The sequence below is a fragment of the Bubalus bubalis genome, chromosome 4 (assembly GCF_019923935.1).
Source record: "Bubalus bubalis isolate 160015118507 breed Murrah chromosome 4, NDDB_SH_1, whole genome shotgun sequence".
NCBI classification, from domain to species: Eukaryota; Metazoa; Chordata; class Mammalia; order Artiodactyla; family Bovidae; genus Bubalus; species Bubalus bubalis.
This window is the reverse complement of record NC_059160.1, coordinates 5,068,534-5,209,760: the sequence shown is the minus strand read 5'-3', so window position 1 is coordinate 5,209,760 and position 141,227 is coordinate 5,068,534. Positions and strand designations below refer to the sequence as shown.

Here is a 141,227-nt window from a genome sequence, read left to right as displayed (position 1 = left end):
AGGGGTGCAGGTGTTGCCCCAGTGGGCCTTAGCCAGAGTTTGCTATCAGATATCCCTCCCAACCCCCACGCCCCCGGCTGGGGCTCAGTGCCCCTCAGCTTCATCCTCCCGTTACCTGGTTAATATTCCCGCCAAGGGCGCCCAAGTCCAGGGACCCACCTGTGCTCAGGCCTCCGAGGCGTATCTCCCCCCTCACAGCCCACGTGAACTATGGAGATTTTGCTGAGGATACTTAAGGAGAAAATTTTACCTCTCTTAATAGTTGGGAATCTGGGAGAATATACTTTTTTTCCCCTGAGTTGCTTTATTGTTTCCAGTTTCACATCGATACTTGTGGCAAAATTAGAAACCCACAGTAGGGCTTTGTTGTGTTCAGTCTACAAATTAGGAACAGTAAAAATCCAGGTAACCCAGACTCTCAGACTCCATGACCTTTGTGAATTCATCTCCCACTTTGGTGGAGAATCCAAAAAGAAGTCACTTTTGAAACGGTGCATCTTTAATCACGCAGGGCCGGGTCACCTCGGGCCGCCAGCCTAGCTCCTCAATGAAAGCGCAGCAGGTCGGCCATCTGCTGGGTCAGGTGCGGGTTTCAATGGCAAACACGCTTCTCAGGCTGCTTCACAGGGTGGAGTGGAAGCAGTGGAGACACGGGGTGAGATCAGAATTCTGTCCCTTCTCGGTGGGGTTCAGTGGGCAGACTGGAGCAGGAAGCCAGGAGCCCTTCACAAAGTGCTAGAAGACCAGAGCCCAGGCCGGTTCACTGTGGACTGAGCTTCATAGCTGCTGTTTAGAGCAAAAGATGTCATAAAAAGGAGCGTGAAGAGCACCACCCTGCCTCCGCTAGTCTCTGTGGCTGCGCCTCCCACCTTGTGGGGTCTTAGTTCCCCGACCAGGAATCGAACCTGCGGCCGCTGCTCAGCAGTGAAAGCACCAAGCTCTAACCACTGGACCACCAGGGAATTCCCTTTGCATCTTAATTTGACTTCATTTTTCTCTAAATACCTGAGCTTTTGGGATTAGACCGGAGTTCAATATTTGTTCAATCAGGGTTTCACGTCACTCTGCAAAGGAATGGGCCAAGACATGAAGCCCTCCATGTCTTCATTCTGAAGGGGAACGCAGCCGTCTCCCTTGCTGGAAACATGCTGGGCCAGTCATGTTGTGCATATGACCGAGGCTAGCTTCAGCAAAGATAGTTGTCTCAGTGCCTGCAGAAGAAAACCCATCTGTGATGCATCGTGGCGGTCACTGCCCTCGCACGCTGACCTTTTACACAAGTTGCATCAGCCACGTGCTCCTGGAGCTGAGCCGCCAGCCACCCGTGTCCCGCCCCGCCGACCCCCTCCCTCCTGTCTGTTGTCTGCAAGGCTTTTACTATCCAAGGAGGAGACAGGCTGTGCTACAGGGGTCTCGGTCACTGGAGCAAAGGACAGTCAAGCAGGCCCTGCTGGCGAAGGTCAGGCCACACTTCCCCTGAGGCTGATTCTGGCATAGACCCTGCACTTTTGACATCTTCCTCATACCCCCACAGCTCCTGAAGCTAAGAATTCTCTTTAGTTTGTGAGCTTGCTTTTTTTTTTTTAATATAAATTTATTTATTTTAATTGGAGGCTAGTTACTTTACAATATTGTATTGGTTTTGCCATACATTGACATGAATCCACCACGGGTGTACATGTGTTCCCCATCCTGAACCCCCCTCCCACCTCCCTCCCCATCCCATCCTTCTGGGTCATCCCAGTGCACCAGCCCCGAGCATGCTGTATTCTGCATCGAACCTGGACTGGCGATTCGTTTCACATATGATAATATACATATTTCAATGCCATTCTCCCAAATCATCCCCCCTCTTCCCTCTCCCACAGAGTCCAAAAGACTGTTCTATACACCTGTGTCTCTTGCTGTCTCGCATACAGGGTTGTCATTACCATCTTTCTAAATTCCATGTGAATTTGCTTAAGACCAGATAAACCTACCTTTAGGGTAATTAGATGTGCTCAAATGCACTGTGGGTTCAGTTCAGTTCAGTCGCTCAGTCGTGTCTGACTCTTTGAGACCCCATGGACTACAGCACGCCAGGCCTCCCTGTCCATCACCAACTCCTGGAGCCTACCCAGACTCATGTCCATTGAGTCAGTGATGCCATCCAACCATCTCATCCTCTGTCGTCCCCTTCTCCTCCTGCCCTCAATCTTTCCCAGCCTCAGGGTCTTTTCCAGTGAGTTAGTTCTTTGCATCAGGTGGCCAAAGTATTGGAGCTTCAGCTTCAGCATTATGTTAAAGATCACCAAAGAAGTAGATGCCTTAGTCTAGAACAAAAAGCAGAGAGCTGCGCTTGAAAGAAAATGAAATGTTTGAAATCAGGTGGCTGGGGACTTCCTAAGGTGGTGCAGTGGCTAAGACTCTATGCTCCCAATTCAGGGTGGTGGGGGGGGTGGGGTGGGGAGGGGCGGCCAGGTTTGATCCCTGGTCGGGGAACTAGATCCCACGTGGTGCAATTAAGAGCTCACCTGTCAAAACTAAAGATCCCACATGCAGCAACGAAGACCCGGCGCAGCCAAAAAATAAATAAATCAGGTGGCTGTACCCAAGATTTCCATTTCTAGTTTCTCTAAAGAAGTGGGTCGGATGACAAGAAGTCTTCACTGCTACAGGCAGCAGAGGGCTGGAGCTGGGAGTGGTTCTCCTTTAGCACACATCACCCCTGGGTGCCCATGGGCCCTGTTTGACTGTTTTAGCATCTATATAGTTCCTGCCATGGGCCCGTCAGAAGTGGGAGCACCTGCGCGTGTCCAGGGACGAGGCACGGAAGGTGGATAACCACGGGCCCCACGTCATGATGCTGCTCTGGTCCTTAGGGCTCTTCACCAGCCCCACCCACTCCTTCCCTCTGGCTACGGCCCTCTTCTGTCAAAGGACAGGATTTGGGTTTGGTCCCTTCAGGTGCTGTATTCCCGGGGTCCCAAGGATGCTGCCTGTGGGTTTTCTGAGGCTTTATGCCCCCGTGTAACTCGGAGCTGACATGTAACACTGTCGATCGCTCTGCCTGTGTTTCAACATTAGATACAAGGAGAAAGCAGTGGGTGCTTTGTGATTCAGACTGGACTCGAACCCCAGCCAGATGCAGCATTTTCTGAACCAGATGATGCTTACCCAGAAATTCTCTCCCAAGCCATCAGTACCGCTTCATGAAATATTTACATGGTCAATGATCTCCATGACACAACCACTTATTAGACCGTTTTTAAAAGCTTGTTTACAGCACCAACATTTAATCTCAGGGACAATAACTAAATATTGCCTCTTTTATCTTTTTACTGATCTCTTCAGATGATTGTGTACGACTGCTTTTCTCAGATTTTTTGGCCTGTGGACTCCTTCACCCTGCCAAAAATTTTGGAGGACCCTCCAAAGAGCTTTTGTTTATGTAGATGGATACAAATACTTACTGAACTAGAAATTAAGACAAAATTTTGAAAAACATAATTCATTTAAAAATAACAAATCCATTGCTTGCTAACATACATAACATTTTATGGGGTGGGCGGGAGGAAACTATTCCAAAAAATAGAGTGACGAGAGTGGCATTGTTTTGCCATTTTGCAAATCTCTTTATTAGGTGTCTTCAACAATACAGGGTTTCTTATATCTACTTCTGCATCAATCTCTTGCACTTAGCGTGGTTTAGGTATATAAGAAACGCTAACCTCATATAGATAGGTATTTGGAAAAGAGGAGAGTATTTTTTTTTAATCTTCATTGTGGTGCACGGGCTTAACTGCTCCTCAAGCCTGTGGAATCTTAGTTTCCCTACTGGGATCAAACCCGCGTCCCCTGCATTGGAAAGCAGATTCTTAACCGCTGGACCTCCAGGGAAGTCCTTAGAGGTGGTTACTTTAATAGTCTTATCAGATGATTTGGCTGAATATTCTTTGATAATTCACCAAAACTCAACAAGTGGTGGTTTTTCAAAGGTTAGTTGCCAGTTGGAATCTGAAATCACATCAGTGGCTTCTCACACTCAGTTACATCAAGTCCATGGGTCCCTCTGGCACTGTAACTGGGTCTGCTGCCCAGGCACGATTTTTGTAGCATCATACAGTGGTCATTTGGGAAATACTGGCCCACAAAGTCGTGCAAATCTTCCAAATACCGACCCATGGCATGATTATGCAAAATTAAAAGATCGCATTCTTTAATGTCACCACCGCTCTCATCAGAAGAATCGTTTAAGTATTGCGAAGCTGCCAAGCTCACGGTGGCAGATACAAGTTTCTCCAAGTTCCAATTTTCACGTGAAAGCTCCCATGCTCTCCTTGGCAGCAAATTCTGTTAGTTGCTTTCCTTGAAGCTCACTTCATTCATTTTTAAGGAAACGTCTGCCAAGCAACCCATCTGAATAACCCCAGGTCATCAGTCATTCCTTAAGTAACAATGATTGACGCTCCATGGGAAGAGTGGCTGTTTTCCCCCAGCCCAGCCACTTGGCTTTTCCCTGAGACAGACGTGCCTCTGTGCCCCCTGTGTCAGCGCACAGAATGTTAAAGGGCTGGAATTTAATGAAATCCAGTGTTCCTGCCTCACCAAGGATGTTCTCCAGTGAACCTGGCATTTTTGCTTCAGTCCCAGGGTGTAGGATACAGTGACCTCGAGTGCGGGCTGGGGCTCAGCCCTGCCCCGTGTCCAGGCCCCAGCGCTTGTACTCACTATCGTGCTTGCGTGAGTGCACGTATCACCCCAGGGAACTGAATCACCAGGGAACATCTTTGTTGTTGTTCAGTCACTCAGTCGTGTCTGACTCTTTGCAACCCCATGAGCTGCAGCACGCCAGGCTTCCCTGTCCTTCACTGTCTCCCAGAGGTTGCTCAAACTCATGTCCATGGAGTCGGTGATGCCATCCAACCATCTCATCCTCTTGCCCTCTTCTCCTCTTGCCCTCAATCTTTCCCAGCATCAGTGTCTTTTCCAGTTAAGTGGGCTCTTCACATCAGGCGGCCAAAGTACTGGAGCTCCAACTTCAGCATCAGTCCTTCCAGTGAATATTCAGGGTTGATTTCCTTTAGGATCGACTGGTTGGATCTCCTTGCAGTCCAAGGGACTCCCAAGAGTCTTCTCCAACACCACAATTCAAAGCATCAATTCTTCGGCGCTCAGCCTTCTTTATGGTCCAATTCTCGTATCTATACATGATTACTGGAAAAACCGTAGCTTTGACTATATGAATCTTTGTTGACATCTTAGTGGGCTTCCCTTGTACCTCAGCTGGTAAAGAATCTGCCTGCAATGCGGGAGACCTGGGTTCGATCCCTGGGTTGGGAAGATCCCCCGGAGAAGGGAAAGGCTACCCACTCCAGTATTCTGGACTGGAGAATTCCATTGCCCGTATAGTCTGGGGTCATACAGTCCATGGGTTTGCAAAGAGTCAGACATGACTGAGCAACTATCACTCATTCACTAGTGTTATAAAAATTGCTTTGACCTCGAAAACGCTCTGAAAGTCTCAGGGGCCCCCGGGGGCCCACGGACCACACATTGAGAAACCCTGATCTATTGTCATCCAAAGCAAGTTATTTCAGGGACTTCCCTGGCGGTTCAGTGGTTAGGACTTAAGGCTTCCACTGTTCAATCCCTGGTCAAGGAACTAAGATCCTGCAAGCCATGAGTTGCGCCCCACCCCCCAAACAAACAAACAGACAAAGTCATCTCAGCCTGTAGAGGTCTTCCCCAGAAAATGATCCAATATTTGCACTGGAGTAATTCCTAGAGTACTTGTGAGGGCCCTGTATGGACCTGAGTGAGAAGGGACTCTTGTCTTTGCTGAGGGACAAGCTGGGAATTAAAAACCCTCCTTTTATTACCAGAGATAAACCATGTTCCCCTCCCTGCCCTCACATTTCTCTTCTGTGAAATGGGGCTGGTGGAACCTCTGTGTTGGAGGAAATGTACGTGGAGGGCCTGACACACAGTAGGGGCTGAGACCCGCTATCTGCATTGGGGTGGGTGGGAGTAGGGATGAGGATGGAGTGGGTGGGCTTTAGCTTGGATTGTAAATACCATCCAGAACGTGGTGTGAGCAGGGGAGAAATTTTGAGTCTTTCCTGAATTATCACCTGGGTGTACCGTAAAGAGAAAAGATTGGTTTAAATTTGGAATAAAACGTAGGCATGTTTTACGTTTACACTCATACATGTGGGTCTGAGAAGTGAACCATGGGAAGCCGTCTCGACTCTGCTTTCCTGAGGTCAAACCAGCCGCCTTGAAGCACAAAGGATGCTCTGCCAGAGGGCCCGATGGTCACCTCGTCCCCAAGCCTGGTTGTGACTCTACATGGCGTTCCCCTGATGAATAAATTACCGGATTCCTTTGCCAAATCATTAGATAACTTTAAAGAACAAAGACGGTTCGTGCATTATCCTGCTGGGGAAATAAACAGTAATCATTTTTGAGAAGAACGTACATTCTACGAATCTGGATCAACTATGAAAATTGCAGCCTCTCTACCCAGTTTTTCCTCCTTTTCCATCAATCCATTTCTAACAAAGGAAGCATTTTCTACTCTGTCACTAGATAGATGGGCTTGGTCAATTAAAATATTCCGACTTCGCCTGGCTGAGATAATAGCCAGCCTGGCTCCATCCGTCATGTGAAATAGAAGGTGACCTCCCTAGACTGAGTCAGAGACCCAAGTACAACGGCTTCAATCTTATTATCATACCCAGAAATTACCGCTCATCTAAACGTAATTTCCCTGAAACACTAAGCAGACAGAGCCACGGCTGGAAGTATTAGAACACAGTCAGGAGACCGTGGTGTGAGTTGACATTGAACACGCAGGGGTAAAAGTGGACATGCTGTCCTTAACAGGGGGACGTGCTGAGATCCGACGGGGTGAGACTTCTGAGCTGCTGCTCCAGTAAAGGTGAGGTCGGGTTCATCCGCAAGCTTGCATGCACAGCCCTCACCTGAGCACCGATAGGAACCGGCTGCAGTGCCAGGCCAGGACCGAGCCACCGGGACTCTGACCCTTCCCATCCCCGCGGCCTCAGCTCTGGGCTCGGCCTCGCCTCCTGTCTGTCTGGAAACAGCCTCCTCTGGCCCTTCCGGGTGTGGGGAACAGGAAAAGCTCGTGCTCAGGAGCCAGGAGCCAGAGGCCTTGAATCCTCACTTCCTCTGTTCGTTTGCTCATTCACTCAACACACGTGCTTGGTGCTGGGCTTGGAGCAGGAGTGCAAGGAGCCTCCCCACCCCCAACCCGTAATCCATCCACGCGGCCTCCTTATTTATCCCCGAATACCCCGGGCCTCTCGTGTCTGCTCATCCCTCATCCCTGTCCTGCCCCGGGTGCCCGCTGCCCCTGGCCATTTCCAGTGACCTGTAGCTGCCAGCCACTGGTCCTCTGTTCTGCGGGGCCTGCCCCTCACCCTCTCTGAGAGTCAGCTCCCCCTCAGTCTTGTGGTCCCACCGCCCCCCCGCCCCCCGCCTGTCCCCAACACCCCGGGGGAGCCCGGGCTGACTCTCCAGTGGGTCTCAGAGATCCAGAAAGGTACTGGAGGAGTGTGTTGATCCTGTTCTGTGGGGTCCAAAGAGGCTTCTCTGAAGACTGGACACTTAAGCTGAGATGTGAGGAAGGAGAAGCAAGCAGGCAGGGCAGCAGGTGAAGGGAACAGCAAGTAGGAAGAGGAACAGCCTATACAAAGGCCTCAGGGGGAGAGTAGCTGGGCATTTCCAGGAGTTAAACTGTGGTGCTGGAGAAGGCGCTTGAGAGGCCTTAGGACTGCAAGGACATCAAACCAGTCCATTGTAAAGAAAATCAACCCTGAATACTCATTGGAAGGACTGATCCTGAAGCTGAAGCTCCAATACTTTGGCCACCTGATGCAAAGAGCCGACTCCTTGGAAAAGACCCTGATGCTGGGAAAGATCGAAGGCAGGAGGAGAAGGGGACGACAGAGGATGAGATGGTTGGATGGCATCACTGATTCAGTGGACACGAACTTGGGCAAACTCCAGGAGTTGGTGATGGACAGGGAGGCCTGGCATGCTGCAGTCCCTGGGGTTGCAAAGAGTTGAACATAACTTACCGACTGAACAAAGACAGGACTCTCCAGGAAAACAGAATCAGTAGGATATATATACATATAAAAGGAGATTTAATACAGGGAATTGGCTCACTCCATTACACAGGCTGAGAAGTCCCTATCTGCTGTCTGCCAGCTAGAGACTCGGGAAGGCTGGTGGCATAATTCAGTCCAAGTCCCAGGGTCTGAGAACCAGCAGAGCTGGGGTGCAAATCCAGCTGAGGGGCAGGAGAGGAGGAGAGGCGATGTTCCAGTTCAACAGAGAGGCAGGAAACAGGGCAACTTCTTTTTTCCTCCAACTTTTGTTTTATTCGGATCCTTAATGGGCTGGCTGACGCCCGCCCTGGGATCTGTCTCTGTCTCTCTCTATTTATATAGGAGAAGACTACATCTGTCTATCCCTCCTGAGACACATGTATTGATTGGTTTGGTTCTGCTTCTCCGTACACCCCCACTGACACACAGTCCTCCCCAGTCCTTGGTGTCTGAGACTCTGGAGCTGGAAAAGAGCTCATTTCTCTGCATGTCATTCTCTTGTCAGAGAACATAAGGAAACAAGTCCCACCTCTTCTGGGCTTGAGTAACTTAAAAAAAAAAAGAAACTAAGTGTTTGCTGAGGGTGGACGTCGGTCACCGAGAGGCTGAGCCAAAGGCAGAGGAAGGGCAAATGCATCTCGAGACCTGAACGCCCCCTGCCGGCAGCAGGTGCCGGGACAGGTGAGCAAGCTCTCAGGTGGACTGTTGATGTCTTTTCGGAGGGCACCCCATCTGCGCATGGCCGCTCCCCTGGGTCCCCGCAGCGTCCCCTCGGTTCGCTTGCAACTGCTCGTGTCTGCTGACGAAGCCAGAACACTCAGGAGGGTTAACACCTGAAGTCCATTTAAGGGAAATTAAGAACCACGGATCCAAAAGGATTCTAAAAATATCTAATTGATTTGCAAAGGTTTTGGGTGGGGACAGAGGACGGAGAAGGCTGCTGCCTGCTCATAACAGATTCCCCAGCGGACTTCCTTATGAGCTTTGAAAACTTGGAAAGTGGAAATCTTTCCTTTGAAATGAAGGTGAAAAGAGTAACCCAGCTCTTTAAAAATCGATGATGAACTTTTTAAAACTGAGCCTTCCGCCTTACAGTTCTATGTTTACAGATACATTTTGAAAAGAGGGCAGAGTTTCCATACCGCCCTCACCCAGCTTTCCCACATTAATGAGCCCATTAATCACATTCATTATTAATGAGCAATTATTGCAATTATTAATGAGCAATTAATTACATTCATCACATTAGTCTGGGTCCATTTGTTACAACTGATGAACCCCCACGAACACGTTACCATTAACTCGTCTAGTCTCAGATTTTCTTCGTTTTCACTCGATGTACTTTCCTGGTCCAGGTCCCACATGACCCCAGTTGTCCTGTCTCCTTAGCTCCTCTGGTGGTGACGATCTCTCAGACTTCCCTTTTTTTGGATGACCTTGACAGCTTGGCGGAGGCCTGGGCCGGTTGTGCGGAAGCAACTGGAGTTTGCCTGCTGTTTTTCTCCTGATTAGACTGGAGTTGTGGGCTTGAGGGCGATGACCACAGGGGCAAATTGTCATTTTCATCCCATCCCATCAGGGCACATGCTGTCACCGTGGCTGACCGCTATGACATCGGCCTTGATCACATGGCCGAAGGTGTTTGTCAGGCAGGTTCTATAAAAAAAATATGTTGTTTTAAAAGAAAAACTCGGATGAGATAGGCGAGGTGTGTGTTATTTAGCGATTTAAGTCGGATCCAATCTTAATGTTTATCCTAAGACGTATACATGAAAATCTATAGCTTGCCTTCTTCAGGAATGAGATGGAAATGCCAAGACAGCCTGGAAAACAAGTGGAATCGATTTGAACTGCACACAGAGCTCAGAAGATTGGTAAAGGCCAGGAAGGAAAGCAGCTCTTTCATCAAGCCTGACTCCAGATCTGACAGCTCCCACGCAAGGCTGCCGGGCGGTGCCTGTCGGAGTCCGGATGGTTCAGGGAGACACGGTGACGGGAGCCGAAGTTAGTGATTCTCTTGCAAGTTCCTGACTGCTCTGCGGGGAAATGAATAATAGATCTCTGAAATTAATAAGGCACACTAGACCCGCAAACAAAAGTCTTCAGGATAAAGAATGTTCCAAGTTCTACATAAGTTTCAAATCCAGCAATGAACATAAGCCTCGCACAGCACCCACAGTCTCTAAGGCCCCTTGCTCTGGAGTGTCAAGTGTGCAAATGTTAGTCACTCAGGCGTGTCTGACTCTGTGACCCCATGGACTGAAACCCGCCAGGCTCCTCTGTCCATGGGATTCTCCAGGCAAGAATACTGGAGTGGGTTGCCATGCCCTTCTCCAGGGGCTCTTCCTGACCCAGGGATCCAACTCAAGTTTCCTGCATTGTAAGCGGATTCTTTACTGTCTGAACTCCCAGGGAAGTAGTAAACTTCTATTTAAAAGACAGTTCTCTCAAATATTCTGGGTTAATATATCCAAATAATTGGTAGCAGAATTAAAGAAAAATCAAGCATTTAAAAGATGTGTTCATGGGACTTCCTTGGAAGCCCAGTGGTTAAGACTCCACACTTCCAACGTAAGGGGAGAAGTTTCACTCCCTGTTTGGGGAACTAAGATCTTGCTTGCTGCATGGTGCAGCCAAAAAAAAAAAAAAGATGTGTTCATTTCTCCAAGGAGCATGATTATTCTTATGTTAAAATCTGCCATAGTGGCAAAGAATCTGATTGTTAAAAAAGAAAAAAAAATAAGAAAAAGAGCAAAAAGTTGCCAGGAAACATTCTTTTGTTGATATATTTTCACTATTTAAAAACCACCCTTAGGTCTCAGATCTTATAAAACAGGCACAGGCTGGATATCTGGGCTGGTTGTTTGCTAACCCCTGAGGTTCGTGGATCTGGAGCCCAGTGGCTACAGGACCAAAGAGGGAAGTGTGGGAATCGTTAATGTCAATGTGGTGTTTAAACCCACATAATTTTTTGTTTTGGCCACGTGGCTCGTGGGACCTTATCAAACCCACACCCCAGGCAGGGAAAGCTCCGAGTCCTAAGCACTGGACCACCAGGGGATTCCCATAAACCTGCATACCTGCCCTTCACTTATGACAACCTTCCATTCGAACTCTGTGTGTGTGTGAGCTTTCGTCCCCTAGAATGGAAGCTCTATACAAGCAGGCACTTGATATGCTTGTTGAATGAATGAACGAGCAAACGAATGAATAAGTAAATGTGACAAACACCTACATCACCCAGTGTGATGACTCAACCAGAAGGGCCTCCAGGGAATGGAGAGACACCAAGAAGGAGGTAAGCCGCTGGGCCTGGGAGGGAGTCAAGTCAGAGAAGCAAGGTGGGGAGAGAGCACACTGCATGTGTAAAGCCTGGGGAGTCAAGGAGGGCTTGTTGAGGACAGCTGTGAATTGGACAAAAAGATGGAGAGTCAGGAGGTGACAAGACCATGGAGCGCCAAGGAAGGACTGAGGGTCTTGGGAAGCCTTTGAAAAATGAAGCCAGGGAGTGCCGTGATCAGATTTGGGATTTCCTGGCTGAGAGACCCTTATCTTGATCCAGGTGAGTGATGCAAAAGCATGAGCTCAGGCTTGTAGAGAGGAGGGCTGATAACGAGATTGAAGACAAGAGACCAACAGGTCCAGGAGAAGGAGGAGTCCCCGAGGACCCCATATCCCAGACAGGGGACTGGCTGACTTCACTAAGTGCTCAGTCACTCAGTCATAGCCGACTCTTTGCGACCCCATGGACCGTATCCCACCAGGCTCCTCTGTCCATGGGATTTTCCAGGCAAGAATACTGGAGTGGGTTGCCATTTCCTCCTCCAGGGGATCTTCCCAACCTTAGGGATTGAACCCGAGTCTCCTACTTGGCACACCAGATTCTTTATTGCTGAGCCACCTGGGAAGCCAGTGTGAGTGCTTAATTGCTCCAGTCGTGTCTGACTCTTTGCAACCCTATGGACTGCAGCCCGCCAGGCTCCTCTGTCCATGGGGATTCTCCAGGCAAGAAAACTGGAGTGGATTGCCATGTCCTCCTCCAGATCTTCCCAACCCAGGGATCGAACCCAGGTCTCCTGCATTGCAGGCGGATTTTTTTTTTTTTTTTTTTTTTACCATCTGAACCACCAGGGAAGCCAGACTACCCTCCAAATACATATGGTTCCTTGGAGGGTAATCACTTGGCTCCCCTGGGGCTGACTGTGGATGGCAAGTCCGAAATCAAGGTCCAAATCCACGAGGCCTCTCTGAAGCCTCTGGGAGGACCTTCCCACGCCTTTCTCTAGCTTCTGGTGTCCCAGGGGACCCTTGGTGTGTCTTGGCTTGTGGACTGCCTCCAGCTTCCCGGGGGCTCTGCCAGTCTATGGATGAAGGCCCACCCTAACGACTCATCTTAACTCCATCACATCTGCAAAGACCCTACTTCCAGGCAAGGTCCCAGTCCAAGGACTGGGCTTTAACACGCTTTGGGGAAACAATTCAACCTGTAATTAGGCTGTGCGGAGGACAGTTGAGGATGAAGGCATGAAGGGGGCAGCAGAGAACAGAACGCTCTTTCAGCAGGAGTGTCAGGAAGGGAGAGGAGGCGGAAGGTGAAGAAGGGGGTCAGAATAGGAGAGACGCCCCCCACCCCAGCCTGGCCTTTGGAGCCTCATTCTGGTGACAATGGCTCTTTTACTAAAAAGGGGAATCCGGGTTTCAAAGGGAGACCTTCACCCTTTGGTGGGGGGACGACCGACCAGCCTCACAATGGCCTTTCTGTCCCTTCCCTTGAGCAGATGGCCCAGGCGCCTCCTCCCTGGCAGGGGTCTGCCCCTCCCATCCACGAAAGGGGGAGGGCAGGAGAGCCACATGCATACATTTTTTTTTTAATTTTAATTTTTTTATTTTGGAGGCTTTTTTTAAAATTTGTATTTATTTATTTATGGCTGCACCAGGTCTCTGTGGCTGCGCACGGGTTTTCTTGGGCTGCAGTGTACGGGCTTCTCATGGCTGTGACTTCTTACTTCGGAGCAGGGACTGTTCAGTAGTTCTGGCTCATGGCCTTAGTTGTCCCACGGCATGTGGGATCTTCCTGGGCCAGGGATTGAACCTGTGTCCCCTGCATTGGCTTCTTAACCACCAGACCACCAGGGAAGTCCAACCAGCATACATTTTTAAAAAGTAATTATTTGAGTAGTTGGAGGATTTAAAAAATACATTGAGAATGCCTGAAACCTCCCAGGCCCAGGCTCGGTCCTGGGCTTCCCACTGTGCACTGGAGGATCGGTGCTGTGCATCATTTTAAAACAGTGAATGCGTTAAAGGGGAGTCTTTTAGCATCATACACTTGGAAATTTCTGAGAAAACAAGTGATATTCTGAGGAGTGGGGTGGTGGCGATTTTCTTATCCCAGAAGCCCATGGTGACCTTTTGATAAAAGAATATTGTATAGCCTTTCCACTCAGAGAGTGACACCGGAACCGAAAAGCCAGAGGCATCGGCTTCACTTGGGGGCGCATCAGCAATGCAGAGTCTCAGGCCCGGTCCAGCGCTCCTCCTCCAGGTCCTATGGTGTCCCACGGCCCCACGCAGCCAGCTGGTGTGCATTAACTCAGAAGCGCCTGGGAGGTTTGGGGTTGACGTGGTTTGATCCTTTCCAGTCCCTCCTTGAACGCTAGACCCCACTCTCCCCCCAGCACAGGCTCTGTCAGCCCCCCTTTCCTTCCTGAAGAGGCAGCCGGAAAGCAAGCGCCAGTAAAGCTTCGCTTCCTAATGTTTCCATGTCACGCCTTCTTCTCTCATTTCCTCATCCCTACATCTGTCACTGGGACTGAGTGTACGAAGAAGCCGTAAATAATTTGTGTCCGTCGATAAAAGCTTTTCTGGGTGGATGCAAACGTCACAATTATCCCAAGTGGCAGGAGTAACCTCCTGCTGTAATTACCACCAGCCTCCAGTCATCCATCATTTGCCCTTCACCCATCCATCCATCCATCCTTCCATCCTTCCAACCATCCAGCAAACACTGATTGGGCTCTGAGTGTGTGCAAGGCTCTGTGTGGGGTTCAGAAGCAGAGGCAACACTCCCTGATTGCGGGGGAAGGGCCATCATGGGGTCAGCAGGGAGCTCTGGAAAGCTGGAGGCTGGAAGACCAGGATGGGGAGGAGGGTGGGGAGGAGGGGTGGGTAGGAGGGAGGGAAGGGCAGGGACCATTTACAGCCCCTTCTTCCCAGAAGCTGGTTACTCTCTCCTGCGCTCGCTCTGCAGTTCAGCCGGGGGCCTTCTCACCAGGCCATGCATCCCACTCTGCAGCAGGATTTATGTGCGATTCTCCACATCCCCATCGTCCCCTCGGGGCTGGCGGTGTAGCAATCCTTCATTCTCTCCTTCTCCAGGGCTGGCCCTCCGGTTAACCCTCTTCTGTCTCTAGGGGACTATCCACTCTCTGTTCTTCCATCTTCAGCTGCTTGGTTTATTCATCCGTCTCTCTTTCCTGTTACTTCTCCTCCCTGGGAAAGTCTTAGCTTTTCCCACACAGTACTTTCTGTTTGTTACATTACCTTTATTTTCAGGGCCTGATTTATTTGGGGCCTTAGACATGGGCTTAAAAAATGGTGGTAAAAACATACTTAAGATAAAAGCCACCATTCCAACCATTTAAAATACACAGCTCAGAGGCATTAAGTTCACCGTTGGACACCATCACCGCCCTTCACCTCCACACTCATTTTATCCTGCAAAGATGAAATTCTGTCCCTATTAAACCAACTCCCCATTCTCTCTGTCCCTATTAAACCAGCCCCCCACGACCCCCCTTCTACTTCCTGTCTCTGGGAACTTGACTCTTCTGGGTGCCCTTGTGAGGGAAATTGTATGGTATTGCATTTGTGTCTGGCTTATTTCACTGAGCGTCACGTCCTCAGGGTGGTCCCTGCTGTTGCGTGGGTAGGCATCGCGTGTGGGTATGTTGGGTTGGACCATGTTTCGTTTATCCATTCATCTGTGATGGACACCAGGCTGTTTCCACCTCTGGGGCAGGCTTTTCTGATTCATGAAATATTTACTGAATATTTACTGCATGGAAGGCATGACGCATCTAGAGAAAATAAAGACTCATTCTGCCTTTTTCTTTCAGATGACAAGAAAACTGCCGCGTTTCATTGCAGAAAAGTGTTTTTGGTTGCAGTCTGTGGGGCTGACTTTTATAATGGTTTGTAGGTTATATCACAGGTAGCTTCATGGTCAGCCACCTGGAGGGCGAGGGCCCAGGCTACTGCTGCCTGGTTTCTGGAAAAAAAAAAATCAGCTCCATATTGTAGTAGTTTTTCATAATAAAATTTTTAAAACTTTTAAATTTATATTGGAGTATAGCCAATTAACAATTTTGTAATAGCTTCAAGTGGACAGCAAAGGGACTTAGCCATACATTTACATGTATCCATTCTCCCATCCAGGCCGCCACGTAACATGGAGCAGAGTTCCCTATGCTATACAATAGGTCTTTGTTGGTGATCCATTTTAAATACAGCTGTGTGTACACATCCATCCCAAACTCCCTAACTGTCCCTCTCCCCCACCCTTGCCCACTGGTAACCATAATTTCATTCTCTAAGTCTGTGAGTCTCTTTCTGCTTTGTAAGTAATAAATATTTAAACAGCACTGAAGATCGAATAGCCTTTTCAAGCCTTGCATTTTCTTATCTCCTTGCAAATTTGAAATTTTGACAGTCTAAGATAATTTATCACACAGAGCTGAGCTTCACGGTTTAATACTGTCCTGATTCCAGAGCATAATTTGCTTACAGCTGCTCAGCCTTCAGGTCTCAGTTAGTGATGAACTACTGTAGGTGTGATGGGTGGATAATCACGGAACATACTTTAAAACATACTTTAATATAGGAGTCGTGACCCTGAACAAATGAAAATTGGTCTCCCTTATGCACGAGATGGTGCATTTCCCTGATGATGACGTGCTTTCTGAGTATCCGCTTTCTCAATCAAAATGTATTCTGATTAGTCCTGAAATCAGTTCTATTTGCTCTGCATAAATTTCCATTTGTTATTGTTAGTACTGCCAGATAGAAAGGCAGAGTTCAAAATCAGCCGTTTCCCCTCGACAAAGTGTTTGAGGATTAAAAGGTGGATTTCCGTAAAGGTTCACATATGTGTAAAATGTACGTATGTATAACACATACATGTACTTGGTTTATTTTTTGAAAACTTCCTTTAAAGTTTTTTATTTGAAATATAGTTGATTTATAGTGCGGTGTTAGTCTTCGACGTACAGCAAAGTGATCAGTTATGCATCTGTGTATATTCTTTTTAGATTCTCCCCCTGCTTTAGGTGACTACAAGATACTGAGTAGAGTTCCCTGTGCTATACAGCAGATCCTTGTCGGTTATACATTTTATATACGTGGTGCATATATGTTAATCCCAAACTCCTAATTTCCCCTTTCCTCTTTGATAATCGTAAGTTTGTTATTTATGTCTGAGTCTATTTCTGTTTCATAAATAAGTGTATTTCATCATTTTTTTTAGCTTCCACATAAGCAATATCATGATATTTGTCTTTCTGTTGTTCATAGGTTTTTAAAATCACTGACTTTATTCCTCTGCCATGAGACTGTAAGCTCCACCGGGCAGGCCTGCTCGAGTTTGTGCCTGGTATGTCCCAAGGCCTGGAGTCATGCCCAGTACCTACCTTGACACCCAGGGTGTGTGAAATCAATGAGTGCATAAGTGTGGAATGTGGAAGCACAGCTTGCTTTTCTATTTAACCCCACATCGTAGATGGCGTCACACATGTCAGACAGCCCTGCCCTGCTGCATGTCATATGGTGTCGCTGGACTCTGCTTTAACTTATGTGTTCAGTGATGTATGTTGAAGTGGTTCCTATTTTCCAGAAAGACAATTCATCCCAGCGGTAAAGCACCCGTTTGCTAATGCAGGAGACGTGGGTTTGACCCCTGGGTCAGGAAGATCCCCTGGAGGAGGAAATGGCAACCCATTCCAGTATTCTTGCCTGGGAAAGCCTATGGATAGAGGAGCCTGGTGGGCTACAGTCCATGGGGTCGAAGAAGAGTTGGATACGACTTAGAGGCTAAACAACCACCACCACCACCAACAGCCGCAACACACTCCTACCTCTGGGTAACAGTGTGGAGAGTCTTACAGAATAAACAAATCTTATAGAATAAGTAAGACATAAGAAGCGCAGTTGTTACTGGCCCGCTTTGGAAGGCGTGCTAACAATAAATTTCCAGTGCCTGGGAAGCTTTGGTGAACTGCTTTGGAGTTATGGACTCTGAGTCACTGGCACGTTTAGGCACCGATTTTTAGTGGCGCCCTCATTATTACCACTATTAGGGCTTTCCGGCAAAAACATGCAGATAAGAAGTAAAAAAAGAAATTAAAAAAAATGCAGTTTAATGAAATGCAGTTTGGGTATGATCTGCTTCCAAATCCAGCCTGCTTTTTGTATCACCTATGAGCTAAGAATGGGTTCATGTTTTAACCGTGTTGATAGAAACATCAAAAGAATGTTTCATGACACATGAAAATTATGTGAACTCCAAAGTTCTGAATGCAGAATGAACGTGTATCGGAAGAGAGCCATGCATTTGCTTCCATATTGTCTATGGCTGTTTTCAGATTATGAGAGCAAAACTGAGGAGCTGCAAAGGCTGTCTGGCCCCAAAAGTGGAAAATATTTCCTGCCTGACTCCTTATAGATCCCTACCCTGGCTCCTGTCTTCCCCAGCCCCAGTGATGTTCTCATGATGTGCTTGGTGGCTAATTCCCCTGCTCCATCTGGCAGCAAGCTCACTGCCCTAGAGGACCCCTACCGTTCATCATTTTCCCTCCATACAAAGCACAGCTCTCAGGACTTACGTGGTGGTTCAGTGGTTAAGAATCTGCCTTCCAAGGCAGGGGACATGGGTTTGATTGCTGGTCTGGGAACTAAGATCCCATATGCTGCGCAGCAATTTACTCTGCAGGCCACAACTACTGAGCCTTTGTGTCAGCTCTACTGCTATTACGACCTGATACAGCCAAATAAATTAAAACAAAAACAAAAACAGCACAGCTTTTATTCCCTTATTGTGCCCAGTGAGACAGGAGGAGGAAAGTAAAGCCTTTTATTTTCTAGGCAGGTGACAATACATTACGATAAATGAATGGTGAAAGAAATTTAGACTAAAGTGTGACTGTCTAATAGGCCAGGCCTTTGTTCTCCCACCTGCATAAGAGATGTTGGCATTTTTCAAGGAACTTGCTCTCTGAAAGCTAGGAGTCAATCTTTTTTGAAGGGGGGCATAATCTTTTAGAGGACTTTCCCAATCTCTCCCCCATGCAAGATGAGGAATTAATAACTTGGTGCCAATCTCTCATGCATTCCTCATCTCTAACATACTTACAGGAACAAAGTGTATGTGTAGTTTAATTTGCCTACTAGGCAAAAAGAAGACTCAGAGGAGTTGCCAATAAATGAAAATCCAACTTCCCTTGTTTCAAAGTGTGCTGATGTTTCCAAAATCGCTTGAGTGAAAAGCTGTTGATCATTGCAGTCAGGCATTTGTGTTTCTCTCACACGTGGTTCTGGAAAAAAGTGTTACCACCACAGTTTCAAGATTCTGGGCAAGTGTGGTCATCTTCTCATGCTTCTAGCATTTAAAGCGAAAATCACAGGTTCCTCTCTTGCCAGATCACTAAATTAGCAAACTGATTAAATCACGCCGTTCAAAAGACTACTTTGGATGTTATGATTACAGCACGCTTGAAAATGCTGCTCCAAAGGGCAGAAAGACTGCATTGGCGTGTAACCTGGGGGAGATAAGGCATTTTCTCCATCACTGAATCAATTATTTCTATCGCTTGCCTACACACTTCTAAGTCTCCTGAAATTGCTAGGTTTGAAAATGAACAGCACAGGGGAACATTTCACAGTTTCATTCCTCCTTCGAATGAGCTCTCTTTTCTCTCCCCGAGAGCTAAAGGCCGTTTTTCATGTTTTGAAAGATATCACTTCTTCTCTGGAAGGGAAATGGGAGAAGGCGTGCAGCTTTTAAAACTCCCTTTAAGGGCTTCCTGAGCTGCCGTATTATCACAGGAGACGCGTTGAGAAGGAATGAAACCCAAATGCAGGTAAGGAACAGAACTCAAATTATCTTGCCTTGGCATGTCATCCATTTGTTTTCTTTCCCCCAAGCCTCTATGGAGGTGTAACTGACATATAGTGAAGCGCACAATTCTCCAGTGTGTGGGTGATGGAGTTGTACTTAGCAAACAACCTGTGTGACCCCCAGCCCCCCACCCCGCCCCAGCCAGCCCAAGATATGGCCAGCGTGCATCACTCAGAACTCTGACCACTCTGCTGCTGAACTTCAAATAAGTGGACTCCCCCAGTGTGTGCCTTTGCACTGGCTTTTGTTGCTGAATGCATTTTTTTTTTCTTTTTCTAATTTGGCCTCATCGCACCACCTGTGGATATTAGTTCCCTGACGTCCGATTGAACGTGTCCTCCCTGCACTGCAACCTCAGGGTCTTAACCTCTGGACCGCCAGAGAAGTCCCTGGACATGTTTTTGAGATACGGTGACTGCAGCTCTTTCTGATTGCTTGCTAGAATTTATTACATGAATATAGCCATAGGTATATTCATCCTCTTGTCTGGTTACTTTCAAGGCGGCTTGTTTGGTCTGCCGCAACTGAAGTGTTAGGACAGATGACATCCGCCTGCATCACCCAGAGCCTGTCCACCTGCAAGGAAGACGGACGGAACGGCCGGAGAACCTGGCTCTGAGTTTGCCCGAGAGCACACGGTGTGGGGCCTCCCCCAGGGCCTGGATCCGGCTTGTGCTCCTGGAATGTTAGTTTCTTATTCTTATATCCATCCACATGTGCTCAGTTGTGTCCCACTCTTTGCAACCCCATGGACCATAGCCCGCCAGGCTTCTCTGTCCATGGGATTCTCCAGGCAAGAATACTGCATTGGGTTGCCATTTCCTCCTACAGGGGATCTTCCCCACCCAGGGATCGAGCCCATGTCTCCTGCGTTGGCAGGAGGATTCTTTACCGCTGAGCCATTTGGATAAGGAGATGGAACCTTTGGAAGCCATAGTTCAAAAGTAAATCGAGGGGTTTCCCTGGTGGTCCAGCGGTTAAGAATCTACCTTGCAATACAAGGGACATGGGTTCAATCCCTGGTCCGGGAAGATCCCATATGCCAAGGAGCAACTAAGCCCATGCACCACAACTCAGGGGCCTGAGCTCTAGAGCCCCTGAGCTGCAACCACGGAAGCTACAAGATAAGCCACCACAGTGAGAAGCCCGGAGCATTGCAACTAGAGAGTAGGTCCCACCTACTACAGCTAGAGAAAGACTGCACACAGCAACAAAGTCCCAGCACAGCCAAAGTAAATAAATAAATATATATATTTTAAAGCAAATCAAATGGTTTTCTATCATAGGGGTGGCTGCATGTAACCTGATTTTCATAATGATTTTCTAAATGTAAAATGCATACCAAGCCGTGGCACAGGCGATACACATGCGGCATGCTAAGAAGTGGAACAAAGCTGTGAACAAAGCTAGTGGAGGTGATGGAATTCCAGCTGAGCTCTTTCAAATCTTAAAAGATAATGCTGCAAAAGTGCTGCACTCAGTATGTCAGCAAATTTGAAAAACTCAGCAGTGGAAAAGGTCAGCTTTCATTCCAATCCAAAAGAAAGGCAATGTCAAAGAATGTTCAAACTACCACACAATTGCACTCATCTCACATGCTAGCAAAGTAATGCTCATATTCCCCCAAGCCAGGCTTCAACAATACGTGAACTGTGAAATTCCAGATGTTCAAGCTGGATTTAGAAAAGGCAGAGGAACCAGAGATCAAATTGCCAACATCTGCTGGATCATAGAAAAAGCAAGAGACTTCCAGAAAAACATTTAATTCTGCTTTATTGACTACACCAAAGCCTTTGACTGTGTGGATCACAACAAACTGTGGAAAATTGTTAAAGAGATGGGAATAGCAGACCACCTGACCTGCCTTCTGAGAAATATGTATGCAGGTCAAGATGCAACAGTTAGAACTGGACATGGAACAATGGACTGGTTCCAAATTGAGAAAGGAGTATGTCAAGGCTGTATATTGCCACCCTGCTTATTTATATGCAGAGTACATCATGCGAAATGCTGGGTTGGATCAAGCACAAACTGGAATCAAGATTGCCAGGAGAAATATTGATAACCTCAGATATGCAGATGACACCACCCTTATGGCAGAAATCAAACAAGAATTAAAGAGCCTCTTGATGAAAGTGAAAGAGGAGCATGAAAAAGTTGGCTTAAAACTCAATATTCAGAAAACTAAGATCATGGCATCCGGTCCCATCACTTCATGGCAAATAGATGTGGAAACAGTGGAAACAGTGAACAACTTTATTTTGGGGGGCTCCAAAATCCCTGCAGATGGTGACTGCAGCCATGAAATTAGAAGGAGCAAGTGAAATTAAAGGACACTTGCTCTTTGGAAGAAAAGCTATGACCAACTTAGACAGCCTATTAAAAAGCAGAGACATTACTTTGCCAACAAAGGTCTGTCTAGTCAAAGCTATGGTTTTTGCAGTAGTCATGTATGGATGTGAGAGTTGGGCCATAAAGAAAGCTGAGCGCCGAAGAACTGATGCTTTTGAACTGTGGTGCTGGAGAAGACTCTTGAGAGTCCCTTGGACTGCAAGGAGATGCAACCAGTCCATCCTAAAGGAAATGAGTCCTGAATATTCATTGGAAGGATTGATGCTGAAGCTGAAACTCTAATACTTTGGCCACCTGATTCAAAGAACTGACTCAGTTGAAAAGACCCTGATGTTGGGAAAGATTGAAGGCAGGAGGAGAAGAGGACAGCAGAGGATGAGATGGTTGGATGGCATCACCAACTCAATGGACATGAGTTTGAGTAAACTGGGAGTTAGTGATAGACAGGGATGCCTGGCGTGCTGCAGTCCATGGGGTCACAAAGAGTCGGACACGACTGAGTGCTCAACTGAACTGAACTGAAGAAATGGAATGTCGAGTAAGTGAGGACAGGAACTAAGATCATTTTTCTGCTTCTCATTAAATTCTCTCTCTTAACAACCAGCACTTTCCAACCTTCAAGTGAATGTAGACGTTTGCTGCTCTGAAAGCAATTTGGAAAGTTGTTTTAGTTAGACTGCTCTGGACAGAATGCTGGGCAAATTCCCCAGGAGCCAGGCCTGGAGCGAGGGAAACTTTCTGGGGTCTAGTTTAATCCCTCCAGCCTCTAACCCTGCAAAAGGAACCCAAATTCATCCACAGCCACTAAGTCATTTCTTGATTGTTATCTGTAGCATACAAGAGTCAAAAATAAAAACAAATATGTTACAACTAACACAATAATTGTAAAAAAGCTTGTAAGCTGCATTTGATAAGAAACCAGGACTTCCCAGGTGGCACAGTGGATAAGAATCCTCCTGTCAATGCAGGGGACATGGGTTCGATCCTGATCTGGAAAGATCCCACACACCGAGAGGCAACTAAGTCCGGGAGCCACAAGCTCCAAGCCAGCATCTCCTAGAGTCTGTGCGGTCGGAAACAGGAGAAGCCACCACAATGAGAAGGCCAAGCACTGCAAGGAAATCCTGCTTGTCACAACTAGAGAAATCCCACCCCAGGCAATGAAGACTCAGAGCAGCAAAAAATTAAAAAAAAAAAAGGTCAAAGGTCCAAGACCATTAAAAAAAAAAAATCAGACTATCCTCCAGTCCAAGAGGTGCAAGGGAAACAGAGCCCATGGTCCAGCGTCTTTGAGGCTGCCAGACCATCCCTCACCTCAGGGGAGGGAATGACAATGAACTAAACCCAGAAGTCTCTGCTTTGCATGGATTTCTCAGCAGCACGTACCACCTGGCACTGGAAACATGATTATGTTTCTACACACATGATGTCTACAAAATTCCAGAACCCCATTGTCATGTGAGGCCCAAGTCAGTTCCTCTTCCAACTGAGAATCACTTGACTGCAGCCAATAGTCCTTTCTGAAATAGGTGGGCGGTTGGCAGGGCTTGAGTATCTTCTAGAGAGATTCTTCCATGGGGTAATGGCATCTTTTAAAGTAGGCTCCAATCTGTCCTTGTGGTGTTCAAGTTAGCAGTGACCTAAGGAAAATTGTAAATTCTGTGTGTCCGCTGGGAAGCTGGAGCCACTGATGAAATATCCAATTAATCATCGACTGGGCAATTACAAGGCGTCCAGGACCATGCCCGGGAGCTCAGCTTTTCCTATTTTATTTCCCAAGAGTTGTTTTTCCTCCCCCTCTCCTGATTGCACGCTCTCCTCCTGGGTTCTGTGGCTATGCCTGGGGCGGTGGGAGGGTGAGCTGACCGTGGGCGTCCATGAACAGTGTCCAGCACCTTGTGTGTGTTTCCTTAGAGGGGACGGTCTGTACCTCGCACCAGATTCTCAAAGTGGCCAGAAACCCCTGCCCCAGATGTCAGTCTCCTTCAGCATTCAGAGCAGTCTAGCCTTGACTGTGCCATGACGCCATCAGGATTTCAGTGACCACATTCACCACCTTTCTGTGTTATCCCCAGGGTGGTTAGTGACACCCCAAATCAGGCCGTGCAGCTAAGAAGCCTCAGAGCCCTCTGACCCTTCCCTGTCCCTAAACCAATCATCCAAGGATTCCCCACGGGTTGTGGTTTGCAGCCTTGAAAGTTTATTCTTATCCGTCCCTTCCTTCTGCCACTGCCATGGGCAACTCTGGCCTCGCCCCTTACAGTAGCTTCTGAATTGGTCTCTGGCTCCGGGTTTTGCTTTAACCATCCTCAGGGTTCCTAGGGATCCCTGATCCCCCTACCTCATCCGCTCACTCAGTCACACCGGGCAGCCTGCATCCCTGGCTCGCCTCCCCTCTCCCGGTTACCTGGGTCTTCCCTCGAGTTCTCTCCATCCTGCCTGCTGCTAATGAGAGGATGAGACATCCATATCCCTTCTCTTCTTCCTGAGACAGGCCTGGACCCCGGGACACTGTGCTGCAATGTCTGCACCGGGACACCCTTCTCCTTCAGCAACAAAATACCAAGAAACAATACAGGACTAAAAATAACTGCACGCGTGTGCAGTTAGGGCAAGTTCTGGACAAAAGACACAAAGAGACCCAAAGACCCCACTGCCACTTTTGAAGAGCCAGGAGCAAAGGCACTGCATCTGCCCCCTGCACTCAGCATCACCTCAGTTCAGTTCAGTTCAGTCGCTCAGTCGTGTCCGACTCTCTGTGACCCCATGGACGGCAGCACGCGAGGCCTCCCCGTCCATCACCAACCCCCGGAGCTCGCTCAAACTCACGTCCATCAAGTCGGTGATGCCATCCAACCATCTTATCCTCTGTGGCCCCCTTCTCCTCCTGCCTTCAATCTTTCCCAGCATCAGGGTCTTTTCCAATGAGTCAGTTCTTCGCATCAGGTGGTCACAGTATTGGAGTTTCAGCGTCAGCATCAGTCCTTCCAATGAATATTCAGGACTGATTTCCTTTAGGATGGACTGGTTGGATGTCCTTGCAGATCACCTAAGGGGTGATAAACCACCTAAGCCACCCCTCCCACCTGACCCTGGACACACCCCCTACCCTCACCCCATATAAAGAACCAGTTTGCCCACCCCCCAGGAAGTGAGGAAGGGGGCCTGTGGTTTGTTCTTGCTCCCCCTTGCTGCAGCAGAGCCCCCAGTAAAGCCCTGCCTGGAAGACTTGTCTGGCCTCTGATCAGTTTCTGTTAGTTAAACAGGGCAAGCACCCTGGTCCATAACACTCTGGCTGCCCTCCCACCTGGCTGGATTCCTAACTGTGGGGCATGAGTGTCCCCCTGGATCACCAGCTCTGGGAGGGCAAGGCTCTGCCCCTGAGGTCAGCACATTCTCCGTGGGAGGGCAGGGCCTAGCACCAATCAGCAGGCCAAAAGAAACCTCCACAGCTCCCAGGGAGACAGAAAAACAATGTTACCCACACCCGGACCTGGCCACCCCCTGCTCCTCCCCAGTCAGGCCTCCTCTGATAGTCTCTATCTGCTGGGTAAGTCCTCTGCCCCGCTGGCCTGGGCCCAGCAGGAAACAGGCTTAACTCTTCCCGCTCCTTCCAGCCTGGGAGTCCTTCCACCTGTGAACTTCTCCACAAACCTGTTCATCTCTCCTGTTGAAGCCTGGGACCTGGTCTCCAGGCTCAGTCCTTCCCCAGTCACCTCACCCAGAGTCAACTCTGCAGAACCCAAGTCCACCACATCACCTCCACAGAAAACCTCTTCCTCCTCCTCTTCTCTTTCTTCCTTGGAGCCCCCTACACTGTCCCCTCTGGTCTTCCTGCCCTGCTTTCCTCTGGAACACCAGCCCCTGATTCCACACTAGGGCTCATTCCTCTGCCGGAATCACCTCTGGGACAGGGCGAGGTGTGCAGGAGGGTACTCATGTAGCCATTGCCTACCACGTGCCAAGCTTCTAAAGGGCGGGCACAGGTCACAAGGGCTCCCCCCAGCCCCTGGCCTGGTTGTGGGGAAAAGCTCAGCAAATGCAACGACCCATTTGTGCGCTTATCTGATGTGCACGGCTGTGCAAAGGTGGTGGTCCTGGCTGCCTCGCTGATCCCCCACCCCCACCCCGGCGCCCAGGTAAGGTCACCAGAGTCCAGGGCTTAAACGAGCAGAACAAAAGGGGGGCAGAGGGCCCGTGGTCTGTCCGATTGGCGGCATTTAGGAGCGGAACTACCGCTGCGTTTGGAGAGTGAGTGTGACGCGGCGCGTGGGAACCGCCGACGGCTCTCGCGGGCTGGACGTGGTGACCCAGAGCCAGACCTCGGGTGGCGGGACGCCGCCGGGGCCAGGGGCCAGGGGCGGGCGGGGGGCGGGGGCCGGCGCCGGGGCCGCGCCCTCCCGGCCACTCCCCGGGGCGAGCGGGCGGCGGCGGCGGCGGCGGAGGCGACCAGGGCGGCTCCCAGACGCGCTGCTCCCGGCCCGGCCACCGGGGTCCCCGCGCGCCCCCATGTCCTCCGCGCCGCTGCGCTCTCCCGCCCTGCGGCCCCACAGGATGAAGAAGGACGAATCGTTCCTCGGCAAGCTGGGCGGCACGCTGGCGAGGAAGAAGAAGGCCAAGGAGGGTGAGTGCGCCCGCCGCCGGCCTCCAGCCGCGCCCGCGCCGCTCTCCGCTCCGCGAGACCCATACGGGCGGCCGACCCGCCGCGCGCGCCCGCGCGCGCACACCGCCGAGCCCCGCCTGGACCGGATGGAGCGCAGCGGGGACCACGCGGCCCGAGTCCCCGCCGGACCCGATTGAGCGGCTCGGGGCACCACGCTGCCTCTCCGCTCCGGGTCGCGCGCGCATGGTTCCCCAAGCTCGCCGGGCCCGCGCAGCGCGCCGCCGTGACCTTCAGGACAGCCCTTGACCCCCTTTAAACGCCAGACCGGGAACCAGCCGCCAACCTGGCGGCGCCCCCTCTCCCGGCGGCTCACGGAGCCCACTTTGGGCTCCTGGCGTCATCGAAACGCGCATCGCCGGCTCCTGCTAAGGACAGGACGCTGAGCAGCCGTGGGGACGAGCCCCCCGGCCCGCTGGAGACAGCCCTGCGCCCACCGCGGCCCGGGTCACCAGCCATTTCTTTAGCCTCCTCCCCCGGCCGCAGGCCCGCGCGTTCAGCCCTGCCTGGGGGCCGCTCGATGAGTATTTATTGGGCACCACTGAGGGATGAGCCTACTGCTGGGAGTCCGCTGGTTTTCGGGGTGCGGTGCACTGCACGGATTGCGCCCCCAGCCTGGGTGAGAGGGGAGGAGGAAAGGGATGCCCGAGGCCGCGAGGCCCGCCCTAACGGACTGCAGAGGCCCCTCCATGTTTGCCTCCACGTGTCCACGAAAATTATCCTAAAAAACTTCCTGCCACCTCTTACAATTTTTAAGAGCTGTGGGGATGTGACTTCGGGCCTCTTGTTTGTGTTCTTTAAACACGGCTGTTCCCTGGGCCTCTCCCTGGACTGCATTCCTGGTTTTTCCCTTTGTTCTGGCCAGGGGAGTCTTTCCCTGGGCCCAGATTTCCTGCGGGTGAGGGTGGGTAGTGCTGCGGTGGCTGTGAACCAGGCTGGTGGGAGCTGGCCACAGTCTGGACCTTGGGAGAGAGAATCCCGAGTCAGGGGTGTCCAGTGAGGTCTTTAAACCACCGGGAGCCTGACTGTGCTTTAGAGAGTCTTCCTGTGCCTGCCAGGCTAATGTACCCCCCAGGAACATGTGTACCCCAAGGACAGGCTTGCAGGCTCATGTGGTCCCATGTTAATTTCTCTCTTTGACATGTGTATTCCTGGGGATGTCTGTGACCTATTACCTTGAGGGCTGAGCAGATGTACAGACACTGACACACCTTCCGCTCGGGGGTGTGTGTGTCCGTGTGTGTGTGTCTGTGTGTGTGTGTTTGTGTGTGTGTGTGTCCATGTATTTCCCACCAGGGTGTGTGTCCGTGTGTGTCTGTGTGTGTGTGTCCTTGTGTGTGTGTGTCCATGTGTGTGTGTGTCCATGTGTGTGTGTCCGTGATGTGTGTGTGTGTCCGTGTGTGTGTATGTGTGTGTGTCCGTGCATCTCCCGCCGGGGACAGTTCTCCCACATTAGATGGTTCCCCCTGAGGGCAGGGCCTTTCACCTTTAGTTTATCAATGAAAAAAATGCTGTCTGCCGTATCAGTAAGTGAAAGGATGTGGAATTGCACCCAGAGGAGGACATTCAGGATGGAGACAAATCCTGCTGAGCAGCCCCTGCACCCCGCACCCCCTCCCCGTGACTCAGCCCCGGAAGCGCGGGACGCTGGCCTCAGGAGCTGCGGGGCGACTCCGCCGGGCGTGGGCCTGGGCAGCTTCCCGTGCACTGTTGCTGTCAGTCGCTCAGTCGAGTCCGACTCTCTGTGACCCCATGGACTGCAGCGCGCCAGGCCTCCCGGTCCAGCGCCAACTCCCGGAGTTTGCTCAAACTCATGTCCATCGAGTCGGTGATGCCATCCAACCATCTCATTCTCTGTTATCCCCTTCTCCTCCCGCCTTCAATCTTTCCCAGCATCAGGGTCTCTTCCAATGAGTCAGCCAAAGCATTGGAACTTCAGCTTCGGCATCAGTCCTTCCAATGAATATTCAGGATTGATTTCCTTTATGATTGACGGGTTTGATCTCCTTGCAGTCCAAGAGACTCTCAAGAGTCTTCTCCAGCACCACAGTTCATAAGCATCAATTCTTTGGTACTCCGCCTTCTTCACTGCCCAGCTCTCACATCTGTACAGAGAAAAGTACTAAATGCTTTAACTTGAAATATCTCTTTTTCCTTAATTAACAGTGATCTTTTGATGTTTGGATTCACTGGTCTTTGTTGCAAAAACTCCTGCGTATCCTGGCTCCTCCCTTGCCTCTTCTGGAGCCCTCTCTCAGAGCTAGCCTAGTCCCAGGCTTATGTCCTCAGTTTTGTCCACCAAGTAAAACATAACTCTCGACTTTGAGGCTGTACATTTTTTTTCAGTCGACAAGTTGCACAAAGCAGATGAGTCACTCCTCTCTGAAGCCTGACATTTAGGATCCAGACTGGCTGCGTTACTTCTATCAAGTCACACCTCCTAAATGAGATGATAAATGGCCTACCCCCACCCTAGATCATTCCCACTGTGTCTCTGATCTGCAGATCAGAGGGGCAGCGGGAATGATCTGTCACGCTCACCAAAATCATTTCGGTTCCTCTTTATGCCTTACGGCAGTTATAAACACAAATGTTATATACTCTCCAATTCATTCATTGCCTGCCATGGGACCCTAGGAAGAAAAGATGGACAAGGCTCTTCTTTCGTGGACCAGGGACTCAGTCATAATAAATAAAACAGATTTATAATAATATCTGCTAGGAAGAAAGTGTAAGAGTGCAATCAGACAGGTGCCTGGGGAAGGCCTCAGAGAAGGTGATGTTTGAGACCCGAAGGAACCAGGAAAGCCATCTCTCACAGAATAGCAAGTCAGCGGAATCTTCTGGATGATGACAGCTTTTTATAGGTGACATTTACTCCCTTGAAATATGAAGAGCAAATGCCTGAACTCATGGACTAGCCCCAAGTTCCAAAGCAAAATGTTTGTCTTTGCCTTTGTGAACTAGCATGCGTCTAGAAAATCAAGGGCGAATCTGGTTCAATTTGAATATACCAAGAGTAGTCAGAATCATCCAGTGATGAACAAAATAGTCATGAAACAGCAGAAGGAAAGAGATATTTCTGTAGTATAGCTTTTTTTTTTTCTGTTTGTTTTGGCCACACCACACGGTTTGTGGGATCTTAATTCCTTGACCAGGGATTGAACCCAGGCCTTGGACAGTGAAAATGCTGGGTCCTAACCACTGGACCGCCAGGAACTCCCAGCTGCTTTCGCTTTGCTGTGTGAGTTAGCTGGGTCCCCTGCCTCATTTCTCAAGATTGGGGTGCCTGGCACCCTCAGTGGTTCCCCCCCATGCAGACAGAGGGTCACAAATGTTAATCAAGCTTGGATGCAGGAATTCCAAGAGGACTGACCTTGGAAGGGCTCCGTGGCTTCGGTCTGTCTTGTGGGAAGAGCGGAAGGAGTGGGGAGTGGGAGGGAGGCCGAGGTGCGAAGGCTGGAGAATGAGGTCCTGAATGATTGATGGAGAGTTGCTGGTCTCCCTCTGGGCCTGTTGCCTTGGCAACCTGCCTTGGCAACCTGCCCTCTCTGCCACTCATGTGGTTCACTTGCAGCAGGTCCTGGCCCCACCCAGACCCCCCATGGGAAGGCGCTCATTTGCCTGCCAGGGACCTTCGGGAAGATGGTGATTCGAGTGCTGCCATCTGCATGGTGGGTTTCATTTCCTTTTTGTTAGAAAGTCCACGATGAGTTCAGTAGTGTGGGTGGAGGTGAAGGGGAGGGCGCCGGGACAAGGACCGCACTGCTGGGAAGTTAGAGATTCCGGTGCGTGGGGCATTTGACCCTGCAGAGCTCGGGCTGTGACAAGCACCGAGGCACGTATTGGGGGTGAATGTCCTGTCACTTGCCAGGGGAGGTCATGTTCAGAAATGTGTGCTGGGGTTTGGAGGAACCCTTGCAGGAAGTGCCCTGGGTGAGTTCATAGCATGATTAAGGCTGTGATAGTCTATGGGAGGGAAGCAAGTCGTGTCATGTGGTGGCCCGGCTTAGAAAACGGAACTGTGATGAACAGTGGGGCGCTGGGAAAAGTGGAAAGGAACAGTTAAAAAACCCCAAAACTCCCCGTAGAAAGCCCGGGGACTGTGAAGGGCCAATCACTAAAGTGGTTCAGGTTAAAGAGCTGGACGGAGCAGGTGCAGAGGAAGACTCCCCGCGGGGGTCCCCAGCAGTCCTGCAGGCCAGGATGGGGTGAGGGGGCACTCCGGGATGGATGCCCTTGCAGCTATGTAAAGTCCTTAGAGGCAGGGGTCCAGCTCTGGGGCCAGGAGGCCCTGGCTGGAAGGTGGGGATGGGCTCGCCTCCACCCGTTTGCCTGAGAGGTTCCCGCCTGCCTTGACCTCCACCCTCTGCCCAGACCCCAGGGACCAGCGCCAGCCTGTGAGAGCTGAGCCCACCACGGCCGAGCCAGAGGCTCTGTCCATCCTGCTTTTCCGGGGAAAGCAAGTGTTCAGGAAGTTGCTGTCCACTGATTGCTTTCTTTTTGTAATTATATTTTTTAGAGCAGTTTTAGGTCCTCATTCTCTAATGACATGATGTGGAGCTTCTTTTTCTAGGCTCATGTGTCATCTGTACAGCTTCTTTGGCAAAGTGTCCGCTCAGATCTTTGGCCCATTTTTTTTTTTAATGTATCCTTTATTTTTTTTGTTTTGGCCATGCCTTGTGGCATGTGGGATCTTAGTTCCCCGACCAGGGATTGAACCGTGCCCCTGCCTTGGCAACTCGGCGTCTTAACCACTGGACCTGCCAGGGAAGTCCCTTATTCTTTAAATCAAGTGGTTTGATTTCTTGTAGCTGAGTTTTAGGACTTCTTGGTGTATTTTAGATACAAATCGTTTATCAGATGCATCTTTGGTAAACACTTTCTCTGGCCCTGCGACTTGTCTTCTGATTTTCTTCACCCTGGTCGTCTTCTGAGCCCTTGATGCGCACATAGAGATAAATGAGCAAGACATTGACTGAAACCTCAGGAACTAGATCTAAAGAGACACCAGGTGGCTGCAACTTTGCACTGAGTGTTGAAAGTATTGAGTTGCTTTTCTGGGTTTTAAATAACTTCCAGGAGACACTCTCAGTCGAAACCAGCTCTGCTGACCCCAGTGTGTTCCCTTCGGTTCGCCCTGTTCTTTACAGAGGGACCAGCTGCGTGGACTCTGGGCTGTCCCCAAACACCATCCCACATCAACCCTTCTCCGTAAGAAGAGCACCTGGACAGAGGTGCCCGGCAAGGGGAAGACTTCTCACCTGCCCACAAGTTACCTGCAAGGCGGGACTTTTGCCCTCACTTTATGGTTGAGGAAACACAACCTTACCTGGTAGCTGCAGTTTAAACCAGTGGTTCTCAGCTTGGACTTCCCTGGTGGCTCAGACAGTAAAGAGTCTGCCTGCAATTCAGGAGACCCGGGTTCGATCCCTGGGTCGGGAAGATCCCCTGGAGAAGGAAATGGCAATCCACGCCAGTATTCTTGCCTGGAAAATCCCATGGACGGAGGAGCCTGGTAGGCTACAGTCCATGGGGTTGCAAAGAGTGGGACACAACTGAGCAACTTCACTTTCTTTCAAACTCTCAGCTCAGTTTCCTAAAGGGGAGAATCTGGACTGCCCACGGGAGCCAGGTACCTGTGCTGGGCCAGCTGGTTACAAGCAGGTGTGGCCCAAACACAGAGTCACCTGGAGGTAGGGGTTCTGGATCGAGATGGGGTGTCCCCGGCAGACCCCCTCCTCTCTGGACGGAGAGTGAGGAGACACGGAAGACTTCTGTGAAAGTTCAGAGGAAATTGCAGTTGAGTCCTCCATAATTGCTCTGGGTGGGAGACGGATGGGAGGTGGGGGTGGGGAGGTGAAGGCCCGCTCGCCTCCGTCCCAGGACAGCAGAGGAAAGAGGCTCCCGGAGCTCCCAGGACCTAAGGACACAGCAGGGGAGAATCTTGACCTGGCAGCTGGGAGCTGGTTGCCTGCAGGGACCTGACCCAGGCCTGTCCTCAGGAGTCTGGGTGCTGTGGGGCCGGGGGCAGGTATGGTGATGGATACCCGGGGGGACACCCAGTCTGAATCAGAGGGGCCATGAAGGAGGCCCCAGCTAATCCCGCTGGGGAAGTGCAGGCCATTCAGAGCGGCCAGACTGTGGTGTGGTTTGTGGGCCAAGGTCAGCCTCAGGACAGGCTGGAGTGGTTACCGGACCCTATCATCCTTGGTGAATAGTGGGCGCCAGTGTCCAATCGATATCCCTACTACTTTAGAGAGTCTGGTGTGGAGTGAACTGGATTGGGGCGACTGGTAAGGAAACAGCTGGAGTGTAGGTGCAGGCAGGGTGGGCTTCCTGGAGGCAGTGTACGGGGCTGGGAGCAGCAGGATTCCTGAGATGTGAGGAAGCCGCAGCTGCAGGGCTTGATGTAGGGGCAACGACCCAGAGGCTGCTCTGAGATGGAAGGAACTTTGCATAGAAACAGGTTAGACGAGGCCCCACCTTTCTCCAGGGCCTCTGACCCTGCTCCCAGTTACTCCCAGGGCTGAGGCACCTGGGGAGGTGTGGAGTTCACAGCTTTTCGGGGTCTTTTGCATAAAAAGCTTATTGGGGGCAGATGGTGACTTCGAAGTGATTTCCACATCCTCTTTTAGGCAGATCTCAGCACACCATCCCACGTACCTTTGAAAATAAGAATGGAATAGTGTCTTTCTTTGCCACAAGACGAAGGGAAGAGATTTGTACTGAGTATGGTCCCCTTTGTCCAGGGAGGTAGGACGTACCTGGGGCTCTTTACTGACATGATCACCTTGATGAGGGACAAGACGCTTAGGAAGTGATCGCTACAGATCACAGTGACTGTGGGTTGGACCTCCTGATGTGCAAGGAGAGAAAGAGGGTGGCTGGTAAGAAGGGGAGGGAGGTGAGCGGTTGAGGGACTGGGGCCATGTACCCAGTGGGCTCTAGAAGATTCAGTGGGAAGAGAAGTCAGTGTGGGTCCTGTTTGAATCCAGTGGGCTGTGAGCTTCCCAACAGACCCTGCCATGTCTCTCGCTCCAAACCCTCATGCATCCTCTCTGAGCAGGGCTGCCCCTGCCCGTGGGAGCTGCTTTTGGTCCGAGAGGGGGTCAGTCTGTCGGCCCCTGTAATGTACACGCTCCTTGGGGAGTCACTGGAAATCACTTCTCTGTCTTCCTCTCTCTCTGTGGCTGAGAGGAAGTGGCTTTCAGGGGGGCTTGGTATGGCTTTGTCAGGTTTCCTTTGCTTATTATTCTGTTTATAATCTTCAGATCCAACATTTCTCTTTGTTCCACTGTTGTCCAGATGCACCTGGGGCATTTCAGACAGAAGCACGTAGGCACGTCAGCATGTCCCACGCTGGGCTTTTTATTTTTTCCTGGCCATCTGCTGAAATCTCTAGGAAACTTTGCTTCGGTAGAGATGCTGGGCCCGGAGTGATGACTTTGTGTTCATTACCTTTCAGCAAACTCTCTGTGGTCCTCCTAGCATCTTGGTTATACCTGAGTGGTCCCAGGAGAGTCAGGTCGCCTTGGCAACCCCACACTCATCAGAGGAGCTCAGCTTTGAATTCCTGTCCCCAGTCCATGGAATTAATATTTATTGTACATCCCGAAGTTGCTTACCCTCGCGCTCCCTGTCCAGTCGTCAGAATAATTAAAGGATGGTTAGCGGATGTAAGTGGGTGAGCGCCAGCTGTGAGCGGATTTTAAGTACTCTGTGTGATGGATTTCCCCCCTGCTGTGGTCAGCAGAGGGCAGGTACTTTTACCCAGCTATTTTCTTGTTTTAAAATGTGCGGTTCCATCGCAGCAAAGATATACCTGAAGAAAGCATGTTTTCTCCTTCTATTAGCCATACGCCTGACCTTTTAGGTTTCAGATGAAAAATGGCTTTACTTCCTAATGAGTATATTTATTATTTACTAGATTATGTAGTGACTGAAGAGACATTTAGTAAGTCTGTGCAGTGCTTAGTTGCTCAGTCGTGTCTGACTCTTTGCAACCCCATGGACCGTAGCCCACCAGGCTCCTCTGTCGATGGGGATTCTCCAGGCAAGAATACTGGGGTGGGTTGCCATGCCCTCCTGCAGGGGATCTTCCAAACCCAGGGATCGAATCCAGGTTTCCTGCATTGCGTGTGGCTTCTTTACCAGCTGAGCTACCAGGGAAGCTGATGAATACTGGAGTGGGTAGCCTATGCCTTCTCCAGGGGATCTTCCCGACCCAGGAATTGAACCAGGGTCTTTTGCATTGCAGGCAGATTCTTTACCAGCTGAGCTACCAGGGAAGCCCATTAGTAAGTCCAGGAGTGCCTTACAGACATTTGTTGACCCAGTGGTGTTAATCTGATGGCCGGAACTCAGTGCTATTGGGGGAAGAGAATATAAATGTGAACTGCAATCAATTGTAGGAGCTTTTAGTCGTTTCTGACTCATTGAAATGTTGCTTTATTTTTTAAAGTATAGTTGATTGACAATGTCATCTTAGTTTTTGGTGTATAGCAAACTGATTCGGTTATATATACACAAGAGGAGAAGGGGATGACAAAGGATGAGATGGTTGGATGGCATCATCGACTCGATGGGCATGAGTTTGAACAACCTCCGGGAAATAGTGAAGGACAGGGAAGCCTGGCATGCTGCAATCCATGGGGTCTCAAAGAGTTGGACATGACTGAGTGACTGAACAACGACACATATATATGCCTACATCCGTGCTAAGTCACTTCAGTCATGTCCAACTCTTTCCAACCCTGTGGACTGTAGCCCGCCAGACTCCTTTGTCCAGGGGCAAGAATACTGGAGTGGGTTGCCATACCCTCCTCCAGGGGATCTTCCTGACCCAGGAATCAAACCCGTGTCTCTTATGTCTCCGGCATTGGCAGGTGGGTTCTTAGCGCTAGCACCACCTGGGAAGCTCACATATATATATATACATACTTTTATTCTTTTCTCGGATTCTTGTCCTTTATAGGTTATTATAAGATATTAAATATAGTTCCCAATGCTATATGGTAGGTTTTTTAGATTATTTTATATATAGCGATGTGTGTATGTTAATCTCAAACTTCAAATTTATCCTTACCCTTTCCCATTTAGTAACCATAAATATGACTTCTGTGTCTCTGAGTCCGTTTCTGTTTTGTGAGTAAAATTCATTTGTATCATTTTTTCTAGATCCCACGTGTAAGCAGCATCATATGATATTTGTCTTTGTCTGGCTCGCTCCACTCAGCATGATCATCTCCAGGTTTATCCGCGTTGCTGCCGATGGCCTTATTTCATTCTTTTTTTTAATGGCTGGAGATGCTCCTTGTTAGTAGCGTTAAAGGAGGTGCCGCTTCCTGGTTGGAAGAGCAAATGGAATGGGGGCAGGCTCTAGCACCTTCTGGTTTCTGGCACTCACAGCATCTGGGGCGTCACATGACCGGCTCCTGGAGGCCAGGGGCGCTTTCATTTTCTGCCTTCTTTCTCCAAGCGTCCGGGTCGTGGAGTCCCCTTTGATAACGCAGTGCGGTTTGCCATCTTTGTGTTACAGCTTTGGGGCATCACTTCCTCATTTGTGAGTTGGAAGAATGTGGGGGAGACACCAGCTCTGCATTTCTGAGCCACGAGGCCTCTCTGGTTCCTGGAAAGGCAGTGCATTTCTTGGGGAGACAGCTTGCCGGTGGCTGGAGCCAGCTCTACTCACATCCTTGCTCTGAGGGCCTGTTCCTCCGTGTCTGTCAGCCTCTTTGCCTGACCGAGCCCAGGTGGATCACGATGACTCTTGCCCTTAGGTGATATGAGGAGACAATGTGATGAAGGTCTTATCAGCAACTGAGTGCTCGCAAGCACATGCTGAGTCTCTTCAGTCATGTCCAGCTCTTTGCAACCCCACGGTGCCCACCAGGCTCCTCTGTCTCTGGAATTTTTCAGGCAAGAGTACTGGACTGGGTTGCCATTCCCTTCCAGGGGATCTTCCTGACCCAGGGATCGAACCCGGGTCTCCTACATTGCAGGCAGATTCTTTACTGTCTGAGCCACCAGGGAAGCAAGTGTTACTGATAATGTTGACAGGTACGATATTGACACAGAGCTGGTTCCTGGTAGGGCTGGGCTGGCAGCCCTTTTCCTTCTGACAGTTCAAGTGGTAATGACTGTCTGCCTGTGTGTTATGAAGGATTCTGAGGCTGCATCTGGGCTGGGGAAACGATGCTGGGACCAAGTTAGTCAAGCCTGGTGTGGATATGGGTGGGTTCACTGCTGAGTGAGTGTCTTCTCCGGAATAGAAGCCTCTTCTCACTCCGGTCCTGCATCATGTCAGCAGCTCTGGGCTGCTTCTCTCACGGTGTGTCCCATGCAGGTGCTAGTGGGCGGTTGGTGTCAGAGGGACACAAACCCTTTAAGTCGTTTGCCTTTCGGGGAATGTTGGGATCCTACCTCTTGTCCTGCCCAAGTGTGACCAGGAAGCATCGTGCACGCTCCCTTGAGCTGTGCGCTGCCGAGAAGTGGGAATCCCTGTGTCTGCGAGGCAGCAGGTGTTTCTGAGCTGGGGTTCAGTGGTCCTTGTGGGTGAGACCGGCTCAGCAGCCATCCTCGCCCAGCCTGGCCCCCTGATGGTGCTTCCTTGCCAGCAGCCTAAGGAAGCATCTGAGCAGATTCTTATGTTTGCAGGTTAGCAGTTGGAACGCTTGCTTGTCAAGCTTGGGTGTTTCAAAATGATTGTCCTTGGTCTGCGTCTTTGAAGCTTTACTTGCTCATCAAGCAGTGGGTCAGGGATGTTGGTTTCCCCAAGTAACACCATCTTAATAGTTGACACCTGTTGTTTTCATACTTTCATCTGAAAAGTTAGTTCCAAAGGATCTAGCTTTTAGTTTGAAAAGTGAAGTGTTAGTCGCTCAGTTGTCTCCGACTCTGTGACCCCACAGACTGTACCCCGCCAGGCTCCTCTGTCCATGGGATTTTCCAGGCAAGAATACTGGAGTGGATTGCCATTTCCTACTCCAGGGGATCTTCTCAACTAAAGCTTAAACTAAGCTTTTAGTTTAATATTGAGTTATTAACAAGGTGAAGAGGGACTGACGGTTTCCTGAGTCTCAGGGCTTCCTTGAATCCAGCAGTCCCGGAAGCAGCTGTCTGGTTTGATGGAGCCAAGGCCACCCTTGGTGTTTGCTGCTTCTCCTATCACCATGGAATCTGCTAGAAGCATCCAGGTGCTGCTTTAAGTATGGGGGCAGAGTATCCTTTGAGCAGGCTGGGAAGAGGACACCAGGCTTGTGGTGGTCAGAATTCATTGTTGGTATAAATAGACTTGGAAGGACAACTTTCCCAAAGCCTCAAAGTGTCTTCATCTCTCTGTTTTTTGTTTTGAAAATTAATATTATCTTTCAAAGTGAGACCTGAATGAAGTAAAGTCTTAACTTTGAAAGACATACCTTACTTTTAAAGTAAGACTTTAATATATACAAGCTTAAAAGGCATTCATCTAAGAAGTGAGGGAAAGATTTTTTTTTTTATTACCCAGAACAGAGTCCACTCAGGTCAGGGCTCACAGCTGAGGCTTGTTGGCACTTGGAATATTCTAGGCACAGCACTAACCACTCCACCCATGACTCAGTTAATCCTCACACACAGCTGATAAGTGGATACTTCTTAGTTATTCCCATTTTTCAGATGAGCAAACAGAGGCCCAGAGAAGTAAAGTCCTCTGCAGGAGGTTACCCTGCTGGGCCGGTGAGATTAAAACCTTGGCAGCCTTGGCTCTTGATCTCCACCAACCTTGTCAACTGGAAGAGCCATTCAGATGCCAGTAACCTTTCCAGCTGGTCTGCAGCAAAGTCATTATCATTCCTGGCATGAGGTACACTCAGCCCCGATGGTAGAGAGATGCTCTGGAGACAAACGAGATCCACTTTGTGCTGAATGGACTCGTTGCCATTTGCAGAAAGAAGGCAGAACCCTAGCAGCTTTGTGCTGCTCCGGGACCCCGGCCAGGCTGCTGCCCTCCGCGGCCCGCCCGGCGCCTGGCCCATCCCCCATATTCCTTGGCTCGGGGCCCTCACATGCCCTCTTTTCCTGCCCTGTTGGCTTGAAGGTGAGCCCCGTGCTGCCCACTTGCCCACCATGTCCCGTGCCTTCCTCCCAGAGGCTATGGGCTCTGTGGCCAGCGCCCGGCTCATCTGGGTCCCCCGGCCTGGTGTGTCACTGTCCCCTCTCCAGAGATAAGAAATGCCACTTACCACAGTCCTTGTTTATTTGCTGCATGAGCAAGAGGCACTCTGCATAGTGGTTAAGGCTGCTGACCTGGGGACCTACCTTTGAGGGTCACAACTTGTTCTGCTGCTCTCGGGGGCCCGGACCTGGGCAAGATACTTCTCTACCCCGTGCCTCAGTTTCCTCTTCTATAAAGAATACGTAAAGGATATTTGGGGGAATTGGGTTATTCAATGAAATTATATAAGTTCAGCTGGGTCTGATCAAGTGATCGCGTGGAAGGAAATATTCCCATGACTTGGGTACCAATTCCACTTCTGAGCACCGGCTGTGATTCTGACGCCAATTCTGATGTGTGTGGGGATTTTTTTTAATCCACATCATGCAATTCTCCAGAACTAGCCAGCTGCCCAACAATTCAATGCCATTCTCTCTGTATAAAGTACATAACGAACCAGGACCTACAGTGCAGCACAGGGGACTCTACCCAATGTTTTGTAATAACTTAGAAGAAAAAGAATCTGAAAAAAATAGATACAGGTGTTTGTGTAACTGAATTACTTTGCGGTATGAAGTGAAGTCAAAGTGTTGCTTCATTCGTCTCCGACCTTTTGCGACCCCGTGGACTGTAAGCCACCAGGCTTCTCTGTCTGTGGACTTCTCCAGGCAGGAATACTGGAGTGGGTGGCCATTCCTTCTCCAGGGGATCCTCTTGATCCAGGGGTTGAACCCAGGTCTCCTGCGTTGCAGGCAGATTCTCTGCCGTCGGAGCCGCCAGGGAAGCCCCGCTGTGCTGTATGCTCGGAAACTAACACAACATTGTAAATACCTCAAGTGAGAAATACTCAGTTCAGACGCCACCCAGAGACGGCGCCCGACGCCACAAGTCAAGGGTTCCGTCCCGCGAGACCGCCCCCGACTTTGGCTGCTGATCATGAGTCCAAGTTGTCACCTGTGCTTCCAACTGACTGGGTATAAAACAACCCCCTCCTTGGGTTTGATTACTTTGCTAGAGCAGCTCACTGAACTCAGAGGAACATTGTACTCAGTAGGTTGCTGGTTTATCATAAAGATATGTAACTCAGGGACAGTCGGATGGAAGAGATGCAGGGTGAGGCATGTGGGAAGGGGTGCCCCCCAGTACCTACTTTGTTCACCAACCTGGAGCCTCTCTGTACCCAGTCCTTCTAGGCTTTTGTAAAGGCTTCATTACGTAGGCACGGGTGATGAACTCCCTGACCATTAGAGACTGAGCAGGTCCATCTCTAGCCCTTCTCTCCTCCCCGGAAATTTGGTGGAGTGCCTGCAAGTACCAACTCTCTGACCACATGGTTGGGTCCCCTGGCCTCCACCCCCATCCTTAGAGTACCTAGGGGCTTTGCACAACTTGCCCCATTCACATAAGATGCCTTTATTGCTCTCATCACTTAGGAAATTCCTAGGGTTTAGGACCTAGGGCCAGGAATTTGGATGAAGATCAGATATATGTATTTCTTATTACAAATCACCATTATCACAATTTCCAAAACACATGTCTGATAAAGGACTGGTGTCTAGGATATAAAAAGAACTCCTTCAACTGATAATAGAAAGACAACCCAGTAAAAGAATAAAGGTTTGAACAGATGTTCCATCCGAGATGATATACAAATGACTAACATGCATCTGGAAAAGACCTCAGCTCAGCATCGTTAGTCACCCGGGAAACGAACCACAAATTAGAAGCAGAGAGACACACTCCACACCTGCCAGCATGGCTGAAATGATCTCACCGCAATTCAGGGAGAAAGTGGAGCAGATGGAAGGTTCATACACGCTGGAGGTGGGGTTTACAGTGGAGCCGAAACTTAGGGCATCAGTTTGGTAGTTTCTTGAAAAATTAAACCTCCCTCCTCCCTGTGACCCAGCAGTTCCAATATGAGATACTCAAGAGACACAGACACCTGTGTTCTTATGAAGCCTTGTAGCACGATGTTTATAGCAGCTCTATTCACGGTAACCTAACCCCGGAGACAGTTCGGCCGCCCGTCAACAGGAGGATAGAGAAGTGGGCGGGGCTCCCGGGATGAGAAGGAACCCGTGACCAGCGCGCACAGCGCCACGACGCTCCAAACCGCGGTGCCAGCAGAAGCCAGGCCCAAGGAGTGCACACCGTGGCCCCGTTTCTCAGGAGGAGGAGGTCTAGATGCACGCAGCTAATCTCTGCTGGTTGCCTCGGGGGTGGGCTGACCTGGCTGGGGAGGGGCAGATGGCATCCTCTGTTGCTGTGAGGATATCCTCTATCTTGATAGGGATGTCCTCTATCTTGATGTGGATTTCAATGTATGTGCATTTCAACTCGAAAAAAAGAATTATAAATAAATACAGCACTTTAGATAGAGATGTGTATGTTTAGGGGCAGAGTATCTCTGTCTGGAGTTTAGTCTGAAATGCATGAACGTTATGATGGTGTGGCAGGCTGATCACAGAGATGTCCCCAGAGATGTCCATATCCCGTTACCCAGAGTCTTAACTCCATCACCTTACATGGTCAAAGGACTTAGCAGATGTGATTGAGTTGAGGGGCGTGGGTGGGGCGATGATCCTGGATTATCCCAGTGGGCACAGGGTCCTTATAGGAGGAAGGCAGGAGGGCTGTGTAAGGGAAAGAGATGTGTCAGTGGGAACAAAAGTTGGAGTGATACAGGACCACGAGCCAGGGAACGTGGGCACCTGTAGAAGCTGGAAAAACCAAGAAACAGATTCTCCTACACCCTCCAGAGGGAACACAGCCCTCCTGACACCAGGGGTTTAGCCAGCAAAATTTAGGTCCTTATTGGTTATGTATTTTATACAGAGAGAGTGAAATTGAATTGTTAGGCAGCCAGCCAGTGCTCGAGAATTGCTTGATGTGGACAAAAACCCCATACACATTGGAACCTGTGTTAGAATCACAGCTGGTGCTCAGAAGTGGAACTGGTACCCAAGTCAATTGGACTTCTGACCCCCCAGAACTCTAAGATAATAAATATATATTGTTTTAAGCCACGCATCTGTCGTAATTTGTTAATACAGATAGATTGCTAGATAGAGTGATGGATTGATGGATACACAGTGAAATAATTACAGAAAAATGTCAGACTCCAGGCAGTGGTGTGCAGGTATTCACGGCCAAGTTCTTTATATGTTTCTGCACACTTTGAAAATTATAATTGTGAAAATTTAGGAGAATGCCTAGGCTCGAACATCATGAGCTCTACCTAGATGTCAACCATCGGTCTCATCAAAATTACCATTGTGGCCACTCCCCACTGTATCCATCAAATACAGAACAGGTGCAGAAAGTGAAGGCTGCGGGCGGCAGTAACTGAACAGAAGGAATAAAATATCATGGCCTATTAATATTTGGATGGTTGCTTGCATTTATTTAAGAAAACTTGAGAGAAGAACACAAGTGAAGGGACTTCCCTGGTGGTCCAGTGGCTGAGACTCCTCGCTCCTAATACAGGGGTGCCGGGTTCCATCCCCGGTCAGGGAACTAGATTCCGCATGCTGTAAAGATCCTAAAGATCCCTCGTGCCTCAGGGAAGGTCAAAGATGCTGTGTGCCGAGACTAAGACCTGGTGGAGCCAAATAAATAAAAAAATAAAATAAATATGCAAAAAAGAACCCAAGTGAAGGGAGGAGAGCTCAGAAGCTAGAGCACAGTCGTTGTGTTGGGCTGGCCAAAAAGTTCATTCAGATTTTTCCATAACATCTCATGGAAAAACCTAAGTGAACTCTTTGGCCAGAACAACAACTTCTGCCAGTCATCTGATCGGGTCCAGACAGCAAAAAATGTGCAGAGATGGGCCGGGAGACCAGGTGTCCCAGGGATTGCACTTCCTCCTCAAACTCCCTGCGCTGCGACCGTTTCTGGGAACGTCTCCACTTTGTTAGGGGAAGAGAGTGTTTTAGTCAAGTCGATCCAGAAAACATATTATTAGTATAATGAGATTTTAATGATTTGAAATTTTGTTGGAGACGCACACAGCATTTCAATCTTATTGTGTGCAGCTGGGCTTGGTTTTATTTTTTGCTCTGGCCCCGTCACAAGGACACATTTCTACAATTATTATTTAGATTTTCTTTCTGAGAGCCCTGCTTGTAGGCTGCTCTTAATTTTCTTGTTTAGAAAAATCCCTCGGAAGAAAAGAATATCCTTTCTGTAAGCACTTAGCTGGCTTGATCAGAAGCGGCGTGTGAGTGCTGTCCCTGAAGAGACTGGTGTTTGTTTAAAGGTCGTGTCAGGTCTTTGCTCCTTGTTCGAGATTGCCACGAAGTGGAGACAGCTCGGATGTCCATCAGTAGCTGATGGAAACACATGCTGTGCCCTCCCCATATGGTGGAAGGCGGTGATGGTTTTTTAGTCGCTGAGCTGTGTCTGATCCTATGGACTGCAGCCTGCCAGGCTCCTGTGTCCATGGGATTCCCCAGGCAAGAACACTGAAGGGGATTGTCATGTCTTCCTCCAGGGGATCTTCCTGACCCAGGGATTGAGTCCTAATCTCCTGCATCGCAAGCTGGTTCTTTACCGCTGAGCCACCAGGGAAGCCCCATATGGTGGAATTCTATTTGGCAGTAAAAAGGAGCAATGTAGTGATACAGGCTGCATTATGGGTCAACCTTGAAATCCTGATGCTCAGTGAGAGAAGCCAGACGCAAAAAAGGCCGCATGTTGTACGATTCCTTTCGAATGGCCTGTCCAGAAGAGGCAAATCCACAGAGACAGGAACTAGACTAGTGATTGACAGGGGCTGTGGGCAGGAGAGACAGGAGTGACCGCTAATGGGCCCAGGGCTTCTTTGTGGGGTGATGGGAACGTTATTAAATTGATTGCAGTGATGTTTCCAAAATTCTATGAATATACCCCAAATCATTGAATTGCACCCTGTCAAAGGGTGAATTGCATGGAATGTGAATTCTATCTCAATCAAGCTGTCAAAAAAAAAAAAAAAAAGTGTGTGGCTGAGAGCAGAATATCAGAGCTTGTCCCACTTCCTCCCTCATAGATCAGCACCCCTGCCTGTTTCCGAGCCAGTATCCTTAGCCTGGAGGGGAGGATGGGATCCTCCATGAAGCACATGGACTTCTCCTATATGATTCTGCTTCATGTCATTGGAGAAATGTGCCGATCATAGCTTATAGAACTGGTTTGATGACCCCTAGGGTCAAGACAATTATTTTAAAATGATGCTCTGAGAGATTCAGGGAGGGGGAATGAGCCCATATGTATTAGGGGCCTGAGTACTTTTGAGGGGTCTTATTGTTGGCACAGGTGTCTGGTGGGGCTTCCCAGGCTGCTAAGGAGCCTGCCTACCCATAGAGGAGACATAAGAGACGCGGGTTCCATCCCTGGGTTGGGAAGATCCCCTGGAGGAGGGCATGGCAACCCCTTCCAGTATTCTTGCTTGGAGAATCCCCATGGACAGAGGAGCCTGGCGGGCTGCTTTCCATGGGGTTGCAGAGAGTCAGACAGGACTGAACGACTAACAGTTTCCGTTTCACTGCTGACCAGTGCCCCGCTTCTCATCTCTCGTTTGTTCACTGTGATTCGTTAATGTTTGAGCCTTCCAGGCTCACCGTCATTCGTCAGCGCATTCACTGATCTCCCTCGAGACCAGCTACCACGGTGGGATCGGTGACCAGTGGAGTGACCTTGAGCTCTTGTGGTGTTGATTCTCCCTTCGCTCTTACTGTCCACTTTTTGAAAAAGGGAAAGTGAAAGTCACTCAGTTGTGTCCGACTCTTTGAGACCCCCTGGACTGTAGCCCGCCAGGCTCCTCTGTCCTTGGAATTCTCCAGGCAAGAATACTGGAGTTGGGTGGCCATATCCTTCTTCAGAGGATCTTCTTGACCCAGGGATCGAACCCGGGTCTCCCATGTTGCAAGCAGATGCTTTACCGTCTGAGTCACCAGGGAGGCCCACTCTTTGCTCCCCACTGAATGAACGCCAGTTCACTGTTGGCTGAGGGTGTGTTTTGGGCTCTGTGTGTCTAGGCTATGCGCCAGTATCACGCTGTGTGCTGTAGCTGTTTGTTCTTGCCTTTTCAAGATTGTTTTGGCTCTTCGGGGTCCTTTGAGAGTCCATATGAATTTTAGGGTGGATGTTATACTTCTGTAAGAATTGCTGTTGGGATTTTGGTAGGGATTGCATTGAGTTTCAGAATTGGGTAGGACAGTCATCTTAACAGTACTAAGTCTTCCAGTCCAGGAACACGGCACGTCTTTCTGTTTATTTAGGTCTTTCTTCCTTCGTGTCCTTCTGCAGGGATACGTAGTTCTCCGCGCGCTGGTGTGCCTGCTTGGTTAGATTTATCCCTGGTGGTCCGTCTCTGATGCTGTTGTAAGTGGAGCTGTTTTGCATGCCAGGTGTTAACTGGTTCCTGCACTTCAGGGCCCCCCTTGCTTGCCCGCTTGCCTGGTTCTTACCATTCGCTGGGGTCTTGCCTTTGTGGATGGGTATCCCTGACAACCAGGAGAGGTCGTTCGGCTGGCAGGGCTTGGCCGATGGGGGTCGGGGGCCGGCCAGGGGGCTGACTGCAGGAGGGGATAAGCCCATCGCCCTGGAGGTGGACCAAGTCAGCTCTCAAGTGGCCATGTGGCAAGTCTGATAGAGGCTGAGGTCGGGGCACAGAGGATGGTGCAGCTGACAGTCATGAAGCCAAGGCAGGCTGTCTCGGTGACACCTTATCTCCTTATGCAACCCCTGGATGCACCTGATTAAAAGAGGGGCACTTACTGCCCTGGCAGCGTCAGCCAGACTGGGTGCTAGCCAGGGATTGTTGTTGTTCAGTCGTTAAGATATATCCAGCTCTTTGCCACCCCATGGGCTGCAGCACGCCTAGCTTCCCTGTCCCTCATCTCCTGCAGGTTGCTTAAACTCATATCCATAGAGTTAGTGATGCCATCCAGCCATCTCATCCTCTGCTGCCTTCTTCTTTTGCCTTCAATCTTTCCCAGCATCAGGGTCTTTTTTTCCAGTGAGTCAGCTCTTCACATCAGGTGGCCAAAGTATCAGCTTTAGCATCAGTCCTTCCAATGAATATTCAAGGTTGATTTCCTTTAAGATTGACTTGTTTGATCTCCTTGCTGTCCAAGGGACTCTCAAGAGTCTTCTCCAGCACCACAGTTCGAAAGCATCAGTTCTTTGGTGCTCAGCCTTCTTTATGGTCCAACTCATACCCGTACACGACTACCAGAAAAACCATAGCTTTGACTATAGGGACCTTTGTCGACAGAGTGATGTCTCTGCTTTTAATATGCTGTCTAGCTTTTCTTCCAAGGAGCAAGTGTCTTCATTTCATGGCTGCAGTCCTCATCCGCCGTGATTTGGGAGCCCAAGATCCCTGTAGGGTCAGCCAAAGTGGGAGCTAGACAAGGATGGTTCTGCAGAATCCTGGGTGAGACCGCAGGGTGCTCTCACAGGCTCATTTCCTCCACTGGTTCAGGACAGAGTAGAAGGCATGGCTGGGGACTTGGAGGCTGAGGCTGAAACCGAGCACGACCCTGGGCGGCTCCTGGGCACAGAAGCCTTTTTGCACCACCGTTCCCTGCATCCCCCCCGCCCATCCTGCCATTTCTTGTAGGCAAGACTCTAGATTCCATGACCTTCCCTGAGTTCCAAAGGGCAGATTCTAACAGTTGCTAATCGAGGGAGGTGCCCCCAAGAAACCACCTGAGGCAGGATGAAAAGGGCCCTAGAAGCTTCCTTGATGAGCAGCAGGGTTTCCGTGCCAGAGTCTGCTGACCGAGCCTCAGGGCCCTCACTGATAGCGACAACAGGGGAGCGGCAGCCTGGTCTCCACTGGCCTTGAGGATAAGCGAGGGCCTGCACGGAAGGCTGGTGGGAGCTGTGGTTTGCCTTCCTTCTCGTTTTTGATGCCTTCTCTGAGCCAGCACCCTCCCCAGCCCTGCACACTATCTGCTCCTCTGTCCTCGCAGCAGCCCCAGGGCATATTATGATCCCATTTCACAGATGGGGAGCGAGGACGGAGAGGCCCCCAGGGCTTGTGCGAGAGGACCTGGGCTGCACGGGGAACCTCTGCCCACTCCTCAGTCTGGACCACACTCTGGAAGCTCAGAGACCACAGCCCGGTCACTCCAGGATGTGGTTTTAATGACATTTGGGAGAGTGGCTGCCAGAGGATGGGGCAGACTTGTGGTTCCTCTGTCGTTCAGTCGCTCAGTTGTGTCTGACTCTTTGTGACCCATGGACTGTAGCACGACAGGCTCCCTGTCTTTCACTGTCTCCCGGAGTTTGCTCAAACTCATGTCCATTGAGTCGGTGATGCCATCCAACCATCTCGTCCTCTGTTGCCCCCTTCTCCTCCTGCCCTCAATCTTTCCTGGCATCAGGGTCTTTTCCAACGACTCGGCTTTTTGCATCAGGTGGCCAAAGTACTGGAGCTTCAGCTTCAGCATCAGTCCATGCAATCAATATTCAAGGTTGATTTCTTTTAGGATTGTTTGGTTTGATGTCTTTGCAGTCCAAGGGACTCTCAAGCGTCTTCTCTGATACCACAGTTCAAAAGCATCAATTCTTCGGTGCCCAGCCTTCTTTACTGTCAACTTTCACATTGGTCCATGACCCCTGGAAAAACCATAGCTTTGAGTATATGGACCTTTGTCGGCAAAGGTGCCTCTGCTGCCTTCTTTAGGGAAAACGCAGTGAGGCACTGACTCATTCATTCATGCTTTCCTGGAGCAGCCTTGGGAACAGAGCCTATACAATGCTGGCACAGTCCCTAGGTGGTCCCAGAACAGACAGACCAGACCCTGATGCTTTCCAGGGACCAGGGGGCCTTAGCACATATGTTGGTCCAGCCCTGGCCTGGGGTCAGGGAGGCAGGCACTCCTGCAAAGGTGTATTTGAGCTCTGAGCTGGGGAATGTGTTGGATTTAGCAGGAAGTGAGGACAGACAGGGGGAATAGCATGTGGGAAGGCCGAGAGGTAGGTGTTGGGGTGGTTGATGGGCAGGGATAAAGAAGGTCATGAGGGGAAGGTTGTATCCTTCCCAGTTCGGGTGTTAAAGTCCTAACCCCTGGTCCCGCGGTGTGACCTTGCTTTGGAGGGAGGGTTTTGACAGAGCTAATTAAGTCAGAGTTAGGGTGGAGGGTGGGCTCTCATCCCATGTGAATTGCGTCCTTATTTTAGGGGAACTCGGGACACAGGGCTTCCCTGGTGGTGCTGGTGGTAAAGGACGCGCTTGCTAATGCAGGCGATGTAAGGGAAGCAGCTTCGATCCCTGGGTGGGGAAGATCCCCTGGAGGAGGAAATGGCAGCCCACTCCAGCATCCTTGCCTGGAGAGTCCCATGGACAGGTGGAGCCTGGCAGGCTAGAGTCTACCAGGTCGCAGAGTTGGACACGACTGAAGCGGCTGAGCACGCACAGGACGCAGACTCACAAAGGGAAGCGGTGAAGATGCGGGAGCAGGCTGCCGTCCACACGCCTAGCAAGGAGCCCTCAGGAGAAACCACCCTGGCTGGCGGACCTCCAGCCTCCAGGACTGTGAGACAGGACTTCCCCCTCTGTGTGCTTCCTCGGGGCAGCCCCTGGACAGGAAGACAGTGTCTGGTTGGATCACGGAGTGGGGCGGGGCTTGTGACCGGTGAGGCATGAACCACACTGAGGACCACTCAGAGGCCAGTTTCTGGCCTTGACCATCACTGGCAGAAGCAGCACTGTCCACGCAGGTTGAGGACCAGCGCCAAGCCAGTCACACACCATGGGGAACCCTGCTCCTTCCTGGGCCGCCTCTTTCAAGGTGTGTTTATTTTTAGAGAAGAGGACTGGCAAAGATGCCGAGTCATGGAGCTTTGCTGCCACGAGACAGGAGGGAGGCAGGGCTGTTAACTTGGGGGTGTGAACTTAGAGGCAGGCCCTGGGCATGGTCATCCGTCTCCCCACGGACACTCAGGGGCCTTTCCAGCCCAGTGACGGATGAGAGCAACCATCGCCGGAAACCCAACAGAGAGAAACAAAACACCCCAACCCAAGAGAAACCCGGCTGAGGGCCTTGCATTTGAATGGGGTGAGACTTAAATCCTCTTTACTTCCTTATGGAGGGAGAGTCAGCTTTGAGCCAGAGAAGCGCTGGTCAGGATCCTTTAGGTGGTAGGTGAGGGAGATGCGGCTGCCTTGTTTCAAGCAGAAAGGTTTGGCTTAGATAAACAAGCCTGAGAAGAGACAGAGGGGCTGGTCTGGGAGGACCGGCCCAGAGATTAGAGCTGGTGCTGAAACGGAACAGGCCCTATGGTCCCTGTCCCCCACGCCCTCTTCCTGACTTTTGTCTGTGGAAAAACTTTCGCCAAAGAATGAGTTTAGTCACAGAAGTGAGAAAATGCAGAAACAAAGGAAAGCAGTCAAAGGAAAGCAAATAATAAGAGTTTAGTCATTAAGCATGGGCGAGGACCTTTAGTTCCTTCTCAAGGGCTGTAGATGATATTCTGAGCTATATCCTGGGAGCTGTCTTATAGACACTGAAGCCCTCACCAGGTGGTGAAGTTAACTACCTGAGGACCAGGCTCTGGCCATGACGTAAGTGGCTGCAGTTCCAAGAACTGGCCTCAGGGAAAGGGGAAGGAGCCGACCCTGGTACAGAAGATTAACTGCACGTAAAACAATCAAGATAAGGCCGGTCAGACCACTGATGACCAATTGCAAGACGACTGTTAAAGCTGACTGCTCTTTCTGCGTGGAGCTTCCTCCCTCCGCCAGTGAAATCTCCAGCTCACTGAGGTGGCTGTGTGTGGGGAGTCTGCCTTGGACAGGCGTCCAATCCCTATCCCCACCCCCCTGGTCGTGCATGCTGAGCATGCACAGAGTCGTTCTGACTCTGTGCTACCCCATGGACTAGCCCTCCAGGCTCCTCTGTCCATGGGATTCTTCAGACAAGAATACTGGAGTGGGTTGCCATGCCCTCCTCCAGGGGATCCTCCTGACCCAGAGATCGAACCCGAGTCTCCAGTGTCTCCTGTATTGGCAGGCAGATTCTTTACCCCTAAGCCACCTGGGAAGCCCCCGGTTGCCAACATCTGAAATAAAGCAAACTTTCCTTTCCACCAGCCTTGCCTCTGTATTGGCTTTTGAGCGATGAGAGCAGCCGGATCCCACTTTCCGTGAGACCCTGCCCCGCCTGCATCACTTGCCCTGCCTCCCCTCCCGCTCCCTCCAGTCAGGTCACCTGAGCATCCTCAGCCCATCCTGTCCTGTATCCTCTGTGTCCTGCCCTGTCTCTGGAGTGGCCGGTGGGCTCCGCTTCAGATTATCTGACTCTAGCCCCGAGGTCTCCAGCTGCAAGTCCAGCTCTCTGGCTCCAAGGTGAGCCTCCTTCCAAAACACATCAAATGAGGATTGAGTCTCATTTGCAGATGAGGAAGCAGAGGCCCCAAGACGGGGTAGGAATCCAGGGCTCTGGTTGGGTTATCTTCTCAGTGTAGGTCCTGCATGAACTCAGAGTTCTCGAGTGTCGTAATGAAGGGCGCCGACCATGACTGTGATTGGCAAGCGGCGTCAAAGGGACTCCTTTTCTCCCTGGCCTTGTCCTCTTTTCCGACCCTGCCTGAGAATGGAAGATCCATTTCTCCAGGTTAGCCCGGTCTGATTCAATTTGGATGTTGTTCCACACTTTGAACCAGCTTAAAAATATCCACCTGGTGAAAATGTGAGCAGGGGGACCCTCCAAAGGCAGAGGTTGATTTGATTTCTCCAGCAGTAAAAGGCCCTGTGAGGCTGCGTCCCCGCGGCTGGAGTGGCCCCACTGATGACTTTTATTGTTCTCAGTGTTGGAGTGATCCAATTTGGAGCACGATTTCTGAGCGCGTTGCAAGGAACTTTAGGGACTGCGGTAGCCCTGGAGGTTCAGGCTGGAAATCAAACTCAAATTGATGCTTCATTCCTATTAAAGGCAGCCGATTTCCGCCCAGAACGCGGGCTCAGCCATCCGGAACACACGGCCAGTGGAGTTTGGTGCCCAAGCAGCTGGCGCCTGACTCAGCCCTTGTTTGTCTCCGTTGGGGATTGGATCTGGATGCTCCCACTGTGAACGAGCCTGGCACAGAGCTGCAGATTTGCTGTCGTGGGCATGCAAGGTCCTGGGTGTGCGCCTGGGGCTGGACTTGCCCAAATTTCTTCCTCTGCCTCCCAGCCATCATCTAGAGAGGGGTCTGCAAACCATTACTGTAAAGGGCCAGACAGCAAATGTTTCAGTCTTGTGGCAGCTACTCAGCTCTGCCCTTGCAGCCAGCAACAGCCATAGAAAACACACAACTGATGCGCCTGCGTTCCAATAAAGCTTATTTATTGAATTCAGCCAGGGACCAAAATTGGGCCCCGGGTCATAGTTGACTGACTCCTGATGTGTGTGTCTACGTGTGTGTGTGTGCGCGTGTGCCCCATCACTTCAGTCATGTCCGACTCTTTGCGATCCTATGGACTGTATGTAGCCCACCAGGTTCTTCTGTCTGTGGAGTCCTCCAGGCAAGAATACTAGAGTGGGTTGCCATGCCCTCCTCCAAGGGGTCTTTCTGACCCAGGGATTGAACCTGTGTCTCCCATATCTCCTGTATCACAAGTGGATTCTTTACCCTCTGAACCACCTGGGAAGCCCGATTCCTGATCTATGGCATAGATTCTACTCTCTGGATTTGGGGTATGTTTTTAGTCCTTTCTGACTTCTTAAATTTATTTAAAGAGAAATCCCCCACCCCCTCTCCCCTACAGTGATCTTCGGCACCCTTTAAGATTCCGTGTGCAGATTGGTGGTGAGACCTGGGCCATTTGTCCCCTCTTAGCTCGGTGACCTTGAGCCGGGCTCAGCCCTGTTCCCTTCTCTGAACAAGGGATGGCAGTGTCTCCCTCATCAATCTCCAGGATTGCTTTAAGAATCACACTCGATAACGTGTGAGGAGGGCCTTGTGAAGCGTCACGGGTCATCTGAGTGTGCACACATTTGTCTCTAAGTACCCGTGGAGGACTGCATTGGGCAGAAGAGTGAAACTAGAAGCTGAGACCAGGGAAGGGGGGGTTTATTTCTGCCTGTGTCACGCTCGCGCCCCTGGTGGCTGGCTTTGGCTCTCTAATCTGCGAGATCGAGTCCCCGGCGGCCTGTGGCTGTCCCTGGAGCAGCCGGCTTCCAGGCTCCATCTGGGCTGAGTAGCAGCCACGAAGGGAGAGGCATAGATCTCCTGTGACACTTCAAGCCATAAAAGTTCTCCTGCCGGTGAGTGGAAAAGGTCTCCTTTGACAGGTGCTGTGTAATCAAAGACATGGGCTTTGTAGCCGCAAATTCTGTGCTGCAAAATAGACATAATTCTTCTGAAGCGAGAGAGAGGGCCCGGAAGAGCTGCTCCACCGCTCGGGCTGTTTATAGGCACTGGGGGGATTATGACAAAGAGGACAGTGTTCTGCTGGCCTGGCTGGAGCCGGATATAGCCTGTGACTCTGTCCCTGGGCATATGGCCACGGGCTTGACCTGTGCCGGGTCAGTGAGCCCGTGAGCAGGGGCTCATAACAAGTGGGGGTGGCCCCAGTGGGGACGGGAGACAGGCAGCTACCCGTGTCCCCTCTCCCCTCTCAGTGGCAGGAGTCTGTGGATAATTGACTCTGCACTTAACACATTATTGACCGGAGATGTCTTAATGTGTTTTTAGAGGATGTTACAGTTAACATCTCTGGGCGAAGTTGTCAGAGCTTAAAATTGATCAAGGGTTCATTAGACAACTTATGATTGCCGTTATCAGTCACATTTTTGCTTCCTTAGGTTTTTGTTTCGACCTTGTGTATGTTATAAAGGTAAAAATTTTCGAAGATGACACATTGCAAAATTTTGATCGAAGAAGAATTTTTCGGTGAATTTCATGCAGCTCCTGTATCTGATTGTTCAAGTGATTTATATTCCAGTGTCTCAGAAGATGGTAGTTCTTCAGCATATAGTTCTGATTTAGATGATGTGAATATTAAGACCAAGAAAAAGACAAAAAGCCTAGTGATTGATTCTGATACGGAGAGTGAAAATGAAACTCATAGTGCTGGAGAATATGCCTTTGCTTCTTTCTATAGAAGAGTGGGTTGAAGATAACGTTTCCCGAAAACTAGAAGACTTTACGGCTGTGTCAGGTGTAACTGTTGAATTTAACAACCCGCAAAGTGTTAGTGAAGTAACAGAGATGATTTTTGGCTGGCCAAAATAAAAATCACTGGTCGCAGGTGTTAGTTGCTGCAAAAATCCCCTGGTCAGTAATTAGTAAATGAAGCTCAGAGCAGAAACGCTTTGCTTCCGTGAATGTCATCAGCAGACCAAGAAGGCCTGGAGAGAAACAAGGGTGAAGATCTCTGTTATGGGGCGGAATTGTGGCCTCTGAAGAGCTAGTTCTTCCTAGTTCTGGGACCTGTGAATGTGGCTGTTTAGGGTAATAGGGTCTTTGAGGATGTGATTAAGATGTAAGTAAAGGGAATTCCATGGTGGTCCAATGGCCAGGACTCTGTGGCATTGCTGCAAAGAATATAGGTTCAATCCCTAGTCTGGGAACTAAGATCCTAGAAGCTGTACACGTGGCATGCCCCTTCCCCCCGCCCCCGAAAGATGTAAGTAAAGATGAGGTCATGCTGGGGTGGGATGGGCTCTATCCAGTGTGACTGGGTCCTTAGAAGAGGAAGGGGAGAAAGACACTGTCACGTGAGGTTGGGGGGCTGTGTGAGGACAGAGCAGGGGGCCCAGGGATGCAGCCACAAGCCAAGGACTGAGGGCCACAGCCAGACACCAGGAGGAGGCAGGAAGCGTCCTCTCGGGGCCTCTGGGTGTGTGTGGGGGTACCGTCCCGCCTGCACCCTGGTCCCCAGACTTCTGGCCTCTAGACTGTGAGTGAGTGAACGTGTGTTGCTTTCAGCCACCCAGTCTGTGGACGTTGGTCGCAGCCACCCTAGGACACGCGTACAGCCTCAGCTGGCCTCTGACCTGCCGGTTGCCTGGTTCTCCAGCCAGTTGAGGTCGTGAGTGAAATCTGAAGGTCGCAGGAAGAAGTCAGGTTAAACTGGAGGCCTTGGCCAAGAGGTGGTGTGGATGGGGACAGGCAGGCCACGCTGGACTTGCTCAGATGCTACTGGCTAGACGTGGGGCGGAGGGAGGTCTTCAGCCTACTCTCCTCCCCTGGTTCTAAGAACTGAGGAAAGAATTCCCATTCCTGCTGTCACCCCAGCCCTAGATCCTCCACGCCATGGCCATATTAAAAGATGGTGTTATGATTTCTGTTAATCATTGAAAGGCCGGCAAGCTTCGTCTGTAAAGGTCCAAAGAACGAGTGCTTGAGACTTTGTGAGCCCTCTGGTTTCTATCGAAACCACCCACCCCGCCCTTGATAGTGTGAAAGCTGCCGTAGATGACAAATAGACATACAGATGTGGGTGTGTGCCAGTAAAGGCAGGTGGAGGGGCCTCCCTGGCGGTCCGCTGGATGAGAGTCAGCCTGCCAGTGCAGGGGACATGGGTTCAATCCCTGGTCCGGGAGGATGCCACATGCCGCGGAGCAGCTAAGCCCGTGAGCCACAACTGAGCCCACTCAGCGTGAGCCCACACGCTGCCAGTACTGAAGTCCGAGTGCCTCGAGCCCAGGCTCCCTAACAAGAGAGGCCTCCGCAGTGAGAAGCCCGTGCCCTGCAGTGAAGAGTAGCCCCACTTGCCGCAACTGGAGAAAGCCTGTGCATCAAAGACCCGGCACTGCCAAAAATAAATGCACTTAAAAATATATATAATAAAAGAACTACTGGTGCACTGGGACGACCCAGAGGGATGGAATGGGGAGGGAGGAGGGAGGAGGGTTCAGGATGGGGAACACATGTATACCTGTGGCGGATTCATTTTGATATTTGGCAAATCTAATACAGTTATGTTAAGTTTAAAAATAAAATAAAATTTAAAAACAATAAATAAAAAAAAAAAAAAAAAAAAGAACTACATTAGAGAAAAAAGTGGGTGGTGGGCTGGATTTGGCCCCCTGGCCGTACTTTGCCAATCCCTGCTTTAAACCAATGATAAAAAAAGCCCTGTTTGCATGACCTGTTCTACTTTCTAGAATGTTCTTAGATGACCATTTAAGGTATTGCATCATTGCTACCTCTGCCTTTTCCCGGAGCCTCTGAAGTGGCCATCAGAGCATATGGTGGGCACTGTGGGCCAGCAACCCCGGGTACTTTCCATGTGAGTGGACGCAGGGCCTGGGACCAGGAAGCACTTGGTGTGTCTTTCCCCAAACCCTCTCCTTCTTGGGAAGCTGGTGTTTAAAAATAGATCATGACACAAACTTGACTAGCAACAGCCCCAAAGTGAAAATAGCTCGTGAGTCCACGGATGGAAGAAATTAAGCAGATGTGGCTTATCCATACGAGGGAATATGACTCAGCCTTAAAAAAGGAAACCTGACACCAGGCCACACCACTGATGAACCTCAAGGACGCTATGCTCAGTGAAACGAGCCAGTCACAAAAGGATAAGTACTGCGTGATTCCACTCACACGAGGCACCGAGAAGAGTCAGGTTCACAGCGACGGACAGTAGAGTGGTGGTTGCCAGAGGCTGGGGAGGGGAAGGGGGACGTTATTGTTATATGGGGACAGAGCTGGGAAGAGGCAGTGTTCTGTGGGTGGCGATGGCCGGACAACAGTGTAAATACACTTGAGGCCACTCAACTGTCCACTTAAAAATGCTGAAAACGGTAAATGTCATGTTACGCATATTTTACCACAATTTTAAGTTTTGTTTTGTTTTTAAATTTTTGACTGCTGCCCATGGCATGTGGAATCTCAGTTCCCTGACCAGGGAATTGAACGTGTGCCTCCTGCTGTAGACGGTGGGGTCTTCCCCACTGGACCGCTGGGGAAGTCCCTGCTTTATTTTTTAGATTTTATTTTTATTTATTTTCTTGGCCGTGCTGAGCAGTTTGCAGGATCCTAGCTCCCTGACCAGCGATTGGACCCATGTCCCCTATGGTGGACGTGCTGAGCCCTAACCACTGGACCACCTGGGAAGTCCCCACCACAGTTTTTTTAAAAGTAAAAAAACTATTGTGAGATGTATTGCACTTGCAAAAAAAGTGTACATGTGTACAGTGTAAAGAATAATAGAGAAGTCCCTGGTGCCCTAACCACCTGGCTTAGATTACGCTGTCTGCACCCCTCCCTGTTGGGGCCTCTCCCTCCCAGTGGATGGGACCCGCCGCCCCTCGAATGTGCCCCCTTAGCAGGTTTTGTTTTCCTGTGGCGTGGCCACACACATTCTTGGGCTTTGCCTGACTTTGAACTTGATTTGTCTGGAGCCACGTGTGTGTGTCCCCGTGACTCTCGAGGTCACCCACGGCTCTGCCCAGCCCCGCCCGCCAGGCAGCCAGGCCCCCGGTGCCACATCACTCGCCGGGACCACTGTCACCCTGGAGCTCAGGAGAGGGTGACGTAGCTGCATGTGTTTCCTGTGGCCCAATTCTGATCCGTGGCAGGAGGGCAGCTGGAGGCAGGAGCTGACTCTGATGCTATGGAGGCCTGGCTCCTGGCTCTCCTCCTGGGAGCTACTCCATCTCTCTGTGCCATCACCGGTTTTCCAAAGCAGGTGATAAGGCAGCGTCAGGGTGTGAGGGTGACCACCTAAGACGCCCAGAGAGGTGGTGGGGTGAATGCAAGTGGTGGAATTCTTATTGGATGGGCCCTGATGCTAGCAGCTCCTCTTTTTTTTCCATCACTCCACAAGGCATGCAGAACCTTAGTTCCCCAACCAGGGATTGAACCCACGCCCCCTGCAGTGGACGCGCCGAGTGATAACCTTCGGACCACCAGGAAGTCCTCTCTTCTCCCTTTTTTGCTTCTTGTCTCAACCTGGGAAAAATGGTCAACTTGTAATCTCCTCGTTCCATTTGTGGGAAAATTAAACACATTTAAGAGCAAATTTAATTAGGGGATTTGTGATCGTTAGCTAAGTTAATTATTTTTGGAAAAATGTAATGTACCAAGCCAAATATAGCACACGGTGGCATGCTCAATAAATATTTGTTGGAACGAAGGGTAATTTTACAAGCCAGTCAAGTCATATATAACGGGGTTATTTGGCTTTAAAATTAATGAAGTGACAGAAGAGCAGTAACGGCTGCTAAAAATAATCTGTGTGCTCTTAGGACGTCCAGAGAGCCGTCAAGAGGCTCGTGCTGGGTCTCAGCCTGGAGCCAGGCACAGAGGCGTGCAGGGGGCGTCTGCGACCGGGGCCCGAAGCCTGGGCTTTCCAGCACTCTGAGCAGGCCTGCCTGGGGGCCGCGCCTGCCTTAGCCACGCTCAGGAGCCAGTGGACACAACCAGGGAGCCCACTTTGTAGTTCATGTGTGTCTCAAGTTCAGCTGGGGTCCTGGGCATGGGGTCCTGGGGGTGGGGGGCCCCTCCTTGCCTTTTCCTAGTTCCTGGTGGCTCTGGAAGTTGTCTGTGTCCTTGGCTTGTAGGCACATCACTCCAACCTCTGCCTCTGTCGTCACGTGGCCTTCTTCCCTCTGTGTGTGTTCAGATTTCCCACTTGTAAGGACACTGCCAATCCCGCTTGTAGGGCCCACCCCAATCCTGTAGGTCCCATCTGACTTTGATTACCTTGGCAGAGGCCTCATCTCCAGATAAGGTCACATTCATGGGTTCCAGGTGGATGCGAAACTTTGGGGGACCCTATTCCACCGATTCTGGGCTTCCCAAGTGGCTTAGAGGTAAAGAATCCACCTGCCAAGCAGGGGACAGGGGTTGGATCCCTGGGTTGGGAAAATCCCCTAGGGGAGGAAATGGCAACCCGCTCCAGTATGCTTGCCTGGGTAATCCCATGGATAGAGGAGCCTGGCGGGCTAGAATCCATGGGGTCGCAAAGAGTCAGACACGACCTAGCGACTCAAGAACAACAAACAACAAATTCTACCCACAGGCCACTGCACGTTGTGTCTAAAACCTGGTTATTATTATTACTACTATTGTCTTCTTGGAAGAGAGAGCCGTGGGGATAGATTGTACACACACAGTGGGTTGTGTTTCGTCTTGACTCTGCCCACTCCGAGGTCCTTCTGGAAAAGCGTTCTTGGTTTAGAAAGAGCAGAAGGAGTCGTGTCTCTGTTTTCCTTTGAAAAAGACTGTGAGGCTTGCATTTCCGTGGTGCCCACAGCTCACAAACCGACAAGCGTTTTTAGAGTAACTTCGCCTTTATCATTTCATTCTGCCTGCTTTTCCAGCCATCAGACAAACAGCCATTTTCTCGGACACACACTCCACCCACTGACGCCTCGGGACCTTCAGTGATCTGACATCGGGTCCCATCCCCGTCCTTAGGGGAGGGGAGACAGCCATCGCCACACGATGTGGGTGTTGGGGGTAAACCCAGGGTATCCCACCCTTGGCATCGCTTGTGTTGGCTGAAAACGAGATGCTGTAGGTCTCTTCCTTTTAAGACTCTCGCTTCCCTCGTTTGACAGGTAAGGAGGATTCAGCAGATGCTCAGGCTGCTGCCATTTGGATTTAAATAGCACTCGTCACGCTCCTTGGGGCTTGTGGCCGAGCACAGTGGCAAGGGAGGGGGATGCTGTCCCAGGTTGCGTTGTTTCACTGTGACACCTTCTCTGCTTGTCATGGGCGGAGACCTTCTTGTTTATGTTCTGAGAAGGTGGAAAGGACATCCAGAAATGGCAGGTGGCTTTTCGCGTGAGAATTCCGTGGCTGGTTGTCGGGGGAGCATCTTTGGCTGCAGTGTCTGGGCCACAGGAACTGCCTTCAGTAAGGACCTTTTAAACATGTGGAGCAGGAGCAGCTTGGGCTGAGCCAGAGGTGAAAGAAACCTGTGGTGAGAAAGGTGGGTGGAGGCAGGAGTTTCGGGGTCCATTCTCAGGGTTTCGGGTATGGCCTTGAGTTATACCCAGTGGGACTTCTGGGTGAATATCATCTGGTGACACAGGTGTACTGGACATCCGTGTGTGTCTGTGTGTGTGTGTGTGTGTGTGCGCGCGCGCGCGGTGCTTAGTTGCTCAGTTGTGTCCGACTCTTTGAGACCCCCTGGACTGTAGCCCACCAGGCCCCTCTGTCCATGGGAATTCTCTAGGTGAGAATACTGGAGTGGGTAGCCTTTCCCTTCTCCAGGGGATCTTCCCAACCCAGGGACTGAACCCAGGTCTCCCGCATTGCAAGTGGATTCTTTACCATCTGAGCCACCAGGAAAACCCCTGAATAGGTAACCTATCCCTTCTGCAGCAGATCTTCCAGACCCGGGAATTGAACTGGAGTCTCCTGCATTGCAGATGGATTCTTTACCACCAGCTGAGCTACCAGGGAAGCCCCAATTGAGATGGATGTAACCAGCCTGTAAACAGAATGAAACAGTTAACCTGTGTTGAAAATAAACTTATGGTTACCAGGGGGTAAGGGTGGGGGTAAGCCGGGAGATCAGGATTGACGCATAGGCACACTAATAGGTAAGTGATCGGGACCTACAGTGCAGCACAGGCCACACCACTCCGTGCTCTGTAATGACCAACGTGGGAAAACAGCCTGAAGAGTGGCTATATGTATTTGCATAACTGATTCATTTTGCTGTACACCTTCCCTGGTAGCTCAGCTGGTAAAGGATCCACCTGCAATGCAGGAGACCCTCGTTCGATTCCTAGGTCAGGAAGATCCCTTGGAGAAGGGATTGGCTACCTATCCATGGGCTTTCCTGGTGGCTCAGCTGGTAAGGAATCTGTCTGCAAGGTGGGAGACCTGAGTTCTGTCCCTGGGTTGGGAAGATCCCCTGGAGAAGGAAAGGCTGCCCACTCCAGGATTCTGGCCTGGAGAATTCCATAGACTGTATAGTCCATGGGGTCACAAAGAGTCGGACACGACTGAGCGACTTTCACTCTTTTTACCTTGAAACTAACACAATGTTGTAATTAACTACACCCTAATTAAAAAGCCAAAACCCAAACAGTTAAGCTGCAGTTGGTTTAGTGTGAGTTATCTTAGTAAGGTGTGGCTTCCACCCTCTTCCTTGCCTGTCTCCATCGCTCGGTGCATCCTCTGAAATACCGTATTTTCTTGCTGATCGGCTTCCTCCCACTTTGAAGCCGAGGCCCTTGCGCTGTCACTGCTGTGCTCAGGCTTCAGGGACACCGGCACACAGTAGGTGCACAGCGCACGTCTGGGGCGGGGCCCCGACTCCAGCAGCCCGGAGCACCACCCCCTGCCTCAGTTTTGTGCTCCATTAAGTGGGGATGGTGATGAGAACTTTCTGGCTGCCTTAGGGAGCGTGATGAGGGTCAGATGAAAGAATGGATGTAGCCCCTATTTTATTCCAAAATCGGCACATGGGGAGCAGGCTTCACCGGCCTGGCCCAGCGTCAGGGACCCCCAGCGCCTGGCAGGCAGGAGGCCCTGGATGCACAGACGCTGAGCAAGTGAAAGGCGAGCTGTCCTTCAACTCGAATTGTCTAAACCTGCCCCTTTGAGATGACACCGTGGGGCTCCTGACTCTTCTGTAATTTTTCACACACACAGCTGTTTGCTGTTATAGCCTGGGCCGTTCTCCTTTCGTGACTGATGCTCTGTTATTCTTGCCCTCCAGGAGCTGAGCACCGGCTCCCCGCATCTGCGTGGCAGAGCTGGCAGACCTGGAGGTCCTCTGGGTGCAGGCCTCCGCGGGGCGCTGGTGCCCTCGGACGTGGCCCTTCCGTTCAGGGTGGGCCAGGGCCTTCCTTTCTGAGCGCCCACAGGAGGCCCGGGCCCTGCTCGAGCTAAAGAGGTGTGCCCTTGGGCACCCACAACAGCGGACGCCTGGGCAGCTCCAACAGCAGACGCCTGTCGGCTCGCAGCCCTGGGGGCTGGCTGTGCTGTCAGGACCGCTTTCTCTCCTTGGCTTCGGGCTGGAGTCCACCCTGTGTCCTCCCTTGGTCAGCCCTGTGTGTGCCTGTGTCCCCATCGCCTCTCCTTCCCAGGCCACCAGTTGTAGGGCTTTAGGGCCCGCCCACGTGACCTTAAAGGCTCTCTCTCCAAATTCAGTCATCTTCTGAGGTCCTGGGGGTTAGGACTCCAACAAATGGATTTTGGGGGAAATGCCATTCACCCCTGAAAGGCTCCTTCATCAGGGCCCCAAGTAGAACCATTAGACCACGACCAGCTTTGGGACTGTATAAGCCTTGGGTTCCTGGCTGTGTGGGGACCCGGGTCTTGACTCTGGATGATCCTTGGTTTGCACCAAGTCTGGAGGATCCTGTGCTGCTGCTGGCCTAGCCTGGGCTGGGCTGGGTCCCCAGGCAGCCCTGTCCCGTGATCGCCCACAGCCCCAAAGCCCCTGCCCACAGAGGGCCCGCCCCAGGCACCAGTGTCCCTGTTGGGCTCACACACTCCCCACTTGAGCAAACTTGGGAATTGGTGGGTCAGTCAGGCCGCATGTACAGCAAGCATGTGTTTCCTTCCGGAATTGCTTTCTTGTTCAGTCGCTCAGTTGTGTCCAACTCTTTGTGACCCCATGGACTGCAGCGTGCCAGGCTTCCCTGTCCATCACCAACTGCCGGAGCTTGCTCAAACTCATGTCCATTGAGTCGGTGATACTATCTAACCATCTCATCCTCTCTCGCCCCCTTCTCTTCCTGCCTTCAATCTTTCCCAGCATCAGAGTCTTTTCCAGTGAGTCAGCTCTTCCCATCAGGTGGCCAAAGTATTGGAGCATCAGCTTCAGTATCAGTCCTTCCAATGAATATTCAGGGTTGATTTCCTTTAAGACTGACTGGTTTGATCTCCTTGCAATCCAAGGGACTCTCAAGAGTCTTCTCCAGCATTACAGTTTAAAAGCATCAATTCTTCAGTGCTCAGCCTTCTTTACGGTCCAACTCTCACATCCGTACATGACTACTTTGACTAGATGGAAAAACCATAGCTTTGACTAGATGGAGCTTTGTCGGCAAAGTGGTATCTTTGCTTTTTAATATGCAGTCTAGGTTTGTCGTAGCTGTTCTTCCAAGGAGCAAGTGTCTTTTAATTTCATGGCTGCAGTCACTGTCTGCAGTGATTTTGGAGCCCAAGAAAATAAAATCTGTCACTGTTTCCTCATCTGTTTGCCATGAGGTGATTCAACTGGATGCCATGATCTTAGTTCTTTGAATGTTGAGTTTTAAGCCATCTTTTTCACTCTCCTCTTTCACCCTGATCAAGAGGCTCTTTAGTTCCTCTTCACTTTCTGCCATTAGAGTGGTATCATCTGCATATCTGAGATTGTTGGTATTTCTCCCGGCAATCTTGATTCCAGCTTTGACTTATCCAGTCCGGCACTGGCATGATGTTCTCTGCATAGAAGTTAAATAAGCAGAGTGACAATATACAGCCTTGATGTACCTCATATACTCGATGAACAGCGGGACTTGCCTGGTGGCTCAGTGGTTGAGACTCTGCACTTCCAATGTAGGGGATGTAGGTTCAATCCCTGATTGGGGAACTAAGATCCCACATCTTGTGTGACAAAAAAAAAATTTTTTTAATAGAATAAATGAAAAAGAGTGAGTAGCACTTCTTACCAGAAGATATATAAATTTATTTATTCTGCCAACCCTGTTGTCAGTCCCACTTTATGGATGAGGGAACCAGGCACAGACAGGTGCCCTGCCATGGTCACCCAGCTGGTAGGTGACCGGTCCAGGCTTGAGGCCGTGCAGCGTGTCCTGTGGCTAAATCGAGGAGTTTGGGGCAAAGGTGGGCGTGGTTCTGCTTCTGCACCCTGGCCCTGCCCCCCAACACTAGCACCTTCCCTGGTCCCCCACCCTGAGAAGCCCATGTCACAGGAAGCAGTCTGCCAGTTTGAGCGGCCTCAGCTCCTGCTCTGGCTTTGTTTCTGGTATTTGATTTCTGTTGTCGTGGAAACGGGGTGACAAGTGTTCTCATTAGCGCCGGCCCTCCTGAGGCAGTCAGCGTCCAGCAGAGGCACCGTGGGGCACGTGGGCCTGCGTCCTGCGTTCTGCTTGGCGTTGGGACAGGCACCTGGGCTGAGCCCCTCGTGGACCCTCCCGTCCACCTGCCCGGCAGCCAGGCTGTGATCGAAGGCGTATTGGAGGCCAAAGTCTATTGTTGAGCTTTTTGCTGAGCCAAACACATCTTAAGTCACACACAGGAATGGATACTCCCTTCCTTCCTTCTTCTTGTGGGTTTTTTTTTTTTTTTTTCCTGGGGAGTAGTTTGCCTGCCCATGAAGCCGTTGGCAGCAGAGATAGAAATAAGACTTTGTGGTTAGCAGAGCCCTATCGTGTGAAAACGACCCCATCCTCCCGGCAGCTCTGTCCCCTGTGGCCTTCCTCAGAGTCGCCCAAAAGGGGCCTTTCCCTGGAATTGCAAGTCATGTCAGCATCCTTGATGGGGCCCTCGCGTGACCACGGTGTGTGTCTCGCCCGTCTCCCCGCCGAGTCCCCACTGGCCTCACGCTCGCCTGCACGTCTCACTCCTCCTCCTCCAATCGCGCCTGCTTCGCCAGTGAGTCCTCCCTGTTTCTTTTTTTTCCTTTAAATATTTTTTATTCACTTATTTGGCTGCACCAGGTCTTCGTTCCTGCACGTGGGATCCTTGACCTTCCTTGTGGGATCTAGTTCCCTGACCAGGGATCGATCCCAGGCCCCCTGCATTGGGAGCATGGAGTCTTAGCCCCTGGACCCCCCAGGGAAGTCCTGCTCTCTGTTTTCTTTCTCGTCATTTTCAGCAGAAGCTATGCCCAGGCCAACCTTCATTCCTTCTCTGCTTTATGGTGGAGGGTCATTCATCCCAGAATGGACCCTGGGCTGGTTCTTCAACCTTCCCCAGGAAGGTAGTGAGGATGTGGTGTGAGGTCGGTGGGAACAGGGGCCTCTTGTAGCCCCCTCGGCCCAGATGGACCGGCGCCTGATTTGCGGAATGAAGCCTGTTGGGAAGTTTTCATAGCTCCAGTGGGCCATGTGGGTCTTTGGGTCTTGATAGAGGGGTGGTGTTGGGAGCATTGTCGGGGACAAGTAGCAATTAAGAATTTTTAGCGCTCTTGAAGGTGATGAATTTCTCTTTAATGATACAATGGATTTTCTCTTTCTCTTTTGATTCTGTCTTCTCTTTAAACTGGCGGTTTGGGGCCAGTATCTGGCTCCTCTTGTTGCCACTGGATGAGAGATTTGGTCTGCCTTTTCTTCAAAGGCAGCATCAGTGGAAGGGGCGGTCTGGGGGTGAGCCCAGCTCTGCCCTGATTAGCACCGATCGCCGCAGTTGAAATGGGGGACATCGGTACAGCTGATATGTGCCAAGATCTTTGGGGCCTAGGAGCTATCCCTGTCTCTTAATGTGCTTCGTCTCATGCAATCTGCATAGCAGTTTTATTTTACAGCGCAACTGAAGCACAGAAAGGCTGACTAACCCACCCAAGGTCACACAGCAAATGGGAACAGGAGTCTGAAGTTTGGTGGGAGCTCTTAACCTCAGCTTGAGGCTTGAAGGCCATCTCCCCGGGACCTTTTGGGGGACAGAGTGAGATGATGGTTGTTCAAATACTCCTGGGCCACAGACACCAAGATGCTTCCTGCACATGCTCCTTCCCTGCTGATGGAATAAAGAACTCACGTCTTCCTTGGCCTCCGCCTGGAGGGTTAGGGTCCTTAAAGAAAAGGTCATCGGTGTCCAGGTCTGCAGGTGACCAAGATACCCCTTCCCTCAAGGAGGTCTCAGATCAATTTTAACATTAATTAATTTATTTTTGGCTCTACTGGGTCTTCATTGCTACGTGCAGGCTTTCTCTAGTTACAGCGAGCGGGGCCCACTTTCTAGTCCCAGAGCGCAGGCTTCTCATTGCGGTGGCTTCTCTTGCTGTGGGGCATGGGCACTACCTCACTGGACCATGAGAAAAGTTCACAGACCGATTTTTGCCTCGACCATTCACATAGGTGTGTTAGGATGATTCTACGAGGGGAAACCAGCCATTGAGGGAGGGGTTTAAGGAAGCTGAATGCAGGGAGGATCCTAGTTTACTCTCTGAACCCGTTCTTCTGGGACAATAGTGAAAGTCGCTGAGCTGTGTCCGACTCTTTGCGACCCCATGGTCTATACAGTCCATGGGATTCTCCAGGCCAGACTACTGGAGTGGGGAGCCTTTCCCTTCTCCAGGGGATCTTCCCAACCCAGGGATTGAACCCAGGTCTCCTGCATTGCAGGCGGGTTCTTTACCAGCTGAGCCACCAGGGAAGCCCTCATTTTACTTAGACTTGATGATAAAAGGCGTAGAGTGACTGAGCCAGGCCAGGTGGCCCTTCCCAGGTGGTGCTGGGAGGGGACGGTAGCGGGGAGGGGGTCAGACTCTGTCCACCCTCCCGGGGCTGTGATGGGCTTTGTGCCTCTTGCCTTTTCTTCCCGAAGGGGTGGATTACTGAGTTCTCCACCCTCCCCCAGGGGAATCACAAGGTGCACACAGGCACAGTCAAGCCTCTGAGAGGTCCTGCAGAAGAAAGAAAAACCTCCTGGGTAGCTCTGCTTCACCCACTTCCTCCACTTCCTTGACCCTAAATTCATACCACACCTGTGAGCGTCCTTGTCTGCGGAACTCACTTGGGGAAATAATGATGGGGATCAAGTAAATAGCGATCTTGCTCAGTAAATACTGCTGGTTTCCAGTTTTTCTCGGGTTCTGTTGGACTTCAAAAAGCTGAAAGCCGTGCTGGAATGTTCTCTCTGTCTGAAAAAGTAACAATGACTGATGCAAGGAGGAGGAGGTGGTCTGTTAAGTTTTCTGTTAGAAAAGGGGTCCCCAGGCTCTGAAAGCTCGCCCCCCTTTGTTGTGGCTCCGTGGTCATGTGCCCCCACAGCCCCCCCTCCCCCCGCCACCCCTCACAGCCTGCTGATCAGCAGCCCCGCTCTGTCTTTGCACTCGGAGGACTTTTATGGAATAGCGCTCACCACCGCTGTGCTTGGTCCTGTCTTTTCTGCTGATGAGGCTGACTACCAGGACACAGAGGTTATGCTGGGGCTCAAGTCAGCAAATGTGTATCTGTTCTGGCTGCTCAGCTGGTGGGACTGGCAGGCCAGATCCCAGCTCCGTTTCCTACTACCTGTGGGACCTTGGCTTTATCTTCCCCGTCGGCAAAGTGACAGTGGCCGAGGCAGCCCGCTTGCCCGGTCGAGGAGTCCTGCGGCCACCCCACCCGCCCAGAGCGAGACCCGGGGGAGCCAGGCGGCTGCTGGCTCTTCTGTATCACTGCCGACCTCTGCTCAGCCTCCTGCCTCTCCTCCCAGCTAAGTGTCTGCCTGCGGGATCCAAGACTGTTAAGACCTTTCTAAGATGTGTCTGCCCCACGGCTGTTACTTTGTGCTGAGGATGTCGTGGCTGGGTAGCTGGGTTCCACTAGGAATTTAGCTTCCTCCTTGGCCAGGTCACCTGCTTGCTGGGCTTCCGTTCCGTGGTCTGTAGTGGCCCCCCGCCCTGTTCCCCCAGCTGGCTGTCTCCCCAGAAGCCTGTGTGAGCTCATATATGAGGGTGTGGGATGGGCAGGCCCTCCTCGATAGAGTCAGACTTCCTTCCTTCCTGGCGCGGGCCATAGTCTCCATCCCCACCCTGCAGGCTTTTCTGGGTTGGGGAGACTTCAAGGTGGGCATGGGATGGGACAAGAGAAGGGAACTTGAGGCTGAAGAGCTGGCAGTTTGCTGAGCAGGACGTCAGAAGCATCGCCTCTCTTCCCGGCTTGTTAGCCAACCTCCTGCTACAGGACAACCCAGGGCAAAAGAACACACTTCCCGTGCCTCCTGGGAATGTGGGGATGGAGACTGGCACCCTCTCTCTCTGCCTCGTGGGCCGGGCTCCTTTAAGATTAGACTCCAAGGCTGCCTCCTCCAGGAAGCCTGCCTGGACTGCCTGCCGCTTGTTCCCTCCAGGGTCCCCAGCATCTTCATAGACCTCCATTATCTGTGTCCTGGATGCCGAGACCCTCTGCCTCTGGGCAGGGCCTGTGTCTGAGTCCTTGCCCGACCCTCCTGGTGCCAGGCCTGACTTTAGGGCACATCCACGAAGTGGTTGTCGGATGAGTGAATGAGCAGGTGCAGACAGAGCCCAATTCCATCGTGATCACACTGGCAAATGTGCATACAAATGCAGACTTCTTTTATTAAGGGGAGGAAATCTGCGTTTAAACGCAAGTTAATACTGTTGATGTCATCATCGACTATTTTCTATTACCTGGTTTAGAACTCCTTTTTAATGGAATCAAGCACTACAAGAAAAGTGAATTCATCTAACCACCCTCCTTTCCCCAGCCCCTGACCATCTAAGGTCCCAGACACACATAACGACACACAAAGGGGAACAAGAGATGACGTGTGTCCCTCCCAACAGAAGTTCGTGTGCAGCTGGGGAAGTGGGACACGCCTTTAAACTTGGGGTACACTTGGAAACAGAAGTGTTCATCCGCCTAGAAGGCCTGGCAGGGGAGGCACACCCTTCCGAAAGGGAGGAAGCCAGCAGACCCCAGAAGCTGTGTCCTGGGACAGGCTCGGGGCCCACTTCCCTTTCCTGCAGCCATGCCCATGACTGTCCTGCATGTACTAGGTCGTCAAAACTCTCCCAGCATACTTTTTTTTTCAATTTACCATCTTAACCATTTTTATTTATTGATTTATTTTCGGCTGTTTGTGGGTGCTCATGGTTTTTCTCTGTGGTGAGCAGGGGCTATTTGCTGGGGAGTGCGGACTTTAGGGCTCATGGGCTCAGTTGTTGCGGCTCGCAGACTCTGGAGGGCAGGCTCCATAGACGTGACCCACAGGCTTGGTTGCCCCACGGCACGTTCTTCTTGGACCATGGATCGAACCCGTACTCCTGCACTGGCAGGCGGATTCTTAACCGCTGAGCCACCCGGGAAGTCCCCGCACAACGCGCTCACTGAGCATCAGCTGAGGGTTTTACACGAGGTTTTTCTCATGAGTCTGCAACCCTGAGGGAGAGGAGGCATGGTTAGGATACATATTTTACTCAGGATTCAGAGGGCTTCTGTTGAAGTCCTACTGTGTGTCAGACCCCGGACTGGGCTTCCAGAGTACAGACAGAGGACCCTGGACTGTCTGTTCAAACTGGAGATAGACAATTTATTCTTTATTTTTAAAAATATATTTTATTGAAGTATAGTTGATTGACGACGTGTTAATTTCTGCCAGACAGCAAAGTGATTCAGTTACATGTACACATAATAGTTTGCATCTACCATGCAGAAGTCACAATCCCCCCTCCCCATCTTCCCCTCCTCCTTTGCAGCCGTAAGTCTGTTCTCTGCATCTGTGAGCCAGTTTCTCTCTCGTAGATGGGTTCGTTCGTGTTGTTTTAGATTCCACGTATGAGTGACATCGTGTGGTGTTTGTCTTCTCTTTCTGACTGGCTTCACGTGGTGCGACACTCTCTAGGTCTGCCGTGTTGCTGCCGATGGCATCGTCTCATTCATTTTTTTGGCTGGGTAGTGTCCCATCGTATGCACGTGCCACGCCCTTGTCTGTTCATCTGTGGATGGACAGTTAGGTTGATTCCATGTCTTGGCTACTGTGCACTTTTGAGGGCAGGTATCCTTTTGAGTTACAGTTTTGTCTGGATATATTTGCCCAGGAGACTGGATCATAGGGAAGCTCTGTTTCTGGTTTTTTGAGGAATCTCCACACTGTTCTTCATAGTGGCTCCAGTTTACATTCCCACCAACAGTGTAGGAGGGTTTCTGAGACAGACCGTTTACTAAAACATAAAGTAACAACAGTGTCATGACTTCGGGTCAGGAGTGAAGCAGGCTGCTGTGCCAGTCACCCCAGGGGCCCTGGGGTGGGCTTCCAGGGAGGGCTCCCGAAGTCTAAGAAGGGGCTGGTCATCTAAAGCTGGGGCCAGGCTTCCGGCAGATGGGCTGAAGGAAGCCTGGCTGCCTTAGGATAGGCTCTAGTTTGGAGCTCCACGGTCCATTCTGTGGACCTGGGCGAGCCAGGCCAGCAGCAGAAGGTCCCTTAGCGCTGTGATCCTGGGCTCGGGCCAGCGGAGCCTCTGGGCAGCAGCTGTCTAGGCCGTTCAGGATGTTGGCTCACACTTGGCCAGTCCGCCTGTCCTTGCCTGCCCCCAGCTGTCAGCAGAGTCCAGAGCACCCACCCTGCCAGGGCCCGTGGCTTCCTTGGGGAGGGAGGGTGCCCGATTGCCAGGGCAACCAGAGGTGGGAGGCCACGGCCTCGGGCAAGTAGCCAGCTGAGCTGCCTGCAGCCCCAGGGAGCAAGGACCAGGGCAGGTGGATCCCAGCCTGTGGCGCAGAATAGCTAGGACCCCCACTAGCTGCTCGCCCCTTAGGAAGGAAGGAGGTGTGGGATGGGGGAGTATCCCTCACTGCCCAGTCCCCCTGCCTCCCAGCTGCCTGGTCTGACCCCCGGCCAGGTTGCTGAGGGTGTTTGGGGGCTCCCTGGGGGGAGGGTCTGGGGTCCGGGACCCTGCCCAGCCTTGGTCCTGAGGCTGAAAGATGCCCACGCTTGTCCTTAGATGCTGACTCCCTGTGGGTGCCGCACAGCTGTGCAGTGTCCGGACCCCTCGCCTGTCCACCCTCTGTGGTTCCCGAGTCAGCTCCAGCAGGGTTTCCCCACCTCAGCACGCCGCACGTTTTGCCCTGGATGACCCCCCATGGGGATGGGGGTGTCCCTGACACAGCAGATGTCTAGCAGCATCCTTGGCCCCTACACACCAAATGCCAGCATGACCTCCTGTCTCCACATGTCACAGCCTAGAGTGTGTCCAGGCAGGGTGCTTGAAAGCCGGGGGCCGTCGTGCAGAGCCGCACAGCGGGAGCACTAGATTGGAGTCCCAGGCTCCAGCTCTGAGTCCTGGCCCCACACCCTACAAGCCTTGTTTGCATCCTCACTTCAGGGGCGACACTATGTCAAAGAAACTTGGCCGGGGGGCTCTCCCTCCTTCCAGAGAAGCCCTCACTTAAGGTCGTGTCCCCATTTCTCCTGACGGGAAAACTGACACCGGGAGAAGTTAACTTGCTCAAGGTCACACACCCAGATGGGTAGTTTGCCTGGATCCTCACACCCAATTGAGTCCTTATCCTTTTCCTCCCTACCCATCCCCACTCCGCCGCCTCTTTCTCTGGCCAGTGTTCTCATGCTGGGAGAAGCAAGGGAGGTACCCGGATGCAGCAGAAGGCAGTTGACTTCCTGCGACGGGCATCCTTTCCTCCATCAGCTTCCAAATGTGCTCTGGATGCAGCTGTACTGTAGACGGTACAGGAGACATAAGAGACTCGGGTTTGATCCCTGGGTTGGGAAGATCCCCTGGGCCTGGGTCCAGAGGCCTGGCAACGACTCTGACATCTGGGCTGGTATTTGCTATTTTCAGTGACTTGAAAGATGACCTGGGGAAAGAGCTTGCACTCTGCCAGTGTCTGAAAATGGCCCGAGGGCCTGGTGGACCCGATTCCTGGAAGGATGGAGGCAGGAGGGAGAAGCCGGGTGCCCTGGGGGGACAGAGAGGATACACAAAGTTCCGGGGCCGGGAGGGGTTCTGGGGCACCGTGGCCGAAAAGGTCAAGCAATTAGCACATCCCTGGCTGTTCCAGGCGGGGAGGAGAGCGGGTCATCTGACCTGCCCCCTCCTCCCACCCGCGGCTGCCGGGCTGAGAAGGCGCTGGTGGGGAAGCGACTTTGGATCTTGCTGGCGGTGAGTCAGTCCTGCTCTTGTTGCACCTGAGTACACGCTAGTGCGTTCGCCATCAAGCAGCCGGCCTCCTCCGCCTCACTGCCAGGCGAGCCACACGTGGGGGGCAGCTGTGGATTCGTCCACGGCGTTGGCCCGATGCCTTCTTCGTGCTTGTTGGTTCTGCTCCGGTGGCCGAGGCTGTGACCTATTTCAGTGACCGTTGTGCCCCTGGAGCTTGGCCAGGTGCCTCGCACAGAGCAGGCGCTCGGTAAGGCAGGTGCGGCCGGAGGGTGTCCTGGGCCCTTCTGCAATGACGAGGAGTGACTGGGGCTCCTGAGGTCTGCATGAGTGTCTCCTGGTTGCTGTGATGAATCACCATGGATCGGGCGGCTTAAGGCAGCACATTTAATATCTGAGAGCTCTGGGGGTCGTAAGTCCTAAAGTCAGGGTGCCTGCTCGGCCGAGTCCCTTCTGGAGGCTCCAGGGGAGAACCCTTTTCCAGCTTCCAGAGGCGCTCACGGCCCTTGGCTCACGGTCCCTTCCTCATCTCCAAAGCCAGCGGCCCTGCAGCTTCCAGGCTCTCTCTGTTTGCGTTGTCACGTTGCCCTTTTCTCACTCGGATCCACCTGTGTTTCTCTCTCAAGGACCTTTGTGACGACACTGGGCTCACCCCGATAATTGGGGGTCATCTCCCATCGCAAGATCTTTCACTTGATAACACGGACAGAGCCGCTTTTGTTCATAAGGTCGCCGTTTCCAGGGATTAGGACGGGGACCTCCTTGGGGGCGAGGAGACATTATGCAGCCTACATGTTGTTGTTCAGTCTCTAGGTCGTGTCCGACTCCTTGCAGCCCCATGGACTGCAGCACGCCAGGCTTCCTCCTCCTTCCCTGTCTCCCAGAGTTTGCTCAGACTCCTGTTACAGTGAATGGGTGATGCCATCCAACCATCTCATCCGCTGTCGCCTCCTTCTCCTCCTGCCCTCAGTCTTTCCCAGAAAATAGCTCCTACGAGTTCCAAAAAGAAACCGGAAAGGGAGGCTGGAGTCCTGAAACCTTCATTCATTCATGAATTCACTGTTCACGCACCAAGTGTTACTGATGCTTCCTCTGGGCTGGGCCCTGTGCAGGGAGCTGGGAGAGCCTCAGGCCTTCCGTCTGCCCTGAAGGCGCTATGGTCACGGATTCAGAAGCACAGAAGCACATGTGCGTCGAGTGTGTTAACACTGGAAAGGAAAGGAAGGGAACAGATCAGGGTAGTGGGGTCGGGGGTAGGGACCTGGCTTGGTCCGGGATAGCAAGGCGGGCATCTCCACATGCCTGTAGCCGCCTGCTTTGCTCCTCTGGGGCTTTCTCTTCAAAGGCCTGACCCCGGGAAGCACAGTGGGTCCTCAAGGCCCTTGTACTTTGTCGCCCTCAGAGTGGCATCCATTCCGGGTGGAGCCGCCAGCCCCAGAGGTGCATGGCTTCCAGCACCCCCAGAACTGGCCGTCTTTGGAAGGCGCACCTCTGCCCAGCGGCGGGTTCTCCGCGGGGCCGGGCTCCAGGCTGCAGGCGGACGCGAGCCGCCAGAGGGCGCCGTGCTTCCTGTTTCCCGCCCGCGGATCCCAAGCGCTCTTCCCCCAGGAGCGTTTGTTCCGGCGGCAGGTGCACAGAGAATCCGTTCTTTTTCTTAAAATGACTTAATGGTTTAATCTTCTTATTTCCTCAGCAGAGCACACTTTGGTCTTGCCTGGGTACGATGGGACATTAACGATCTGGCTAATTAATATGAGCTCCGAGGCTCGGGGACCGGCCCAACTTGCTTCACCAGTTTTATCTTCCCCACCATCTCTTGTTTTCTCTTACGAAGCGCATTTCTCTCTGAGTGTGTTAACCTCATCAGGCTGGTCCCGCTGAGGTTTCATGGCATCTCCGAGTGGGTGGGACACATCTCCAAGGGGCCGAGACCATGGCCGACACACGCAAGGGGAGATGTCCTTGAGACTAGGTTTTTTCTTTTTGTAATTGAAATATAGTTGATTTGGGCTTCCCAGGTGGCATTAGTAGTAAAGAACCTGCCTGCCAATGCCGGAGACATAAGAGACTCGGGTTTGATCCCTGGGTTGGGAAGATCCCCTGGAGGAGGGCATGGCAACCCACTCCAGTAATCTTGCGTGGAGAATCCCGTGGACAGAGGAGCCTGGCGGGCTACGGTCCATGGGGTTGCAAAGAGTCAGACATGACTGAAGCGACTCAGCATGCCTGCACATAGTTGATTTACAATATTATGTTAGTTTCAGGCCATTTGCAGCAACATGGGTGGATTAGAGATTATCATACTAAGTGAAGAAAGTCAGACGGAGATGAATATCATATGATATCACTTCTTTGTGAAATCCAAAGCAATGATACAAATGAGCTTATTTACAAACAAACTCACAGACACGGAAAACAAACTCATGGTTACCAAAGCGGCTGGGGAGGGATAAACTTGGAGTTTGGGATTAGCAGATACGACCACTATATATTGGAGAAGGAAATGGCACCCCACTCCAGTACTCTTGCCTGGAAAATCCCATGGACTGAGAAGCCTGGTAGGCTACAGTCCATGGGGTCGCAAAGAGTCGGACACGACTTCACTTTCACTTTCACTTTTCACTTTCATGCATTGGAGAAGGCAATGGCAACCCACTCCAGTATTCTTGCCTGGAGAATCCCAGGGATGGGGCAGCCTGGTGGGCTGCCGTCTTTGGGGTTGCACAGAGTCAGACACGACTGAAGCGACTTAGCAGCAGCAGCCATTGTTTTTGGTAATTCTAAGTTTTTCTGGGGTTTCACCCCTTTGCTTCCTCCTTCCACTTTTTCTAGACTCTCTCTCCTTTATCGTTAATTAATGATGGATTTTCATGACGGGTGATTGATATCGCGTTCAACTACTCAGAACCAGCGCGGCTGATGGGTGGAAATGTGGCAGATGGACCTTCCCCAGATTAAGAGAACAGAGCGCGCACGTCACAGGGTTGCCATCAGCTTAGGACGATGTGACCAGGGTGCTGTGACTGTCAGGGACTTGAGCCAAGGGGACTGAGAAAACAGGAGGCAAAGCGGGATGGCCCCCTGGGGGTTGGGGTAGGTTAGCTTCAGGAGTATGGTCCAGGTGTTCGTCAGAGGGGTGGGGTGATGCACACGATTCCCCAGGGGCTCCAGGAGAGCCTGCTACATGATGGTGGCCCTCGGGGTTCCTGGGGAGACCGGCGCCCTCCACGTCCCCAGACAGGCATGTCACCTGACCAGGCCCACTCGATGCCCCTGCCTCTGGCATGCGACTGCGTTTTAATGTCACTCTGAGTTAGATGAGCAATGCTTTTGAGCCTCCTGGGGGCTCTGAGCTTCCTGCTCCATGTCATGTGTTGATCACTGGGCATGGGTCCTCTGGCCCCGGCTCTGTGCTGGCTGACTTCGGGAGGCCCTTCACACTTTGCCCCTTTCAGAACGGGCATGGGGGGCTCAGGTCAGGCTGAGTGGCTGGCCCCATCCACCTGCCACCTTGATGTTCTCTGTAGAGTTGCAGTTTTGTTCTAATGCAGCCTAATTAGTGTCTGCTTGAAGTGCTCAGCGACCTGAGAGATGGTGGTGGTGATGCCTGAGCAGGGTGTGCAGGATCTTCGAGATGAGACGTGCCTGGAGTGTGGTGAGGGGGATGGAGCGACGTCTGGATTCTTCAAGAACTGGTGACCCTGGAGGTGTGTGGCCCCTTGTCATCCTGAATGCTAATTAATGAGACTGTTTCACACCTTGACACGGGCAGATAACTCGGGCTTTACGAGGTCCGCTTTGATTCTGCTCCTTTAGGGGGTCTCCTCTGTGAGCGGAGCCCACCTCTGGGGGCACAGGGGTTATTGGACTTGACCTCTGCCTCTGAGAGCTCATAATTGAACAGGAGGACATCTGCACGTCCACTCTATTGGTAAACTTGGGAGCTCTGGGCTGCGCGACCTTGAGCTGGCGTGTGCCTGGTGCACCCTCAGACTTGTCGAGCGGGTGATTCCGTAGGATGCTCAGCACTCCTGGCTGCCCAGCGCAGGTGCAGGTAAGGGGACGGGGATGGAGAGACCCAGCATTTACATGTGGCTGCTGCTGGATGCACCGCCTCGTTAAATGAGTGGTCACGACGACAGGTCTGGTTCTAACCCCTCTGCAGAGGCGAGACGGTGAAAGGCAGGAGGACTTAAAGCCCAAGGTCACGGGATGTTCTGTGATGAGTCTCCAAATTCTCCCCTCTCTCTGCTATTCTGTCTGCACAGCACGGACCCTGGGCCAGGGCGCCTCTGAGCAGGGCCAGGAAAGAAGGGGTGTTTGCAGTGGGCTTTGCAGCCGGGCTCAGCCACTGGACACGGTGCTCCTGGGGGCGGCAGAGCACTGGTGGCAAAGACTGGGACCACACCTGGCCCCGAGCTCTGCAGTGGTTGGGGGTGGGATGGCATGGGGAGGGGTTTGGGTTTTGTGTTGGGAGAAGTGGAGGACCAGGGCAGTCTGTGGGCAGAGGAGTGACTCCATGGGCCTGCATTTGAGAACAACATCTGGAGACACGGGCGGGGGTGATGGGGTGGACCGGAGTGGGGAGAAACCAGGAGCAGACACCCTCAGACCCATACCCCGTCTCAGGCCCCTGGGGGATTCTTTCTACCTGATACTTTCAGAGAGGTGACTTGAATCAGTTGACCCACTTGCTTTCGGTCTGAAAGAACTATCAAGTCATCATTGGTCCCTAAAGGATCAGCCATCGTTTTATGAGCAAGAAGCCCGGGTCTGCCCCCGTGTCCTGGTTTCTGCTTTCCGGGCGGTTCATGCGGTGCACCTGATGTTGAAGGCTCACCTAGAAGTCTTTCTTCCCGCTCTCCTTCTCACAGACAATTCATTTTTTTCTGTGGTTCTCACAGTTTTCTGATCACGCAGGGCTCAGGGGAGGAAAAGGACTGCTTCTGGGCAGAGGGAGTGATCTGTGAGAGCTCCAGCCTTTTCTGTGTTTGCACCTAAGCAGGCTTCGGTGTTGGAAGACCTGGAGTCCTGGAGCTGGAGGAGCGTTCCTTCCAGGGGGCCCCGCTGGGGATGTGAAAGCAGGTGGCCGGTGGGAGCGCGCTCTAGCGGGCGAGGTCTGGGAGTGTTGCCTCAGAGGCAGCCTGTCCCAGTAAGTCCCTAATTGCAGAGCAAATTCCTTTCTCTTGGGTCCTCACCCTCCCTGCGGCCGCATCGCAGTAATTGGGTTCTTGGTGACCCACGACTGCCAGGCTAATGTAAGCCTTAATGGAAACGCTCTTTTTCACCCAATTAAGTGGCTGGAGGTGGAATGTTTCGCAAGAACAGCCTGTTTCCAGTTCTTCTGACTTTGCGTCTCTTACCTGTATTCTCTATCCGGCTCCATTTTGCCTGCGTAAATGCATTTACAGTCCCTTATCTATTCTATGAATGTTTATCGGATGCTTGTCGTGTGCCAGCTTTTGAACAGTGCCTGGCCAGTGGGACAGGGCAGTGGACACAGCACGATTTCCTTTCGGGGGGTAAGGGATGGAAGCTGTCATGCGTGCTGGGAGCTGAGGGAACCCAGAGGAGGCACCCTAACTCTGCCCGCAGGGTGGAGGGTGCAGAGAATGCTTCCCTGAAGAATCTGGGGTCCCGGGTGGAGTTGGCTGGGCATTTCTGGTGGTGAAACAGCTGGGGCAAAGGAGTGACCTCACTGGGAGATGAAAAAGCATGGGAACTGCATCTGCCCTTCGACGGGGGGTGGGGTTCATTCACCAGGAGTCTTTGGGTACCACTCTTAGGGGTTTGGTTATCCTGGAGCCAGTGGGCGTTCTGGGCTTCCCTTTATCAGGGAGTGACAGCCAGACAGTCTGCAAATGACAGAGAATCCAACTGAAAGTGGATTAAGAATAAATGGAACTCACTGGTGCATTTGATAGAAAGGCCTTGAGGTCACCAGCCTCAGGTAAGGCTTGATCCAGCAGACAGATGGCACGGCTCAACTCTGTTCCCTCAGCTCTGCAGACCCAGTGCCTTCATTGCCAGTTTCTGAGAGGTGGTAAGATGATGGGGGCGGCTTCCACCTACATCCTCCCTAGGTCAGGGCCAAGGCGAAAGAGTGCCCATCATTTTGCATTCCTAGGGAAGTCTCCTTGCAGCTGTTAGCTCTCATTGGGCCAGTCTCCTCCCTGACTGTGTTCTGGGGAGTCAGCGTACCCGCTGGCTGAGATCTAGAATACCTGAGCCCTGCTTCACCAGAAGACAGGCACATGGATCTGGAGAGGAGAAGAAGTGGAGTGCAGATGGTCACCTGCAGAAGGGGAGAGGCTGACTTGGGGTGGGAAGAGGCTAAGAGAGGGTCTGTGGGAGGTTGGCTGGCCATCCTGGTGAGGCGCGGTCCACGGTCGCCCCAAGGGCAGGACCCGAGATGCCGCCGCTGCAGAGGCTGGTTCTAAGTCCCACGTCTTGGTGGCTGCTTCTTTCTTCTTTGCTCTCGCCCACACACTGGGGCCTTTCGCCTGCAGTCTTGGGCCTAGAATCAGCTCCACGGGCAGCCTCGCCTCCTCTGGTAGGCCTCTGATCTCCTTCCCTGTAGAACTGCTGTCTCCTTTGAGTCCCTGCTATAGAGCATCCGTTTGCTGTGCCTTCTTTTAGCTCTAATTTTCGCGAGTACTGCGTGAACGCTGCCATGGCAGAGCCTCCCTGGCCTCCTCCTGTCCTTGCGTCATGGCCCTCTCACAGGGGATGCTGTTCTGGTCATGCTGGCGCACATCCTTCCGTTCCTTTTTCTATGAATTCATTGTGTACAATAGAAATACATAGCTTTGCGTTTTCTTTTTTACAAATGAATTTTTGAGTTTTTTTTTTTTTTCCAGCTGTGCCATGGAGCATGCAGGATCTTGGTTTCCCCAACCAAGGATGGAACCTGTGCCCCTCTGCAGTGGAAGCCCGGAATCCTAACCACTGGACCGCCAGGGAATTCTCAGTTTTGAGTTTTCTGATTCCGTATTTTGCATAAATACCATGCTGTCGTATTTTGGAACCTGCTTTTTAAAAGTCAACAGCATCACAGTACTTCCCTCGTGGTCCAGTGGGTTAAGACTTCACTTTCCACTGCAGGGCGGGGTGGGTGTGGGTTCAATCCCTGATCAGGGAGTGAAGATCCCACGTGCCTTGTGGCCAAAAAACCAAAACATAAAACAGAAGCAGTATTGCAGCAAATTTGATGAAGACTTTAAAAAATGGTCCTCATTGAAAAAAAAATTCTTAAAAAAAAAAGCCAAACTCAACACCATCACATGCATTGCACTTAATTAATTGTCCATTTGTTCCTTGAGAGTCTCCTCTGTGCCAGGGGCTGAGCCAGGCAGCTGGGCGGACGAGGCCAGGACACACCCTCCCATGTGTTTTGCCCACACCAGCCTCCCCCCCAGGACCAGGGCCGGCCCCGTGGGCCGCCAGCGGTCGTTAGCTCGGCCACTGTAAAACCAGAGGCTGGCTGAACAGGACCGCTCTTCAGCTGCGGGCTCTTGCTCTGGGGTCAGCTATGCCTGTTGACCTCTGCCGGGCTTTGCCTTATTGAAATGCTCACATATTTCTCTTCGCCTCTCAACTTATTTCATCTGGAGAAATGACATGGAACCTTGTACTGCAGCAGAGCAAACCCCATCGATCAGACTGTTCAGGCTGAGTAATCCCCACGGTGCGGGCAGCAGTCACGGTGCTTCCTTATTCCCGGGGTCTTGTCAGACACTCATCCTGCCCTGAGAAACTGCGGCAGGTTAAACGTACATAAATACTCTGAGCTCGTTACGTTGGGCTGGCATCCCCGAGACGGGGCCAGCTTGTCTTCCTCAGTAAAAACAAACCAGATCGGCCACTTGAAAGGTTAAGAGGCTCTTCCTTTTACGTTTTGCCGTGTGGATGGCTGAAAGTTTCTTTCCCTATGTCTGGGTCGGGAAGGGCAGCAGCTGTCTCTGGGACTGTTAGCACTCCCTGCCTTTTACCCTGGACAGCATGCAGGCATCCATCTGTCACAATCCCGAGAATCCTGGAGCTGGAGCCTTGACTTCACGGGAAGGGTTGGGCCTCCTGTATCAAGGCCTTTAACGAGGATGATATGGCGGAAGTAGCTCATCCTCTTGAATTACGACCATCCAGTCATTTAGTCACCTGGTCTTTGGCTGTCAGGCAGGGTTGTAGAGTCTGTGTTCCCCCCACCAGCTGTCGAGTCTGTGGGCGTCATCGTGCTTGTTGAGGTCTTATTTGGGCCCTATGGTCTCTCCACTGAGCTGTGAGCTCCCCACGTAAAATACAACTTCATTTATTTTTAGAAGAGCTGCTCTGTTAGGAAGACCTTCATGGCTGATGAACTTAGTTATTCTGATAACTGTGTAACTTCTGTGAAGAAGCGATCCCTCTGAGCACAGAGAGTTGGTGGAGAGTCGTAGAAAGCTCTCCCTTCCCTGGGGAAGCATGTGTGGGTGCGAAGTCACACACATCAGTTGTGCCTGACGCTTTTGTGATCCCGTGGATGGAGAGCCTTATTTAACAGAGATTTTGTTGGGTCCTTCTAACACACATGGAGTTAACCCTGACTCTCCCTCCCCAGCCTAGGTGGGTGGGGTGGCAAGGGCAGGGGTCTGGGGGGTGGGGTAGGAAAGACAGGGGTCTGGGGGCTGGGATGGGAGATCAGGGGTCTGGGGGGTGGGATGGGAGGGACAGGGGTCTGGGGGGTGGGATGGGAGGTCGGGGTCTGGGGGGGTGGGATGGGAGGGACAGGGGTCTGGGGGGTGGGATGGGAGGTCAGGGGTCTGGGGGGGGAGTGGGAGGGACAGGGGTCTGGGGGGTGGGATGGGAGGTCAGGGGTCTGGGGGGGTGGGGTGGGAGGGACAGGGTTCGGGGGGGATGGGAGGAACAGGGGTCTGGGGGGATGGGAGGGGCAGGGGTCTGTGGGGTGGGGTAGGAGGGCAGGGGTCTCGGGGGGTTGGGGTGGGAGGGGCAGGGGTCTGGGGGGGGTTGGGGTGGGAGGGACAGGGTTCGGGGGGGATGGGAGGGACAGGGGTCTGGGGGGTGGGGTGGCAAGGGCAGGGATCTGGGGGGTGGGATGGGAGGGCAGGGGTCTGGGGGGGTGGGGTGGGAGGGACAGGGGTCTGGGGGGGGTGGGGTGGGAGGGACAGGGATCTGGGGGGTGGGATGGGAGGGACAGGGGTCTGGGGGGTGGGGTGGCAAGGGCAGGGGTCTGGGGGGTGGGATGAGAGGGGCAGGGGTCTGTGGGGTGGGGTAGGAGGGACAGGGGTCTGGGGGGTGGGGTGGGAGGGACAGGAGTCTGGGGGTGGGGTGGCAGGGGCAGAGATCTGGGGTCCGTGGACTCACATGGGAACACTCCCTCCTTTATCCTTCTTTGTCTTTCCTGGCAGCTCTGAGGACCACTCCGTTTCCTCGAGTAGGATCTGTCATAGCTGCAAGTGGGCACGTCTTGAAACGGGCTGGTTAAGTGCCCCAAATTGAGACAGCTTTCCTGCCATTTCCAAGTTCTTCTTTTAGCTGGGGAGCCGGGGGTGGGCATGCGGCCGCTTTTGTTGGGGTTTCTCTTTGATCTTGGTTCAGACGGCCCGCTGGAAACTCTCCCCCCGTCCTTTTGTTCTCTGGGAAAACCAGGACGTGGGTATATATGGTGTAAAAGCCCTCATCGGTGGCAGGCGTGCCTGCCGTGCTGAAGGGACACGCTTGGAAAAACGTTCCAGGTGCAGTTGCCAGCACTTCAGTCTCCCAGGGCGCGGCTCGCCTACCGTGGGGGCTTTGCATCTTCGCTGAACCCCCAGCAGGTCAGCCCCCGGGGAGAGTCTTGCACCCCATCTTTACAGGGGGTGAGTTGTGCTCCCCACTCCCGCCACAGTGCCCCTCATGGAGCAAGGAGCCTTTTTGTCTTCAGATCTGTGTTTTCCCTTGAGGGTAACCTTGCTCTTTAAAAAGCAGCCTGCTTTCAAAGTTGTGTTTTCTTAATAATGTCAAAAGGGGAAAGAAAAAAAAAAAAAAAGCTGCCTAAAAGCCTTTTTTGGAGGGGAAAGAGCCTGGGCATAAATAAATAAATAAGTGGAACCCGTAGGAAGAAAAAGATAAAAAAAAAAAAAATCAATGATGGAACCTTTGCGCTCAGCCTGGGGTGTAAATGGCAGGCCCTTTGTGAGACGTTTGAGGTTTTAGTTTTTGATTCTCTTTTCTCCTTTTCATGCATTTGTCATTCCAACCAGGAGAGGTGGTGTGTGTTTTAAACCTTGCCTGGTCTCTGGGTAGGGTGATGGAAGGAAGATGGGGTTTGGAAACACATAGGCCTCCCTCTGTTTGGCAGAAGCTGGAAGCTAGTGCTTACTGAGCGCTTGCTGCGTGACAGACATTGTTCTGCGTGGTCATTACCTTCTCCGTCTCTGGGGGTGAATCAGGCCCATTTCACAGATGGAAACTGAGGCATGGAGTAGTTAAACAACAGACTGGCTCCCAGGTTCCAAGCCCCTCACTGTGCAGCTTCTCAAATGTAAACACCTACTATGTGCAGGAGCCGAGCTATCACTGGTGTGGGCAGATGGTCCAGGAAAGAGGTGGGTATAGGACATGACTGAAGTGACTTAGCAGCAGCAGCAGCAGTGGGATGCGAGCTGGGCAGAAGGGAGCCTGGAATGGGTGAGGAGCACCCAGGAGGGCTTCCTGGAAGAGGCAGCCAGCAGGCTGAGGCTTGAAGATGGATAGGACATAGCTGGGCAGAGTGAGTGAAGACCAGGTAGAAATGATTCAGTCCTGCCTGCAGGGCTCATGGTTGGTGTATATCAGATGCCTTCATGTCTGATAGGCACTGGCCCAGCGAGGACCAAGCCAGGGCCAGCCACTCCCTCACAGACGTGTTGGGAGATTAGATGAGTGGAAGGCATGGAAGGTGCCTGGTACTCAGTAGGTGCTCAGGAAATGCTGGCCCTCTCCCACCGACAGGCAGGAGTGTGGGCTGGACATTTACTGTGACCTGGGATTGCAAATCGGAGGCCCCTGTCTGGGCCACAGAGTTTGAATTACTTGCTTGCATTTATAAATTGGGAGATTCTGCCCCAAACCCTAAATTTCCAGCTTTATTCTGAAAGCGCCTGGGTTTTGGTGACGGTGGTCTGCATAGCCCGCTCTGCACCCCGGGGCTGGGTGAGGTGTGGCTGTCCCCACAGGAGCACCGGAGCGATCAGGGCCTCTCCCGGATTGCCTTCTGAGCCTCTCCCAGCCTCCGGCCCTCCTGGCTCCTCCGCAGCCCTGTGTCGCCCGTGTGGCCCACTGCGCAGAGTATCACTGCGGGAAGGTGAACCTTGGTTGGGAACGCACTGCTTGCTGGGTTTAGTGTGGATATGGGCAGACCCTTAGCACAACAATGAGTCCCTGGCCCTGGGACTTTGGACCCCAGGCCCTTTGAACGCCCCCATCCAGTGTGCACACCACACGCCAGGGGAATCTATCTCTGTGATGCAAGATCATTGGCGTTTCCGGTCTTTGAAGTGTCTGACTTTCCGGCAAATGGACCAGTGCTTTCAAAGCCAAGATATTCCTGGGATTAGTGGAAAGCCACTGACCTGGCATTGATGCCTTTAAACTGTGGTGTTGGAGAAGACTCTTGAGAGCCCCTTGGACTGCAAGGAGACCCAACCAGTCCATCCTAAAGGAGATCAGTCCTGAATATTCATTGGAAGGACTGATGCTGAAGCTGAAACTCCAGTACTTTGGGCCCCTGATGTGAAGAACTGACTCTTGAAAAGACCCTGATGCTGGGAAAGATTGAAGGCGGGAGGAGAAGGGGACAACAGAGGATGAAATGGTGTAATGGCATCACCGACTCAATGGATGTGAATTTGAGTAAATTCTGGGAGCTGGTGGTGGACAGGGAGGCCTGGCGTGCTGCAGTCCGTGGGGTCGCAAAGAGTCGGACATGACTGAGCGACTGAACTGAACTGACCTGGCAGACTGTGGGCCTCGGGGAAAAGCCATGGTTTAAGGGGCGCCCTCCTTCCGGACTCCAGACTGACCCTCAGAAGATCGTCATTAGATTCGGACTGAAGGCTCCCCGGTGAAAGGGCTGTGTCCCCCAGGGTTCCCAGGCCATGAATAGTAGCAGAGTCCTGAAGAACCCTGCTGGTTTTCAGCATGGATGCGGCCGCCACGTAGGGCTTCCAGAATCCCTTCTCTGATCTGTCATCCATGGGCTTTGCATGGAGTCCCAATGTCCCTTTTCCAGGTTCTTGCCATCTTTCAAGGCCAAGTTCAGATACTGCTTCCTCCAGGAAGCCTTCCCTGGTTCTCCCTGGGATGAACTGATTCCTCAGAAGCCCCTGTGAGGTAGGTGCTGCTGCCTCCCCATGTTCCAGATGGGGAAACTGAGGCTGGGCAAGGTGAAGGGTCTTGTTGGAGGCCACACATCCACAGAGGGCACGGTGAGATCTGACCCGGGGCTCGGTGGTCACAGACCATACTTGTGTTCCTTGGGGCTTTATGCTTCACAGGCCTGCAGAATGTGCTGTTGGCCCTGAGTTCTGGGCGGGTCTGTGCGAGCATTTCTCATCCATTAAAGCCGCCAGATCCCGAGCCCTGTTTAGTGTTATCTTTGATGTTCAAGGGCGGTGTGAAAATTTCTCTGTTTTCATGTGACCCAGTTTCTCTGCTTTGAAAATGCCGTTCCCGCGCCCTCCCCCCTTCACGCCTCCTTATTGCTGAGATCAGGCGGCAGGACTTGTGGAAGCATCTCTTTATTTCCGCACCCCACCACTGGTCGCTCTGGCCCAGGCCCGGTGTCCAGGCGAGTGGATGACCTGAGAGGCAGCTCTGGGGCTTCTGGGAGGAGCTGCGGGCTCATTATAAGGACTCAGCTGCCTGGCTCACCTGGGACTTGAAGCCCGCCTATGCAGCCCTCTGCTCGTATGACACCAGGGTCTTCTGTTCTTCTTCCTCGGAGAACAGAACCACCGCAGATGGACTTGACTGGGAGGGACCTCCCTGGCCTCTCTGTTCTCCGTTGGTGACATCGGCCTAGGAGGCAGGAGTAAGGGGCCCTGGCCGCTACCCATGTCCCCTTGTGAGGACTTTTGTGAAAAACCTCCTTTCCCCGCTTCCCTTTTCTGCCTTGGAAAGCTCTTTGCAGGTTCAAAGACTCTGTAACTTAGTTCTGCAGGGAAAGTAATTGCTGAAGCTTGGTCTGTTTTCTCGGGGGTCTGAGTGACCGGTTGGGGATCTTTGGATTGGGGAGCCGGGCAGGCGTGTGTGCGTCTCAAACCCATTTGCTCGTGAAGGTGTTTCCCATGTGTCTGCTTCTTGCACAGCGTTCGGCCAGGGATGCGGGGATAAAAAGGTGGCTTTCTGCTCCTAGGATGTGGGGCGGGGGCGGGGGAGAGACTGTGACGCCTCGAGCTGCAGGGCGTCGGCCTTCCAGACTGTTGTTGGCAGGGGCCCACTTTCTCTTCTCCTTTTAAATTGTGGTAACATACACGCAACATACAATTTACCCTTTTAACCCTTTTTAAGCGTGGGGTTCAGTGGGTACATTCGCATTGCTGTGTAGCCATCAGCCCCATCCACCTCCAGACCTCTTCCGTCTGCCCAAAGTGAAGCTCTGCCCCCCTTACCCCCTGACTGCCCATAGTTGCCCTCTGTGCCCAGCCCCGGACACCCAGCATTCTACTTTCGGTGGCTCTGGATCTGGCTCTCAGGACCTCGTGTCTGTGGAATCACGCAGGGCTTGCCGTCTCGTGTCTGGGTTATTTTCCTTAGTACAGTGTCCTCATGGCTCCGTGGCAGCGTGTGCCTGAATTCCTTTCCTTTTTGTGGGTGGATAACGTTCGGTTGTGTGTTTGGACCACATTGGTGTGCCTGTTCATCTGTCGGGGGACACGTGGGCCGTTTCCACCTTTTGCTGTGAATCGTTGTGTAAAGCATTGCTGCTGTAGACTGTGGGTGTGCCGGAGAGCCTCACTCCACCCCCTGGCTTTTTAGATTTGTATCAGGGTCTTCCTGACGTTGGAAGCCGGTGTCCTGGGCCCTACTGCCTTCGTCCTCATGCAGGGCAGAGGCGGCCTTGGCCCCAGAGCTGGGTCTGTGGCTGAGTCCAGGGAGCCCACGGCGTGCCCGGCTCCGACCTCAGGGTCTCACGTTCATCATTGCATTCAGTCCTTGCGGGGGTCCTGACGTTTGAGAAGACAGGCAGAGAGGTTCCCAGATGTGTCTGCCTGCCCCGAGGCCATCGTGCCTGTCGCCTGGCTTCTCTGTCCCCCTGCCCCTCCAGGTCCCAGAATTGGAGGTGTTCAAGGTGACCTCGATTTGAACGGGGAAGTAGGTCTCTACCTCTAAGGCCTTTTCATTACACAGGAGAAGGCCTTGAAATGAAAGCAACATTGTAGATCAATGACTATTAAAAATAAATACACAAAACAGAGGAGAAAGCCTGGGCCTTGTCCTTGGAGATCACCAAGGGAGAGGCTGGTTGTGTGGTCCGTGGTGGGGGACTGTTGCCCAGCGGTCCTTAGCCAAGGGCTGGAAAGGGGGCAGATCCCAGGGCCCCCTGCACCCACCGCATGGGGGCTGGGGGCTGGAGCCTCGGGTCTGACGCAGTTGGGGCCAGTGGAAGGAACATGGTGTTGAAGGCTGAGGCTGTGAGCCCCCCGGTGTCAGGGTGACGCCTTGGCCAGTGAGACTCGAGCTACTTTCCTGGAGGGTCTCTAGCACAGGGGTGCGGTGGGGGGGGCGGCAGGGGACCTTCTCTGTTCTGTGGATGGAGGCCGCCCCACTCACTGTGGAGCCAGCCCTGCGGTCCCTGCGAAGGTTCAGGAGACTCCAGGTCTCTGGGTCCAGTTTGTTAGACTCTGCCGTGTGTTCCACTGCTCCTGAACCTGGGCATCCCCGGGCATCAGGCCAGCAGGATTCTGTCCCGTGAACTTGGCCATGGACAGCAGCGCCGCCTCTGACTCTGGGCTTGCCTGTGTGCCTGCAGGGGGGGGTCTTCACACCCAGAGTCCACAACAGGGACCCTGCCTTCTCAGACCCTGTCACTGCGATCCAAGCTGTGTCCACCCCAGCAGCCCTGGGCAAGATCTGGAAGCATCCAGAAGCTTCTGTGTCTTAGTCATGTGTTCCGAAGAGCGGTGAGAACAGCCTGGCAGGGCTTGGCCGGAACTGGGCACTCTCCGGCGTGGGCGAGGAGTTGTAGAATGTATTCTTGGTTCAGGGCATTTTTCCTCGGACTCTTTCTGGGCAACCAGCCATTTAGGAATGTTTGTTAAATGCCTTAAAAACACGAGTTGATTTCTCTTTGTTTCCACTGCCAACATGTGAGGCCATGCTAGCCCATTTATACTCACTGGTTTTGCCCTTTCTCTTTCTCTTGACAGTGAGTGACCTCCAGGAAGAAGGGAAGAATGCCATCAACTCGCCCATGTGCCCCGCCCCAGTGGAGGTCCACCCCGAAGACTCCCTGCTCGGTACTGTCGCTTCCGCCAGCTCCTTGTCCTGGGCGAGCTGCACTTCCCTGGGTGTGCGGTCAGTCTGGGAGGGGCTGACGAGGAGCCTTGTGATCAGACCTCACGCCGGGCTCTCAGCTCAAGGTCGTGTTTAGAAAAAAGTCTGCAGGAACAAAGCGAGCTTTCCCTTGTAGGTTTCGGCCTCTCTGGTTGCAAATGTCAGCTTTATTAGTATTTAAGTATGATGGGCCAAGAGAGTGGGGAGCCGACTGTCCTTGAAAAGACGGTTTGTTGCACTCACGGTTCCCCGGGTGCCAGGGGAGGGTAGCAGTGTCAGGGAAGGACGAGCAGACGCCTTTACTGTGGTTTTCACAGGACAGAGTGGGTGAGCAGAGTTCATGAGCAGGTTTAATCCGCCGGTTCGGGTAGTTTCAGGGGCCTCTGGGACACAGGAACTGCCCTGAGGAGTCTGTACCTGGTCTCAGGTGATTAGGGCAGGGGCTGTTGGCTGGGTGTGTAAGAGCCCCATGGGAGCTCAGTTAGAGAGCTGGCTGGTGCGGGGGGTGGGCTCTGGGTTGGTTGTTTGCATTGAAAGGCACTCACAGGGGACACAATTGCTGTCTTGGGAGTCAGCTGGCTCTGAGCGGGGAATCCCCGTAAGTCCCTAAGGCCCCAGGATGTCGAAGCATCTGAAAATACAGAACAGGGACTTCCCTGGTGGTCCAGTGGATAGGAATCCACCTGCCAATGCAGGGGACATGGGTTCGATCTCTGGTTGGGAGAATTCCACTTGCTGTGGAGCAGCTAAGCCCAAGAGCTACAACTGCTGAGACTTCGTGCTGCAGCTGCTGAAGCCTGCATGCCCTAGAGCCTGTAACGGGGAATTACAAGAGAACGAGGGAAGCAAGAGGAGCCATCGCAATGAGAAGCCCACACACCACAACTTGAGTAGCCCCCACGCAGCAATGAGACCCCGTGCAGCGAAAAAGAAAGACTAAGAAAGCAGTGCATACATGTCCAAAAAATTTTTTTAAATACAGAAAATCAGAAAAAGTATTAATACCTGCCCCGTCTCTATGCAAGCTGGAGGGGCCTCCCAACACCAGGGGCTTGCTGGGTGGGACCTGCCGAGTGGTCCTGGCCCTGCGCCCACCTCCCTGGGACCACGTCCCCGCCAACACTGATGAGGTGACGGCCTGGACACCTTTTTCCTTAGCGCGTGCTTTGGGATCTGATGGACCTGGAAGGCTGTCTTGGAACATTCTGCTTCTTTCCAATCCCTGGTTCAACGGGAAGTCCTGGTGAATGCCTCTGTTGTGGTTCCCAGCACAAGGCCAGGCCAGCGGGAGCTGGTGAGAAAGAAACGCAAAGGCCGTCCAGACGGCTGACCTGCAGCCAATTGCTGGGCGGGCTCGGAGATGCGTGGGTCCTCCGGGGCTTCCCCTCAGCTCTCTGAAGACCCTCTTGTGCTGTGTCCTCAGGCTGGCTGCAGCTGCTGCCCAGGCAGGTGACTCTCTCCCGGAGGAAACTGACGAGCACTGTCTGGAAATCACCCAGATCCAAAGCAGGGTTTCTCTCCCCTCCCCCGACCCTGGGTACTATGGACATTTGGAACAGCATAATTCTTTGATGTCGGGAAGACTCCTTATGCAGCTCAGTGGTAAAGAATCCACCTGCCAATGCTGGAGATGCGGGTTCGATCCCCTGGGTTGGGAAGATCCCCTGGAGAAGGAAATGGCAACCCACTCCAGTTTTCTTGCCTGGGAAATCCCTTGGGCAGAGGAGCCTGGTGGGCTACAGTCTGTGGGGTCACAAAAGAGCCGGACACGACTGAGCGACTAAACACACAGTTCTTTAATGGAGGTCTGTCCTGCGTGTTACAGGGTTTTGCTCGTACATAGTAGCAAGCTTTCTTGGTGAAGGACAACTCTTCCTCAGGTTTATTTATAGTGACTTTTCTCTGGATCTGAATCAGTGCTCCCCCAGCACCCCATCGCTTCTCCCAAAATACCAGGGTAGGTGCCCCATGGCTTCCTGGAAGATAGGCCCGCCCACCTCGGCCGTGTGCCTGGCTGCAGGGCTGCTCCGTGAGAAGACCTTGGGGGTGTCTCTGCTCTCGATCCCCCCATCCATGCAAGGGAAGCCAGCTGCCCCCACCAACGCTAACCCGTCTGTCCTTTGTCTCCACAGAGGAGAATGAGGAACGCACGGTAATCGACCCCACCTCCAGGGACGACCCCAGATTCAAGGAGCTGGTGAAGGTGAGGGTGAGCCTCCTGGTTGGGGTGTCCTGTGAGGGCAAGACTTTGGGTTCAGGCTCTTCTGGGTCAAAGGAGTGAAGCCAGGGGGCTGGTCAAGGGGCCTCAATGCTGCGTTCGGTGGACGGGATGGCTTGGAGCATCTCCCAGGGGTGCCCGGCCCCAGGGGCTCTCAGATGGCCCGCTCACCCTCCTGTGCTGTACCCAGGGACACGGGGACCCTTTTCTTAAGATTGGGAACGAGCAGCCGCAGTGAACTCTTGTAGCGCCTTGCAGACGAGATCAAGGCATTCAGATTCTGGAGCAACAGGGGCGCTCAGAGGAGGCTCTGAAAAGCGGGCCCGTGGGTCTCTCCGGACGCTCCTGCGGGTCCTCATCGGATGGTGACACCCCTGCTCTGGGCAGTGGGCAGATTCAGCCACGTCTGGACGCTCGGGGACAGGCGAGGCCAGAGGACAGCCACCTAGTTCCTGAAAGCCAGGGAAGCAAGGGTGGGGGACGGGCGCTGGCTCTGGGCTCCCTCGGGGCCGCTGCAGCCACGCGTCTCTCTCCAGGGGTCTCTCGAGCCCCGCCTCGTGGTGAGGGTTCATTGGTAGCATTAGTCAGGCTCCAAGCGCAGCTTGAACTTTGACTGCTCTGATCTCAACTTCAACAGGGCTTCAGAGGTAATCCCCCGGCTGGCAAGGGCTCCGTCCGCATCCTCACCCTGTGAGCCCCGACCCAGCAGCCTCGGGCTGGGCAGATGCCAGTTAGCACAGTGCCACTCACACATCCCATCAAAGGGGGCTCTTCAAAAGTATCTCCCCCTTAACCACTGCGGTTGGGACACAACTGCCTTTTCACGAGGGCTTCTTCAGGATAAACAGAAGCCTTGCAAGTTGTGGCTGTTTAAAACGTCGAGACAGAGAATGTCTGTTTCAGTGTGTGCGTCGTGTGCTCAGCCACTAAGCCGTGTCCCACTCTTTGCAACCCCGTGGAATGTAGCCCACCAGGCTCCTCGGTCCATGGGGTTTTTCCAGGCGGGAACACTGGAGTGGGTTGCCGTTTCCTTCTCCAGCCTGTTTTAGGGCCCATCCCAGCATGTTGGTTCTGAACGACTTAAATTGCCTCGTTTAGATTTGCCTGGTTTAGATCCCTCCCCCCGCCAAATACCACTTTGGTTTTTTCCTGAACTGAAGAATGTTGGTGAGGAATAATGACCCTGCATTTCAGCCACCATGGCGTTCTCCACGGGCAATGTGTGTAAAACGTTAGTTATTTGTTTATCTGGCTGTGTCGGGTCTCAGTTACAGCACGTGGGCTTCTCTGGTTGCGGTACGCGGGCTCAGTGGTTGTGGTGTGCGGGCTTAGTTGCTTCATGGCATGTGGGATTTCAGTTCCCCAACTGGGGATGGAGCCCCGTCTCCTGCACGGGAAGGCGGATTCTCAACCACTGGACCAGCGTGGGTGGCATTTAAGTAGGAGAAGGGGATGTTCTGTGCTTGTCAGGTTCCCCAGAGGAACCGAACCTGTGGGAGGTGGCCCTGTCTCTCTACCTCTCTCTGTCTCCATCTACCTGTCTTATCTCTCTGTCTGCCTGTGTTTCTATCTATAGCTCTGTCTCTCTATAGGGATTTATTATAAGGATCAGCTCACGTGATGCTGGAGACTGAGAAGTCCCTTAATGTGCCCTCTGCCAGTGGGGGCCCAGGAAAGTGGGTCCGAGAGGTCAGGCTACGGATGCCCCAGGCACAAAGAGGGCGGAATGTAGCCTTCCTCCACCTTTTTGTCCAGTTCAGGCCCTCCCTGGATTGCGTGCCACCCTCCCATGCTGGGGAGAGCCCCTCTCCTTTACTCAGGCCACCGAGTCAAAAGCCGATCTCTTCCCGGAGACCCCAGCACAGACACACCCAGAACAAATGTTTCATCAGCTGCCTTGGCATCCATCCTGGCCAAGCTGATACTTAAAATGAACCATCACGTGCCCGCTCTGATTTTTTCCTTCTTTGACATTTGAGCAAAGCTTGACAGCCCGTGAGCATCAACTCCTTGAAACAAGTCCCAGGGAGCTGGGTATCATCCTTAAATCCACACTGGGGCTCAGAGAGAAGTAACTCCCCGCCTCCGCCCCAGGTGATCCTGTGAACCGGTGTGAAGTGTCCAATCTTGAATGAGTCTGTCCATTTGAGGCCTCATCTCCGCCCTGGCTGGGGGTCGGGGAGCTGCGCTGGACCCCAGGGATGCAAGACAAACAAGCCACTTCCCTGCTTTATGGGATCCAGAGCTGCTTCCTGCCCCTTCCAGGTTTGCTCAGCCTCACCCGCCTCTGCTTTGCCTCCTAAGACCGCAGGCAGTTTTGGCCTCTTTGGGGTGAACGCTGGGCAGCTGTGTGTCCTTGGTCAGCCCACACGGAGTGACCACAGCATCTCTGCATCCAGGGCCAGCCCGACGGGGTCCCGAGGAGGCTTTGGCAGCTCCACGTCCCCCAGATTCCCAGTTCAGGTACAGGCCCATGTCTGGGGTGTACAGTGTGCCAACTGGAGGGGCTGGGGGTGTGGGGCATTAATACCTTGAGGGGCAAAGGAGGACTAAAGACCGGAAAGGGTGGGGAATATCCTCTTCTCCGTCTCTTACCCGATGGGCAGTTCTGAGAGCCCACTCCTCCCAGACACTGGTCCTCTCCTGCCCGCCAAGGTCCCCATGTAAACCAGGATGCTTTGTTGGGCAGAACGTGCCAGGGGCTTGGAGATCACCCCCCAGAGCAGCTCTTGGGACCCCACCACGTGCCTGGCCTCTGCGCCTGCAGCCTCTTGCCTGGAGCGCTATTTTTCAGCCTTTGGTTTTCTCTTGACTTTTCCTCCGCAGGGATGGGTTCTCTGGCTCCCTCTTTGCCTGTGCCGCCCCACCCGCCACGTTCTTGCCCTCTTTGCCTCAAATTTCTGTTGCCTGAAACACTTGCCTGTTTATTTGTTTGGTTTTGTTCTTTCTCCTCCCTCTAGAACGTGCCCCCAGCCATCAAGGACTGTCACTGTTTTGCTCCCCGCTGAATCCTGGTGCCCTGAGGTCACCGCGCACCGTGGTGCTGACTGGGGAGCTGGGCTGCTGGCTGGTTGTGAGGGTCTGCATCAGGACCACCCGGGGGAGGGTGCAGCCCAGCCCATGGGCAGGACAGGCCTTTTGCCTCAGTTCAGACCTCCAGGATCCGAATCTTGAGAAGGCGAGCTCTGGGATGAGGGGGCAAGGGCTGGGGGGACCTATGGATACTGGTGCAGGTGGTTCACCAGGAGCCCTGGGGAGCCAGGTGAGGGGGCGGATGGCCAGGCCTGGTGGTGCAGACAGACCTCTGTCCACTTTGCCTGTGTGATCCTTACTGCTTTTCAGAATGCCCATCTTGCACTGTGTGTGGGTACTAAGTTGCTTCAGTCGTGTCTGACTCTGAGACCCCATGGACTGTAGCCCGCCAGGCTCCTCTGTCCATGGGATTCTCCAGGCAAGAACACTGGAGTGGGTTGCCATGCCCTCCTCCAGGGGATCTTCCTAACTCAGGGATCCAACCCACCTCTCTTACGTCTCCTGCATTGGCAGGCAGGTTCTTTACCACTAGCGCCACCTGGGAAGCCCTAGACTCTGATTATCCAGGCTTCTGGTTGATGAAATCTGAGCAGGTCCCAGCACAGGCTGCCTCCTAGGGACCTCTGCTGGGATTCGGCCTGGAAGCGGTTGTTTTCGGTGCCGGGCTTGAACCACGTGCAGGCCTGAGCAGGTCAGGGTGAGGTCTGGCTGACCTCCTGACAGCTGGCCACATCCCAGCCATGGGACCAGCGGGACCTTTGAGAGGAAGCACAGACTCCTTGCTTTTTCTCTGTTTTCCATCACCTGCACTTTTTAACCTCTCGTCTGGGCCGCTGTCCTGTCTCTCTCTGTCAACTTAGCCTCTCTGAACCTCCCTCTTCCGGGCTGTCACCATTTAAAACATATGAGCTGCTCTCTGCTTCCCGTGAAACAAACCAACCAACAAGCCCACCAGGATCTGGCTAAGCCGGGCGTTAAGAGTGAGGTGGTTCGTTGAAGCACCGTCTTTGAGCACCTACTGTGTATGACGCAGTGTGAAGGGGTGGGCGTGGTGGGCTCTGGAGTCGGCTTCCTGGATTCAAATCCCGGTTCGGATTGCAGTAGGAGAACCGTTGTGCCCATCCACACGCATGGGAGTGACATCGGATGCTACGTGCTTGCTGTCTGGAGGGTGCTGTGTTGGGCGCTGGAACGTGGGTGTGAACAGGGCCGAGCCGGGAGGGAGGCACACGGGCAGGTCTGTGGTTCAAATTTAGAAGTGAGTGTCCTGCGGGTTTGAGAAAGACTTCTCCTGTCTCCTCTCTGCACGGGTTTCATCCTGCCGTCCTTTGAGCTGGCGTCCTCCAGGAGTGCCCTGACTCTCTTACAGGGTGAATAGCTGGTGCTTCCCCGGGGAGGATAGCAGTTTACAGATGAGATCCTTTGTATTTTTAATGATCCTCGGAAGAAGGAATGGCAGTTCTTGTGCTTTCCAGAGTAAATCGCCAGAGAGGGGCCTCCACCCTGGTGGCTGCGTTGGTCCAAGGCTGGCAGGCGGTGTCGTCCCTGGGGTTGGCATTTCTCCCCAGGAGCAGATCTCCCGTCTCATCTCCCTGTTTATTGGACAAGACTCTTCTGGGTTATTAAGTTCTGTTTGCTCCCTCCTTTCGCCCCTAAGAAGAAAGTCAGCTGCACAAGGATGGTCTTCTGGGCAGAAGACGATGCCATCCTCGCTGGGCAGAGATGCCTGGTGATGTGTCTGCAGGTTGTAATGAGCCTGAATCCTCAGTGAGTTAAGCCATGACAAGCGTATTTGGAAGTGATTAAAACATAACTGTCATAGCTTTGGGGGAGACAGGCTGCAGGTCCTGATTATCATTCAGACAGAACTCAGGGAAGTAATTTTTTATTCTAGTTTAAGCAAGCTTGTGGAAGGTCCATGCAAAGAGCCCTGTGCCCAGGGCACCATTAATATCACGTCCTAGACACGTGCCTGCGGGAGTCGGGGTTTGCAAATGAGTACATCTCGAAAACATAAGGACGGCTGCCACCTTTAAAAAGTCTTTTGTGAGATGGAGGACTGAGACGGGCGACCTGGACGGTACAAGGAGAAGGTGACTGGTGGTGGCCGGGGTCACTGCACCTCTGCTGGGTGGCAGTGAAGTGGGGCGGCTGGTCTGCTTTTGCTTCTCAGAGCTGACCTCTGTGGCTTGTTGGGTGAAATTTGACTTTTATCCCTTTTCTGTCTCGGTTTCGTATTTGCACTTTGACCAGGTCAGAGATCCAGATGGGAATTTTTGAAGTTTTCGTCTCTTCATAGCAGAGACATCTCTGTGTGTTTTCCGACAGGTCTGCGTCCTGGGTGAGGCAAAGGTCTGCGTGCCCGAGAGACCTTTCGGTCTGGAGGCAGCTCTTCAGTTGGTTTGAGAACCTTCGAGGTTCTGTTCCTAGTCTCCCTCCTGGGGTGATGGCTTTGAGCGGGCTGGCGGTCCAGCTGGGGAGACGGACATGTCCAGGGACGAATGAATATGTGACCTGGTGGTGTGAGCACTTGGGAGGAACCTAAAGCAAGAAGCGGGGTGGTTTCCTCTCCCTTCTGTTTTCGGTGGGGTGGCTGAGGGTGGGCATTTGAGTGGAGACCTGCTGTTTGGTACCTAGGGTGGCACCAAGTGCAGAGACCCCATTGGAAACACGTGCAGGCAGATATGAGGGCGAACGAGGGAGGCAGAATGGACTTCGACAGCAAGGACGAGGGTGGTCAGAGGTGGGATCAGAGAGGTGGCGGAAGGTGAATCTGGGTTTGACTCTCAGTGGGTGGAGGTGTGGTGGGGCAGGAACCAGCGCCCTCTGGTGGCTGTGAGAGGACCAGCAAGCATCTGCGACCCACGTGAGACAGAGACTGGGTCGCGTTTGTAGCTTAAACACCTCGGACGGTGTCTACATGTGCTAGGTGCTGCTGGTTATGCTGAGTAAATCAGAAAGGGGCTTCTGACACGCAGAGAGCTCCAGGGCTGGTGACAGTAACATTGGTGAGATCGCCGAGGTTTATGACCCCTGCAGAGGCAGATGCTAACACCTGCGTTCTAGAGATTAGCTTCTTAATAACAGGTGTACTGAGGTAGAATTCCCGTACTGCACAATTCAGTGGTTGTTGGTGTCCTCCCAGAGTTGTCCAACCATCACCTCTATCAATCGAGGACTTTTCATCACCCCCAGAAAGAAACCCCATATCCATCAGCACTCAGTCCTGAATCCCCCTTCCTGGCCACTGGCAACCACTTTGTCTCTATAGCATTCTCCCGTCTCTGTAATTTTCATATTCTGGGTATTTCATTTAGGGGGAATCATACAATATGTGGCTTTTGTGTCTGGCCTCTTTGATTTGGCATCGTGTTTTTTAAGATGCATCTGTGTTGTAGCATGTGTCCAAACTCCGTTCCTTTTTTATGGCTGAATAACATTCCATCATATGGATATATCATGGGCTTCCCTAGAGGCTCAGATGGTAAAGAATCTGCCTGCAATGCAGGAGACCTGGTTTCAGTCCCTTTTAGGGAAGATCCCCTGGAGAAGGGCATGGCAACCCTCTCCAGTATTCTTGCTTGGAGAATCCCAGGGACAGAGGAGCTGGGTGGGCTATGGTCCATAGAGTCGCAAAGAGTTGGACATCCATTCTGAGTTGATTTCTGCATGTGGTATAAAGGAAGGGTTCAGTTTCATTCTTTCACATGTGGATATCCCGTTGTCCCAGCACCATTTGTTAAAAAGACCGTTCTCTCCCCATTGAATTGTCTCAGCCCTCTCACGGATTATCAGTTGACTGTAACATGAGGTTTATTTCTGGCTCCCATTTCTGTTTCACTGACCTCTGTGTCACGTTTTGGTATTCTAGCTTTGTAGGAAGATTTGAAATCAGGAAGTGTGAGTTCTTCAATTTTGTTCTTCTTTCTCAAGATTGTTTTGGCTTTTTGGGGTCTCTTGACTTTCCATTTGCATTTTAGGATTTGCTTGTCAGTTTCGGCAGAGAAGCCATCTGGATAGTGATTAATTTTTATAAATGGCATCTATTATTATTCTTTCTAATTACCGAAGAATATATACTGCTGAAAACCCGGAAGATGTAAAAATCAAACAGAAGGCAGTGGCAATTGTTTAATTTGCATCCCTACAGGCTTTTTTTTCTTGTGCATTCGGCTTTTTCCACACAAAATTTGGCATCGCTTCTGAGCTAGAAAATGTCTAGGAGCACATTTGGACTGGCACCTTGGGAGAAACTTCTGGAAAGGAAGTTGCCAGGTCACATAGAACACAGGGGGATAAGAACTGATTTGTCTTCTTTTCAGTGAAGATTCTGAAGCCCCAGAGAGGTGAAGTGACTGGCTCCAGGTCACACAGCAAACACCCCAGTGGAGCTGGGTCTCGAGTGCAGACCCCAGACATCAGCAGTGCACGGTTTTTACAGGGAGTACTGTTGTGGTCTGTGAGGCTCGTGCTTGGCTTTGTGATAGTGGATTGCTGGTTGTATTAGTTTTCTATTGCTGTGTACATTAATTTTTACCAATTCAGTGGCCTAAAGCAACATCTATTAGTTAGCCCATAGTTCTGAGGTCCAGGAATCAGTGTGGTTGGCCGGGTCCTCTGCTCAGGGTCTCCTGAGGCTGAAATCAGGGTGCCAGTCGCACTGAGTGCTTTACTGGAGGCTCTGGGGTGGCGGAAGTCGACTCTGCTCCTGCAGACACCCACCTCACTCTCCAGTCACAGCCGGCGTTCCCCTTCCTGGATCCCTCTATGGCTTCTGGGTCTCTGACCTCTGGAACCAAAGTCAGAGGGCTCCCCTGATGAGGTCAGGCCCTTGGACAATCTCTGTTTCTTGAGGTCAGCTGTCCCATAACAGCCTGATCACAGGGTACAGTCCCATCATTGCGCTGTCCGAGGGATCCTATGGGCCTGACCATTGAGGTCTTAGGGGGCACTTTAAACTTCTGCCTACGAAATCTTTTAAATTGTTAGCCAAAAGTGATCAACCACCTTTGGAGCCTCATTAGCCGTCCCTGCTTACCTGGGCTTCCCAGTGGTAAAGAACCCACCTGCTATTGCAGGAGACCCAAGAGATGTGGGTTTGATCCCTGGGTTAGGAAGATCCCCTGGAGGAGGAAATGGCAACCCACTCCAGTATTCCTGCCTGGGAAATCCCATGGACCACAGCCTGGCGAGCTACAGTCCACGGGGTCGCAAAAGAGTTGGACAGGACTGTGACTGAGTCACTCAGTCACACTGCTCACTCAGTGTGACTGAGCAGGCACACACACCTGGTATTTATAGCATCTGTCGGGCTTTGCTGGGTGCTGTGGGGGGCAGTTTGAGATAGCAGACGGGGGTCCCTGGCCCCAGGGGCTTCCAGTCTCTCTGAGGCAGCTGTGAGGGCCCAAGGAAGGGCAGGGAGTTCAGGAGGAAGGGAAAGCTGCTCAGGCAGGGGATCGGCGGGTGAGAAGCAGGGAGAACTGGGGGGGAATCCCTCTGACCGGAGTGAAGCCGGAAGGGGGGCTTCGGAGACCAAAAAGGGGGTTAGGATCCCTAAGCCTGCACTTACTTTTATGCCTTAAATTTAAATCATATACTTTGCTAAAAAATTACAAGCCAATGAAATCTCATTAAGTGTCCAGAAAAGGCCCCATGGACTCATAGACACAAGAGTCTTGGGTTCGGGGGTCTGGACGCTGGGTATTCAGCCTCTGAGAGCCACCGCCGGTGACCTGCTGGGTCTCGGGTCTTAGGGGGAAAAGCGTGGTGTTTGGAATTGTGCCCCTGGTCCGGTGGCAGCGTGGCCAAGCTGTGGTTGTCTGGGACTCCAGCCCAGCGTGGAGGCTGTTTGGTGGCCTCTCCATGGGCTCCGGCCCCTCCAACCTCCCTGCTGGGTCCACGCTGCGACAGCAGATCGCTCCTCCGTGGCCGGGATCTCACCACCCGGATGCCAGGCCTGCCTGCTCCCGCCCCCCCAGGGGCCCACTTTCTGTTCAGCCATTTCCTATCCTGCCCTTGAAAGCTGCTTCCTCTGATCCTGGGGCCCTGTGACCCCTCAGGTCAGCCTTCTTCATGATGCCTGGTGCTCACCCTTCATCTCTGTCCCCCGGCTGGACCTGCACTCCCGGAGCGAGGAGGGGGCCAGTTGAGCCTCCTTTGGCCCCATGGCCTGGCACAAGAAAGGCCCTCAGTGCCGGCCCTTGAGCTGGTCCAATGTGACTGCTTGGCTCTGGTGCTGTTGTTCAGTCGCTCAGTCGTGCCCGACTCTTTGCGACCCCATGGACCACAGCACGCCAGGCTCCCCTGTCCTTCCGCATCTCTGAGCGTTTGCTCAGATTCACGTCCACTGAGTTGATGATGCCACCCTCTGCCCTCTCTAGCCCCAAACTCTGCCTAATTTTTTTCAGGAGACTATTTTTTAGAACCGTTTTCAATTTACAGAAAAATAGCAAAGATAGTGTAAGAGTTCCCATATTTCCACACCCAATTTACCCCTGTTATTAACATCTTAGATCAACATGGTACATTTGTTGTATTAATGAACCAGCATGAATACATTACTGTTAACTAATGCCCACCATTTATTCCAGTTTCCTTAGTGCTTAGCAGATATACTTTTTCTGGTCCCGTCTAGGATCCCACATGACGTTAGTCATCCTGCCTCCTTAGCTCCTCTGGGAGTGACAGTTTCTCAGGCTTGCCTTGTTTTTGATAACCATGTTGCTTTTGAGGAGGGCCAGGCAGGGGTTTTGTAGGATGTCTTCCTATTAGGTTTAGTCTGATGTTTTTCTCAGAGTCATGGGTTTGGGGCGGGAGACCACAGAGGTGAAGGTCCCTCATCTCGTCCCACCAGGGCACGTGTGACAACATGACTGACCCTGTAATGTTGACCTGGTCACCTGGCCGAGCTGTGCCTGTCAGGCCTGTCCACTGTATTCTGACGTGTATGTGTGATTGCTCAGTCACCTCCAACCCTTTGCGACCCCATGGGCTGCAGCCTGCCCGGCTCCCCTGTCCATGGAATTTTCCAGGCAAGAATATTGGAGTGGGTTGCCATTTCCTGACCCAGGGATCAAACTCACGTCTCTTGCGTCTCCTACGCTGGCAGGTGGGCTCTTTACCTCTGGTGGCTGAGATGGCAAAGAATCTGCCCGCAGTGTGGGAGATCTGGGTTCGATCCCTGGGTCGGGAAGATCCCCTGGAGAAGGAAATAGCAACCCACTCCAGGACTCTTGCCTGGAGAATTCCATGGACAGAGGAGCCGGGCAGGCTACAGTCTGTGGGGTCTCAAAGATTTGGACACGACTGAATGACCAACACACGGTTCTGACTTATTTTTCTCCATAACGTCGATCATAGCCTGACAGTGTGTGCATTTGTTTGTCTTGTAATGTCTGATTGAAAGAGAAGATCCTCAAGGATAGAGTCCTCACCTGATTCATTCCCAGAGCCTGGCACGTAGTAGATGCTCAGTAAGTTAACTGACGGGCTCGGCCTGCCACACAGTGGGTGCTCAGCAGGTTAACTGACTGGCACACAGTGGGTGCTCAGCAGGTTGACTGACGGGCTGGGCCCGGCACACAGTGGGTGCTCAGCAGGTTAACTGATGGACTCAGTGCCAGGCGGTGAGCACTGGGTGCTGGAGACAGAGCCACAGACAAGAGGTCATAGTTTCTGCCCTCATGGAACGTCAAGTCCAGCAGGGAGATAGTTACAAATGAAGTTGTGTTCTCACTGCAAACGTGAACAGGTTTGGGGAAAGGCCCTTGAGTGCAGTGAGAGCCATGTTGGGGAATGTGGCCTGGGTGGGGTGTGTGGGGAGTGCTCAGAGGATGATCACGGAGCTTGAGACCTGATGGATGAGTGAGAGCTGGCCAGCCAGTGAGGGAGGCAGGAGGAGGTGCATTCAGGCTGCAAGGATTAGCGTGTGCAAAAGCCTGGGGCGAGAGGAGCTTGGGGATCTGAAGAGCACCAGCGAGGAGGCAGCATGCTTGGGGATCTGAAGAGCACCAGCGAGGAGGCAGCATGCTTGGGGATCTGAAGAGCACCAGCGAGGAGGCAGCATGCTTGGTCGGTGGGGCTGTGGCAATGGCCTAGGGAGGTGGTTTGGACGAAGGTGGTGGGAGAGGAGACGGTGAGAAGTGGATGCAGTCAGGAAGTGGGATGAAGGAATGAAGGGGTGGAATCCAGGCTCCTGAAGCTGGAGCACAGTATTCTGTTTGCTTCTCAGATAAGGAAGAGATTTGGGAGTCGGTGGGGGGGAGCAGCAGATTCAGTCAGAGATGCTCATGAAACACACCAGCAGAGGATGGGGCAGAGATGGGGCTGGACCTTTAGGGGGTTACTGGGACCGGGAGGGAAGCATTGAACGTCATGGGATGGCATGAGCTGGCCTTGGAAGAGAATGGAGAGGAGCTGTCCAGGGCTATTTCCTTTGAAGATCCGGACGATCGGAAGGTGTCATGGGGACCCCCCAAACACACACACACACACACACACACACACACACACACACACAAGCACACTGAGAAGGTGGTCAGAGAGGAGGCGGGAGCTGGGTGATGGGAGAAGGATGCTGGAGGCGGGGAGAGAAGGCCGCTGGGCGGGGATGTCCGGCTCCCAGCCTCCCAGGCCGATGCTCCCTCCCTGAAGAAGGCGGATGGAGGAGGGCTGCAGCATGGGGCCACCTCCCTCCCACCCCCCTGCTGGGGTGGCTTTGGCAGAACCAGGATGCCACAGGGCTGCGCACCTCTTTCTTCCTCCCATCCTCCCTTTAATTTACTTTTACTTCTATTTCATGGGATTGTGTGTCTGATTTAATATTTCTGAGTTAGAGGGAAAATAGAACATACCCCACAGAAATTTGCTTTGTGGCCGGTTTTGCAGATGGCGTGGTATCAGAGGGTGACGGAGGACACTTTAGGCTGGATTTGTGTTCTTTCCGTTTCTCTCTGAGAGGACCAATCAGTGCCCATCTCCAGGAGGTCATTGGGACCAATTAGACAGTTTTATGGTTTTGCTCCACAGGGAAGCCGTGGACTACATACATTTTTGATCAAGTCTGTTCAGGGCATCGCTTTCATTTTGAGGAGAAGTGCCTTAAACAGCATCGGCCAAATGAGATTCTGTTCAGTGGGAATCCTGTGTCTCCTCTTCACAACTCTCTTCACAGTTGAAACTGTCTTCTTTTATGATATAGTAAACTCTGTGAATTGAAGGCAAGCTTGTTGAGAAAAGGCTGGTCTAGAGAAATCAACACGTGTGTTCACGTAAAGCTTGCACGCCCGTGTTCGTTGTAGCTCAGCTGACACCAGGCCCAAAGGGGTGACAAGCCCATCACCTGGTGAATGAATCCGTTAAGTGTGTCTCTCTGAGCAATGGACTGTGACTCAGCCGTAAGAAGGAGAGAGGCCCCGGCATGTGCCACAACGTGGGTGAACCTTGAAAACATCGTGCTAAAGGAGAGAAGGAGAAGGTGATAGCACCCCACTCCAGTGTTCTTGCCTGGAGAATCCCATGGACAGAGGAGCCTGGTGGGCTGCTGTCCATGGGGTCGTATAGAGTCGGACACAACTGAAGCGACTTAGCAGCAGCAGCAGCAAGGGAAAGAAGTCCGACACGAAAGATCACATGCGATGCGGTTCCCTTTCATACAAAGGATCCAGAAAAGGCAGAACCCTCGAGAGAGCAGTTTTGTGGTTGGGAGGAGCTGGTCGGGGGTGTGTGGAAGGAGGAGTGACTGCTGATGGTACGGGGTTTCCTTTGGATGGAACTGTCCTTCAGAGGGCGATGTGCCCGTTGTACAACTTTGTGAGTCTACTGACAACCGCCGAGTCGCACGTTTTAAAAGGGTGCGTTGTGTGGAATGTGACTTCTGTCTCAGGAAAGCCTTAGAAAAGTAGTGTGCCCCTGGGAGCCGGTTCTCAGAGCCGTAAGTAGCGGCCACTCGGGATCCCCTGCTCTTTGTAGCTTTAGGTCCGTGTGGTTTTGACGCGGATATTAAGGGCAGGACTGGTGTGGACATTTTATGGCTCGCTGGCCTGCCTCGGGCCGTGTGTGTTACTGATGGTTCCTCATTTGCTCCCCTTGCCTCCCACATTGTGGTGAATACCATCATCTCCTTCGGCTGAGTTTTCGCACACACCCAAGTCCCCCTCTGGGAGGCAGCTAGTTTCCCTCCAGTGCCACCCTCTGCCCGGCCTCCTGTGAATCCCGCGGGACCCCCTGCAGCCTGGTGGGGTGGGGGGTGCAGAGAGCAGCTGGCCTCTCCCCTTGGACTCGCCCGGTGCCTGACCTGGGGGCGTCTCCCCCTCTGCATGCACTCTAGTCACTGCCCCTCCAGGCACCAGCGAGGCCGTAACGCCTGTCCCCCCGCAGGTCCTCATCGACTGGATCAACGACGTGCTGGTGGAGGAGAGGATCATCGTGAAGCAGCTGGACGAGGACCTGTACGATGGGCAGGTGCTGCAGAAGCTGCTGGGTGAGTCCCCGGGAGGGGTGGCCCCGGAGCTGGACCACGCCATGCTCTACGTGGCGACATCAGTCACTTGTCCATAAGCTGTGGGCCTGAGCCCTCGGCTCCCAGGTGGCGTCCCTGGGCCTTCAGCTTCGATTGGGCTCCAGGTCCCCTCTCTCGGGTCCCCGTGAGGGTGGCCGGGAGGATTCAGTGTTCCCTTGTCCACTGGGACTCACCTCCTAGTGGTCCATCGCAGCCCTGGTGGGGTGCAGACCTGCTCTCTGGGCTCATCTACTCACTCTCCTTGCCCCTTAATGACCCCACAGATATGTGCTGTCCTGTGCAGGGGTCTCCCCACAAACCACCTGGAGGGTCACTCCTTCCAGGCGGGACCAGTACTGGGGTGGGGTCACGTTTTGCTCCGCAGGGATGTTCTGGGGGCAGAGGGGTCTGAATCAGGGACCTGGGATTTAGGGGGTGCTTTTGGTGTGGGAGATCCTGAGGGAAAGAAGACTGATGGGGAGGGGGCTGACCCTGGACCTGCAGGATGCAGCCTCTGCAGCTGCCCGGGTCGTGGACTCGGCTCAGCCTCTGCGTCCTTCCTCAAGCCCGGTCCCCACGGGCTGGTTTGCACACTCTGCACAGCAGTGCTTACAGACAGTGTGATCTTGCGTTGGGGGGGGGGTGGGGGAGGCCTGAGAGGCCGTGGGGACTTTGTCAGGTACCCGGCTCTGAAGACGTGGTGTCCTTGTTCGGTCAGTCCTTGGAAAGCATGTGAGGAAGGAGAAGGTGTGTCTCTTCTGGTTGTTCCTTCATTTGCTGAATGAACACCTTTTCACCCACAGGGTGGCGGGTGTGGAGACTCAGTGGTGATAAGAGAGGAAGGTCCCCATGCCCCACCACCGATGCCTGTTCTGCCAGAGGGGAGAAAGAGAACCATTGTGAACACAAATTGATGCTCTAAGACACAAATTGACGGTCTAAGACAATGCCTGTGATGTCCCTGGAAGTCCACTCATTAGGGCTCCGTGTTTCCACTGCAGGGCGTGTGGGTTCCATCCCTGGTCTGGGAACTAAGATCCTACCAGCCGCATGGTGTGGGCACAACAGAGAGAGAGTGCCAAGCTCTATGGAGAGAATCAGAGAGGTTTACAAGGGGCGGAGCTGGGTGGGCTGGAAAGGCTGGGCGGTCTGGGGCAGCCCCCAGGGGAGCTGACATCCCAGCCGACTTCTGCACCAGTTGGCATGGAAAGAATCTTCCGGGCCCGGACTCTGAAGAGAGGAGGAGTCTGTAGTGTTTAAAGAGCAGTGGAAGAAGGCTGCAGGAGGCGGCAGTGGATAGACCACGTGCCCTGGTGAACAGAGGCTTTTATTACACATGGCAGGAAGCCACCTGAGGATGTGAGCAGGGCCGTGATGAGATCGCAGTTTGTGCTTTAAAAGGTTGCTTGGGCTTCTGAGTGCAGGGCTTCAGAACGGCAGGGAGCAGGGTCAGGAGGGGAAGACGGGGGAGTCGGTCAGAGCGCTGACACAGCGCCCTGGGCGTTGGTTGGGGTGGTTCGGTGTGGGGTGGAAGTAGAGGATATGTTGGAGGTTAAAGCTGCCAGAGACATGAACACTGATGGCCAGGATTGTGGCCTGAGCAACCGGTGAACGAGAAAGCCCTCAGGAGTAGCGAGGAGGGGTGGGGATGGGGAGGCTGCTGTGCCATCTGCCAGGGCTGAGATGCCCATCCTACCCAGGCCAACCACAGGGAAAGAGTGGAGGCGGGCACGGCTGAGATGGTTAATACCATGGGACCAGGTGCCCCCACTCGCAGGGAGTGTCCAGATTCAGTGTTTGGCTGAACCCCCTGGACCAAGGATTAAACCTCTGTTTGGCTAAACAGAGAGCGCACCTCTTAGAACGAACTTCTTTGGCGTAAGAGCAAATCTGAATCGTTGTCAAGATTGTTTAGACACTGTCACCATTTGATTATTAAAATGCTGGTTGGAGCTTTGTTTTTTCATGCTGATCGTCGGTACAGCGGTTCTCAGCGCGTCGCGTGCTATGTTGCTCTCGAGGCCGTTGAAATGGACATCTGTGTTGATAGACGCTTACTTTCAGCAGAGGACGGAGGAGGGTGTGGGTCTTGGGCTGACCCTGTCCACCACAGCTGGTGGTGAAGCTGCCCAGGCTCATCAGCCTCCTTCCTTCCTTCTCTATGTAAAGACCTAGCTTCCCCCTGACTCCTGGACTTGAAGACTTAGCTGTTGGTGATGATGCTGCTTTATTGAAATAGTCCTTTGAACCTCTGCTTTATTCACTGCCCAAAGAACATACTTTCTAATATTTTCATAAGCAGACATAAAAGTGTGGTGCTCACTCACTCTTCTGTTTCTGATTCCTTTTGCACGCAGCCATGGCTTCACTCACTCAGCCACTTGACGAAATTGTGTCCCTAAGCCTTAGATCTAACGATGTGATCCTGGGAGTCTGGCTCTCAAGGTGCCTCCGCATCTCAGCCGTAGATGCCGGGAAAGGGTGCCAGCACCCTCTCTGGAGTAGGGCCACAGCCGCGTCTGAGAGGAGGTAACCCGTAGGAAGTCCTTGTCTGCTCAAGGCACACCCTTTGGGTCCCCTCTTCTGTTGGTCTCAGCAAATGCGAGACTTGCTCCAAAGGGGCTGTGATGTCCGTGAGCCCTGCTGCATCCGTTTTGTTATCTGTAATGTATAACAAGAGGTCGGCATTGGCTCAGGCAGCCTTTTTAGTCCCAAGGAGCTGCAGCTCCATCCTGTTTCACTATCTTGCATAAGTGCTCCTTGATAAGGCAGTTCTGAAATCTCCTGGGTGTCAAGTGGTTTGACACACCACTTTGTTTGAAGAAGAGAACAATGGAGGAGACTGTCCAGATATTAACGGAACTTCACAAGGTCTTGCCGGGTCATGTTAATGATGCTGTTGCGCTGATGAGGTGCGGTAGAAACCAACGGGATCACTGACCCTGGGGCCCAGGGCTGCCAGCAGCAACACTGATGGAGGCTCTGAGCTCTTTGCTTTCCAAAGACAGAAAGCTAAAACTTGACCTTGGCTGAAAGTCAAGGCCAAAACCTGATTTCTGGGCTTGGTAAAGAATCTGCCTGCAATGTGAGAGACGTGGGGTCCATCCCTGGGTCGGGAAGATCTCCTGGAGAAGGGATAGGCTACCCACTCCAGGATTCTTGGGCTTCCCTTGTGGCTCAGCTGGTAAAGAATCCGCCTGCAATGCGGGAGACCTGGGTTCTATCCCTGGGTTGGGAAGATCCCCTGGAGAAGGGAAAGGCTACCCACTGCAGTATTCTGACCTGGAGAATTTCATGGACTGTATAACCCATGAAATCACAAAGAGTGGGACAAGACTGAGCGACTTTCACTCACTCTGTAGAGAGAAGAGGTCTGGGGACAGAGCCCTGGGGCGGGGGGGGGCGCGGGGGGGGCGGCAGGGGGCTCTGTGGTCAGAGGAGGCACCAGGACAGGATTCTGAAAGGTGCAGCCAGGAGCGGGGAGGAGCCAGGGGGAGGGAGATGAGGACAGACAGCAGACCCAGCTGTGGGTCACCACTAGGCCCGTCCCTCTCCCTAAGAGTGGATTCCGGGAGCAGCTGCCAGACCCTCTGCCAGGGCAGGTTCCAGGTGGTGTCACTCCTGCATGGGCAGTGTTGTCCGAGGGGACCACCTGTGGGCAGTGAGGGGCCCCCGGGCTGGCTGCCGTCCTGCTCGGACTCAGGGTCTCCCCTCTCCTGGAGGAAAGGCAGGCACCTCGTCCCTTAATAAGTATCCAGAGCCCTGTATTCACCCATGTTTTCCTGCCCCCTCAAGAGCCCACCCCGTCTTCCTCTGGCTCTTCCCAGGCTCTGGAGAGAGGGGTCCTGGCCACGCCAAAGCCCTGAGCCACTCCTGCAAACCCCATCAGTGGGCAGATGGATGCGGGTGATACGGGCGGCCAAGGACCTCTTCTGTCCCACAAGGGGGAGTTTCCTGAGACGTGGCTGCAGGCAGCATCAGCCTCAACCAACTGCCTTGTTTCCTGTTATCGACTGAGCTGTGTCCCCCCTGAAGTCATAAGACCTCAGAATGGGACTGTATTTGGAGACAGCATCTTTGTAGTTAAAGTGAGGTCACTGGGGTGGGCCCTAAACCCTTCAGACTGGTGTCCTTTTAGGAAGAGGAGAGGAGGATGCATACACACACAGAGGGAAGGCCAGGTGAGGATGTCTGCAAGCCGACATCCTTGAGAAGCCTCAGAGGAGACTGACTCTGTTGACACCTTGATCTTGGACTTCTAGCCTCTGGGACGGTGTGGAAGTAACTCCACGTTTAAGTCACCCATCCCGCGGTGCTTTGTGACGGCAGCTCTAGCGGGCCCCTGCCCTTTCCTTCCCTTCTCCATCGACGGCCTCTCCTCCCCCGGGACGTTCCGTCTGCAGGTTTGGCTGGAAGGGACCGCAGAGACGTGCCCGGCTCCCCGTTTCTCCCTGGTGGGCGAGGCTGTCTGCAGCCCTGCTTCCTTCCCCAGGGGCCTCTGCTCCCTCCTGTCCCTGGCTGTTGAGCGCCTGGGGACCTTCTGTGTATTTTCAGGGTGGGGGGTCATATGGACAACCTGGAGGAGAAAACAGCAACCCACTCCAGTATTCTTGCTGGGAAAACCCCGTGGACAGAGGACCCTGGCAGGCTACAGCCTGGCAGAGTCCATGGGGGTCATAGAGAGTCGGACCAACAGAGCAAGTGAGCACGCATGTGGACAGACAGCGGTGGGTTATTCAGCTCAGACCTATTAGATACAGATGCGGGGAGATGAAAAGGCGTAAACGGAATCACTTCCGTCCTCGGTTGAGCTGCTTCGTTTTGCCTCCGGCACAGCCTGCCCTACACGAGCCGATGCCCTTCAGGTGTGGCTGACCCCCCCATGACCCCCCGTTAGAGCCCTCTCTGGTCTGTGCTGCCTCCGGCCCTAGGACCTCACCTGGACATGGCCGGTGCTCAGTAACTCTTCTGTAAATGAATGAATGAATGAGTGAAGACGTGTCCTGAGCCCAGCAGGTATTGCTGTGTCATCGTAGAATCCTGAAGGGGGCTATTAAACTGCTTCTTCTTGTGCCGGTTGAGGGAGGGGAGGGTGTGGGGAGACCATGTTGAAGTAGCAGGGGCCTCCAGAGAAGACGCCTTAAACGAACCTTGCTAGGGACCACTCGCCAAATAGAAGCCCTACCTGTGCCTGGCCTGGATGCGACGGCCTTTGCACCTCCCTCCACCAGTGCCACCGCCCCCGGCACCTCCGTGCCCAAGGCTCACAGTGCGTCAGGCTCTGTGCCCAGCACTTTCTCATCACCATCCAGGTTCCTGATCTCATTATGTCCTGTGATGTCCTGTCTGTTGCTTTGCAGAGGCGACCTATCGGGGAACCCCCGAGTCTGGGAATGACTGAATGAGGAGCCCTTCTCGCCTGCCCCTCAACAGGAGTGCCATGAGGGCTCCCTCTGGCCCCACCCAGGAGGGGAATGAAGGCTCAAAGGCTGAGGCTTAGTGAAAGTGAAAGTCGGTCAGTCGTGTCCAACTCTTTGTGATCCCATGGACTATACATTCCATGGAATTCTCCAGGCCAGAATACTGGAGTGGGGAGCGTTTCCCTTCTCCAGGGGATCTTCCCAACACAGACATGAAACCCAGGTCTCCCACATCGCCGGCAGATTCTTTACCAGCTAAGCCACCAGGGAAGCCCGAGGCTTAGTCTCCATAAACGAATCTGGAGCAGACGAGACGGTGTTTGTCGGCTCCTCCTGACTGCTTCCTGCTCCCTCTTGGTGAGAAAAGAGTCGCAGGGACCTGAATATCTCATAATCCTTCTCGCCGTGGTGTCCGAGCACTAGAGAAAGAACAACGGGGGGCATGCAAGGAGGCAGGGGCCACATCTGAGGCCTTCCTGTTTTCTCATCAAAGTCCTCCCCCGGAGCCCGCTGGCCCAGCCTCCTCACCTCCGGGCCGGACCCTGCAGGTCACCTCCTCGCCTCCCCAGCTGCACCTTGAATCATCCTGTCCATTCTCTGTGCATAGAATGTTCCCAGGTGGGACACCCACGCTTGAATCCTTGACCTCCCCGCCCCTCCTTTTCCTGCTGGCACAGTTTTCTAAGACACGGCGGTGACTTGCAAGTTCAGAATTCCGTGGCTCAGCATCCTGGCGGGCCTCACGGCCGGGGGTGATCCGATCCACTTGGCCATGCCAGGGGTGGGGAGACCTCATGGCAGCCGGTTGACTAGGCGGCCCTGAGTCCCTCCAGCTTTTCCTGACACTCTGTCCTTGTCCTTCTCATTGCAGAAAAGCTGGCAGACTGCAAGCTGAACGTGGCCGAGGTGACCCAGTCGGAAATCGGACAGAAGCAGAAACTGCAGACGGTGCTAGAGGCGGTGCAGGAGCTTCTGCGGCCCCACAGCCGGCCGCTCCAGTGGACTGTGGACTGTAAGCGGCCGGCGGGTCGGGGACAGGGAGCTGGGGGGCCTGGCCGTCGAGCTTCCCGCCTAGTCATTCATCTGCAGGTCCACCTGGGTCACTTTCTGGGTCTGAGAGAGGCAGCCAGGAGTGGAGGAAGGCAATGGTCCCGGGGGCCCATCGATAAGGGGCGAAGTCACACCCGCGATGCTCTGATGTCCCCGGGCTTTAGAGTGGAGAGGGGTTGTTTCTGGTTGGTCAAGGGAGACTTCCAAAGCCAGGGCGGGGGTTTGGGTTATAAGACAGAAGCTTGAGGGGTTCTTCCACCCCACATACCGGTGGCACCAACACCCAGCGAGCTGTACTTCTGGTGACTGGCCGAGGCAGGACCTCGGGAGAGGGTTCAGTCTGGTCCCTAGAATATGTCACTGAGCTTGCTGGCTTTAAGAATACGTGCATCGTAGTATTTCTGGCTGGAACATAAACCCGGAGGAGTGGAGCATTGACCATGAGAGGCTGGAAAGGGCTTGACCCAGCTGCCCACTGCCCAGCGTTACCCCCAGGGCGCGGCTTAGACACTCTCCCTGCCGCGTGGGGTCCCTGCCCTTGGGTGAGACCAAGACTGCAGCCCGGTTCTCCCGGCTTCTCCGCATGGAGACCCAGAACAGACCTGCCTCCTGGGTTGTGAGGCTGGGGTAGGAAATCAGTAAAGCCTGGCACAGGGCGGGTGATAACCACACCTTGGCCCACATCCTGCAGAAGAGCTAGTGGGGCTGGGTTGGCAGCCAGGGCCCCAGGCAGGGCTGGAGTCAACGTCCAACACCCCCAAGCTCCGTTTGCCCTGCTTGGCGTTCCCTGTTGGAGACGGTTGGTGGCATAGAGGAAAGGACCGTTAAGCGCCCAGATAAGAATGCGCATGGCTGGGGCGGGTTAGCGACCAGATGACTTGTTTCTCCTGAACCTCTGCCGCCTCCTGTGCCCATTGTACGTTCCTGCCCACGCGCTCTCTTTCCCCACCACCCGGTTCACTCCTTCTACGAACAGCGTGCCTTTGAACGCGGTTGCATAAGTCACCTGAGGCCAACAGGAAAGAAAAAAATGAGAAGCCAGAACTGAATGAAGCAAATTCGCACAGGCTGCTTCTCAGCTCGCTCCATGTTTCCGCGGCCTGTGGTCCCGCCTGTGGTTTTCCTGAGCTCTCATTTGCATTCAGCATCTCCATTGCCTTCTCTCCCCTTTTTCTTTTTAAAAATCGAAGGATAGTTGATTCCCAGTGTTGGCTTAGTTTCAGGTGTTTGGCAGAGTGATGCAGTTACACATACACATCTTTTCAGATTCTGTTTCCTTATGCGGGCTTGGTTACTTCAGTCGTGTGCGACTCTTTGCCTCCCCATGAACTGTAGCCCCCCTCCCCAGGCTCTTCTCTCCATGGGATTCTCCAGGCAAGAATGGTGGAGTGGGTTGCCATACGCTCCTCCAGGGGATCTTCCCGACCCAGGAATCGGACTCTCGTCTCTTGAGTCTCCTGCACTGCAAGCGGATTCTTTACCCACTGAGCCGTCTGGGAAGCCCCCTTTTCTCCTTACAGGCTATTGCAAAATACTGAGTATAGTTCCCTGTGCTTTTCAGCGGGCCCTTTGGGGTTGGTTTCACTGGCTTTGGGACGTGGGCCTGGGGTTCCTGTCTTATGATCTAAACGGTCCCCTTCTTGCCTCCCTGGCCAGCGATCCACGGGAAGAATCTAGTGGCTATCCTGCACCTCCTCGTGGCCCTGGCCATGCACTTCCGGGCCCCGATTCACCTCCCAGAACACGTCTCCGTGCAAGTGGTGGTCGTGCGGGTGAGTATCGCCAGCCTGGCAGCCCGCTTGCCCACGGCTCCTCCCCAGAGGCTCCAAGATGCACTCCTCCTCGTTCCTCTTCTGGTTCACCTGCTTTTTGTTCTTTTTCCCCTAAGAGGATACCTTCTATTTTTTTTTTTTTTTTATCCTCTTGACAAAATGCATGCCTTGCCCTGGATTCAAGGTAAATGATGGAGCAGGAACAATGGCATTGATTTCAAGAGAGGCAGATTCAAAGGCTTGAGTGCGTGGAGGTTTAATTTCCACGTTTTTGAAAAGAGCATTCATTTCTGTGCAAAGCCAAGTAGCTGGAATTCAGGCCTCTTGAATGAGTTTATTACTCAGTGGAGAGGGCTGAGACCAGAGGAATGAAATAGATACTCTGGTACCCCAATCAAAGCCTCTCTGTGTTCGCTGCCAATTACATCCATCATCCCCCATCATCTCTTTCTGAGGGTCATTTCTCTTGCTTCATTTGGAAAAATGTAACGGGGCATCAGGGTGTGCCTGATTGGAGTTGGACCTTCTGTGTCGCTTTCCTCTGAATTTAAGGGCATAGACCCTGCCTTGGCTTTGTGTGTACAGTCTCGTCCAGCAAACATGTATTAAGCACCTACTGTGTCCTGGGCCGTCGCCCTGGTGTGGGGGACGCTGGAGGAGAGCAGGCTGGGGTGTTCAAGGGTCAGCTGCTTCTGCCAGAGCACTGAGGTTACGCTTGGAACCTGATGTCTCTCGTGGAGATGTCCAGCGCCACACTCCCTTCTGGTTTTTAAACTTATCAGTCTCATGGTCTCTGCGGTCTGCAAGGCTCTGGCTGATCCTGTGTTTTTCGAAGCCGTCTGACCCCTCCATCACCCCCGCAGCCTGGCCCAGACCTGATGGGCAGGAATGCCCCTTGGGGCCCCAGGCGAGGCTTACCTGCTGTTCTGCCGTGTCTGCTTCCCAAAGGGAAATGTTTGCAGTCAGAGGTGGTGATGGACAGGGGACTGTGCCTGTTCCCTTCATCTTGGATGCTCACCTGGGGCGGTCGGCCGGGAAAGGCTTCCCAAGGACACATGAGAACGTGGTTCCCAAACCCACGTACGTCAGACTCCGGGCTCCATGAACTCTCTGCGCTCAGTAACCAGGATATTTCCTTTCAGGCCCGCACTTTTGTCCAAGAAAATCTTTGGGGTTTGCAGAATGTTTTACTGGCCCAGGCAGGCACTTGCTGGCACTTTCTTCCTTGACCAAGGTCACGGGAGGATTCTCTGGGCCATGGCCAGAGAGAAATGAAGCGGGAGGGGAGGCCCCGGGGACTGGCCCGCCTCAGGCCTTAGAGCTGCCCCTGGCCTGTTCCCTCCACGCCCAGTTATCCAGTCGAGATGGGGAGATGGGAGAAGCGTGGCAGTTCGTGGAGGGAAGGAGTGAGGGAAGGCTACATTTGCACCTGGGAACATGGCCTTGGAAGGTCACTTGGTTTTCCTGAGCTCCAGCGCTTTCCCCATAAAATTGAGATTCTGCTGTGTTGTTGTTGCTCAGTTGCTGAGTCCTGTCCAACTCTTTGCAACCCCGTGGACTGCAGCACGCCATGCTTTCCTTCACTATATCCTGGAGGTTGCGTGAACTTTCATCCATTGAGTCGGTGATGCCATCCAACCACCTCATCCTCTGTCGTCCCCTTCTCCTCCTTCCTTCAATCTTTCCCAACATCAGGGTCTTTTCCAGTGAGTCAGCTCTTCGCATCAGGTGACCAAAGTATTGGAGCTTCAGCATCTGTCCTTTCAATGAATAGTCAGGACTGATTTCCTTTAGGATTGACTGGTTTGATCTCCTTGCAGTCCAAGGGATTCTCAAGAGTCTCTACTATAGACTTCAAAATATTCAGTCTGTCTGACTCATACCCAGCTCGGGGTCCAGAGTGCGGTGGGAGCCTGATGCACCTTTGATGTCTGAGCAAGTGGATAACATGTCTCTGGGCCACACCCCCACCCCCAGCCCTCCATGGGCACTCCTGAGAATCAGCCAGGGTGAAGCCTTGGGAAAGCTGGCGGCCGCCTGATGCTGGTTATCTCCATTCACTAGATCCAGTGGTGAGAGTTCCCTGGAGGCTGAGCTCAGGAGAGCCTGGGGAGCTTGGATCTGGAGAGGTGTCCAGCAGGAAGTAAGCTCCCCGTCCATGGAGGGGTTCAAGTAGGGGCTCACAGGGGGGTTGGGTTAGACTGCCAAGCTCCGCCCTGGGACGCACAGGCTTCCCCTCCACCACCATCGTCGCCTCTCCGCACCTGCCAGGCTCCAGAACAGGTGTGTCACACACCGTGTTAGTGTCTTGGGGCTGCTGGAAGAAAATCCCACAGAGCGGTGGCTGAAGAAAGCAGACGTTTGTCCTCTCACATAACAGAGGCCTGAAGTCCAGATTGGGGTGCCGACTGGGTCCCTCCGAAGACTCTAGGCCAGGGTTCTTCCTTCCCTTTTCCAGGGCCTGCCAGCACGCTTGGCTTTCCTCAGCTTGTGGACACGTGCCTCCGGTCTCTGCCTCTGCCTCACGTGGCCTCTTCCCTCTGTGTCTCTCTTTTTTCTTCTCGTAAGGACTCCAGTCTTCGGCCAGGACTCACCCTAGTCCATTACGATCTCATCTTAACTTTATTACACCTGCGGCAACCCTCTTTCCAGATGAGGTGACGCTCTGAGGCTCTGAATGGACACGGCTCCTGGGCGACCCTGTTCAGCCCGGTGCACGTGTGTTCTTTAATCTGGTGCCTCCCTCGTGTCATGCATATTCCTTTATGCTCCTTGCCTCCCCGGCTGCAGGGCGTCCTCTGGGAGCTGGGCTGACTCTCCTGAGACCCCCACAGCTGCGTGCTCTAAGAGCAGTGTGGAGAGCAGAGGGTCTGGGGGGTAGTGGGGGGGGGTGGGGTTCCAGCCACCAAAGGGCCATCACCCCCAGGAGTGGCTGCCCCGCCAGTGATGTCCTCTTGCTCTGCCTGCCTGCCCGGGGGTTGATTTGCTTGTTCATTTTGGGGTTTTCAGAAACGGGAAGGCCTGCTGCACTCCAGCCACGTCACCGAGGAGCTGACGACGACCACCGAGTAAGTGGACCCCGCCCCCAGGCCCTGCTCCAGCCAGGGACCCTCAGACATGTGGGGGCTATTTTCCTCTGCGTGACCCTTGACCCTGGGATGGAATTTTCTCCAAGTGTCCACCCTAGCTTTCTGTCTTCCGTGCACTTTCTTCAAAGTGTTTTTGGTTTTGATTTTTGTTCTTTGTTTTCTTTTTTGTTTGTTTGTTTGTCTTGCTGAAGAAGGGCAAGACAGCAGTTTGGTTTGGTGTTTAAATGAGAAATTCCATATCTTTTATTTTCTCCCTAAACAGAAAAATGAGTCAATACCTATGGCATATGAATTAAAACTTCTTTACGCTGCTGGAAGTCTTTTCTGGAGTGAGACAGGGAATAATAAAGAAAAATATAATTGATCACATTCAAAATCTCTTGTAAGAATGAGGGGAAATTTATAACAGTGAACTCCTTGTAGTAGGCATGCTAACAACGTCCACATTTTTAATGTTTTGAAGTAAGTTATTCTCCAAAGATGTGGACTGTTATTCCTTATTTTGGAAGGTGAACTTTAAGAATGTTGAGAGAGGGAATGGGGCAGAGGTGTTTAGACTGGTCCAGGGGACCCGTGGTCCTGATTGATTCATCCATCTATCTTAGTTCCATCAGAGGGAGAGAGTCACGCATTTAAGCTAGAACTTCCTTTGAGAAAGTCCTGAGCCATCTCGCCTTTTCGAGAAGCCCAGAGGGCGATTTTTAAGAAGTCTGAAAAGCTTCAAATCTATTGAAAATAGCAAATCAATTGGATCTATTTTGCGTGTGGTTTGCAAGAGGCCTTAGGACTCCCTACAAAGAACCTTTGAAATGCACTGCCTCTGTGCCTCCCTATTAAAGCTGTTTCAGATGAAACAGGACTTTAAAAATTGATGTCTCAGCTCACCCACCTGCTCAGTTCAGGGAGTGATTAATTACTGTGTCATGAATTCATGGATGGTCTTTCAGAAATCAGGCCGGCACAGGAAGCCACCCCCGGTGTGGGAGCCGTCAGGTGGACGGGAGAGATGGGTGTTTCCTGACGTGTGTGCACAGCTGTTCGTGGCCCACAGGAGGGGAGGGGGGATGGGGACGGGGTGCTGAGCCTGGCCTGGGGAGAGGTCTCAAGCAGGCAGCTCGACCCCTTTGGGAGCAGGAGAAGGGCAGCTTGCAGGGGGAGTCTGGAGTGGGCTAGCGTCTTGGTTATCCATCATTGTGTAAATAACCACCCCAAACCTAGGGGCTTAAATCAATAGTCACTTTATTTGCTGACAGTCTGGTGGTTGGCGCTGGCCAGTGGGGGCCTCTGTTGCTCCCCGTGTCTTTCACTCTCATGGAGCAGGCTTCTTCCCGGTGTCCTCTGGGTCCCCGGAGAATGACAGGGCAACAGCAGGCCTCTGGCCCCCTGCGTGCTGTGTCTTCTGTGGGTCACAGCGTGTCCCGGGTCCCCCTGGATGGGAGAGCAGGAGGCAGATGGCCCATTGAAGGGGGTGGGAGCAGCCAGGCCTATTTGTGGTGGGGGGCTCCCTCCCTCTGATGGAGCTAAGATAGACGGATGAATCCATGAGGACCACAGGTCCTCCCGATCAGTCTAAACACCTCTCCCCCATTTCCTCTTTCAACATCCTTAACTTTTACTTGCCTGCAGTGATGGGAAGATGCTGTGTCCGTCTTCCCTGGTCTCACAGTGGATGAGGGATCCCTGAGAGGGCAGCAGGGGGCAGTGGGAGCTTTGTCTCCAGAGCCAGCCCCTGGGAGAGTGGCCCCAACGATTCACACCGGTCACCAGCACCCACAGGGCCTGTAGTGGGCTGGGCACCGTGTTGGGTGCCCAGAGGCTGAGAGGATGCGGTTCTACTCCTCCCAGGATGGCGGTCTAGCTGGCAAGAAAGATCGTGTCCATAGAAATGTGAAATCCAGCCCAGGGGCCTTGTGAGATGTACAGTGTGGCTCTCAAGGAATTTCAGGCAGTGGGGCGGGGCGGGGGTGTAGGGGTGCCCCGAAGTCAAGGTAGAGAGAGGTTTCCAGCAGAGGCTGCCCAGCCTCCTGCGTGGTCTCCCAGACTCCAGGTTTTCTCTGTGCTATGGGTCGCCTCCTTCTGGAAGCCCTCCCTGTTTGCCAAGCAGGAGTGGCTGGCTCCTTTTACTTCCTGTAGCATCTCCTGTATGTCTCATTTCTGGTGCATGTGGGCTGTGTAGAAGTGCGGGCTTAGGAGTCTCGCTCACCATCACGTGTCCTGCGGCAGGGCCATGGGGTGTTTATTTCCATATCTCTATGGCCTGTGCATGGTAGGTGCTGTAGAGACTACTTGTTAAATAAGGTGGAGGCAAGGACTTGAGTCTAGAGGGGTTTGGGGGTGAGGCTGAGGTCTCTTTGCCTCTCAGGAAGCTGGTGCACAGAAACACCTGTGCGTTTGTGCTCTCAGAGCCTCCGGGATGAACCAGCCACCCATCCTTCGTGGCTTTAGCTCTCGCCTCGAGTCAGGGCCCAGCCTGTGTTTCTCCAGGACCCTTTAGTCTCCCGCTTCCCCGGAAGAGCATTGTCCTCACATTCTCCAGAATGTGACCTCTGGGTAGTCTGCATCCTTGTATTTTAAAGGTTAAACTCGCGGCTTCCTCGATGGCTCAAGTGGTAAAGAATCCGCCTGTAATTCAGGAGACCCGGGTTCCATCCCTGGGTCGGGAAGTTCCCCTGGAGGAGGAAATGGCAACCCACTCCAGTATTCTTGCCTGGAGAATCCCACGGACAGAGGAGCCTGGTGGGCTACAGTCCATGGGGTCACAAGAGTCGGACATGACTGAGCATGTGATGGATTATAATCATTTTATTTTAAAGTTTAAGCTCAAGGTGCCAAAAGACCCGTTTTCTGCTGAAATGTTATCCGTGTTAACTACTCCCTCGATTAAATGCCCGCTCCCCCCTCACAACAAATGTCATTAAAAGGATGGTTTAGAGATGTCTATTTGCTGCCGGTCTTGTGCAAACATTTAGAATCCACATAAGCACCTCCTGTTTGTAATTAGAGCGGGAGAGAACTTATCCACGTGGGACTCACATTTTTATAACTCCGTCTCTGACTGGCCAGCTGGGGGCCCATGGGGCATCCCCACCACCCTCTGTCCCGCAGCTCACTCAGCTCTGTGGACCGTCTGATGCTTCTCTCTGCTCTTGTTTGCAGGATGATGATGGGGCGCTTTGGTAAGTAACTGGGTGGGGGAGCGGTTGGGGAGGGCATGGGGCGTCTGAGGTCACTGGGCACTGTGGGGCTGCCCCAGGAAGCCCCCAGGGTTCACACGGTCACTCAGAGGCCGCAGGGCCCAGGGTGGGTTTTGGAGTGTGGTTTGCTTCTCACAGCTGTCGGGAGGCTGGGCGGGGGGTTAGAAAAGTGAGGTGGGCGGGAGTGAACCAGGAGAAGGGGGAGGGCGGATGACCCTGTGAATACAGAGCGTCATTAGCTAGCGGGAGGTTCAGAGGTTCCTTATGGGATGTACTTTTTACCAAACGGATCATTTATTTAATTTGTTGGGCTGTGCTGGGTCTCAGTTGCGGCCCGTGGAACCTTTAGTTGCGGCGTTCGAGCTCTTAGTTGCGTCATGCAGGAAGGACCTAGATCTCTGACCAGGGGTGGAATCGGAGCCCCCTGTGTTGGGAGCGCAGAGTCTTAGCCGCTGGACCACCAGGGAAGTCCTGGGATGTACTTTCATACACAGCTTTCCACCTTAAAATCTCGGGCTTAACAGACCTTAGAGTCAGGCAGCATTGACTGTGGTCGCGGCTGGGTGACCTTTGGCCTCCTCCTTCACCTCACTGTTCCCCATCTGTAAAATGGGTCCTCGGAGTTGTTGGTGGATTTTGTGAGATAACAGACGTTCAGTCTGCTTGGCCCAGGGCCTGACTCTTTCTCTATTGGTTTTCAGTGGCTGTTCCCATAGAGCTGTCTCCTGCCCCATGAAAGCCCCACCATCCCATCTTCATCTCAGGGAGGGGTGGCATGTGCAAGGGCAGCTCATGGCAGCGTTTCAGCCCTCCGGGAGGGGAAGCCCCCAGCTCTTAGTCACAGCCAGAGGCAGCTGGAGCCAGGCTCCCCGCTTTGGTGATATTTCAAATCGAGAAGCCCTCAGCACTCCCCAAATGCCATGTTCTCCAGCGAGCAGAGAGGGGAGTACAGACGTTAGGAGGAAAATAGAGACCAAATAGAAGTTTCCTGCGTGCCTTGTGAGCCGGCCACAGGAGCTTGTCCCTAGCTGCGGGTGGGGGCCTCGGGGTGAGGGGTGCGCCTTGGGGGCACCCCTGGGCTTGGCCTCTGCGGCCTCACGGTGATTATGGGGACCAGAGGTACCCCTGCCACTTGGGTGCAAAGAGGACGAGCGGCTCTTCAGTTCCCAGAGGTCTTGAACCAGAGAAAATGCAGCAATTATATGTCCTTAAGTGTCCTTAAGTAGTCCTTGAGCTGTGCTGGGGAAATTCAGTCTTCACTTTTTTTTTTTTTAAGTAGCAGTGGAGGTCTTTTTTATGTCTATATTATTAAAAAACGTTAAAAGAAAAAGGGAGTGAAAAGGAATCCTCCTGTGTTCAGTTGCTGAGGCTGCAGAATAGGGTGGGGAGTGCAGCTCCAGGTGTGGGGGCACCTGGGTGTGCGGGGGGTGGGCGCAGGGCACCCTGCTATCCCCTCCCTGTGCCTTCGGGCTTGTTGAGGACAGAGGGGACTCAAGTGGGGCCCTCCAAGCATCTTCAAGGGTTGCCTTGGTTTCCTGTGTGTTTTCACTTCAGTGTGGGGGACAGGACTAGGGGGCCTGGACTAGTCAGGGGGCTTCAGGGGGATCGGTTCCACTGGTGTCTGTGTGCAGCCTCCCATGCTAGAAGGGGCTAGATGCTCAGTCAGGAAGGCCCTGGCAGCCCTGAGAAGGGGCGCTCGGGGGTCTGGTGGACTGGATGGTGGCTGAGAGTCCCCGGGGATGGCTGAGCGTGGTGGGGGGTGCGCCGTGGCACCCGAGAGGCCGAGGAGCCTGGAGTCGTCGCCCTCGTCACGTCCGGGGCTGCCTGTGCTCCTGAAATGCAGAACAGGCCATTAGTGGGTGACAGGCAACTTGCCCGCCCCCAGCTCTGGCTCCTGCTGACGCAGGTCCCCGGGTCTCCTGGTTACCCCGATATGCCCGTGTCCCATGGGAGCCCTCGGGCCCTGCAGCCCCAAGACCCCATCACCTCCCCCCACTGGCCCCTCGAGTTGGCTCCTCTGCACTCCTTAACCCCTCCCTCCGCTCACCCCCAGCTTGCCGAAAGCTAAAGCCTTGCAGCCCTCGCAGGGGCTTCCAAGGCCCCCTTAGACCACCCTCTGGACTCCCCTCTTCTCTGCTCTGGCCTCCTGGCCCCCCTCTTTGCACCCTCAGCAGCCCCTCACCCCGGCACTCCCCTTCCGGCTCTTGTACACGCAGTACCCTGGCCTGAAATGCTCCCCCTCTAGATTCCCGCATGGCTCACCTCCTCCAGGGAGGCCCTCCTTGATGCCGCTGCCCGAATCCCTGCCCGTCCTCTGACCCCCCTCCCCTCCATTATCTCTTTACTCACCTCTGCTCGCTGGGAACGCTTTTGCTCCGTGCCTGACAAGCATGGGGGCGCCTGGACGGTCAGGGACCCCTGCTTGGCCCTGCCCTCTTTCCCTTGGCACGTGGCTCCTTGAGTCATGGACTTCCTGGTTGGCCCAGTGGTAAAGGATCCACCTGCCGATGTCAGAGACGCGGGTTCGATCCCTGGGTCGGGAGGCTCCCTTGGAAGAGAAAATGGCAAACCCCTCCAAGATTCTGGCCTGGAGAATCCCACGGACAGAGGAACCTGGGGGGCTCCGGTCCATGGGGGTCAGAGTGGGATGTGACTGAGCACGCACACGTGTCTTGAGCTGTGAGCCTCCTGCGGGCTGGGGTATGTGTCCCCTGCGTGCATCGCCAGCCCTGACCACACATGTTCAAGGAACACCAGGCAGGCCCTCCTTGGCTCGTGTCTGCCCTGGGGCAGGGCGCGGGGTGGCGCAGGCTTCACAGGGAGCCCAGTTCTTGGCCTCAGTTTCTCACCTTAGCACTCTGAGCGAGGTAGGCGGTGGGAGGGCGCTCTGCACCTCCCCTGGGACCCTCCCCCCCCACCCGCCTTCTACAGGCTCCGCTGTCCCGGCTGGGGTGGATGGGAGGCCCTTCTCTCCCCAGGGGAGCTGGGGAGCTGCAGCCCGGTCTCCATGGTAACGGGCTTGCTGGCTGCCTCTTCTCCGCAGGTGCCCCTCCCCATCCCGGGCTTCAGGAAGTTGGAGAGAAGGATGGAGAAGCTTTCTTCTTTTTCTTCCAGGACTCCTTGCAGCCCCTGGTCTCTCCCCTTCACATCTCCCCATTGCTTCTGACGCTGCAGCTGGATCACACCATTCCTGGTCTCCGCCCTCCACCACTCACTCCTTTTACCCTCAAGGGACCTAGCCCTCTTAGCCAACACCCTCCCCACCACCCCGCAGCCTGCCCAGGCCACACCATCAGGAACCCACTCTTGGCTCTCTGTTCCCTCTGCCCAGAACACCCTCCTCTTCTTGCCCTAGCGAGCCTGGACTCGAACATCAGGGCTCCTCTGACCCCGGGCCTGTGTCCATGTCCCCAAGCTCCGGGGCCCCAGGGACCAGATGGGTCTCACGAAAGAGGGAAGTGGTGAGAATACTGAATGATGAAGGGCTGCCCCCACCCCTGCCACCTCTGTGCTGTGTGTGGTGGGGAGTGCTGGTGCCTGGGGGCGAACAGGGGAGTCTGCGCCTCCACTTCCACGGGGGGCTCATCAATACTGGGAGTAGGGGAGGGCGAATGGAAGTTCACTCTTGCCTCGGCTCCTATTTCTTCAAGAGAAGCCAGAAATTCAGGACTTTTGGACACCCTTCTGATTTCAAAAACGTAGACTCAGACAGGGCCCACTTCTTCTGGAGTAAGCTGAGCATCTTTGGAAGTTGAACTTCGGTGGACACTGAGGCCCTGGCTGATGCAGCTGCTTCCTGCATCTTTCTGGCTTTATTGGTACCCATCTGTGGACTGCCTGTGCCCTTCCTGGGGGCAGGGCTGCCCCCTGTTCATTCATCCCTGTGACTGTCCCCAGAGCCTACGGGGAGGTCAGGGTGGGGGCAGGACGAGAGGACATAAGTGACACACTTGCTTCTCCCTTTATACCCTGTGTGTGAAAGTGAAAGTGAAGTTGCTCAGTCATGTCCGACTCTTTGCGACCCCAAGGACCGTTGCCTACCAGGCTCCTGCACCCATGGGATCTTCCAGCAAGAATCCTGGAGTGGGTTGCCATTTCCTTCTCCAGGAGATCTTCCCGACCCAGGGATTGAACCCGGGTCTCCCTCATTGTAGGCAGATGCTTTACCGTCTGAGCCACCAGGGAAGTCCGTTTCTCTGTGCGTGCTGGGTGCTAAGTCGCTTCAGTCGTGTCCGTCTCTTTGCGATCCTATGGACTGTAGCCCCCCGCCAGGGTCCTCTGTCCATGGGATTTTCCAAGCAAGAACACTGGAGTGGGTTGCCATTTCCTCCTCCAGGGGAACTTCCCGACCCAGGGATCAAACCCACGTCTCTTATGTCTCCTGCATCGGCATTCGGGTTCTTTACCACTAGCGCCACTTGGGAAGCCCTTGATTCACCCTTGATTCATTACCTCGCTTAATCCTTAACGCTGGTGGTGAGCTGGGGTCTGTTTTCACCCCTACCTCATGGAGGGAGACGCTTTGCCTAAGTCACGGGCCCCAGGCTCTCTGCCAGATTAGTTGTCATTCCCCAGGCCTCGGCCGTGACGCCATCCGCCCCCCAGAGACAGGCGAGCGGGCGTGGGGGCCCCGGCCTCCAGGCCCCGCGATGGCCCCCCTGCCGCCCTGCCTCTGCTGGCCCAGCGGTGGCTCGGCTAAATATATCCGGCTGACGTCAAGGCTGTTCTGCTCCTGGGGGTTTTCTTAAGCTGCATTTAAAGTTTGTGTTTTGCTTTATGAAGATTTAGCTTTTTTTTTTTTTTTTCTTTAAAATCCCTCTTAGCAGACTGTCTTGTTGAGTATAATCGGACTTAGATGATTATAAAAATAATTTACAGCTGCCGCGGTAGAAAAGCTGGGGGGAGGAAAACCTGCAGGGTCAGGCCTTTGGGTCACTGTTGGCCTTTAGGTGAAAAAAGCGGGGTGCCCCTCCGCAGACGCACTCCCAAGCCCTGTGCACACGTGTATGTACACACCACACACACACACACACACACACACCCCATGCATACACACCTTCCTCTTTGCCTGTCACCTTCCTTCCTGCTGCCTGCCCCCAAGGTCAAGGGGGAGGCTACCTGGGCTGGGCCAGCTGCCTTCAGGGGCCCTGGCCTGTGGGTGCTGAGTGCCTGCCATTGGGGGCGGCCTCCGGGGAGTAGCTGGGATGCTTCCTCAAGGAGAAGCGCAGGCTCTGGCTCCCTCGGTCATGACCTGCCTTTTTCTCATTTCTCCCCTCTCTCAGTTGATGCGATCCTGAAGCAGGCCCTGGGTCATCTCTAGCTCCAGGTTCCAGCCCCCTCCAGACAGGTGCAGGGCTCTTCCTACCCCAGCCCTCCCCCAGACTCCATGCAGGGGGTTTGAGTCCCAGCCCCAGCTTGGATAGAGGGTCTCTCTGCTGGTTGAGGTTCTCTGAGCATTGACCACCCCCAGGCACCTTGGGGGGCCGGGTATCCTTGAGGACTGAAGGGGGCCCCCGGGCCCTGGGTCCCACCCTGAGACCTCCGCCCCCCTGCCTGGGCTCCAGGTGGCAGTGGGCTCTGTTTGCCTCCATGTGACCTGCCATGGCAGTGTCAGGCTGGAAGCAGGCCCTTGGCCCAGACAGTCTGGTCCACTGACGGCCACGTCGCCCCAGCCTCTGGTGGCCTTGCAACTGAAAGAGAAGGGGTTGATTCTGTGTTAATTTGGAGGGCATGGGTGGGCCCATGAGTGGCAGGCAGGTAGAGTGGGTCGGGGTCCCTGGGACATGGCAGGATAGGTCCCTTCCGGCCCTGGGGGTCTTCCCACAGAGGTGGATACCCTGGGGAAGAGCAGCTGGCGAGGGGTTCTGAGCAGGATTTCCTGGCCCTTTTCCTTTGTTCTGAGGACTGGCTGCAGGCCCTTCACGGTTCTGGAGCCAGTGATGGGGCAGTGAAGAAGTGAGACAGTGGTCCCGGGCTGCAAGGAGCAGACAGTCCAGCAGAGAAGGAAAACCAGAACGTGCTCGCACAGAGTGATGTGGAAGTTTAGTCACTCAGTTGTGTCCGAGTCTTGCGACCCCATAGACCCCATAGCCCGCCAGGCTCCTCTGTCCATGAGATTCTCCAGGCAAGAATACTGGAGTGGGTTGCCATCTCCTCCTTTGGGGGAATCTTCCCAACCCAGGGATTAAACCTGGGGCTCTTGCCTTGCAGGCAGATTCTTTACTGACAGCCGTGAGTAATCGCTAGGAAAGTTGCACCAGTGTGAGAGGACAGAGAGTGGAAGTGGGGTGCTCTTTTAGAGACAGGTGGTTGTAGAAGGCCCCCCAGATGACCTCAGGGAGGTGAGGCTGGTGAGGAACAGGTGCAGAGGCCTGATGATGGGCGTGTGACAGAGGGAGGCACCAGTGGGTGGAGTGAGGCGGGGGCGGGTGTTGGGAGGTGATGCTGCAGTTGTGGGCCCTGTGCGCTCATGGGAGAGAGAGAACTTTATTATAAGAGCGATGAGAGCGTGATGGAGAGTTTTAGTCCCCACAGGGATGGGGTCCAGTTCAGTTCAGTCACTCAGTCATGTCTAACTCTTGGTGACCCCATGGACTGCAGCACGCCATCCATCCCTGTCCATCACTGACTCCCGGAGCTTACCCAAACTCATGTCCATTGAGTCGGTGATGCCATCCAACCATCTCATCCTCTATCATTCCCTTCTCCTTCCGCCTTCAATCTTTCCCAACATCAAGGTCTTTTCCAATGAGTCAACTCTTCGCATGAGGTGGCCAAAGTATTGGAGTTTCAGCTTCAGCATCAGTCCTTCCAATGAACACCCAGGACTGATCTCCTTTAGAATGGACTGGTTGGATCTCCTTGCAGTCCAAGGGACTCTCAAGAGTCTTCTCCAACACCACAGTTCAAAAGCATCAATTCTTCGGTGCTCAGCTTTCTTCATGGAAAGAAAGCAGGGGTGGGGAGGGAGAAAGAAATGATCCAATTTACACTTTAAAGTGGGAAGCCTGGTGTACTGCAGCCCACGGGGTCCCAAAGAATCGGACACAGCTTAGCGACTGAACAGCAAAACTTGAAAGGGCTTACTGGGCCTTCAGGGGAGAATGGATCAGAGGAGTTGGGAGTGCAGGAGTGGAACCCATTCAGCAGGAAGTTGTAGCCACCATCCCCAGGTGAGGGCTTGTTTGGGGGTGGCAGCCACGATTACCTGGGGAGGTGGTCAGATTTATCCACGAGATGTATCAACAAGGTGTGTGGGGAAAATGGAGAGAGACTAGGATGTGATGTCTGAGTGCTTCCCCTGTATTCTGTGTTCAGAGGCAGAAACTGAGTTAGAGGGACCCTTCAAAGCGTCTTTCCCTTGATCTTGCTCCTTGTCAGCACCTGCCTCTTGGCTCTGGCAGGAGTGCAAAGGCTTCCAGGCAGGTGGAACATGCCGGGGGATTAGACACTGCTTGGTTTCAGGGATATGCAGAGATGATCAGAGCAGCACCCGCGTCTCCTTAAACCCTTCTCCGTGTCTCTGCAGAGCGGGACGCCTTCGACACGCTCTTCGACCACGCCCCTGACAAGCTCAGTGTTGTGAAGAAGGTGAGTTCTCAGTCAGGGTGTTTCCCTCCATCTCTGGGTGCTTTTTTTTTTTTTTTAACAGCATGAACTCCGTGCTGGGAAGGAGGTGGGAAAATGTTTGAAATCTCTGAAATGTTTGCCACATGGATTGAAGTGTAATTATAGTCAAAAGCGTAACTGCAGTGCATAAAATTAGCACCTTTTTAACTCAGCATCTCTGCTCCTGGGTATCTTCCTGGCCATCCTCCCCGCCACTGCTGTGGAGTGAATTACCCTGCCAGCGCTGGGGGGCAGTTCATTTCCGAATCAAGGCTTTTTTTCAATGTGTTAATGTTTTTCAGCATGTCAGCCTGCTGGCTTGTGCTGGCCTCGTTACCGCGAAGCTGCATCCACGACGTGCCTGGTAAACAAGCAGGCACTGTTGGCAGAGCTGTTCTGAGCTCCATTTGGCCTGTCTCCCCAGCTGGGAGCGCAAAGGGGAGGCAGCCTGCTGGTCAGTCTCCGATGGAAGAAACCCTGTGAAAAGGCTCTGGAGTCAGGGGCTGGGGAATGGCGAGCTTCCAGGCGGATGGCTTTCTCTCCCCCTGGAGGAGTCAAGACTCAGTACACATCAAGTTATTTGAGCGCCTGCAGAATGCTCAGGAAGGCAGCTGTGGGATGGATCTCTGCTTGTAAAATCTGAGCCCTTGACCCTGCGCAGATGGCTCTCGATCTTGAATAGTTTTCCCACACAGGTTGCTTCATGCAGGACTTCTCAGAGTCTGTAATATGCTGACATGCTTTGCAGTTCTCCAAGAGGGGGCTTGGGCTTCCCTGGTAGCTCAGCTGGCAACAAATCTGCCTGCAATGCAGGAGACCCTGTTTTGATTCCTGGGTGGGAAAGATCCCCTGGAGAAGAGATAGGCTACCCACTCCAGTATTCTTGGACTTCCCTTGTGGCTCAGATGGTAAAGAATCCACCTGCAATGCAGGAGACCTGGGTTTGATCCCTGGGTTGGGAAGATTCCCTGGAGAAGGGAAAGGCTATCCACTCCAGTATTCTGGCCTGGAGAATTCCATGGACTGGATAGTCCATGGGGTCACAAAGAGTCGGACACAACTGAGCGACTTTCACTTCACCAAGAGGGGGCTTGGTGGGGTGCATTTCCCCAAGCTTGTTTGTCTGTAGTGAGATCTGTTGATTTAAATATGTTGGGATAGATAGAACACATTAAATTCCCATGGAACTCGCGTTTGAAAAGTGTTGGTCTAGGCTGGGATGATGAGACTGTTAGTTCTTGAAGCACTTTGCAGAAGTGGGCGAAGCCTACTGAACGTGCTTGGATAACAAGCAGCGTACTCTGGGCCCTCGGAGCAGTGCCCCCAGCCCAACTCCGGCCACACCCGGCCCCTGGACTCCGTCCAGCGCACACACAACTTGCTGTTCCCTAGCTCAGTCATGTCCAACTCTGCGACCCCACGGCCTGCAGCATGCCAGACCTCCCTGTCCATGAGACTTTCCAGGCAAGAATACTGGACTGGGTTGCCACTTCCTTCTCCAGGGGATCTTCCCTACCCAGGGATCAAACCTACCCTCTCCTGCATTGGCGGGTGGATTCTCGACCGCTGAGCCACCAGGGAAGCCCTGGCTTGCAGTAGATCTGATTCATTCTTTGAGAAGGCGTATTGTGGGGATCCCAGCAATGACCAAGGAAGAATCCTTTTGTTTCCCTGACACCTTCCTGCTTCCAGCCTGGCCCTTCCCTACCCCCACACTGGGAGTCGTGTTAGTGTCTCCTGAATCCCAGAATAAAAGCAGGGGGACCCTGTCCAGCTCTCCAGGTCCCTCCGAGATCACACCCGACTCCTCTCTCCCATCCCTTCCACCTCCTGGAGGGCTCCCACAGATGTACACGGCCTGGGTGGCTGCTCCGCCCACTCCACCCCCCAGCTGAGATGCTCCCCTGCGCCCTCATCTTCCAGGGATCCACGTGCTTCTTGTCGACATCCCACCACCACCCTGACATTTGAGTTTCATCTGCTTTGCTGCATCTCTGGATTCCCCATTGCCTCCACTGGGTGTATGTATGGAGAATCGTGCCCCAGATGTCAGGGTGGGGCTCTGTCTTACTGTCTTGCATCCCCAGCACCAATCAGAGTGCTGGGCACATAGTATATCTGGGTTAAATGAATAGGAAATGACATCATGTCCAGGGTAGGGAGAGATGGGGTTGATACTGAGTTTCCATGAAAGTTGAGTTTGATTACTGAGACAAGTTGTAGGCGACAAGTTTTAAACTTTCACCAAAGAGGAGAAGCCAGTGGCCCTGTGTAGGTACACACCAGGACTCAGCAAGTCTCTGAGGTCTCTTCGTTTACTGAAACTCTGATGGAGGTGGCTCCGGGCAGCCTTTCTGTCTCAGTCTTTTGTAGTTCAAGGCTACAGCTAGCCTACGTTGAAGCAGTTAAGTATCTCCCCCTGAGTGGGAGTCGGCACATCCATCTTGGGGGCGCAGATCGCTCTTCTGCAGGGCTGTTAAGTATGGTACGTGCACACATTACGTGTGCACATGGGCTGGTGGACAGAGTTGTGCATTTCTTTACCAGCTGGGGTAGATTTAGGTTTTATCTCATTAAAACCAAGGGTGATTGTAAGAACATTTCATTTTCGACTCGAGCCTTTCGTTCCAGCCAACAGGGGAGGTTACGGAAGCATCTCCCAGAGCCAGAGATGGCACCTGTCGGGACTGTCCCGTGATGTGGGAGCCGAATCTTGCCCTCACGTTTCCCGCGTCTCTTTGCCTTGCAGTCTCTCATCACGTTTGTGAACAAGCACCTCAACAAGCTGAATCTGGAGGTGACGGAACTGGAGACCCAGGTGAGCCGTGTTCTGGGTTGAAGGATCCTTTGTCTGGTGTGGTTTCCAGCCAGCTCTCTGATCTTCAGTGGGCTGCGTGAACAAAATCAGACAGCGTTGTGTTCGTCATACAGAGAATGTCCATCACGCAGTTGAAATAGTCCCAGCCCCAGCCTCCTGGACCTTCTCCCACACCCTCTGTTTTAATTCCTGGGGCTTCTGGAACAAAGCCCCTTAAACAACACATATAACCTCATAGTTCTGGAAGCCAGAAATCCCAGATCAGGGTGTCTACAGGGCTGTTCATTCCAAGGCTCTGGGTGGGGGGTGGGGTGGGGGGCAGGGACGTGGTCAGTGCCAGGCCCCTCCCCCAGCTTCTGGTGGCTTGCTGGTAACTTTGGGCCTTCTTGAGTCATCAGATGTATTGTCTCCATCTTGGCTTTCACATGGATCTGTATTCAAATTTCCCTCCTTTTTTGGTAAAAACGCAATTGTGTTGGATTAAAGCCCACCCTAACGAGCTTACTTCTGCCAAGACCCTATTTCCAAGTACATTTACACTCACAGGTTCGGGAGGGGGGGTCAGGATTCCAACACATCTTTTTTGGTTGTTGTTATTGTTCAGTCGCTCAGTCGTGTCCGACTCTTTATGACCCCATGGACTGCAGCACGCCAGGCCTCCCTGTCCATCACCAACTCCCAGAGGTTGGTCACACTTGTGTCCATTGAGTTGGTGATGCCCTCCAACCTTCTTGTCCTCTGCTGCCCACTTCTCCTCCTGCCCTCAATCTTTCCCAGCATCGGTGTCTTTTTTGGTGCAGGGATGCAATTCAACCGCAGCGCCCTCCAAGGTGCCGGCACCCCCACCAAAGAGCCTCTGCGTGTGCGTGTCCCTCAGACTAGAATATGTGGCTGCCTCTGCTTCCTTTTTTAAAAATTTTTCTAAAATTGTTTTGCCTGCACAGCATGTGGAATCTATTTCCCCGACCAGGGATCGAACCCCAGCCCCCTGCACTGAGAGTGAGGAGTCTTAACCTCTGGACCACCAGGGACATCCCTGGCGGCCTCTGCTTCTGCTGTCCGTGGCCGTCCTACCCTTAGTGCTGAGCCAGCAAATGCTGGCTGGCGTCCCTCTAGTGAATACACACCACATATTTCTCCTGCCGCAAGTATAGAAAGTATACCTCCCCACCCCCACTCAGAGCGAAAGCTGCAGCGTGAAAATATGTTTTGAGCACTTGGCAAGCATTAAAGACAAAACATAATTTCCCCGGGATTAGCTGGGTGCTTGAGTTTGACGTCTTTCGCGTTCTCGGTGCCCGTTTCTCTAATGTGCAGCTGATCCTTCTTAAACCCCTGGGTGATTGCATTCATTCCTTTCTCTTTCTTTAACTTTTCTCATTTGCTTTTCTAATTAAAAAAGTAATTCAGGTTCATTGTAGAAACGTCTGAAAATGCAGATAAGCAAAACAAATAAAAATCACCCGTAATCCCCTCACCCAGAGATAACGACGCTGGGGGTTTACTCCAGATCATTTCTCCACACGGATGGCTCCTCGTGGGCAGCTCGCTCTATGTTTGAAAGCTGAATGGCCCGTTTTTTAACGTATATATTTATTTGTGTGTCATTGGCAAGAACACTTTTTTTTTTTAAGCAGTTTACTAATATCACGCGTTAAGCCTCTGATTATTTGCGGCCTGATGCATTAACAGTCCAGAAGTGTACTCATTTGAAAAGGAACCATCCTTTTAGTCTGCCCCTGCCCCAGCTCCCTCACCGTTCTCTCCAGAGGTAACCAACTGCAGTTAATGGTTGGGTGTGCATTTTTCTAGATGGTTTGTATGCATGAGTGTGTTTTTTGAAATGGCTGAGGGTCAGGTTTTTTTTTTGTTTGTTTGTTTGTTTTGCAAAACAGCTGTTTTGTAAAGTGTTACTTAATAGTGTGGGCCTCTTTCTGTGTGAGTGAGTGGGTTTCCGTCGCATCCCTTTCGTGTTGTCTGGCCTGTGTGTGTTCGTCACTTTAGTAGTTGCCTCCTATTCTGCGTGTCATTAAATCCAGTCCTTGTGATAGGACGTTTCCTGATCTGGTAGATACATACCGTGTCCAGTATCTTTGGACACAGCTGTTTATACCTTTATCTGCTTCCTCAGGATAAACTCCTACAAATGGGGTTGTTAGAGCAAAGGTGGATAGTTACACGGAGGGCCCGGAAGCTTTGCCCGCCTGAAACTCTAATCGGCAGTGGTGAGAACCCACATCCTCGCCAGCTGTCCCTGATGGTCACTGCTCAGATGGCTCTGCCTGCTGGTATCAACAGCCACGCATCTTAGGCTGACTCTAAGCTTAAATTTGCATTGATCTCTGTCTGCTCTGTGTGTCCATTATTTTTTTCTGTCACTGCACAGTAGGAAGTAATGGGGCTTCCCAAATGGTGCTAGAGGTAAAGAACGCGCCTGCCAGTACAGGAGACATGAGAGACCTGGGCTCGATCCCTGGGCCGGGAAGATCCCCTGGAGGAGGGTATGGCAACCCACTCCAGTATTCTTGCCTGGGAATCCCATGGACAGAGGAGCCTGGTGAGCTATAGTCCATAGGGTTGCAAAGAATTGGACATGACTGGAGTGACTGAGCAAACACACATGAAGTAATATCTTAAAAATATTTTGAGCCAGTGATCCACCAAAAGAGATACCCGGCCCCCGAAATACAGATTTTTCTTTTTGTTGTTGCAAAGGACTCTGAGTATTTTCATAAATATGTTCATTGTTAAACTTCTGATGTCCTGGAAGTCAAAGCACACGGCTCCAGTTCTTGCTCTGGGGGTGTGTATGTGTGTGTTTTCCTTTCTTTTTAAAACCACTTTAGATTGTGGGGCAGCTTCCTAGTTCTGTGACACTGAGGCAGTTCCTCAACCTCTCTGAGCTTCTCCCCACATGTTTAAACTTGAAATAAGTCAGTATCATTCAAAAGCCTGTGAAAATTTTCAGCTGGCACTTGTGGCCAGTGGAAACTGTGTTGGACCACACAGCTTTAGAATCTGGAGGCTGGGTTCGTCACAAGTCCTTGATCTGCAGGAGATGTCCTCTGGGAGGGTGGGCGGACGGGTCCTGCCCCCTCCCCGCCCCGCGTGCTGGTCCATGTCCCAGAGATCAGGCCCCGCCTCCTGCACCTTGGTCCTCTCCTCCCCCTGGGCTAGTTGCTCTGCCTTCATTGGTCTCCGTTGGTTTACCTGCAAAAGGAGCAGTTGCCCCCTGTCCTGGCTTATTGGGAGCAAGGGAGCCCAGGCAAAGAGCAAAGTCTTTGGATCTAGATTCCTGGCCGCTTCCTGTGCATGGGAGGTGCTGCTGGGCCATGTAGCAGGTCAAGGGGCTGGGATCTGGGGAGAGACTGTGGCCTACCAATTAGGACCCAGCTAGGATGGACCTGCGTGCTGGGTGCACACAAAAGCCCTCCATCACAGGGCATGGGAAAGTCTTGTCCCGCCGTGAATACCTCTAGAAGAAGACACCCAGGCAGCTTACCAAGTGAGCGAGCAGAACAGGGCAGCAAACCCCAAACCAAAGCCTAGGGCACCCTGCAGGCTGTGGATTAACTGTGCCCACTGCTGGCACAGGTGGAGCACTCCCTGCGTGTCCGGTGCTCCCTGCCCCCCTCCTCACAGGGTCCCCACGACAACCCAGAGAGGTGGGACCCAGCGTTATCCCCAAGGTCAGTGGTCTGGTCCTCCCCACTTGGCCACACTTCATGTGATCACATACAGTCTCAAGTGCCCGCTTTGCACCCTGGCCCTTCACCTGACTGCAGGCTCGAGTTCCTCAACAAGAGATGGATTTTTTTTTAACTCTAAAGCACTTTTCCTCCGTTTGAGGGGCTGCAGAGCCTTTGCTGACTCCGTGCACAGCCCAGAACATGACGCGTGTTCCTCTGTAGTTTGCAGACGGCGTGTACCTGGTGCTGCTCATGGGGCTCCTGGAAGATTACTTTGTACCCCTGCACAACTTCTACCTGACCCCCGACAGCTTCGATCAGAAGGTACGTGTGTGCGCGGTCTCCATCCTGGGAGTGGCCCGGGACACGCGCATCCCGGTGAGCAGTGTAGAGTCCCTGGGCCGCTCTTTGGGAAGTCCAGCCTGCCCAGAAAATGGTGTGGTGATGACACGTGACCCTCAGGAAAGGAAGGAGCCCTGTGGGCAGCGCCTAACGCATCCAGGGGTCGTGCGCCACGTTCTCGTTGGACTCTTTCCCTGGGACGATGCTGGTCTTCATAATTGTGGCCGAATGTCAGTAGAGTTGCAAATCCTTCCCCTGTTCGTGCCGCGTGGTCTGCCTGCTGCTTCATGAGCTTCCTAGACACCATCTTCAGTGGCTGCACAACGTCCATGGAGCGGCTCTGATGCCAGTGTCCCTGTTTTCCACTCTAGGGCAGTTCATTTGTTTCTTTTTGGCTATTAAAACAATAAGGTATTGTTGTGAATATGTTGTTGTCCTGTTGCTAAGTCGTGTCCGAATGTTTGACCCCCATGGACTGCAACATGCCAGGCTTCCCTGCCCTTCACTAACTCCCAGAGCTTGCCCAAGCTCATATTCATTAAGGTGGTGATGCCATCCAACCATCTCATCCTCTGCTGCCCACTTCTCCTCTTGCCTTCAGTCTTTCACAGCATCAGGGTCTTTTCAAATGAGTCGGCTCTTCACATGAGGTGACCAAAGTATTGGAGCTTCAACTTCAGCATAAGCATTAGTCCTTCCAATGAATATTCAGGATTGATTTCCTTTAGAATTGACTGGTTTGATCTCCTTGCTGTCCAAGGGACTCTGAAGAGTCTTCTCCAACACCTCAGTTGGAGAAAAAAAACATCAATTCTTTGGCATTCAGCCTTCCTTGGAGAAGGAAATGACAACCCACTCCAGTGTTCTTGCCTGGAGAATCCCAGGGACGGAGGAGCCTGGTGGGCTGCCGTCTATGGGGTCGCACTGAGTCAGACACGACTGAAGCGACTTAGCAGCAGCAGCCTTCCTTATGGTCCAACTCTCACATCCATACATGGAAAAACCATAGCTTTGATTATATGGACCTTTTTGGCAAAATGATGTCTCTGCTTTCTAATATGCTGTCTAGGTTGGTCATAGCTTTCTTTCCAAGGAGCAAGTGCCTTTTAATTTCATGGCTCTGCAGTCACCATCCACAGCGATTTTGGAACCCAAGAAAATAAAATCTCTTATTGTTTCTACTTTTTCCCCATCTATTTGCCATGAAGTGATGGGACTGGATGCCACGATCATGAATATGTAAATGTAAATATATGTTTCCATTCCTGTGGATTGTTTTCTAAGAAAATCCTCAAAGAGGATTGTTTGGGTCAAAGGGCATGGCCTTCACATTTGGGACACTCTTATGACCGGGCGTTTGCCTCCTGCCAAGGGCTTCCGCAGGCCCAGCCATCCCAGCAGTGTTTAGTCCCTCGTCTTTAGAAACCTGGCTCGTGGACTGACCGTATTGCTTGAACTCGAGAGCATCTGTCATTTTATTTTCTCGAAGTGCTAGACCCATGAGTCAGGGAGACAGACGAGGCGAGCAGGCGCGGCAGCCAGAGACGCATCCGGAAGCCGGGCCAGTGTTTACCAATCAGCCTGCTTCTGGCATCGCGAGGGCTGCTTGCTCGCGGCCAAATGTCGTTGCCGTCTGGCCTGCTGAGATGGATCAGAGCAGATCAGCGAGGTTCTGGCACGGTCCCCTCCTCGGTGCACAGAGTGGGTGAGGGGGTGCTCGGGGCTTCGTGGGGCAGGTCAGGAGGCAGGAAGACAGACAGCTTGGTCACGGAGTTCATCTTGCATTTCCTGCCCACGTGGCCGGCTGCAGAAGGATTTCTGTTTGTTTGTTTTTTGACCTGGACCATTTCTAAAGTCTCTATGGAATGTGTTACAATATTGCTTCTGTTTGATGTGTTGGTTTTTTTGGCTGCAAGGCATGTGGGATCTTTTGAACCCATGTCCCCTGAGCTGGTAGGCAAAGTCTTAACCACTGAACCGCCAGGGAGGTTCCCAGAAGTCTTAGCCACTGAACCACCAGGGAAGTTTCCAGAAGCATTGTTCTGGAGAGATCTTTTCTTTGTTCATGAAGCTGAACAAAGAGCTGAACAAAAATGAGCACGAAGGCTGGTGAGAAGGGTGAGGTCAGCCAGGCCGACTGGAGCTGGGCTTCTTTCCGGGACAGGCTCTGTGCAGTAGCGGGGCGGCCCCTCCCAGCCCCGGCCTCCTTCCCTCTGAGATGAGACGAGTCTCTGTCCATCACCCTCTGCCCTGGGAGGCTCAAGGCCTATTCGGTCCACCTTCACCTCGAGCAGGAGGCGGGTGGCTGCTGTAGGGGACAGCATCCCGCGTGGTGTGAGACCGTCGACGCTTGTAGAGTCCAGTGGTGGCCCAGTGGCCTCCAGAGCTCTCCTGGCTGGAAGCCGTTGTTCTGGAGGGTCTTTCTCCAGCCATGTTAGCCCCCAGCCCCACCCCTGGATTCTCTGCCTTCCTCCCCACGAGTGATGGCCTCATGGTACCATTGGGAGGCTCCTCGTTGGCCGTGGGGCTTCCTAACCTCCAGGTCCTCCCACCACCTCGCAGGTGATGGCCTTTCTGTGCTACACCGACCAGAACCCACTTCTGGCCGGGGCCGGGCACCTCGTCCCCGCTGTGGCCGGGCAGTGGTGTCTCATGCTGAGAGACCCTCTCGAAGCATCCTCGGGACCCCAGACTCTGCCAGGCACTGAGAGTCCTTGTAGCAGTGATAGGAGACTGAGATCAGTGAGCAAACTCCGAGATGCATCGTGGGCGTGTGCTTTTAAATGATCACATTGGAGTTTAGAAAGATGAGATGGGACGTCTCCAACCCTGAGGTTCCTGCAAACAGCCGAACAGCCCCATCGAGCCGTCTCAGAGGCGTGGGTGCCGCCCGCGCTTCTTGTTTGAGCCCCACCATTGAGCCTTGCTCTGTGCTGGTCACTTTGCTGGGTACCTTGGGCCTGTGGTCATCTTCTGGAAGATTCCACAGTGTCCCTCTCTCTCTGGGGGGTGGCCTGTGTTCTGGAGACTTGAAGGTTATTCCTGGAAGCAAGTCCCAGAAAGGGCTTTGCAGTTTCAGGGTGCTTTCCCATTTGCTTCCTCATCGGAGTCCCTGTCCCCAGGGAGGAAAGGGGTCCTTGGGGTGTGGATGGATCATCAGCAGGGGCGGAACCAGGAGACCCCATTCTTTTCTGGGACCCTCTGCCCTTCTCTCTCCCCACCTGGTTTTTTGAAACTCCTTTGCAGCACAGAGAGAAAGCACTTTGGGGGTCTGGCTGTGGACTGCCTCCTGGGAGCAGTGAGGGGCTTTGGGGTTCAGAGTGTGGCCTGGGGTGGGGTCTCACTCTCGGGGATCATGGTCAAAGAGGGGGCCCCACGTCCTGTCGGGAGGTGTTTGCTATTCTTTGTGCCAGGTCCGTGGAGCCGGGCTCCGAGGGTGCTTCTCTGCAGGGGCAGTGAGGTTGTGGGGTTGAGGCTTAGGTCTGTGAGAGAACGGAAGGGGAAGGGGCAGCTTCCTGTCTGCTGGTTTCCTCGGACGGAGAAGAAAGCAGAGGAAAGTCTTGCTCAAAACCTATCACTGGTTGCGCTGAGCAGCTGCAGAGAGGTGGGCCTTGAAAGGATGTTCCCCCGACCCCTGCACCTCCCCGCCTCCCACACCCCCACCCCCCTGCCAGCCAGTCTTTCCTTGGGGCAGGGAGGGGCCTCGTGAACTTGACCATGCTCCACACCCGTGATGGGGGTGCATCCTGCCAGCCTGGGGGCCACGGAAGATGTCTGTTCCCACGTTGGGCTGATGGTCTAACCCGACCATTACCCTGTTTCTCCCTCTTGGCCATCCTGGCTCCGTCTCGACTCCAAACCTGTTGTGTGTATGACTCAGGGATCCGGATCTCAGCGGATGGTGGAAGAGGCAGGATGTTCCCAGAGGCAGGGCACAGGTTCCGATCCAGACTTGTGTGGGCTGAAGCCCGGCCCTGCCTCTCGGAGCCTGGGAACTTTCTCAGCACAGATGATAGATGGTCTCACCCGTCTCGCCCAGGACCTCCTTTGGGAAGTGGGAGATTAAGACCCTCCGGTCATCTCCCTTGCGTGTCCCTGCTCCAAGGCCCAGCTGGGTTCAGCCCTCTCTCCGGGCTGGGTCCGGACCCTGCAGGTGGGACTCTGACAGCCTGCATCCTGTCTCCCCTCGGCGTGGCCCGCGAGCCTCAGGTCATTTGCAGCTCACCCAGGTCTGGGTGTGTGTCCTGCACCCACTCTGGGGCGTGTCCCCCATGCCAGGGCCGGGCTCCTGTTTGATGCTTAGCGGATGGTGGCCTTCTCTATGTCTCTGAGTGCTGCCCACCCAGTGCCTCCGTGGCCCGGAAGCTTCTCTGCTGTGCCCCGAGCTCTCGTGGTCTTGACTAAGGGAGGAGTATTTTGCCAAGTGTCTTTTTCCTGGTTAATCATTAAACCACTTTGCAGGCAAACTTGTTGTGGTGTTTCTGATTCATTGGCAGGGAAATCATGAAACCGTTGCTGTTTAAAGGGTGTTTGATGACAGGAGAGCCCTAAAGTCCTTTCCAGCTCTGACATCTGTGATTTATTTTACTTTTTGGTTTCCCTGCCCTCCTCCTTCCCCCAGCCTCCACCAGCCTTCACTCAATGCAGACATCTGGCTGGCTGTGATTTGGTTGCTCATCAGTATCTCCGCGGTTCAGGTGGACTTGAAACTCAGTGGAGGTGGCTCTGTGTCTAACCTCTGCAGCAGCCATTAATAGAAATGAGCAAACTGCGAGCATCCTTGGGGGCTGAGTGCAGATGTGCCCACCTTTCCGGGGCATCGAGCAGGTCGAGGGTCAGGACCAGGCTGTGCAGCACCCACCAGTGGCCTGACTTCAGGTCCAGCAGGGTCCACGGCACCTGCTCTGGGTCAGGGCTACCGATATACCCCTGTCGAGGGCACGCCATCACACTCAGCTGGCTTGAGGCCCTTCTGACAGATAGCAGGTGACTGCTGTGTGCTGGGGACAGGGCCCAGGGCCAGGCGCCTTCAGAAGGTGACTTGCCCTCTCGGAGTCTCGGTTCCTTAGCTGTGAAAGGAAGCTGCCTTCACTTGTCTTCACGAGGGCGTGTCGGAGCCTGGGGACGCCCACTCCTTCCTGTGTCTCCCGGCCCCCCCACCCTGGGAAGGGGAGTGAGGCCCACCTGGCAGGTGTGTGTTGTGCTCCGCAGACTCCCTCCCCCTCCCCACCCCTGGTCCTTGTGGGCCGAGTTATTCCAAAGGTTCCCCTGTCCATGCTTGCTTCCATCCCCTTAGAAGAAAATTGGTGGAGATGGAGGGCAGTGGACAGGCCTGGGACCAGTTGCAGCCCTGACGCTAACTCTGGCTTCCTTGGCAGGTCCACAACGTGTCGTTTGCCTTTGAGCTGATGCTGGACGGAGGCCTTAAGAAGCCCAAGGCTCGCCCCGAAGGTAACCCAGGTCTTCGAGGGGCTGGGTGACCAGCCGTGTCTCTCCCATCAGGCCCCGAGTGTGTGGCTCAAAGGCCGGGCTCTGCCGACCCCAGCTCCCTGTTGCCCTCAGGGCTTCAGGGACCTAGAGTCCTGTGCTGGCGAAGCCACCAAGGCCAGTTCTTCAGTAATCACTTGACTTGGAGGACGCGGCCTCTGCCCCACGGGCTCAGGGTTCGATTGCCTCACCAGATGCCCTTGCTCAGACTGGAGACGCTGCTTCATGTCTTGAGACAATATTTAAGGTTGGCTGCAGTTTAATGCCTGTCGGGTTGCTGTCCTGATGGCCCAGTGGTGCCTGTAAGCAGGGCCGTGGCTCGGTCATGGCCTGTGAGGTCTGAGTGGCAGTGGAGGCTGGCAGATCCCCAGCGAGAGGCCTCCTCGCTGCCGCACCTGACTCCTGTGTTAAATGACCTCTACCAGGAATCTCTTAACTTGAGAGGACAACTGAAGCCCTGGGGTGGGTGAGTGGGGTTGCGGGGGGGTGCTTCTCAAAGCATCTTCCAATTCAGGGACTGTGGAACGGGCCCTCCAAGTCCCAATGATAACAAGTTTGCAGGTGACTCCAGCGCTCCTGGACCCCTGCCCAACAGTGACAGCTTGAATCCTGGGTGGGGTGTTCTCATTACCCGCCACCCACGCCCCCGGGAGGCTCAGCAGTCACTGCTGAACACCCGTCCGAGGACAGGAACTCTGTCCCGTGACCCATGACCGCAGCCCTCCCCAAGCCCTTGTCGGAGCTCAGAGAGCAAGGGAGGAGCAGAACCAGGCGCCTCAACCCCCAGGGGCGACAGGGCCCCTTCCCACCAAACTAGGTGCTTGGACTTCCTGGGCCACACCTTGGTCCTGACCTCGAGGGGGTAGGACCAGGGCTCCCGCCTGCCCTGCCCCAGGAGGCCCGCAGGATGGCCCGCGATCCCCAGTACGTGTCCTTGGCTGTCCTAGACCCCGTACCACGCAGACTTGTCTGGTCCCATCTTGGAAGGGATGAAGGAGAATCCTCGCCACCCCAGTGCTCATCCTGTGGGGTGGCGGCCTGGGGGCTCGGGAAGTGGCCTGTGAGTGGTGGGGACAGCAAGAGTGCTCTGCAGGGGGACGTAGAGGGTGTCCCCGTGTCTCCCAGGTGTTGGCACCAGGACTTGGGGCAGCTTCTCTCACCCGCAGTGGTTTCTCTGTTTTCCTTCTGCAGATGTGGTAAACCTGGACCTCAAATCCACCCTGCGGGTTCTTTACAACCTGTTCACCAAGTACAAGCACCTGGAGTGACAGCGAGGAGCCACAGTGACCTCAGCGGGGACCGTGCTTCGGGAGGTGCCCTGGCCTCCCCTCCCAGCCTGTGGTTGCTCCCCACCCCACCCCACTTTTTTTTCCTGATAGATTCTCTTCACCTCCTTTCCTTGTAATTCCACAGCGGGTGGCATCCTTAGAAATGCAGGTTCCCAACACCAGTGCTTTGGCCAGTTTGCAGCCTCGCCTCACCTGGGGTGCCACAGGGGGCCAAGTCAATTGTTGATCAAAAGATGGAAAAGAAAAAAAAAACCAAAACCCCGACGGTCAGCCCCTGGGAGGCGGGGGCGGGGTGCCTGGCCTTCCAGCTGACAGCCCTCAGTGATCACAAGTCATCAGAAACACACTGCAGCCTTGCAGCAGGGCGATGGCTTGACTCCCCTGGTGGCATCTCCTGGGCAGGACTCTCCTGGGCAGCCAGGCCTTTTTACAAAAAAGCATTTTTCAGTTTGAAAAAAAAGTCCCTCCGAGCTCTTGGAAGCCTCAGCTGTGACCGGAGTGTCCACTCGCATCCTCACTCCTTGTCTGCTCCGTGTGGCTTGCATTTCGCTTTTGCGCAGACATCTGGGACCCAGTGGACCCAGCGGCCACGGTCCGTGGGAGGAAGGGTTTCTGAGGCGTTTCTTCATCTCTTGCTTCGGCTGAGTGGGCTGTGTTGGAGCTGGCTCTAAAAGGCAGCTGGAGACAGCTCCACTGGGAAGTCTCCAATCCCAGAGGCCCTGTTTGAGGATGGATGCCTTTCCAAAAACCTTTGGAAAGCAGGGTGTTTCAGTTTTCAGGGGCTGCTGTAACAGAGTGCCACGGGTTGGGGGGTGAGTTAGAGCATGGACGTTTATTGTCTCAGTTCTAGAGGCTGGAAGTCGAGACAGTGGTATCAGCGGAGCTGGTGCCTTCGGAGCCTCCTGGGCTTGTAGACGGACACCGTCTTCCCTCGCTTCCTACGCTTCTCCCTCGTCTGTGACTCTGTGTCTCATCTCTTATAAGGACACCAGGCAGAACGGATTGGGGTGGACCCTAATGACCTCACAGTACCTTAATTACCTCTGTGAAGACCCCTGTCCCCAAATACCGTCACCTGCTGAGGTCCTGGGGGTTAGGACTTCAATATGTGGGGTCGGGGGTGGGGCACAGCTCAGCCTGTAAGAGGGAAGGCGAAGTGTTCACCTCTGTCCTCCGCGACTCCCAGCTTTCTGCAGCCTGTGGCATCCTTGGGGCACCCTGTCGAAGGAAATGCGATCCCTCATTTGTATGCCCTTCACTCCTCGCCCGCCTCATCTCGGGAGAGAAAGGGGTACCCCTAGGCTGGGTATCAGGTGGGTCTTCCACTGGGTCACCCCCACCCCCACCTCCCTGTGGAGCCGGGATTTTCATGACACCTGGACCCCCGAGTTTGCTCAGCACCCCGGCAACATGGGCCTTTCTCTTCTGTGATATTCGCCTTCCTGCTGTAGGTCAGAGCTGTTGAGCATGTCATTAATATTACATCGCGTACCAGTGCTCAGGACTTAAAGAACAGCTGTCTGTTCTGCCTGGGCTCTGGCGGCTGCCAGCCTGGGGCTGGGTTCAGAATAGCCAATTTGATGGAGGAGGTTACCCAGCAGGGGAAAGAAATAATTAAAACGGCATTACAGCGTCTCCTGCGGGAGGCAGTGACATTAAAGATCCACGTTGACAAAATTGCCGAGGCTGGAACATTCTGTGCTGCCTTCATTACACGCGTGGAACCACGGTGCCAGGGAGGCGAGGCCCCTCCACCTGCTGTGGGCACTCGTGGGCCTGGCGGGGCGATGCCAGTTCCTGCGGGCCTGCGGGGGTGGGGCTGGGGGTGAAGGAGAGGAGGCCTGGGTTTGGAAAGAAGCCTGGGGTCTTCAGCCCAGGTGGGCAGCTCCCCCGGCCTGTTCCACATCCTGAAAGTGTGGGTGAGGGGCGTTGGTTCTTCTAGGGAGGGAGGTGGTGGTGGGGTTCAGCTCCCAGGGCAGTGAGCCCACTTCAAGCCCACTTGTGTTTCAAGCAGGAGAGTAACAGGAATGATAAATATATGGGAAAACTCTAGACAGGCACTTTTATCTCATAATGCTGACTCTTTAAAGCCCTGCTCCAGCAAAGCATGTCATCTGGTCTCCAAATTACTTTTTCTCAAACTGGCACCAAGGCGTGGGTGTGCCTTCTGCCCACCTGTGCAGGACCCCTCGAGCCGTCCGCGTCACTTTCCTCCCTTTGCTGTCTGGACGGAACCAGAATTGAAAGCCCATGTGGGGTGAGGGCTGGGAAGCAGTTTTGAGGCCGAAGCCAGGGTGACCTCTGCAGTGGCTAGATTCCTCCTCTTGGGATCCGCCCGCCGTCCCTGGTGGCTTGGGGACAACAGCTGTCAGGACACGAGTGTCAGGGCCCGGGACCTCCCCGCTGCGGAGGCCCACACGCTGCAGCATCTTCTGGGGTAACTGTGGCAACAGAAACAACTTTCTTCTGACACTTGCTGGGGGTTCCTTGGAATGCAAAAGCTTCCCTCTTAGTCCTTAACTGAGGAAAGTTCTAGAACCCGTCCTCCTCCACTGATTCCCATTTGTAGTGAATGACCTCCCCACCTTCGCCCCGAAGAGGGACCTTCATCCACAGGAACTAAGTGAAAACAAGGCCATCGGTAGCCATGCAGTGATGGATAAAGGTCATGACATGCCTCCTCTTACTGTTCTCCGGGTGGCCTGTCTTTTGAACGCCCTCCCCTCCCCTGGTTTTGGGGCGCCTGCTTGCAGCTCTGGTTCCCCCTCGAACACGGCATCACGAAGTGCTGAGCCCAGAGCCCCACGTGCCCTGAGGTCCTAACTGGATGTGACTCCAGAGCTGTGTTGTTTTAAAGCAGCCAAATTCTCTCGCCCGATTTGTGTGCCAGTGTCTTCGTGTCCTTGATTTGTTTTAAGCAGTGTTTACTTTGGATTTCTGGGTATTAAATAAAAACCACTGAGACCCTGGCTGTGTTGTTACCTGCCCCGCGGGCGGGCGGCGGGAGCCGGCTTTCCAGGCGGCGTGCGGTGGTTTATCCCAATAAAGGCCGCTGTCTCTGTCTGCATGCCGGGCTTTCTTTTGCGCCTTTAGCCATCATGCCTTGGCCACCCCGTGCTCGGCGCTGGCTCCGTGACGCCAGTGCAGCCCTGCTTCCCGCGGGGCTGCCGATGGACGAGGGAGGAGACAGCTTGCATTCTGGGGGGAAGGGTCCCCGGGGAGGGGGCGCTGCACGGAGGGTTTCCTGGGTGGGAGCAGAGGCTGGCGGCTCACAGCGGCTGAGTCACACTACTGAACGGAGCGGGCGAGTCTGCCCAGGCGCCTGGTTCCAAACCCAAGCGAGAGATGCCAGTGGCCAGTGGCACGAGCTGCTACAGGGCCCTGGTCCCCTCCCTACCCTTTGGGGCCAGGGACCCTGAGGTGACCCCTGACGGGGCCAGATCTTTGGGGTTCCACGCTGGCCTTGCTATCAACCCTCCCCCGCAGAAGTCATGGGACACTTCAGGTATATCAAACTTTTCTCCACGTCAGAATTAAAACAGTGACTGTGGACGTGTGGCTAGCCTGGGGGGTGAGGCGAGAGCACTCTTTAAACATGCTGAAATGACAAACTTGCTGGAAAGACCCTGGGCTTTGGAGAAAGCCCTGAGCTCACATTTGGCTTTGTTCCCACGCGACTGCTGGCGAGGTCACGGACCCACAGTTTTCCAGAGGGCACGTGTGTTCAGTCGCTCAGACGTGTCCAACTCTTTGTGACCGCATGGACTAGCACCCCGCCAGGCTCCTCTGACCACGGGATTTTCCCAGAAAGAATCCTGGAATGGGCTGCCATTTCCTTCAGGGGAACCTTCCCAACCCAGGTTTCGAACCCACGTCTTCTGTGTTGGCAGGCAGATTCTCTGCCACGGAAGCAAGCCCCCGACTGCCACCCTATTTACTGCCCCGTTCCTTAAAATACTGACGAGGGTGGTTCTCCGCCACCCCAGCCCTCACACTTGGCAACAAGAGCACACCGTTTGGGTTGT

General features: G+C 53.2%; 1 protein-coding gene across 1 annotated transcript; it reads left to right on the top strand.

Moving 5' to 3' along the window:
* The first annotated feature begins 26,035 nt into the window (after nt 1–26,035).
* PARVB (parvin beta) lies at nt 26,036–140,171 on the top strand. The gene is made up of 13 exons (XM_025282715.3): nt 26,036–26,263; nt 85,569–85,658; nt 87,828–87,898; nt 101,324–101,426; nt 107,736–107,876; nt 109,571–109,686; nt 112,696–112,754; nt 115,932–115,951; nt 123,498–123,559; nt 126,327–126,395; nt 130,307–130,408; nt 135,805–135,877; nt 137,105–140,171. Exons 1-13 carry the CDS (start codon nt 26,149–26,151, stop codon nt 137,179–137,181), a joined length of 1,098 nt encoding a protein of 365 aa, XP_025138500.1. The 5' UTR covers nt 26,036–26,148; the 3' UTR covers nt 137,182–140,171.
* The last annotated feature ends 1,056 nt before the right edge of the window (nt 140,172–141,227 follow it).

Coding starts and splice junctions, on each gene's coding strand:
- PARVB (XM_025282715.3), top strand. CDS start 26,149: ATGTCCTCCGCGCCGCTGCGCTCTCCCGCCCTGCGGCCCCACAGGATG. Junction 26,264..85,568: donor GAAGAAGAAGGCCAAGGAGG/GTGAGTGCGCCC, acceptor TTCTCTTGACAG/TGAGTGACCTCCAGGAAGAA. Junction 126,396..130,306: donor TGACGGAACTGGAGACCCAG/GTGAGCCGTGTT, acceptor GTTCCTCTGTAG/TTTGCAGACGGCGTGTACCT.